Here is a 144,179-nt window from a genome sequence, read left to right on the forward strand (position 1 = left end):
GGAAGCTTTTTTGTTTCTCCCTTTTAATCAATTAATTTGATGCACTGATACTTTAAAAATGCTAAATGATTCTCGCATCCTTTAAATACAACTTAACTAATATCAACTTTATTAGATATCAGTGTAAGAATTAGAGAGGAGAGAAGCACTAAGGGTGGCTTGCCAGTTAACAATCAGTAGTGGCACACCTAATTTTTGTTTGTGTTTTCCTGATATATAGTTTCTCATTTTTCTATGGGAGCAATTTCGGTTTTTTTTGTTTTAATTATCACTTATAAATGGAGCTTAGCTTAAAACCTAATATGAGCATTTTATATTAACAAACATACATTTATTGTCATTACTACGGCAGTTAGTATTGTTGGTAATATCACGGTTTACACATTTTTTTCAATTTTTAAAATTTGTTATTTTTTCTGTGATGTCATCCATCGCCTATAATCCCAGCTACTTAGGAGGCTGAGGCAGGAGAATCACTTGAACCCAGGAGGTGGAGGTTGCAGTGAGCTGAAATCACACCACTGTCCTCCAGCCTGGGCAATAGAGTGAGACTCTGTCTCTGGATATTCAACCTATCTTATTTTCCTAGTGTCTTTCTAAGCTTTCTGTCTTCTTTAAGTCCAAATTTAGTAAATGAAATTTTCCTTGAAAACTATCCAAGTTTTCAAATTTATTGGCTTAGAAGTATGAAAAACAGTCACACTTAATAATATCTCGAGTTTTATTTCTTCTGATTTCAATGTTTATTTCACCCTTATAGTCTCTTTGTGTGTATGTATGTGTATTCTTTCTCCTTTTCTTCCCTTGACTAAGTTAGCTAGTGTTTTTTCTATTTACCAATTATTTTCAAGAAATCGAATTTTAACAAGTTAATTGTATCTTAGATCTACTATTTTTCTATAGCTCATTAATTTCTACTTTTATCTTTACTATTTCTTTCTTTGTTTTTTTTAATTGTCTTTGCTAGGGGGGAGGTTCTTAACTTTTTCAGCTTTTACTTTATTTTCACCATTTGATTCTTACTAACAAAAATGTTTCCATGACTTTTTCTCTGATATCTGCTTTAAAAGTGTTCTATAAATTCTGGTATGCAATATTTTCATTATTATTATGTCTTAAGAATTCTGTATTTCTCTTTGCTGTTTCACTCAAGAGTTTAACAGATGGTTTTATGATGTACAGGTTTAATATTGGCCCTTCAGTCCTTCCTCTCTTTTATGTACTTTGACAAGGTGGGGTGGGTCAATTGGGATACTGCTCCCTCTCCACAAAGACCTGTGGCTCCAACTTAAGTTGAATGTTCTGCTAAAATTCAGCTTATATGTTTCTACTTACAGGTAATTCAAAGTTGGGCAATTATTTTTCTTCTGGTTTGGTTGACATTGTGGGTTATGGGGGTTGCATTGTTGTTGTTGTTGTTTTGAGATGGAGTCTTGCTCTGTCACCCAGGCTGGAGTGCAATGGCATGATCTCGGCTCACTGGAAACTCCGCCTCCCGGATTCAAGCAATTCTCCTGCCTCAGCCTCCCTAGTAGCTGGGATTACAGGCATGTGTCACCATGCCCGGCTAATTTTTGTATTTTTAATAGAGACGGGGTTTCATCATGTTGGTCAGGCTGGTTTCAAACTCCTGACTTCATGACCCATCCGCCTCAGCCTCCCAAAGTGCTGGGATTACAGGCGTGAGCCACCACACCCAGCCATGTTTATTTTTCTTATTGGTCTATATAGTTTTCTGTAGGATGTGTGGAGCAATCCATATTTATTAACAGTTATTTTCCTGCACTACCTAGAGGTCTCCATCGATGTCTGTAATCTGAAATTCTCATTCTTTCATGTCAAACTTTTAATATTTGACATTTAATTGAATTGAATATCTTTCAGGTTTCGTATTTCTCCCATCTTTTCTTTCTCAGAGTATCACATGTAATCTCCAATTTTAAAGCTATCATAGACTCAAAGAACTCATGAATTATCTATTACAACTTAAATCTACTGTAGAAATCTTTTCTACACCTGATCCAAAAAAAAAAAAATCTGAAAATGTCTATTCAGGCTCTGCTCTCTCATTTTCAAATTTTCAAGGCAACACAATCAATATTTAGAAACTTGTATTTTGGTTTTTGTTTTTAAAGATCTTTTAAAATAACAAATGAAAAATATAACTCTTGGGAATGCATGCCCATTGGTTGCATCTCAACTTATGAATACCTAAGTGTACTTACTTGTGCATTCCAGAGAATGCCTACTGGCACAGAATAAACACAGATGCTCTGCCCAAAAGATATGAAGAGAAGGATAAGAAACCATTTTTTACATTATACCAACACAAACACATTATGGAATAATAAAATATTTGGTTAATATTTTCATTTTTATTTATTTATTCATTCATTTTGAGACGGAGTCTCACTCTGTCGCCAGGCTGGAGTACAGTGATGCAATCTCAGCTCACTGCAACCTCCGCCTCCCAGGTTCAAACAATTCTCCTGCCTCAGCCTCAGCCTCCCAAGTAGCTGGGACTACAAGTGCACACCACCACGCCTGGCTAATTTTTTGTATTTTTAGTCGACACAGCTTTCGCCATGTTTGCCAGGATGGTCTCGATTTCCTGACCTCGTGATCCACCAGCCTTGGCCCCCCAAAGTGCTGGGATTACAGGCATGAGCCACCATACCTGGCCAATATTGTTAATGAAATATGAGTTCTCAAAGAAATTTGACAAGTATCACTAAGAATACTTTTGTGAAAAATCTGAAAACCACTTCTCATCTGTAGGAAAAAACATACAGTCTACATAAAATTGTCCATATGGTTTCCAATGTTTTCATGTTCCCTATAAGTTTGCTGATCCTCATAATTAGTATTTTAATTTTCCCGAATTATTCTGTACATGACATAGTTTCAGTCTTAACTATCCCAGTCTTACTTTTTTGTCTACTTTCCATTTTTCAATAAAATAAAAGTAATAGAGCAGCTATAATACTCCAGGTATTCCCAGATATTCTTGCATGATCTGAACTATGTATGCTTTTATGTGTGTACTCTAACACATAATTAGGATTTTTTTTAACTCTTGAATCCCATGTTTGGTTTTGACTGCAAACCAATTGGTTTTATTTGGATAAAGCTAAAAATCCCAGGTATTTCTGATGAGGATTTCTGTGTGTATGTGTGTATGTGTGTGTGTGTGTGTGTGTGTGCGTATGTAAATATATCTATGCATTTCTCTCCATATCGATACCTATATACCTTTGCTAAAAATATTTACATAGATAATTTCTTAAATATCAAATATGATCTATTTCTACTTAAATTTTACCTGGTCAATGTTAATTCCTCTTAACTATTAAAATAATTTTGAATCTTGAGCTCAAAAACCAAGGGTGTCAATGGGAATGGAGATGAATATGGTTAGGGGAAAAATACTTGCATTTGCTTTTTTTAGCATCAGGTTTAATGTTACCCAAGGTACCTACAAAAAAAATATTTCTTTAAATTAGCATGTTATGCCCCTAAAACGCAGGTAAATTTCCCACAGGTTAGGAAAAAAAAAAACCATAAGTTTTAAAGTATTGATTTAATTTACTGAATCCAAAATATAATGAATGGGACATACCCAGAGTACTCTAGCTAAATACTCAGTGGCATTTAGCTAGAGTACTCTGTCCAGATTGACATCAATCTCTACGGGAACACTATGGATGAAGCTGCTGAACTGCCCATGGAACATCCTTGTTTCATTACTACACATCTCACATTTCATCATCTGGTCCACAGGAATATTATAATATACTTTTACAATCTTTATACTTGTGGGTAGACTCCAATAGATGCTTATTAAGTAAACAAATGGCCTATTAACAGTACTTTGCTCTGAGGAAGGAAGGAAGGACGGAGGAAGGGAGGGAGGGAGGGAAATAGTTGCAGCATAAAACCTAGGAAATAACTTGAAGTTGGGATCTCAGAAGAGAAAAATTTGTTTTAAATGGACACTGAAAGAAACAGAATTTTTCTCTAGTCAACAACTATGAAAAATTTGGTTAATCAAAAATCAATAATAACATTTCTTCTTAAGAAATAATAGTGCTTAAAACAAGGAAATCATTGAATGGTATTAACAGGCTTACATATCACTGAGAAAAAACAAAGTTTTTTCTAAATCAAAATACTCATTACAGTGCCAGGAATCTAACTGTAACATATAGAAAGTCGTGAAGGACAATCACTTCTGTCAAAGAAACCAGAAAAAAAAAGGGGGGGAAAAGAGGAGAAACAATGTACCAAAGAATAGGTAGCATAAATAGCAAAATGGTAGGCTTAAAGTCAACTATATTTGCATTAAATGTAAAGGAAATAACCAGTCCATAAAAAGCCAGAGTTTGTCAGACTAGATTACAAAAAAAAAGCCCCCAGAGGTATATACTTCATACAGGAGACACATTAGTAAATATGTATCACAGATATGAGACACATAGGCTGACAGTAAGACAATAGAAAATGTTATACCAAACAATCATAAATCAAAAAGTATAGTTATATTACTGTCAGGAAAAGGAGACTTTTAGACATGGAACATGTTAAAGTCAGGAGAACATAACAATTCATGGTATAAATTCACCAAGTAACACTTCAAAAAGTATTTTGAACTGATGCTCAGAAACTAGCTTTCTGACACCTGATTTCTGTTAAAGAGTATAGAATATTTCACGTAGGAGTCTTTCCCTCCAGCAAATTGTTATTGGTATTAACATGTTTCTTAAAATGAAATATTCTGGCAAATGTACCTCACCTATCTTTAATAATAATGATGATAATAACAGTAACAGCAATAGCTGTTAATGGTATTTGGATGATTCCAGTCTTCCAGGCACTGTGCCAAGAAGTTTATCTATGTTTTCCATAACAATTTTTTATATTTCAAAGATAAAAAAACTAATAATTATAAAGAGGTTAAAGGATTTTTAAATGTTCATATTACTAGCAATGACTAGGCTAAGGTTTGAAGTTCTTAAGTGCTCACATTAACATTTTAAAGTGAATTACTCTGATGTGCCAATGAGACTTCTCTTTCTAGTAACTGCTTAAGTAATTCAGACATTTGATTTGCAGCAGAGAAGAACGTGAAAATAAACGAAGAGAACTTTGAGAAAGGCTGGCAAATAAAGAGATTGTTGTAAGATGTGATATGAAGTCCATGGGTTTCTAGGAATAAGGAGGAATTAGATCATGATGGTAGTACAAAGATAGGTGTCAATCACAAAAAAATAAATTCACCTGCTTTGTAATTTCACCTTGGGCCAGTGTTCTCAACCTTACAGTAGAAACCAATGTTGGCACAGTAGCAGCACATCTGATTGCTGCCTAAGACTTTCTTTGAGATATATGTACCATTTTATGACTTTTTTTTCTATCAACTTTTATTTTAGGTTTAGGGGACACAGGTGGATGTTTGCTATGTGGGTAAATTGGGTGTCTTGGGAGTTTGGTGTACAAATTATTTCATCACCCAGGTAATGAGCATAGTACCTGATAGGTAGTTTTTTTTTGATGCTCACCCTCTTACTACCTCTACCCTCAAGTAAGTGCCCGTGTCTATTGTTCTTTTCTTAGTGTCCCTATGTATTAAAGGCTTAGCTCCCACTTATAAATCAGAACATGTGATATTTGGTTTTCTGTTCCTGCATTAGTTCACTTAGGATAATGGCTTTCAGTTGCATCTATGTTGCTGCAAAGGACACGATCTTGTTCCTTTTCATGTCTGCATAGTGTTAATATCCCATGGCATATATGTATCATATTTCCCTTACCCAGTCCACTGTTGATGGGCACCTAGCTTGATTCTATGTCTTTGCTACTGTGAATAGAGTTATGATAAACACACATACACATATGTCTTTCTGGTAGAATGACATACTTCTTTGAGTGTATACTCAGTAATAGTATTGCTGGATTGAACAGTAGTTTTGTTTCATGTTCCTTCAGAAATCTCCAAACTGTTTTCCACAGTAGCTGAGCTAATTTACATGCCCACCAACAGTGTATAAGTGTTCCTTTTTCTCCACAACCTCACCATCATCCGTTATTTTTTGACTTTTTAATAATGGCCTTTCTGACGGTTGTATGATGGTATCTCATTATGGTTTTGATTTGCATTCCCCTAAAAATTAGTGATGTTTAACATTTTTTCATATGCTTTTTGGCCACATGTATACCTTCTTTTGAGAAGTGTCTGTTCATGGTCTTTGCCCATTTTTAATGTATTTGTTTGCTTGTTGATTTGTTTAAAGTCCTTATAGATTTTGGATAAGACCTTTGTTGGATGCATAATTTGCAAATATTTTCTCCCATTCTGTAGGTTACCTGTTTACTCTGTTGATAATTTTGTTTGCTGTGCAGAACCTCTTTAGTTAAGTCCCACTTGTCAATTTTTGTTTTTCTTGCAATTGTTTTTAGAGTCTTTATCATAAAATCCTTGCCAGGGCCTATGTCCAAATGGTATTTCTTAGATTTTTCTTCTAGGGCTTTTATAGTTGTAGGTTTTACATTTAAGTCTCCAATGCAGCTTGAATTGATTTTTGCATGTGGTGAAAGGAAGGGGTCCACTTTCAATCTTCTGCACATGGCCATCCTGTTATCCTAGACCATTTATTAAATAGGGATTTCTTTCCTCATTACTTTTTATTGTCAACTTTGTCAAAAATCAGATGGTTGTGAGTGTGCGGCTTATCTCTGGGATCTCCAGCCTGTTCCATTGGTTTGTCTACCTGTTTTTGCACCCATACCATGCTGTGTGGTTACTCTGGCCTTAAAGCCAGTTAGTGTAAAGCCTCTAACTTTGTTCTTTTTGCTTAGGATTGCCTTGGCTACTCAGGCTTTTTTGTTGTTGTTGTTGTTCCATATGAATTTTCCAATAGTTTTTTTCTAATTCTGTGAAAAATGTTCTTGGGAGTTAGATAGAAATGGCTTTGAATCTGTAAATTGTTTCAAGCAATATGTCAACAGGATTGATTCTTCATGTCTAGGAGCATAGAATGTTTTGCCATTTGTTTGTGACATCTCTGAATTCTTTCAGGAGTGTTTTATAATTCCCATTGTAGAGATCATTTGCCGCCCTGGTTAGGTGTATTCCTAGGCATTTTGTTCTCTTTGTGGCTATTATGAATGGGATCACAATATTGATTTGGCCTCAGCTTGGATATTATTGGTGTATAGAAATGCTACTGATTTTTATACATTGATTTTGTATACTGAAACTTTGCTGAAGTTGTTTATCAGATCTAGGAGCCTTTGGACAGAAACTATGGAGCTTTCTAGGTATAGAATCATATCATCTATAAAGAGAAAGAGCTTGACTTACTCTTTTCCTTTTTGGATGCAATTTCTTTCTTTCTCTGGCCTGATTGCTCTAGCTAGAACTTTGAGTACTATGTTGAAAGTAGTGGTGACAGAGGGTGTCCTTGTCTTATTCCAGTTCTCAAGGGGAATGCTTCCAGCTTTTTCCCATTCAGCATGTTGTTGGCAGGGGGTTTGTCATAGATAATTCTCATGACTTCAAGGTGTGTTCCTTTGATGCCTAGTTTGTTGAGGGTTTTTAACATAAACACATGTTCAATTTTATCAAAAGCCTTTTCTGTATCTATTGAGATGATCATTGGATTATGTTTTTAGTTCTGTTTATTTGATGAAATCACATTTATTGATTTACATATGTTGAATCAACCTTACATCCCAAGAATAAACCCTACTTGACTGTGGTGGATTAGCTTTTTGATATGCTTTTGGATTTGATATGCTAATATTTTCTTGAAAATTTTTAAATCTATGTTTGTTAGGGATATTGGCCTGCCTTATTTTTATTTATTTATTTTTTTTGTTTTTGAGACAAGAGTTTTGTTCTTGATGCCCAGGCTGGATGCAATGGTGTGATCTCAGCTCACTGTAACCTCTGCCTCCCAGGTTAAAGCAATTCTCCTGCCTCAGCCTCCTGAGTAGCTGGGATTACAGGCATGCACCACCATGCCTGGCTAATTTTGTATTTTTAGTAGAGATGGGGTTTTCCCCATGTTGGTCAGGCTGGTCTCAAACTCCCAACCTCAGGTGATCCACCCACCTCAGCCTCCCAAAGTGCTAGGATTACAGGGCTGAATTTTTAAATTTTTTTTTATTGTGTCTCTGACAGGGTTTGGTACCAGACGATGCTGTCCTCATAGGATGAATTAGGGAAGGGTCTCTACTTCTATTTTTTGCAATAGTTTTGGTAGGATTGGTTCTAACTCTATGTGTCTAGCCCAGGGATTTTTCTGGTAGGTAGTTTTTTTATTACTGATTCAACTTAGGAATTTGTTATTGGTCTGTTCAGAGTTTCAATTTCTTGCTGGTTCAATCTTAGGAGATTGTGCATTTCCAGGAATTTATCATTTTCTTCTAGGTTTTCTGGTTTGTGTGCATAGAGGTGTTCATGATAGCCTCTGGGTTTGGGTTTTTCTTTGTTTGTTTGTTTTGCATTTCTGTAGGATTGGTAGTAATGTCCCCGTTGTCATATCTGATTGTGTTTATTTGGATCTTACCTCTTTTTTTCTTTATTAGTCTAGCCAGTGGTCTATCAATCTCATATATTCTTTCAAAAAGCCAACTTCTAGTTTTGTTAGCCTTTTGTATTGTTCATTTATGTCTCAGTTTTGTGCAGTTAAGCTCTGATTTTGGTTATTTATTTTTTTTCTCCTAGCTTTGGGATTGGTTTGTTCTTGTTTATTTTAGATCCCCTAGGAGTGAGTGAGTGGTTATGAATTTGAGATATTTCCAATTTTTTGATATGGGCATTTAGCACTATAATCTTTCTTCTTAACACTGCTTTACCTGTGGCAAAGAGATGCTGGTAAGTTGTATCTTTGTTCTCATTAGTTTCAAATAACTTCTTGGTTTCTGCCTTAATTTCATTCTTTACCCAGAAGTCATTCAGGAGCAGGTTGTACAATTTCCATGTAATTATATGGTTTTCAGAGATCTTCTTAGTCTCGATTTCTATTTTTTTGCTTTGTGGTCCAATATTATGGCAGGTATGATTTCAAGTTCATAATTTCGCAACTGAAAAGGGTCCCTCCACACTCTTGGAACTGTATACCCATTGGAACCCTTAAGGTAAAATCAAGCAGAGAAATTTCTCCCCAGAAAAGATGGCATCCTTAATGTGAATAGCTTTTCCCAAGGTCATGGATCAAGACTTCTCTACTATCATGAGACACTTACCTTTGAATATTTTTCCCTTGCTTATTCCTTTATGAACAACAGAAGTGAAAACGGGGTCTGTTGTATGCACCAATAGAGTATATTTTTATTTGAGACCAAGAGAAAGTACAGCCATGTGGTGACAAGGTCAAATTCCCAAGGACATAAAACAAGGTCTCATCCAGTTTTTTTTGTTGTTTCAGGTACCTGCAGCAAAGTGTGTTATTGACCAGCTTGCTGGGCCATCTTGAATAGTGAGCTTACAGGGTCCTAAACCAATGCTCTATCCTAACATACTCTTCTTTATAACAAAACCATACAGAAGACACACAACGCACACCAAATTTGCTGCAACTTAGATCTACCCTCAGAAGCCTTTTTTGCATTAATTACACCTTTACAGAGGAGATAAACAGTGATTTTTATCATTCATCCAACCAGTTTGCAAAAAGAGAGAGAGGTGAGAAGTCTGATTGGTAGGAAATTCTTACCCTTTTGCCAGCACGCCAGGTTTCTGAATTCCCTTTCACTGAGCAGCCCTAGTGACCCTGTTCACAACACTATGCCCCTGGAGGCCAAGCTGCAAGACAAAAGAAAATCTTTGTTGTTTGTTTCATGGAACCACAGGCAACTGTCTCTCAGTTTTGTAAGATGCTGTCCAAACGGCTGCATGAGGTAAGAAAATTACCGTTTTCCATTCCAGCCAGAGAAGAATATGTGTGACAAAACATGGACTTTAGCTGCTCTGCTTACAATCCAATATCAAACTGGCAAGACTCAAACTTGCCCCCAGATGGGTCCTGTCATCTTTAATCCATTCAAAGTGAGTAAAGGAGTTTCAACAAGTGGACTCTGGGCAAAATGGTTGTCCTGGGCAACAGAAAAGATAAGAAAAGGAAAAGAGAGAAAGGGAAAATAGCATTGCCTGTGGCAGGGTGGGGAAGGTAAGAAACTCAGGGTGGCCTGAGAAAGACTCATCCATTGCAGTGATACTGAATCAAAAGTTCAGGCAGTTGCTTATCATTTGTCAGTCACGCAGGGATCTTTTCCAGCAGTCCCACCAGTTCTTAAGTTTCTCCCTGTAGGGAAAAAATAGTTCCCTATGTCCCATGATCCTGTACATGCCTAATCCTGTCATTTATTGCCATCAGCAAAGATTGCAAGGCAGATTAATCCAAAGAGAATAGTGGTTAACAGCCCATAATGCCAAATACATTTTGGAACTTTACCTAGGGGCAGGCCACTAACCCAATTTCATCCTTTACCCAGGTAAAATGAACTATATTACTTACCCAAAGTCAGCCAATTGCTGCTGCAGTCTATCTCCTTTGGATCAGGATAGGAACTAAGCTAAAAGGTTAGCAGATTTAATTTTTGTAATCAATTAGTCACTTAAGCTTTTTACTTGCCTTTCATAAAGTCTTTAAATAAAAATACTGAAATCTGTTTAGAAGCGTTTGTGTATCATCAATAGGCATTCCTAGGTTAAACTAATTTGGGAGCCCTCATTTTCAAATGCACTTCAGTGTGTTATTGTTCATCTGAAACATTCCACTGTAAGTTATCCTTAGTAAGATTTTACTATTTCTGTACGACTTCACTGCTTCTTGGACCTAACTAACACTTATGCATGTATATGCCAGAAGGAACTCAGTTCTTCAAAAATTAAGAATCCCATTTTGTTTGTTTGTTTGTTTGAGACAGAGTCTCACTCTCTCACCAGGCTGGAGTGCAGTAGCACGATCTCAGCTCACTGCAGCCTCCACCTCCCAGCTTCAAGCAATTCTTCTTCCTCAGCTTCCCGAGTAGCTGGGACTACAGGTGTGAACCACCACATCCAGCTTATTTTTGTATTTTAGTAGTGACGGGGTTTCCCTATGTTGGACAGGATGGTCTCGATCTCTTGACCTGATCATCCACCTGCCTCTGCCTCCCAAAGTACTGGGATTACAAATGCGAAGGAATCCCATTTTTACTTAAGATATTGGCTTTGCTCTCAAGTTCCCTTGATTAACTTAGCCAATATTTTTTTTCTACCTAAGCATGCAAGAAAAATGAAACAAAGGAGTAGAACGTGAAAGTCCTCCCGATTTTCCAAAAGTCAAATTTTACACTGCCTGTAATATTACCATTTACTACCAGTTTCTTTCTGACCCAATCAGATGTAAGCAGCTTCTAACTGGATCCAAGCCAGTTAATTGCCAGATTAAATCTAATCCCGGATTCAGTTTCTACTGTGACTTCCAAACCCAGTTTGAATCATAAATTTGCTCCAAAAAACTTGGAAAGCTCAAAATACAAATCTGTGGAGCTCCAAAATCTGAAAGAGAACTTACCATGATCCCCAGCTGCTCCAAGAGATCACTGGACACAAAAGGTTCCTGCAAGTATCTCACTTGGTCACTCAGCACTCCTAAAGGTCATTAGAAGGTCTACTTCAGATCCCACTTCTGACACCATCTGACTTAAAAAAAAAAAAAAAAATTTCACCCAAATTAAATTTAAAGGAGCTTAATTGAGCAATGAACAATTCACAAATCAGGCATCCTTCCCAGACAGAGTAGGCTTGGAGACTCCAGTCCAGCCACATGGTAGAAGATTTATGGACAGAAAAAGGAAAGTGACACACAGGAAATGGAAATGAGGTACAGAAACAACTGGATTGATTACAGCTCATCATTGGACTTATTTGAACATGGTTTGAACAGCTGGCTACATTTGATTGGCCAAAACTCAGTGACTGGCACAAGTGTAGTTCTCTATGTGCAGAGAAGCTCTTAGCCCAAGCTTAAAGTATGTTAGGAGGCAGCTTTAGGCTGAACTTGATTTAACAATGATCTCTTCTTTCCATGTTTAGAACCTCTGGTGAGGCAGGTCTGGTGATAATGAATTCCCTTGACATTTGCTTGTCTAAAAAGAATTTTAGACACAAAACGAGAAGTATTTTAAAAAGTATCACCAAGTATCTCAAAAAGAAAGCTACTGAAAGTTGTACATCAAGAAAATAAGAGAGTAAATCAATAAAAAGGAAGATTGGGCCCAGGTAAGAGCATATTCAGTATGGGAGAAAGGATAAGAGAATCTCTTCAATGAAGGCGAAAAGAAGTCTCAGGAGAGCAGTTGTGCAGCATGTCTGAAAGAAAGCTGTCTAGATTGAAGTAAGTGAGTTAAGGAGCCCAAAAGAGGAAAAATAAGGATCTAACCAGTCATCTGATAATTGTATTGAAGCTGTTGGGATTAAGAGGAGAATCAGAGCTAGTTTCGTATAACCTAAGAAAACAAAAAAATTGAGACAATTTTTAACAGCAGGAAAACAAATGTTTTAGAAAACAAAATCCTCAGACATAGATTTTAATACATGACTCAGGGTGAAATATGCATTTTGTAATCATAAGATGTACACATAAAAATATTATTAATAAAAAAACTTGAAATACAATTACATTGGAAAGAAAGGGCAGTGAATAGAGTGAGGGACAGAGGAGAAAAAAGACCAAATTCTTATGCACCATGTAAAGAAGTGGATAAAATACCTCCAAAAATGATGACCCAAGCCATATAGTACAAGAATATCATTTATAGTAAGGTTTAAATTATTTTGGTATAAACAAAATATAAACAAAATTGATGTAAATTAATATCAAAATATAAACAAAACTGACATAAACAAAATAATTGAAAACAAAATAGTTTTCTATTAGAGACTGATGGAGAAAGATACTGGTGTTCTTAATTATAAGCCTTGAATGACATTTGTCTTTAACAATATGCATATATTACTTTGATTTAAAAGACTTTTAAAAACAAAGTTATATAAATCACAGATCTGTTTCTCTCAAAGGATGTTCCTAATGTGCAATTAAATGAAAAAGCTATGATGCATTAACATTTGTGGTAAATTTCTTGCTTTTCACAAACTCAAAAAGAAACAAATACACTTTACATGTGTGTAGTAGTATGAATATAGGTAATACTGAAGAATACATAAATATTGATCCTGATTAATTTTGGGGGAGTAGAATTGGAGTGGAGGAAAAGGAAGATGGTCCATTTCCACCCAAACCTTTAACCTTTGACTTATCATTGTTAAAGTTGAAAACTCTATCTATCTTCTCGGCCAAAATTATTTTCCTTTTGCCATAAAGGACATTAGTGAGACAATCGATGAAACTGAATAAGCTCTTTATGTTAGACAATAGTACTATATCAAGTTTAATTTCCTGATTTTGATCATAATACTATTGTTATTTAAGAGAATATCCTTATTTTAGGAAATACGCACTGAAATGTTGAGTGATAAAAAGAGCTTGATGTCTGCAACTTACTCTCAATCAATTCAGAAAAAATCACCCACACACACACACACACACACACACACGCACACAGAGACAGAGAGAAATAAAGCAAATATAGAAAAATATTGTAACATTGGTAACGCTCCTCAATGGAGGGTTTAAGGGAATTCTTTGTACTATATTTCCAACTTTTTTGTGCATCTAAAGTTATTACAAAATAAAAAGTAATAATAATTATCATCACATGCAAAAATGCTCTCAAGTTACTACCAGGAATATATCCTTGAGATTGGGACAAAAATACTGCCTTTTTATCATAGTGTTATTAGCAAGTTCCCACCATCAGATATTCATTACAGAAATCAATTTGGAGCCAGGAGATATTCCATCTGCATTCTTCCTAAGACAGAAGAAAGTTAAAATGACAAACATGACTCACCACCCTGAGGTGGTTTTAAGAAAATGGACCATAATAGTTTTAGAAAGAATTATTTGAAAAGGGAAGTATTTTTTGCTCTGCCTCTCATATTGCACCTATATCAGACAAGTTGATATTATTAAAGATAATTGAAATGGGATTTTAAGGCATATTTTTTAAAGTGCTTCAAGAACCCTAAATAAATTGAAATGAAGCCAGTTCTCCCAGATACATGCTTGAAGTAATTGTTTTGTTAAATTTTATCGAAGGCATTTCTGAACTAGGTCAGAGTTTAGTGCAGGTTAACTTTTTCTAATTTTTTTGCTTTCTTCAAGGACAACAAATGATAACTGTGCTAAATTCAATGGTGGACAAACAACACTAGGGTAAGTCCTCTTTGATCGCTCATCAAATCTATCCACTAACAACAATCTTTATATTAAAAACTTTAGACAGTCACCTGTAGGCATATATTCTCTCTGCTTTAGGTATTATTGCTCAAAGAAGAGAGGTTGTTGCTTATTTTATATATGCAATATGTATGATATATAGGAAGTAAAACTCCTTAGCTGTGTAATTTAGGTAAATTCATTTGTTTCTCTGAATGTCTCTTTTCCTCGTCATTAAAAGTAAGAGCATTAGGTTAGATGACTTCAAGCTCTTTTTAAATTCTGATAATACTTGCATTAGTAGCCAGAGTTCTTCAGAGAAACAGAATCAAGAAGATATATATGTATATGTAAGTGAACACATACATGGGTATGGAGGGGAGTATTTTTAAAACTGGATCACACAATCGAGGAGATACAAGTCCAAAATCTGCAGGGCAGGCCAGTAGGCTGGAGACCCAGAGAAGTACTCAGTCCAAGTCTAAAAGCAGTCTGTTGGCAGAACTCCCTCTTCTTCCAGGGAGGTAAATCATTTTCTAATGAGGCCATCAATTGATTGGATGTGCCCTACCCACATCTTGAGGGCAATCTGCTTCCCTCAAAGTCTATCAATTTAAATGTTAATTTCATCAAAGAAGCACCTTCACAGTGAGGTCCAGAATCATGTTTAACCAAATATCTAGGCACCGTGGCCTAGCTAAGTTAACACAAAATTAATCATCTCAGTATTTTATGTTATAGTGATAATTTCTCAAAGTCAAACACAATATGAGAAGAACTGTTACACTTTTTCTACAGAAAAGCCTAAGAAGCTCCACCACAAGTCCCGGGAAAACTGTTATTTTAAAACAACTGGGGCTCTTCTCTATGAACATATTTGAGTCATCATGACATGGGGTGAAATCAGATCTTAAACAGCACTTTCAGCTACCAACAGGACATCTTACACAATGTCAGTATACACTGACTTCAAGGAACGATACTGAATCCTACTATTGACTCCATCTCAGACCCACTAAAGATGGTTCTGGCTTGAACCTCACAAGGCAGATCTGGAAAGAATGTAGAGGTCAATTGTCTGTGTCTTTTCCTTACACAATTGTATCAACTTCCTTAGTAGTGATTCCAACGCATCATGTCAGTACTGTGATATCATATTTGCAGTGAGAATAACTCATAGCAGTACTCCCATCACATTTTAAGGAATTATTTATCTCAGCAATAAAAATGCATTAACTGGTAATAATGTTATCACTTATTTAAAAATAAACACAGTTTTGAGAAGTAAAAGTGTAACAGCAGCATTATGTTCATATTAATAAAGTGTAAATCTCTTTTATTTGTGTTTTGACTATTTTTCTTCCAAGGATTCTAATATTTTGGGATGTAGAACCAACTATAAATAAAGCAACAATCGGGCCTTCACTAGCATTCCCTCAGTATCACACATAACTTTGAACAAACCCCATTTTGATTCCATGGTACCCAAATAGAAAATCTAAGTCAAATAAAAAAGAAGCAATTTGAGAATATAATACACCCTGGTCTGTATATCTTAGTCTTTCACTTACACATGGACCTGAGGACTTCAGCCATAAAGGCAAGAAAGAAGTCACGTGGTGGACTAGTTCCAGAATTCTTCTCAGCAAGATTAACTTTCCTGTAGTTAAAATGAGTGAAAAGTGACCAGAAGATTTATTTGCTTGTACATCTTCAGATAGGTTTGAATGAAGACAATGGAGGTTAGTCTTGAGCTGCACCCCAAGGGTTGTTAGCAGGACTGACTCTATTTCCGAATATGGAGTTTCAACAACAGTTTGAGGAATGAAAAAACCAGGGTTGGTTTTACGCATAAATGTCCGCCAACCCCCCCACAGTAGTCTACAAATCCCTTCTCCCCAGACAGAGTGAAAACAAGACCCCTTTGTAAGTTTGCAGTCCCTTGTTGCATGTTATGATAAATCCCTTGGTACCTCCCAGAGGTCCAGCAGTTCTGTAATCCAGTCCTTTCCAGGGAGTTTTGCTGGAGGAAGCACATCTTAGATGCTTCAAACTATTTTTTTTTTTCTTTTTTGGCTAGACCTCAGCCCTCCACAAGCCAGATCTGATGATGAATCGTAAAGTTCAGAAAGATGATATCTAAGTTCTCACACAATAAGAAAGGCTGTTTGCCTTCAGTTTCCAGGGCAAAAGAGGTCATTGTGGCAAATAACAAAATAGGATTATTTAAAAAGCATATGCAAGTTCTTCAATTTAACAAAAATGTACAATGATAATGTCCAATTATCTGCAAACTCCAAGGAGAATGGGAAAAATGTGATGCTACCCCATTTTTTATGGGGTGTTAATTGGAAGAAGCAAGAAAAAAACGCTTCCATGCTCATAGAAAGAAAAGGAGAGTGTCAAATGAATGAATGGTCAAAGGCCCAGGTAAAGAAAGTATCTTGTAGCTGACCTTAAACCAAGCAGGAGGTGTCCTGTGCTTACAAAGGCCAAGGATGGCTTCAGTTTCCAAAAATCTCTAAAAATATCTGGGCTATCCATTAGTGTTCCAGCTCCCCATTTGAGTCCCTTGATATGGAACAATCAGGTGGTTAAAATGAAACAGGAGGTTAAAATGTCTCTCAATTGATAAAGCAGAGACTCTTTCTTAACCATTTCACAGGCACATTACAAAGAAACATAAAGTTACACATGTTTTCACACATGTAGGGGGCTGGTCATTGAAAAGCAAAGCTTTGTGCATGTATGTGTTATGATAAAGGCCCAGGAGATGTTCCCTTATTCCTGGACTATTTTAGTCTGTTTTTTTTTTTAAGTGCTTCAATCAACATATTCAAGAAGCACTATTCACAATAGCAAAGACACGGAATCAACCTAAATGCCCATCAATGACAGACTGGATAAAGAAAATGTGACACCTATACACCATGGAAAACTACGCACCCATGAAAAAGAACAAGATCGTGTCCTTTGCAGGGACATGGATAGAACTGGAGGCCATTATCTTTAGCAAACTAGCATAGGAACAGAAAACCAAATACTGCATGTTCTCACCTACAAGAGGGAGCTAAATGATGAGAACACATGGCGGGGAAAAACACACACTGGGGCCCATTACCCCAGTGTGTGTTGGGCTTAATACCTTAGTGATTGGATGATCTGTGCAACAAACTGCCTTGGCACATGTTTACCTGTGTAACAACCTGCACATCCTGAGATGTGCCCTGAACTTAAAAGTTGGAAATTATTAAAAAATTAAAAATAAATACTAATGAGATATTTTTTTAATGCTTCCTTGGGAACAGAAAACCTTTGGCTGCATGACATCGCTCCTTACCCACTTTGTTGTTACAAAGGACACTACCTAGCAGTTATTATTTAGAGATTAATTTCAGGTAAGCAAGTGTTGGTCTTCAAGTGAGTGTATCAATTCCACTTGAGCCAGTAAGAAGTATTCAGATGGCAATTACTTTGCACAAGTAACCTGGCTCATAGTCAACAAAACTAGCCATAAAAATCTCAACTTCTTTCAAACAAAACGGTCAAGGTCAAATAGCATTTGCTTGGTGTCAGAGGCAACACATAGTTACATATTTTATTTAATTACTGCCTCCATTAGAAATAAAAGCAATAAACATAAGAATCAAGTGTCTGAAAAATTGCCGGTCATAGGTAATGCAATGTCACAACACTGTTACTCAAGGTACACAGATTTTTCTTTTTTAAAAATAATGGCTGTAATTATTAATTAGAAGGTACTTGACAAGGTACTCAGCAGTATACTAAACATGCACTTTCTCTGATGGGTTTACAACCTATAAAAACATGTTAACTGAACTTTCCGAACACTGACTTCATTAACCCCTACCCTCTTTATCTTCACTCTTGTCCCTATATCTCTCTCTCTCTCTCTCTCTACATATATATATAACATATATATTTATATGTATAGATGTGTGTATATATGTATATATATATATATATATACACATTTATTATGGAAATATATATTTACATTTACTATGGAATATATATATATATATATTATATATTTCCATTCCAAAAATAAATCCCCCAGCCTCCTACACAGGGATCACATCTGTCTTCTTCCCCACTCTCTCAAGTAGCTTTGTTCGGTCATCTCTTGACATTTCCCCTCTTTTCCTCCATTTTCCATCTTCTGCCCCCTTTCTTCTTGTCTCCTCACGCCTTCCCCGCTCCTCTCTGCAGCCAAAGTTTCTACTTTCCACATCTATCTTTGCTTAATTATATAATGTTTATACAAACACCTGTAGAAATTTCCAGAACCCTCACTACACACACATACACACACACAAAGAAGGAAAAAGAAAAAAAGAAAAAATAAGAAAGAAAGAACTTCAAAAATGAAAAGACAGCACTAGGGCAAAAGAAGAGTGACTGCCTGTTATGGAGAATAACTGCAAATAGGACTTTGAGCCTACGCAATCAAATCAACCTCTGTTGAGTTCTGCCAGCTAGTTTGAGGGACTGGAAAGTTACAGAATAAGCCCTGCTTGCAGTCAGAAATAGTTTAAAACTTGGAAACTCAAAGGACGGAAATGGTATCCCAGAATAACAAAGGCCAACCCAGCTATATAAATAAATAAGTAAATAAGCATGGTGAGAGGGAAAATACGGTTTCATTAGAAAAGTCTTTCTGAGTAATAGAAAACTAAAGAAATACTATGAGAAATCCGCCAAAAGAAAATTAGGAGCCACAAAACTGGAGATAAAGTAGAATTAGAGGTAAAAGAAGCAAAGGCAGGATGCCATCTAGAAGGTCAATTGATAAAATGTATAGCAAGCACTGAACCAACACCAATCAATACAGCTCAGTATGAACCGAATCACAGCCTAATAACCACATCACATCCATTTTATGGTACTATCTATCACAGGAACAGCAGGAAGCAGTTGCAATTCAACTTACTACACACTTGAGCGGCCTGGCTTCCAAGCATCGTTTTAACAAAATAGTATGATGGTAGTTGGTATGATAAAGGGGTGAGGCAGCAGTGAGGCAGCTTGCAGAACAGCCTGTGAGATCCTGTAAATACAAATCTGGGTGATACCAAAGAAGAGAGTTAGGGTTGGAGAGAGGAACCAGAGAGAGTCGGGGACACATAGAGGGAAGTTCTTGAAGCATGCCTGCTCAGGCTGCACGTCAAATTGGAAAGTTCTATTGGATCCTGTTCCAATGCACTAGGGAGAAAGCAATCAATAGCAATCAGAAGCAGGAGGTGAGAGAGAGAGAAGGGCTGGAGGGAACCTGAATCATTAATCGAATTACAAAAAGGCAGAGCCTTGCAAGCTAGTCAAGTGTCTAGAGCCAAGATGAATGAGCAATGGCCTCCACCGGAAAAACTAGGAATTTTTATTCAAACCATGTTTTTCTTTCTGTCTGCACATCACTGAAACAGTTTTGCTTTTCCCTGCAAAAGAAAATATAAATTTCTGAGAGGAAGAAATACATGTTACATATGTCCTCTAATAAGAACTCAGAGTGCATGCTGTATACCCAAATGTAAAGGCTGCTTGCTGGCTTTGGAGCTGTCTGAACCTACATTCTCCCCTCTTCCTTAGCTTAGAGGAGACTACAGTCTCCACCTGGGGCAAAGGAGGCAAAGATAGCAATGAAACCTCCAAAAATTGTGCCATGGACATTCTGCAAACGTGTTTTATAAGAACACATTTTGCGGTGTTTGATCTTCTGCTCTTCTGTCAGTTTGCTGAGAATGATGGTTTCCAGGTTCATCCATGTCCCTACAAAGGACCCAAACTCATCGTTTTTGATGGCTGCATAATATTCCATGGTGTATATGTGCCACATTTTCCCTATCGGGTGTTGAACAATGAGAACACATGGACACAGGGAGGGGAGCACTACACACTGGGGTCAGTTGGGGGGAAATAGGGGAGGGACGGTGGGGGGTGGGAAGCTGGGGAGAGATGGCAAGGGGAGAAATGCCAGATGTAGGTGATGGGGAGGAAGTCAGCAAATCACACTGCCACGTGTGTACCTATGCAACAATTTTGCATTTTCTTCACATGTACCCCAAAACCTAAAATGCAATAAAATAAATAAATGGGAAAAAAAAAGAACACATTTTGCTCATAAGAACTCAAAGTGTGCCCTCTTTTTCTTTACTTAGAATTCTCCATCATCAATTGTTTTCCATGTACTGCATTTTGACTTCCTTTCTTAATAGAGATGTCAAGCCTGTTGTAAGCTCTATGCAGAGATGTCCGACACAAATACTTCAGAGAATTAAATCCTTTACAGTGTGAAAATACAGCCTTCTTAACTATGAAGAAGGGCACAGATTGAAACCCTGCCCCAACACTTGCTCTGATTACTCTAGGGAATAAAAGCATTTAAGGTAGTTAATTGAATGACACCTACCTTGTAAAGTTTATATATAACAGTGGACATTTATAATAAAAATAACAATTTTCCATGGTACACACTTTGATTTTAAGACCTTTACGCCATTTATCTGACACATTAAACCATACATTAAGCAAGAATCTACTCAGGCTAATCTAAAAGGAATACAATAACTCACATGAGCACTTAGTCAAGGGATGTTATGTAACCACACATCTTGAGTGTTGGGAGGAAGACATTTATCTATGTAAATTTTGGTGTCATCAACTTTTGATAAAGTTATTTGCAAACTATTTTCCCTTAACTTAAAAGCATTATTTCCTGGGAAATTCATATTTTTCTAAAAAAGTATTTGGCAGCCTAGGGAAGAAGACAAAATTCTTCTCTCATTGTGTTAAGTGTGGACTTTACGGGAAGATAAGAGCAAAACCATAGACTGCAAAACTTAACATTTCTGGAGCCAAAACTATACACACACTTCAAAGGCTTTCAATTTTGCCCCAAATTTTGAATCTAGAGTTCAAGTCCCGACATCTGAAACTACATACTTTTGGCCTTCAAGATCCATAGCAACTAGGTATTTTTCCTACAAACCAACTTGTAAATATGTCATTTATCTTCTCAGATCATTTTTTGTGTTCAAGTTTTTTCAAATGACATCAAATAAATTATTTCCAAAATAAGGCTTAAAACATACAATTAACTTACCTGACACTTCAACTAATAACAGAAGTGTGCAATCCTATAATAATCACTCTAAAATCCTCAAAGCTGTGGCCTCTTCATGTGAACATATGTTTTTATCATGATCTAGCTTGCAGGCTGTCAGATTTGAATAGAGTTAAGTGTCAGAGGTTGTACACTCTATGGAAAGGAGATACATGCATGTATAAAAAGCCATGAATTTGGTAGCGGAAACATGGTGAGGGGGGTTGGAATGAGGGGGAAACTAGAGAAACAAGAGCAAAAAACTCTGCAGGTGTACAGGGCTTCCAGAAAAAGATGAATCGAGGCTGATGCATTTTAATGCAGATTATGCCTTTAAACTCAGAAAGGTAGAACAAACAGAGGTAGGAAAAAATACAAATGCAAAAGAAGTAAAGAAATTGAAATGAATAAATCAGTTATTTTGATAGATTAATGTGGGCCAGGCACAGTGGCTCATGCCTGTAATCTCAGCAGCTTGGGAGACTGAAGTGAGAGGATCCTTTGATGCCAGGTATTTGAGACCAGCCCTGGCAAAACAGTGAGACCCTGTCTCTACAAAAATAACATTTAAAAATTAGCATGGTGGTGTGCGCCTGTAATCCCGGCTACTCTGGAGGCTGAGGCTGCAGTGAGTCATGGTCACACCAGCCTGGGCCAGAGAGAGATCTTGTCTCAAAAAAATAAATAAATACGTAAATTTAATTAATTAATGTGCCTAGGTTTTTCTTTAAAGAGGAAAGGACAAATGTATGTAGTTGTGATATCGAGAAATAGTATAAGAAAGAAGACTGGAGGTGGACAAATGTTGTTCTCTGAAGTAAATTTTAAGTTTGGTTCTGGAAAACACAGACTTGTTTCCTTGATTTTATTGCATTATGAAACTGTTGTCACTAAAATCTAACAGGATGCATTCAGCTCCAGAAAATCAACTGCACAAGTACAAGTTAGGGGGAACGTGACTTGGACAACAGTTTCCCAAAATGGATTCCTGACAAAAAATAATACAGAAGTTTAGAAATTATGTGTTCTTTGAGCACTGGATGTGGTAGTGAAATGGCCCTGGTCACCGGAGTTCTCTGATGCTTAGTTTCCTTGTCAATAAGAAGCATACACTAACATCTTCACTGCTTGCTTCAGAATTATTTTTGATGCCAAATGAGACGTGAAAATACTTTGCAAACTGTGAAGCATCATGGAAAAGCCAGGCGACAGTATTATCAATTGAAAGAAGACCTTTAAGGTTTCAATAAACAACCCAATAGGAGGGAATCAATACCTGACGTCACTAATGCAAAAGCTATGCCGGTGATTGAACAGCAATAAGAAGTGATTCTTTTTTCATCCACACTAGTTAGGCAACACCTGTAGAGGGCCTTACAGGACATGACTTCTATCTTCCTATGTCTGAAAAAACTGGCAATCACCATGCTATGGACTAAATGATTGTGTCTTCCCAAAGTGCTTATGTTGAAATCCTTACACCCAAGGTGATGTTATTAGGAGGTGATGACTTCAGGAGGTGACTAGGTTATAGAGAAGGAGCCTTCATTAATAGGATTAGTGCATTTATAAGAGAGGCCTGAGAGCTCACCATTTTCTCTTCTGCCATGTGAGGATGCAACAAGATGGTCCTTTATGAACCAGGAAGTGGGCCCTCACCAGACACTGAATCTGCCAGTGTATTAATCTTGGACTTCCCAGCCTCCAGAACTGGGAGAAATAAATGTCTGCTGGTTATAAGCAACCCAGTCTATCGGAGTTCATTACAGCAGCCCAAATTAACTAAGACAGATCATTTGCCTCTATCCATGCAGAGCAAAGAACCGGGACAACCAGATAGAAATTACATGGAGGGAGATTTCAACTGGTTAAGAAACTGACTATAAACATCTCTGGTTGGTCTTTCAAATCCAATATTTTATAGGTTTAAGTATGGAATAGGGAAGAAAGTAATTGGTAATCTTGGGAAGAAGCCCTTGACATGAATTCTCTGTTGAAAGGCCCACCCTAGAGATGCAGAGGGTACACCAACCATGCACAGCCCTACACAGCAGAAGACATTTCTCCCTATTTGAGTAAGACAGGTTTTCCTATACATGAATCTGTAGAGAGGGTCAAAAGTTACAAACACCACTCATTAAATGGCCATGCAACAGCCTGTGAAGAATATTTGCTTTCTCTTCCTAATCTTCAAGAAATAGTTTTCCAGAGTGGGCAATTCCCACTTTTCAACAGTTTTTCTCTGGTTCTAGGAAAATTGCCACTGACTACAAATGGCCCCTCACACTTTCAGTGTGAAATGAGGTAAATAGGTGGACATCCCTCAACTATTCATCACCACCTCAGCTTGAAAAATAGAGCAACAAACTCATCAGATCTAGGAATCCACATATATTAAAATACCAGTGATTTTTGTAGTCAAATTTCTAGTTGCTTTGAATAGAATATTTTAATGTGAGAAAAGAAAGGTACACAGATAATGGGCCAAAACCACAACTATGATAGCTGATGGCTAAAGGGAAAAAGACCATGAGAAGAGTCTGTCAGAAGTAAAAAGCAGTCCTTGCACAGATTTTCTCAGTTCTGTACTAATCAAAATTGAAATGGTTGGAAAGCAGTGGATCCTATCCTGAAGCTTGTGTGCAGTATGTTGCCGTGTCTGGCAGCCAAAATGTGGCCAAGAAGGATGCCAAAAGGGCATTCTTCCCTGCATTTTCTTCTTGAGAGGACCTGCCAGAGTTGCTCCAACTGCAGCCTCCCTGTCTTGCCAGGAGTTGTTGAGAAATCCTTGCAAACCCATATTGTGCCATAATGTGAAAAGTGCTGGATTCACATATGAAGTTAGTCTTTTATCTATGCACCTGACATCAAAGCACTTAAATATACAAAGCAAATATTAATAGACCTAAAGGAAAATAATAGACTGTAATCCAATAGTATTAGGAAACTATAATACCTTACTTTTGGCAATAAACTATCATCCAACACAAAATCAGACAGAAGCAATAGAGTTAAAAGTACACGCTAGAGCAAATCAGCCTAACAGACCTCTACAGAACATTTCACCAAACAACTGCAGAACACACAGCATAAGGAACATTCTTTACAATCACACATGGAATATTCTCCAGGATATGCCATATGGTAGGTCACAAAACAAGTCTCAATAAATTTTCAAAAATTGAAATCATATCAAGTATCTTCTGACCACAATGCAATAGAACTAGAAATCAGTAACAAGAACTTAGGAAACAAATCATGGAAATTAAATCACATGCTCCTAAATGACCAATGAGTCAGTGAAGAAATTAAGCAACACAATTTAAAGATTCTTGAGATAAATGATAATGGAAACACAACATACCAAAATTTATGAGATATAGCAAAAGCAGTATGAATAGGGAAGTTTATAGCAATTAATGCCTACAAAAATAGATATCAAATAAACAACTTAACATTACAACCCAAAGAACTAGAAAAACAAGAACAAACCAAGCCCAAAACAAGTACAAGGAAATAATAAACCTCAGAGCAGAAATAAATGAAATAGAGCCTTAAAAATACCAAAAAAAAAATCAACACGAAGTTAGTTTTTTGAAACGATCAACAAAATTGACAAATCTTTAAGCAGACTAAGAAAAAAGAAGACACAAATGATAAAATAAGAGAAAAAAGGAATAATTAAAAGATACCACAGAAATACAAAGAATAATTAAAGACTATTATGAACAACTAGATGTAAACCAATTGAAAAACTTAGAAGACATTGATAAATTCCCAGACACATACAACCTACCAAGATTAACCACAAAGAAAGAGAAAATCTGAACAGACCAATAATGAATATCAAAATTAAATCAGTAATAAAAAATCTCCCATCAAAAAAAGCCCAGGACCTGACGGCTTCGTTACTGCATTCTACCAAACATTTAAAGAAGAACTAATACCAATTCTACTCAAATTATTCCAAAAAATTGAAGGGGAAATAATACTTCCAAACCCAGTTGAAGAGGCCAGCATTACTGTGATACCAAAACCAGACAGGGACATGACAAAAAAAGAAAACTGCAGGGCAATATATCTAATGAACATAGAGTCAAAAATCCTCAACGAAATACTAACAAAATATAACAACACATCAAAATGATTATTCACCACGATCAAGTGGGATGCATCCATAGGATGCAAGGATGGTTCAACACATACAAATCAATAAACATAGTATATCACATTAAAAACATGAAAGACAAAAACCATATTATCATCTCAATACATGCAGGAAAATCATATAAAATTCAACACCCCTTTATGACAAAATCACTCAACAAATTAGGTATAGAAGGAACATACATCAACATAATGAAGGTTATATATAACAAACCCAAATCTAACATCATGCTGAATGTGGAAAAGCTGGAAGCTTTCTCTCTAAGTTCTGGAACAAGATAAAGATGCTCACGTACACCACTCGTATTCAACATAGTGCTGGAAGTCTAAGCAATTAGGTAAGAGAAAGAAACGGTATCCAAATTGGAAAAGAAGATGTCAAATTGCCCCTGTTTGTAGATGAGATAATCTTATATACAGAAAACCTCAAAGACTTTGACAAAAAGCTGTTAGAACTAATAAACAAATTCAGCAAAGCTGCATGATACAAAATCAACATATAAAAATCAGTGGTATGTCTATATGCCAATAGCAAATTTATTAGAAAAAGCAATCTTTTTACAATAACTATGAAAAAATATCTAGAAGTAAATTTACTCAAGGAGGTTAAAGATCTCTATAATTAAGACTAAAATGTTAGTGAAAGAAATAGAAGACACACAAAAAATGGAAAAGTATCCCGTTTATGGATTGAAATGATTAATATTGTTAAAATGTCCATACTACCCAAAATGATCTACAGATTCAATTCCTATCAAAAGACCAATGACATTTTTTCACAGAAATAGAAAAAAAATCCACAAATTTATATGGAATCACAGAAGACTCCAAATAGCCAAAGCAAGTCTTGACCAAAAAGAACAAAGCTAGAAGCATCACACTACCTGACTTTGAAACATACTACAAAGCTATATAGTAACCAAAACAGCACAGTACTGGCATAAAAACACACACAGAGACCAACGGAACAGAATGGAGTGCCCAGAAATAAATCTTCACATCTACAGCCAACTGATTTTTTACAAAGGTGCCAAGTACACATAATGAGGAAAGAATGGCCTCCAACAAATGGTGCTGAGAAAGCTGGATATTACAAGCAGAAGGATGATACTAGGCCCTCACCTATGACAACACGCAAGAAAACTCATAATAGATTGAAAACTTAAATGCAAAACCTGAAACTATGAAACTACTGGAAGAAAATGCCAGGGAAAAAAATCCATGATATTGGTACAGGCAATGATTTTTTTTAATAAAATCTTGAAAGCAAAGGCAACAAAAGAAATGTAGTCAAGTGGGATTACATCAAATTAAAATGCTTCTGTACAGCAGAGGAAACCATCAACAGAACAAAGATAACCTACAGAATGGGAGATTATTTCTGCAAACTTTATATCTGTTATATCCAAAATATGTAAGGAATTCAAATAGCTCAACAACAAAAATTCAACTAACTCAATTTTAAAATGGGCAAAAGACCTGAATAGACATTTCTCAAAAGAAGACATACAAATGGCCAACAGTTGTTATGTGAAAAAGTTTCCAACATCACTAATCAGAAAGATGCAAATCAAAACTACAATGAGATATTACCTCACTCCAATCAGAATGGCTACTATCAAAAAAATTCAAAAGATAACAAGTGTTGACAAGAGTGGAAATAAAAGTCTACATTTATGGACTGCTGGTAGAAATGTAAAGTAGTACACCAATTATGGAAAACAGTGTGAAGATTTCTCAAAATATTCAAAATATAACTAACATAGTAATCAGCTATCCTACTACTGGGTACGTATTCAAAAAAAAAAAAATGAAGTCATTGTGTTGAAGAGATACCTGCACTCTCATGTTTATTGCAGCAGTATTTGCAATAGTCAAGATAAAGAATCAACCTAAATGTTCATTAGCAGATAAATGGATAAAGAAAATGTGGTACATATACAGTACATATGCATAATGAATACTCTTCAGCCATAAAAATGAATGAAATTCTGTTATTTGCATCAATATGGGCAAACCTCAAGGACATTACGTTAAGTGAAATAAACCAGACAGAGAAAGATGAATACTGCATGATTTCATTTATATGTGGAATCTAGTAAGTTTTTCTTATAGCAGTAGAGAGTAGAACAGTGGAGGGAAGGATGGAGGGGAGGAATGCGGAGCGTGAGAAATTAGTCAATGGGTACAAAACTACAGTTAGATAGCAGGAATAAGCTCTGGAGGTCTGTTGCAAGTAAGGTGACTAGAGTTAACAACAATATATTATATATTTCAAAAAAGCTAGAAATGAGTTTTTTTAAATGTTCTCATGACAAAGACAAATGATTAAAGTGAAAAATATGCTAATTATCCTGTGATCATTACACAATTCATACATGTATTAAAATATATCACATTGTATGCCATAACATGTACAATTACTACATATCAATCATACATTTTAAAAGAAAAACAATAAAAAATAAAAATTCTATAAGTACTTGCAACAAATATTAAAACTGTAAGTTTAATATACTCTTTCCATTATATAACTTATGTTCTATGCTGTGAGCTTTTCTTTGTACAGAGTATTATTTTAAAAGCAGATTAGAATAGATAAATTATAGAGTTTCTAGGGTTTGGGAACCCTAGAAACTAACTCTCTATGGAGAGTTAGGAACCAGGAGTAACTCTAAGAAGTATGGAGTTCCATTTTGGGGTCATGAATATGTTTGAAACTAGACAGAGATGAACACACTAAATGAGGCTGAATGGTTTACTTTGACGTTGCATGAATTCCACTCAATTAAAAACAAAAATATTAGAATGAAATTGATAATTCTGAAAAGGAAAGGCTTATATTCATTAGAAAAATCAACCTCCAAGCCCATAGGAAAACACATTCTTTGCTATAGTCCCTACATGGAAATTCTATCACAGTCACACTGAGAGACATGAAAAAAATTGTCTTCCCAAACCATGGAAGCTTTGGCCTGCAATCAGTTAGTCAACAATGATTGTTCCTCTGGGGCCCGACAGTTGGCATTTAACATCTTCCTTCCTTTTGAAGCTCAGGAAACAATAGAAATACTGTCTTCCATTTTCAGACTTGTCACAACTCTTACAGAAATATCCCTATGAAGAGGTTTTTGTCCAATGTACTGACTGAAGTGTGTCCAATTATTATTGATATTGTACATTTCCCCAGACTGACTTATTACATGATTAATACCTACAAAACTCATTAAACAAAACCTATTTGAAATTCATCTAATCTATCTTGGATAAGGTGACTTTTAAAGACAGACACTTTCCATAGAAAAGGATGTGTTTGGAGGGTGTGTTTAGCATCAGTTGGTGTATTAGGATTCTCTGCAGAAAGAAAACCTATAGGAAATGAATATACATATATATATACATATACATATACATATATAGAGATAGATAGATGTATGAGGAAATGTATTATGAGAATTGGTTCATATGATTATGGAGGCCAAGAAGTCCCAGAAAACCAGGAAAGTCCATACTATAATTCAGAGTCCAAAGGCCTAACAACAAGGCAAGCCAATGTTATAACTCTCAGTTCAAGGCCAAAAGTCAGGTAATCCTGGAGTCTGAAAGCCCAAGAATCAGAAGTTTTGATATCTGAAGGCAAGAGAAAATGGATGTTCTGGCTTAAGAAGAGAGAGAATTCACCATTCTGTGACTTTTTTGCTCTATAAGGACTCTCAAGGGATCGACTGATCCCACTGACATCGGTGAGAGAAGATCTACTTCACTCAGTCACTGATTCAAATGTTAATCTCTTCCAGTAAAACTCTCATAGTCACACTCAGAAATACTGTGTTATCAGCTATCTGGGCATCCCTCAACCTAGTCAAGCTGATACATAAATTTAACCATCATAGTATAATATAAACAAAGATTCATTATAAGGAATTGGCTCATGCAATTATAGAAGCTGAGAAGCTCAAGATCTGTAGTGAGCAAGTGGAAGACTCAGGACAGCCAATTGTGTCATTCCCGTCAAAAAATCTACAGACTTGAGACCCAAGAAGAGCCAAAATTGTAGTTCCAGTCTGAAGGCAGAAAAATACCAATGTCCCAGTTCAGAGTAACTGGGCATCAAGAGTTTCTTCTTCCTCAGCCTTTTCATTCTATTCAGATCTTCAACTGACTTGGGAAGGGAATCTTCTTTACTCAGTCTACTGACTCAAATGTTAATCTCATCCAGAAATAGCCTCACTGACACACCCAAAATAATGCTTTATCAAATGTCTGGGCATCCTGTGGTCCAGGCAAATTGACACACAAAAGTTATCATCGCACCTCTGGTCACAGAACTTTATGCTGAATGTTGCAAGCTCCATAGCTCTCAACTCGGGGCCTTATCAAAAAAAAAAAAGGATAAACTCAAATACTTGTTGAATGAGGAATGTAGATTTTCTTTTCTCCAAATATGTTTATTCTGAAATGTATTCAATAGAAATATCTGAGTGGTTTCCAAGACAAATGAACCATTTAAAATAAATTACATTAACTTAGCCTTGAGTGAAAGGTATAAATGCTTCCAAAAAATGAAAATAAAGAGCAGGGACAGGTTTCTTGACAGCATAGGTTACCTTCTTGAAAATTTTTCAGACATAGAAATGCCCAGAGATGGACACATGAAGAATTGAAGAAGAACTGACCCTAGGGTGAATTAAAATAATGTGCGCTAAGAATTTTTGTTGCAAATGTCTTAATGTAATCCATATAATAAGGACAAAAACATTCTATACCAACAGAGGAAAGTTACACAAAATCACTCTCTGATTTGAGTGGCACAGATGTTTAGGGCAAGGCTTTGAAGTAAAACAATCTGGCTAAGTAAAACAACCTATTGTGCCCGGTGATTCCAGGCAAGTTTGAACATTTATTTCAGTTTCTTTAGTTGTAAAATTGGGAAAGTACTATTTGCCTCATATGGAAGCTGTACTGAATAATTCAGATATTATTCAACATGGTAAACACTGAATACATGTCAAATATTTCTTAACTATGTAAAGATTTTTTTAACTTTTGTTTATACTTTAAGTTCTGGGGTACATGTGCACAACATGAAGGTTTGTTACGTAAGTATACACGTGCCATGGTGGTTTGCTGCATCCATCACTCCGTCATCTGGATTAGGTATTTCTCCTAATGCTATCCCTCCCCAAGCCCCCCACTCCATGACAGGTCCTGGTGCTCACTGTTCCACTCACTGTGTCCATGTGTTTTCAATGTTAAACACCCATTTATGAGTGAGAACATGTGATGCTTGGTTTTCTGTTCTTGTGCCAGTTTGCTGAGAATTATGGTTTCCATCTTTATCCCTGTCCCAGCAAAGGACACGAACTCATTCTTTTTTATGGCTGCATAGTATTCCATGGTATATATGTGCTACATTTTCTTTATCCAGTCTATCATTGATGGACATTTGGATTGGTTCCAGGTCTTTGCTATTGTGAACAGTGCCACAAGAAACATATGTGTGCATGTGTCTTTATAACAGAATGATTTATAACCCTTTGAGTATATACCCAGTAATGGGATTGCTGGGTCAAATGATATTTCTATTTCTAGATCCTTGAGGAATTGCCACACTGTCTTCCATAATGGTTGAACTAATTTACACTCCCACCAACCATGTAAAAGTGTTCCTATTTCTCCACATCCTCTCCAGCACCTGTTGTCTCCTGATTTGTTAATGATTGCCATTCTAACTGGCGTGAGGTGTTATCTCAACATGGTTTTGATTTGCATTTCTCTCATGACCAGTGAAGATGAGCTTTTTCATAGGTTTGTTAACTGCATAAATGTCTTCTTTTGAAAAGCTTCTGTTCATATCCTTCACCTACTTTTTGATGGGGTTGTTTTTTCTTGTAAATCTGTCTAAGTATCTTGTCACACACATAGCCAAATAATTTTCTTCAAAACTGAAGAGTTCAGCATCTCAGACGGGCCATGAATGGCAGGCAGAAGCCACACACACAACTTCACTGAAAGATCAGATTAAGACCCCAATTTATCTACTCGAGTTTACAAATCTATTGGGGTAGCATGGCCAAAGGGAGAAAAGGCAGACACAGCCTATTTCCCTGGACTCCATGGTCCTTAGTGGGGAGTGACTCATGTCAATTCACTGCCTGCTCAGGGAAGGGTGTTGACAGATTGTGTAAGCCTTTTATTGCTTTGGACTAAGGAAGAAAATATATATTAACATATATAAACCATCTCTAGGTTATTAATGGAAATAATGAACATGCATCTTACTTCTGATCCTCAAGCCCAACTGAGCACCAGTCAGTAGGGAAGCAGAGTCTATTCCAAGGAGCCAGTGAATTGCTTCTCAGCCTCTTGTTCATCACCATCCTGGGAGGCCAACTTCCCCTAGGTCCACAGCCTACTCTGCTTAATGCTCTTCTATCTCAGCATTCCATTATGAAGTGTGGTCCAAGATATAAATCCATAGTCTACAGTGACCATCTTCAATGTAAACTTAATGTTCCTTATGCTCCAAAGACTTTACACTTTAACTTTCAAGAAGCAAGCTTCCCACTCTTTGTGTGGCTCTATCAGACACCTGGGCCAGGTGCAAAGGTAGTAACATCCAGGCAGAGGGTTTGAGAGGCATTCAGAGCAGGCTGCTACCCTTCTCCATTAATATAATCTCCTCCACTCACCTGTATTAGTGTCTGAAAAACCTCAGCAGAGACAATAACTTGGAGAAAGGATTTTTAATTGTTGTTGTTCAAATTCAAACATGACAAAAACGGACAGAGAAGATGCTCAAGCCTTGCAAGTCATTTTGCATATCACAATTTGAGGGAAAATGGAGAGTGAGATTTCTGGGTGGAAGAATGGTGAGAAGTGGAAGAGAGAAAAAGCACCAGGCACCTGACAGGTAAGGCCAGGTCTCAGGACCATCAAGAGAGACTTAATATCTGATCTGACAAAGCAATGACCAAAAAGAAACAAAAAAAGATAAGTCTGAAACTGGAGTGAGGAGGTCATCAAAAAAGACCCAGTGTGCTAATGAGCAGCCTTCCTTTCTTTACTCGCTTAGCAGGGGAGTCAGAGCACACCCTGCGCCTCATGAGAGAACACTGCCTTTGTAAAAGCCTTGACTACAAAAATTAAGAGAGTGAAATAATCTCCTACAAGACTAGTTAACAATGAAAGGTGTGCAACGTGGGAGGAGGGGTGATCATGGCTTTTAATTTCTCCTTAATTTTTGAATAGTCCTTCAACTCTAACCCTATGTAGAACATTGGATCACGTATGGCCCTTCACGTACACACCTTCCTCCACAATTCTACCTTCTTGGCTATGCCTCTCTATGTGCAACTTGAATAGACTGAGTGATAACACATCCTTAACCCAAATTTTCCTGTGGGCCTGTGCCAACTTGAGAAACCATTCTCCTTCTATGAGTTGAAGATAATGCTATATTCTTCTCCACTACTACTACTACACACACACACACACACACACACACACACACACACACACTTGTAGTAATGGAATTAAACTCAAGATCTGAGTTTCTTGCATACTAATACATTTTGATTCAGGTAGCCCCACATTTAACAGAACATTGTGAGATTTTAAGAGAAAAAACTTTCAGCAATCTCAGTGATTCAGAGCAGTACATCTCAAACACTAATGTGAACACGAATCACCTAGGGATCTTGTTAAAACTGTTTCTGATTCAGTAGCTCTGCATTTCTAACACACTCCCAGGTGATGCTGATGCTGGTGGTCTGTAATCACACTTCGAGTAGCAAGCATTTGGAGAGCAAGCATGTGAAGGTAGATGGTGTCTGTTTCCAGGTAGAGTCAGATTAATATTAGTGATGCTTCAAATGAACAGCATTAGAAGGTTCCTTGGCAACCATAAGCATGTACACATTCTTGAGATCATTCAAGAAGTCACCAGTATGGGAAGAAACCTTCCTTTAACTTCTAATTCTAAAATTAATTTAATTTATGCTACTATAAATGTTGTGATGGCAAAAGCCCCAATTATTTTTGCACCAGCCTAATAGTAAAATCCAAACTGTAAATCTACATGGGAAATCCACGAAGAGCTTCCTGAAAGTTTCAACACTTGTCATGGTTCAACTTGTTAATGGAAAAGATTTTACTTTCCAAAACAAAGTCACATTTCCTATTAAAGTTCTCTTTCAAAATCTTAGGTGGAAAGTTATGGTGCTCAGGATGCAGAGAAGAGGGAACCTCTTATACAAACTAGATTAGAAGAAGAGACTTGAAAAGGTGCTATCTAATTTCACTCTCTAGTGTAAGAAGGAAACTTAATGCATTTTGATTGGCCAGGGTGACCTAGCTAGCCACTTAGCTAATCACCAGAAATCTGGGACTAAAATCACAACCTCTAAGCTCCCAATTCACTCCTTAATCTGCCTTCCACAGTATTAAGCAAGAATTTCCATCTACAACCTTTAGTTTTCAACGAGTATCCTCTAGTTATAAAACCTGAGAGAAAAATGAAATAAATGGGTTCTAACAGAGTTTTGCATTTCTAATGGCTTATCAGAAAAGGGCAGGCCTGGTGACCTCTTCTAGGAAAACAGAGCTGTAATAAGTAAATCAGTCATGTCTACTGATACCTGAGGTCACAGAACCAGGAGCAAACACTAGCCGTTTTGGAAAACTATTATCAGTTATGGGTAATTGGGGTTTATTATAAGTATTCCAAAGAACTAAGTCAACATGTACTTATCGGACAAAGCCAGACTCTTTGTCTCAAAGGAGACTAACCGAAGACAGGGTTATTTCAAAAGCAAGGACCATGTCATCCAACAGGAAAAAAAAGAAAAGTGCTAAGGATGCTTACTCCTGCATGGAAACAATTTGCTTGTATGTATGTTACAAAGGACAGAAAATTTGGGGGTGTCCTTTTAAGATGAGGTAAGAAACTACGTGAGGCCTGGCTCTGTAAGAAAATGTGCTACAAATTGACAATCACTTGCTGCTAAACCTACTGTATTTAAACTTGAAAACGTATCTCTTAATTATTTTTATCTTCTGTAGTATGATCAAACATTCTGGTACATAGTCATTTTTTTTTTTTTTTTTTGAGATGGAGTCTCAGTCTGTTGCCAGGCTGGAGTGCAGAGGTGCAGTCTCGACTCACTGCAACCTCCGTCCCCCAGGTTCAAGTGATTGTCCTGCCTCAGCCTCCCTAGTAGCTGACACGATAGGATGTGACACCATGCCTAGCTAATTTTAGTATTTTTAGTAGAGACAGGGTTTCACTATATTGGCCAGGATAGTTTCGATCTCGTGACCTTGTGATCCACCCACTTCAACATCTCAAAGTGCTGGGACTACAGGCGTGAGCCATCGTGCCCGGCCTACAAATTATTTTCAAATCCCTGAAATGTCTGCTTCAGGTATCTTATTGAATACTTATTATAGAAAAGTCTAGTTCTAGGTGGCAAAAGCAGATATAAAGATTAAAAGCCCAGCTTTTATCTTTACAAAGGTCACAGTTTAATTGAGGAGATAGACGTGTACACAAATAGCACCTGAAGGGAGCGGGGAAGTTGGCCTTGGCTTGGTGTGAAATGAGAAGGCCTTAAAATTCCAAAACAGAACACTACGTAACCAAGTGGTAACCAGCACAGACTCCCTAATCCAAATCTGGGCTCTTCCCCTTATTTTCTGTAGGACCTTGGGCAAGTTATTTGATTTCTTTGTGCCTCCATTTCCCCATTTACAAAACTCACCTAAGAATACTACCTTCTCTCTTAGAGTTGGTGTGAGGATTTAACAAATTAATACATGTAAAGATTTTAGAATAGTGTCTGGAACAGATAAGTGGTACATAAGTGTAAGCTTCTTTAATTATTAGTTGGCAGAGAAATCTGTTTGACACTCAATGACTTCATTTATAGTACAATTTTCCCAGAACGCATAGGGCAAGAGAGCAAACCAGGATTACTATGAATCACATAGTTGACATATGCCCATTACCTACCATGGTGTTGGAAGTAGTGAAATAGTTCATCTCCAAATGTCACAAAAGCCTAAGAAAAGTTTGTTTGTGGGTTAACATTTTCTCCTTCAGTCACATGTACTATACCAATCTGCAGTATACTTACTGACTGTGTTTCTAGCCCCTGAAAAGAGGCTTAGCCCAGTGGGCCTAATCTGTTACCCGAAACCTTGGCAGGGATGTTATGCTCAGAGCAGAGTTGATTTACAGTAGGGGAAAAAATGGAAGGGAGAAATATTAAAATAAAGTGCAATCATGTTTCTATTTAAAAATGGTTACTGCCAGCAGTATTGCAAAATAATGCTGGCCTGCAACCAGAAAGCTGCACCTGCACAGATTCCAGCTGTAGGACGCTGGAACCCTCACTGTGATTGCTCCATAACTCTCCTATTTAGAACCACTGGCAAAAATTTGGCAAAGCTTACACACACAGACACACACACACACACACACAGACACACACACACATACACACACACAGAGGCAACTTGCTTTGCACTTGTATCTTTAAGACCACTAACTCACTCTCTTTAGAATGGTCAAAATAGTATTTTTCTTTTATAACTACTTTTAAAAATATTTTTATTCTATTCTCTGACTTGAAAATATACACAGGTTTATCTCCAGCCCAACTGAGCTCCTCCTGACTCCAGTGTCATCTATATGATGCATGTGCCTTTATTTCTTCCATTTAATATCTGTACATCGCCAGAAGAGCTTGTCTACTTTCAGGAATAGGCACTAAAAAGGCAAGGTTTGAGATTCATGTATGTAGTCGTGTAGTTCCTTTTTCTGAGGAATTCCTAGCGCAAAATGTGGCAATGATAATAATGCCATAGCATTTGGTAAACTTTGCAAATCGAAGAGCTCATTTTGGCATCTAGAATGGACTAATAGAAAGTGTACTAGAGCAGGTAGGCTAGAGGTTAAACATTAACCCAGTCACTTAGTAACTGCTTGTCTGCCTGCCCGAAGACAAGACACTACACCTCAGGTTACACCTCTGCACAACAGGAATATAGTCCCTACCCTGTCTAGCTCATAGAATTGCTGCCAAAAAAAAAAAACAAACTAATGAAATACACATGTAAGGAGTTACAAACTACACAGCACCTCACATATGCCATCCAAGTTGTTTAACTAAAACAGGATCTTATTTTAAACCTTTTGAAAGCAATTCCAAAAAGTGGCAAAGTGTGGGTCTCCATTTTCCTTCCTTATAGGGACCTATCTTGGTAACTTCTAAAATCAAGCATTTTTTGTTCCCAAAAAATGTTCTTGTAATATTCTATAGCGTGACTGTGAAACACAAAATACTGGTGAAAGATTAAATTTTGTTTCTACAAACAAACCTTTTCCTTCATATCCATTAAATATCAATCACTTAAAGATCAATGACAGGTGGAGGAGGTCTCTAAGATTTTCTGTGCGTAAGAGCAGAGGAGGCCAGGCACGGTGGCTCACACCTGTAATCCCAGAACTTTGGGAGGCCAAGGCAGGTGGATCACTTGAGCTCAAGAGTTCCAGACCAGCATGGGCAACATAGCAAGGACCCATCTCTCCAAAAAAAAAAAAAAAAAAATTAGCTGGACCTAGTGGCACACGCCTGTAGTCCCAGCTACTCTGGAGGCTGAGGTGGGAAGATTGCTTGAGCCCAGGATGTTGAGGTGACAGTGAGCAGAGGCACTGCACTCCAGCTTTAGTGATAGAATGAGACTCTATTAAAAAAAAGAGAAAGAGAGAGGAAAAAAAACTGGGAAAAATGAAGGAAGCTTAAAAAGGTGAACACAACAAGGAAAATATAATAGATTGAAACTGATTTATCTACATCATTGTTTCTTATTTTAAAGCTGTGTTGACAAGTAAGAAAAACCGTTTTAAACACTTGTACCTATTTCTTATTATTGTGTCCTCAAATAGAAGGGCACAGCCATATAAACAAATAATTATAATAAAATGTACTAAATGTAATGACAGAAAAGCACAAAGAAGAGTTATACTGTAGCTCACGGGAATCAGGAACAGCTTCTAAAAGAGGAAATTCCTAAACTGAGCCCTCTGGGAAATGGCATTCTACAAGAAAGAGTCCCCTTTCCAGCTAGATCCATCTTTTATTTCCTCTAATAAACTTTGTAAAAATATCTTCTATATTTCACATTGACCTTTCTCTATGCTCAGCCTCAGTGAACACAAATGGTTCAGTTCCAGGTGCTAACTCTTTTAAGGTAATCAAAACTATTTGGGTACACCTCTATTTTAGCAAAGAGGAAAAAAAAATTCTTTGCTCTTTTTTTCTGGAAGTCAGAGATCAAGCTTCCTGCCATCAGAACATTTGACTTTTAAGATATGTATAATCTGAGCCAGGCGCGGTGGCTCACGCCTGTAATCCCAGCACTTTGGGAGGCCGAGGCGGGCGGATCATGAGGTCAAGAGATCGAGACCATCCTGGTCAACGTGGTGAAACCCTGTCTCTACTAAAAATACAAAAAATTAGCTGGGCATGGTGGTGCGTGCCTGTAATCCCAGGTACTCAGGAGGCTGAGGCAGGAGGATTGCCTGAACCCGGGAGGCGGAGGCTGCGGTGAGCCGAGATCGCGCCATTGCACTCCAGCCTGGGTAACAAGAGCGAAACTCCGTCTCAAAAAAAAAAAAAAAAGAAAAAAAAAAAAGATATGTATAATCTGAGAATAACACATCAAGTTAAGAATGCTGTTGGTGCAAGAATAGTGACGTTTTGGTGTCATCTCATACTCGAGTTGTTAGGATGAGAATATTTCAAAATGAATGTAATTTGCTCCATGCCACTTCACTCTACCAGCCTAGTCAATCTATAGCCTCCTGCCTTAAGACAGATAAAAACACAGAACCCTGGATTCTAGCACCTAACAAGGTATACACCAATGAAGACAGCACACTGTGCTGAAACAAATGGAAGCAAACCCTCCAGTACACTTATCCGATCTTCTCTTCCTTCTTCATTACTTTTCCAGGGTTTCTAGTTCTTCTAGGAACTACATTCGTCTCAAAGGGGAAACCTCATGTGCCTCCACCTTGCTTGTAATTGCAGAAATTTTATTTTCATGGTCCACAGTAGTGTAAATGAAAGCCACTGAAAAACTAACAAGAGTGTACTCCTAATGTCTTGAGCAAAAATACAAGGTGTTCTGAAAAAATAACAAAATAAAAGAAAAAAAACTGCAAAAAATATAAAACTAAAAAAAGAATAAAAAAATAAAAAAGAAAAAAAAGATGTTCTAAAATATATTTCCAAGCTGTGAGTCATAACTTAGCTAATGACTACAAACTTGTCCACATGTTTTTAAACCACCATGCCTTCTTTTGCCCAAGAGCAAAATTATCTTATTAATTTTAACTAAATGAAATTGGTTTGAAAATTAATTAGTGCTTTAATAGTGCTCTAGAATAAAAATGTCAAGAAAAGAAGTATCTTTAAAAAAAAAAAAAAAAACTCTCCTGCATATTCTCAATGGCTTAGGCTGACCCCTACAGATCTTCTTCAGATGAGTATTTTTATTTCTATTCCGTTTACAATCTTTCTACAAGTATGAGGATCAAAAAAATACATCTTTGCATATATCAAACCAAGGTACATGCACACAGTGAATTCAGGGACATTTGCATCAGTGGATTCCGGCTGACAAACTCTGAATGAACACAAAGGAATTCAGTCCTCTATTTTATATGCAGCCTCCTTGCTTCTCAGTGAACTGGGCTACCCACTTTTAAATCTGTAAACTAGGTGTCTTACATCTGAAAAGACTTCATCAGAAACTCACTAGTAAGACTGTTGGTCTAACACTAATACCTGTTTAGTAAGTTCTTCCTAGGTACTGTACCATAATCAGAATGTAATGTTTCAAGGACCACAAGAAAATCATCTAGAAAAGAACTGAAATTTGGTTCTGATTTTCCTACTAGCATTCAATTCTTCTGAAAATATGTGAGTTTTCTCTATGTGTTCAGGCTGCTAACACATAACTAAAAGCCCAGGGAGTGAAATCCTGACAGTTCCTATTAAGGTAAAAATGGGGTTACAGAATTCATTTTCAAAGTTTCTTCTAGGCTTATTTTTTTAAAAAAAAAATTAAATTGGCACTACCAAATTTAATGACAAGGCTACCCTGCTGAGTTCAGAGCCCAGAAAGCTATTGTCTCCCTGGTCTATGGATCCTACTCTGCTCTAATGTTTCTTATAATGCCACTAATAACCAACCATCAGCCATAAATGCCTTGTCAACTCATTGTTGCACACAGCAATAGCTGGAGCAGCGATACTGACAAATGAACCTGCGTAATCACTTTGGATTTCTTTGTTACATCTCACAGTGTGAAGATGGCTTCCGCTCAGCACGTCACCAAAAAACAAACAAGCGCTATTGCTGTCCTCTCCATCAATCTTTCCTTATTGTTGTCATCCAAGCCCCAGTGCTGCCCTCACCACCACCCATCCTCTCAGAAGAGTGAAACGTCCCAGGTCTTTGAGTTTAGACTTTTGATATTCTTCTCCTACTGTTCTTTTGCCAACTGTACCTCTAAGAAAGAAATGGAAATCCAGAGTACAAGGGATAGAAAGAACGCAGACCTTCTCTACTTTCCAGCAATGTTTTTCTTAGGAAATAATAATAATAAGCTCATTAAAATCCAGTTCAGTCTGACATTTTCCCTTTTACCTTTTCAATCTTTTTATAGTTTCAAATCATTAACTATCAGCATGAAGCTCAAAGGTAGCTCTAGCCATCTATGAAACAGTGACACATTTGACAATAATACTTTTGAAGAGCCTGTCACAGTCTCTCCCCAAACAAGTCTCATTAATGCTCAAACTGTCTTTCTTTTCTCTCTGCTTCTTTTCTCCTGATTTCTCCCTAATTAGCTTGTTTTTTTATGCTTCCTCGTTCCACAGTGTGAGCTTATAACAAAAAAAAAAAAAAGAGATGGATGTCATTTCCACGAACCCCAAGGCCAAGTTAATCAGCAGAATTAATGACTCTATTACCCATTAGGCTGGGGAGGGGGTGGCACTTACCTCCAAGCACCCAGCATTCGCCGTCTCCCATATTCCGTTTTGCTCTGACAATTGTAAACTTTTGCTCTCTCAGAGTAAACTCTGAGGTTCAATCTATTTGTACAACATTTCTTTTCCCCTTCAGGGTGTGAATCAGGGGAGAGGTTGGAAATGTAGCCACCTCTGTCGGTCTGCAGTGTCCATGCTGAGACGGTATCGTTCCATTAAATGAGGACAGATAAAAGGAATTCTCAGGGAAGGCTGGAAAGGGTCATAGCCTAGTGGTCCCTGTATGACTCACCACAATCGATAACTCCTTACTGTAGAACATTTCATAGTTGCAGCATCACAAAAAATGCCTTTGTACTTTTTAAAAATCGTGCTGTGAAAGTAAAAGACGTGTAGAGATTTAAGCCAGCAAACAAGTTGATTTGATAAATTTTTAACAAACAAGCATGACTGGGGGTCGAATAATTTTTGAAAAATATTTTCGGATAGAGGTGCAAACATTTCTAATAGTTATTTCCTCTTTAACATGGTTCAATAAATATCCTTTTATCCTTAAAGTCAATGTAACAAAACCAATTAAGCATCTTGTGTGTGTTCGCAATGCTTTATTTTAGAAGCATCTGCCTGAAACCTATCAGAAGAGTAGGTTTTATTTTTCATAACTCAACAAAATATTCCCCCCAACCCATAGAAGTTCTCAGTTTAATTTTTAATTGATAGTTTAATTTTAACTGATAAAAAAAGAAGATACAGACTTATCTGGGTACCCAAATAGACATCCAAAGTGTAAACATAGGAAGACCATTTAAGATAAAATACTTTCTTTCATTTGTGTTAGTTAGAACTCCACTCTGATCTAGTATAAAAAGTTTTTAGATATCATTTGGTAAGTTATCTTTGCCCAAAGACATTTTAGTAAAAAACTTTTTTAGGAGAAAATTCTGCTCTAGTTAGTTTGAAATATCTCAAGCCAAAAAAGAATGGATGTGCTTATCTCTTTCAGCCTTTGTTTGTCTTTCATTCTCAATTTATTCTACAAAATATACCTGAAAGGATATTGGCAAGAATGACAATCCTGACACTGACTTTATTCTTTTGCCACAGGTATTCATAGAGACAATGCCAACCTTGTTATGTGGTCTTCTTTTTTTTTTTTTTTCAATTATAAAGGAAAATCTCAGAACATTAAAAAAAATTAAGCCAATAAGCAGAACTCAAACTTTCAATAAAAATAATTAGAGAAAAAATGACATTTCAACAGTTGTTAATCAGAATTTTATGTTACAAAAGGACAATTACTGTACTTGGAAGAAAATGGAAGGATACTTGTAATGCTTAGAAAGTATCGTTTAGTATAGCTATCTTCAAATATTACTTACAATATAAGCAATCCAACTTATCTTTGATGTGTAGATGGTCAGCAGATATGAAATAAAAGGGAATACATCATAAAAATAAACATATGACACTTATGCACATAATAAGGGTGCCCTAACACTGTATTTTGTGAGTCAACGTAACACAATGAGCTTTGTCCCAAATCTGAAACTCAGAGAATAAGAATTCTAGTCCCAACCTGCCAGTCCTTCAGGTGATTAGGAGAGAGAAAGGAAGAAAAAGTAGTACAAATATTAGCATCTTATTTGCCTTATCTGTATACAGGGAATAATAATAATCGTATCGTATTAAACCATGGTACAGGTAAATGGAAAATAGTTTCTAAAAATCATTGCAAAGACTCCTACCACACCAAAAAGAAATTAAGTATCAGGACATGTTTCAAGAATGTACACACACATACATTGAGAGTTGTATTTGTATTTGTGTGTGTATTATTCCTCTGCCACAGAGAAATGCTCTTTATTTTTATCTTCCTTCTCTATCCTTTGCACAGAAGATGCAAGCTAATAGATTTTTGGAGATTTCTCAATTATCTTTGTATGAGGCTCTTCTCCTGAGTTTTCTCATAGCATCCTCTAGTTACCTTCCTGTGACATTTATCTCATTTGTCTCTGTCTGTTCCATCAGACAGCAATGAAGGCAGGAACTGTGCCGTGTTTCCAGTCATTCCCAAGTACCCAGTAGTGTCCATCTCATAGCTGGCATGAGCTATTTGTTGAATACACAAGGGGGGGAAACTGCATTGATCAATTTAAGCCTAAATTCACAGATATAAACTTTATTTTCCTTATAGAGCCATTCACAATTACTTCTAGATTACCTATAATCTGCCTTTTAAAAAACCTAAGACATATCTCAGAATGTATAAAAGTATGGGAGTGGTTTTGTGTTCATTGCAGAAGAGTAAAGTTGATAGAATCAATGGTCAGGTCAAACATATTACTTTACCGGTCATTCTTTTATCCTTGATTCCTTTTAATATTGAAATTTTCAATAATATAAATAAATACAAGGAAATAGCATTTTTAAGTAGGAATGTTTCCAATTTCCAGCAGAGAAAAGAGTTTGTTATTTACTGACTTTACTTGAGAAAAGAGTGTCCTCAATCATGACTATATAATAGAATCATTTGGAGTGCTTTAAAAAATGTTGTTGTTCAGGTCCCACTGCAGAGATTCCCATTTAATTGATCTGGGTTGGGGCCCAGGCATTGTCATCCTAATATGCAGCCTGGGTTGAGAGCCCTGTCCTAGAAGACGGTGAACGGGAGTCCCAGCTATGGAATATGACCTTTATATCGGGTTCTCCGATAAAGATCCTCATGTGCTATGAGAAGTCAACATCTTCCTTCATAGAGACACTTAGCGCCTCTATTTCAGTGCCTCTGATATGGATGAATTCTATAGATCATTCTTACAGCAGCAATTGTGCTGCAAGGAACTAATGAATTCAGATTCACAATGCAATATCAGCCACTAGGAGCAGTGGCATATATTTCTCATTTCTAAAACTGGCCTGATATCAGAATCAACTGAGTAACTTTAGAAGAAGAATTTTAGGGGAGGAACTTCTTAAAAATGCAGATTTCAAGGCACCATAGGTATTAACTGAATCAGAGTCTCTGAGGACACAGTCTTGTAATATGCATTTCTATCAAACTCCCCCAAGTAAGTCTTACATTTGAACTAAATAGTTGTTAGAACTGCATAGATTTTAAAAAAGCATAAGTATGTCATAAATGTATAGAAATATGTATATCAGTCTGAAAAAAATCTTTCTCTGTATGGTAGGAAGGCTGTAGCCTTTGGACTCTGACACATGTGCATGAGAAGTCTGCCGTTATCAAAACTAAGTCATATGACCATAGGTAAGCTACTCAAAGCCTCTGTGCAGCTCAGAAAATGAGGATAACAAGAATATGCCCTTCGTAGAAATGCTGTGACCTACCCAGCAATGCAGAGCACAAGAGAAATGTCAAGACATGTTAATTCCTTTCTCTTCCTTCCTACCCTGTGAAATGTGACCAGTGGAAAAAAGAATAAAAGAAATAGGTAAATAGAAAGAAAGGCTGACATCCTAGGAAATATGAACGTATGATGATATCAAGAACATGTGAATCATTTTCTTTCCATCTAAATCACTTCCAGTAATGAACAGGTAAGAAGAATCTCAAAGCTAAACTTCTCTGGCATTCAAATTACTTAAAGACTAAATGATTTTCTGAAATATTTTGCTGAACTCACGGCACAGCCATGTGTAGCTGGTTTTAGTAAAGGATTTGGAAACAATTCAGATGCTATGACTTATGAAAGAAAAAAAATCAGATTCTATTTGAAATTGCAGGTATTGTTTACAATAAAGAAAGATGCATTAAAATCAGGTCCCTCTGCCTCCTACTTCACTTTTCTCGGAGGAGAAAACTTGGCTTCTATTTCTTTATTTATCAATAATATCAGAAGTCAATAGCTCTATGAAACTGCTCCTAAAAATCCTCTTCTGAACAAGGTGAATTCAGTTCAACAAATATTTATTGAATAACTTTTATGCCAAAAACATCCTTCCCTGTGCTCCCAGATCACCGGGAATAGGCCTTTATTGCTGCACTTTCACATGATTTTGTAAATATGAATTTCCTTTTCTCTCTCCTACTAGACTGTGTGTTCCTCCAAGGCAGAAACGAGCACATATTTGTTTTTGAATGCCTCTTGCTCTACACAGTGCCGAAAATACAGTGGTCTGGGGTTGGGAAAGAAACAGAATGAAGAATGCTAATTTATCTAATAATAAAGTACTGTGTATGAAAATTTTATGAAGGTGTATATCAAGCATTTGACAAAGACCTATCCTATTCATAGACTGATGCAAAAGCAATGTAAATAAAATATTAGCAAGTTGAATCTAGAAGTACACTAAAATAATAACTAATGAATCCTTACTAAATGATCTTCATGCCATCTCAAACATTGTGTTTTTTTTTTTCATTTTTAGAAGTGGTTTTATTTTTTTAAATATTTTTCATATTTTTGTTTAGAGCACTTATGCTTTACCTTATGTAATGTATGGGATATATTTACTGGTTACCCCAGTGAGAGGGTGTTTGGAGGTGGTACTTTTGGGAGGTGATTGGCTTTAGATTACATCATGACAGTGGGGCCCTCATGATGTGATTAGTATCCCTATGAGGAAAAAAATAAAATAAAATAAATTTATCCCTCTCTCCAGGCACACATGTGAGTCATGTGAGCACCTAGCAAGAAGAGAGCTGTCAAAAAGCCTTGAAAAGAGCTCCCACGAGAAACCAAATCTGCTGGTGCGTTGATCTCGGATGTTCCAACCTCCAGAACGTGGAAAAGTGATGTACGTTACATTAGCCACACAACCACAGTGTGCTGTTACAGCAGCCATAGCTAACTGAGACACATACTAAGCAATGAAATCTCGATAAAAATTCTTGGACACTAAGACTATAGAGTGCTTCCTGGTTAACAAATGGATATGCTGGCAAGATGACACATCTGATTCCCTGAGGAAAAAGCATGGAACCTCTGCACCACCCACCCTCACAATCCTGCCCTATGTATCTTTTCGGTTTGGCTGTTTCTGAGTTGCAGCCCTTTTGACAAAACTATAAAGGTAAGTATAGCACTATCCTGAATTATGTCCTTCTACCTAATTATCAATCCTGGGAGTGAGGGGGAATTGGAGGTGTGGGAGTCCCTGAATTTGTAGCCAAGTCAGGAGGAAGTTCAGATAGCCTGTGGACTTCATGTGTAGTCACTGTGTGACACTACATTACATAGTGTCAGAGTTGGATTGAACTGCAGGACAATCCCTTGGTGTCAAAGAAAGAATTCATGTCAAAATGCAGGTCCTGATTAACAAAGCTTAAAAGTAAACCTCAAAAAGATCAAACATCTTCCAAGTAACTTAAATAAGTCCCAGAATCCAAAAATATTTAAAGCAATATGAAAGAATCAGAACCCATAACATAAAATCTCCAATATATGACATATAATAAAAATTATCAGGCATACAGCTGGGCCCACAGTGGCTCATGCCTGTAATCCCAGCTACTCAGGAGGCTGAGGTGGGGTAATTGTTTGAACTGGGGAGGCAGAGGTTGCAGTGTGCTGAGACTGTGCCACTGCACTCCAGCCTTGGTGATAGAGCAAGACCCTGTCTCAAAAAAAAAAAAAAAGAAGAAGAAGAAAAGAAAAAGAGAAAAAAAGAGATCCTAGCCAGTGCAATTTTTAAAAGGATAAAAAAAAAGCTTTAAAAATAATTATCAGGCATGCAAAGAAGCAGGAAAATTCAACACATAATGATGAGAGAAAAATAAGCAATAAAAACAGACCCAGAAATGACACAGATAACAGAATGGAAAATATAATAAAACTACAATTATAAATATACTGCATATGTTCAATAAGGGAGAGAAAAGCATAAGTGCTCTAAGCAGAAATATGAAAAATATAAAAAAAGAAACAAGCTTCTAAAAATGAAAAATACAATGTACAAGATTAAAAATATTTCAAATTGGATAAACAGTAGGATATTTCAGAAGAAAACATTAGTGAGCTAAGTACATAACAAAAGAAACTACATGAAATGAAAAAGAAAAAAGGTAGGGAAAAAACCATGAGAACATGAGAAAAATGTAAGACAACCTCAATTATTTCAATATGCATTTAAATGAAATCCCAGAAAGTTAAGAGAAGAGGAAGGAAACAAAATATTCAAAACAATGATGGCCAAATAGTCTCAAAATTTGATGAAAACTACAAACCCACAGTTTCATTCCTTCAAAAAAGTGGAACAAAGAAAATCTTAAAGGCATACAGAGGAAAAAAAAAAACAGATCTATTATTTGTGGAGAGAAAATATCATCAGATTTATCACAAGCTATGCAAGCCAAAACACAGTGGAACAACTTTAGGGTACTGAAAGAAAACATCTCGCGACATAGAATCCTATACCCAGAGAAAATATTTTTCAAAGTCATTGGCAAAATAGACATTTTATATGTACGAAAGCTGAAAGAGTGCTTATCTACCAAATCTGCACTATAAAAAATGTTAAAGGAAATTCTTCAAGCAAAAGGTGCAATGTCAAACTCCTTCAAGCAAATGATCAGGAAACCTGGATCTAAGCAAAGGAGTGAAGCACAGCAAGAAACAGTCAATATAAAAGTGGATATGAAGGATGTTTTGTGTTTTTCTAAATTAGCTTAAAAGATCATTGCTTAAAGTAAAAATAGTAAAATATATTGTGAGTTCATTATATATGTAGAAGTGTGTAACAAAAGAAGCACAAAGGCCAGGAGATGGGAATAGAAGTATATGGTTGTAAGATTGTTATACAACATGTGAACTGGTATAATTCTAGCAGGCCTTTTCAGAGAAACAGACATGCTGATTCTAAAATTTACACGGCAATGCAAAGGTCTTAGAATAATTATTTAGAAGATGAATAAAGCTAGAAGATTTATGCTACCTAATTTCAAGACATACTATAAAAGCTACTATAATCCAGACAGTATGTTGTTGGTGTAAACATAGACACAAAGATCAATAGAACCCAGAAATAGACTCACACACAAATGGTCAAGTGATTTTTGACAACATGTCAAGAACATATAATGGGGGAAACTATAATCTTTTCAGCAAATGGTGCTAGAACAATTACTTAAATAGCTATGTGCAAAAATGAAATGAAATTTAGTTCTTAACTCTCAAAATATTTAAAATTAACTCAAATAAGAACTTGGGGCCAAATCCGAGACCTAAAACTATAAAACTTGTAGAATGAAACATAGACAGTGTTAGAGACCTTCAGCTTGGCAAAGATTTTTTTTTAAGTAGTATACCAAAAATCACAATCCAAAGAAGAAAAAAACTGACAAATTGAGTTTAAAGTCTTCTGTTCTTCAAATAATAATGCAATGAAAATGAAAAGGCAAGGCACAGACTGAAAAAAAATTGCAAAATATATACCACCAAAGAGGCTAGTAATCTAGAATACATAATAATGCTGTACAACACAATCATAAAAAGACACAACTCAGTAAAAATTGAGAAAAATATTTGATTGAACACACTCTTCACCAAGAAAATATGCAGATGGGAAATAAACACATAAACAGACTCTTAACATTATTATTCATTAGAGACTTGTAAATTAAAGTCACAATAAAATACCACTACCCACCCACTAGGATGAACAAAATTTAAAGGTCTGACCATACAGAATAATCTTAATGTTCTTTTTTCACAAGAATCAAGAAATATTAAACAAAAAGACGGACAAATTGAGCATATAAAATTAAGCACTTCCATATATTGGGAAACTAAAAGCACTATAAACATATTTTTAAAACAAAAATTAAACTGGAAAATAATATTTATAGAATATATGACAATGAGTTACTAACCTTAATATGCAAATAATTCTTACAAATAGTTTTTTTAATTCAAAAGAACATAAACTACCAAGTCCACAAAGAAAAATGATAAACAATAATATCAACAATGCTCTTTCTCACTTATTATCAAAGAAATAAACAAGCAACTAGATATCATCGCAATAAATTGAGAAAATTACCAGCAAGCCTGTAACAGTCCACTAAAGGACACAACCAAAAAACATATGTAAATAGGGTATCGATCCAAGATGGCCATTTAGGAACAGCTCAGGATTGCAGCTCCCAGTGAAAGCACAGAGGGTGAGTGGACGCCGCATTTTTATTGCCCACAGACTAGGAAATTCCCAGGCAGAGGCGCTCCATGGGTCGCCAGCACGGCTGTGCTGGCAGGCGCCGCTGCTTTGCCCCATGAGGCTGCTTTGTTGGCACCCGGGAGCAGCGGTTCTCCATACACCGGTCCGGGTGCCCTTTTGGCTGGCGATTGGAGCCACGGGAAGTTGCCCATTCATCTTTTAAAAAGGGGACTGAAGAGGGAACCAGGACAGTAGATTCCAGGGCAAAAAAAGTGCCACGAATCTCAGTGCCACTGTTTAAGCCAGCACAGTGAGTTGTCGCACGGGAAAAAACACACACCGCGGCGCCTCTTCAACAGGAGACTGGAACACCAACTTAAAAAAAAAAAAAAAGGCTCTGAGGCAGGGAGCCAGGCGATCAGGCTCGGCTGATCCCATGCCCACAAAAGAACAGCAATCAGAAACTCTCTGGATTGAGAGTTTCACAGCAAGCGCAACTGAACCTGGGACGGTCCAGCTCTGTGGGGGAGGGGCGTCTGCCATTACCGAGGCAGCCCGCCACTACAAAGATAGACAATGCTGAGGCAGCCCGCCATTGCCAAGGCAACCTGCCATGGCTGAGGCAGCCCACCATTGCCAAGGCAACCCACCACTACAGAGAGACTCTGCCTTAACAGAGGCGGGCCACCCTTGCCAAGGCCGTTCTAACTACACCCACATAAACAGGACTGCAGGGAAGCTCACTGGGCAGCTGGGCGGAGCCCACAGCAGCTCAGCAAAGCCTCTGAAGGCAGACAGTGACTAGACTGCCTCCTTGCTGGGCAGGGCAGCTCTGAAGGGAAAAAAAAAAAAAGAAGGCAGCAGCATAACGGAAACTCATAAAGCCCAAAATCCGTGGGACAGAGCACCCGGGAACAAAAAGCAGTTTATGAGTTCTGCCACAGCAGACCTAAACGTACCTGCCCAGCAGCTCTGAATGAACAACGGAGCTCACAGCTCAGCATTTGAGCTCCTATAAAGAAGAGGCCGTCTCCTCAAGCAGCTCCCTGATCCCTATATATCCAAAGAGCCACCTCATAAAGGAGAGATCAGATTGACACTTGGCAGGTATCCTTCGGGACAAAGATAGCAGAAGAAGAAAGCTGGTAACAACCCTTACTGTTCAGCAGCAGCTGCAGGTGAACCCCAGGCAAGCAGGGCCTGGAGTGGACCTCAGCAGACCTACAGCAGAGGGGCCAGACTGTCAGAAGGAAAACCAAGAAACAGAAATAACCTCATCATCAACAAACAGAACGTCCACTCAGAGACCCAATCTGAAAGCCAGCAACTACAAAGATGACAGGTGGATAAATCCATAAAGATGGGAAGAAACCAGTGCAAAAAGGATGAAAACACCCAAAACCAGAACACCTCTCCTCCTACAAGGGATCACAACTCCTCACTAGCAAGGGAACAAGGTTGGGTGGAGAACGAGTGTGATGAAATGACAGAATCAGACTTCAGAAGGTGGGTAGTAAGAAACTTCTGTGAACTAAAAGAACATCTTCTAATCCAATGCAAAGAAACTAAGAAACTTGAAAAAAGATTTGACAAAATGCTTACGAGAATGGACAAAATAGAAAGGAATATAAGTGAATTGATGTAGCTGAAAAACATAACAAAAGAACTTCACGAAGCATGCACAAGTATCAACAGCCAAATTGACCAAGCAGAAGAAAGGATATCAGAGGTCGAAGATCAACTCAATGAAATAAAACGGGAAGGCAAGAATAGAGAAAAAAAGGTAAAAAGGAATGAACAAAGTCTCCAAGAACTGTGGGACTATGTGAAAAGACCTAATCTACGTTTGATAGGCGTACCTGAATGCGAAGAAGAGAATGAACCCAAGGTGGAAAATACTCTTCAGGATATTATCCAGGAAAACTTCCCCAACCTAGCAAGGCAGGAAAATATTCAAGTCCAGGAAATAAACAAAACACCACAAAGATATTCCTCAAGAAGAGCAACCCCAAGGCACATAATCGTCAGATTCACCAGGGTTGAAATGAAGGAGAAAATACTAAGGGCAGCCAGAGAGAAAGGTCGGGTTACCCACAAAGGGAAGCCCATCAGACTCACAGCAGATCTCTCAGCAGAAACCCTACAAGCCAGAAGAGAGTGGGGGCCAATATTCAACATCCTTAAAGAAAAGAAATTTCAACCCAGAATTTCATTTTCAGCCAAACTAAGCTTCATAAGTGAAGGAAAAATAAAATCCTTTGTGAACATGCAAGTACTCAGAGATTTCGTCACCACTAGGCCGCTTTACAAGAGCTCCTGAAAGAGGCTCTACACATATAAAGGAACAACCAGTACCAGCCACTCCAAAAACATGCCAAATGGTAAAGAGAATCAACACAATGAACAATCTGCATCAACTAATGGGCAAAACAACCAGCTAGCACCAAAATGGCAGGATCAAATTCATACATAACAATATTAACCCTAAATGTAAATGGACTAGATGCCCCAATCAAAAGACACAGACTGGCAAATTGGATAAAAAGCCAAAACCCATTGGTGTGCTGTATCCAGGAAACCCATCTCACATGCAAGGATGACTTCTTAATGACTTACAAAGAGACTTAGACTCCCACACAATTATAGTGGGAGACTTTAACACCCCATTGTCAATATTAGACAGATCAACCAGACAGAAAATTAACAAGGATATCCAGAACTTGAACTCAGACCTGGACCAAGCAAACCTAATAGACATTTACAGAACTCTCCACCCCAAATCCACAGAATATACATTATTCTCAGCACCACATCACACCTACTCTAAAATTGACCAAATAATTGGGAGTAAATCACTCCTCAGCAAATGCAAAAGAATGGAAATCATAACAAACAGTCTCTCAGACCACAGTGCAATCAAGTTAGAACTCAGAATTCAAAAACTAACCCAGAACCACACAGCTTCATGGAAACTGAACAACTTGCTCTTGAATGTTGACTGGGTAAACAATGAAATGAAGACAGAAATAAAGATGTTCTTCGAAACCAACGAGAATGAAGACACAAAATACCAGAATCTCTGGGACACATTTAAAGCAATCTCTAGAGGAAAATATATAGCAATGAGTGCCCATATGAAAAGCAAGGAGAGAGCAAAAATTGACACCCTATCGTCAAAACTGAAAGAGCTAGAGAACCAAGATCAAAAAAACCCAAAGTCTAGCAGAAGACAAGAAATAGCTAAGATCAGAGCAGAACTCAAGGAGATAGAGACACAAAAAAAAACCCTTCAAAAAATCAATAAATCCAGGAGCTGGTTTTTTGAAAAGATCAACAAAATAGACAGACCACTAGCCAGATTAATAAAAAAGAAAAGAGAGAATAACCAAATTGATGCAATAAAAAATGATAAAGGGGATATCACCACAGATTCCACAGAAATTCAAACCATCATCAGAGATTATTACAAACAACTCTATGCACATAAACTAGTAAACCTGGAAGAAATGGATAAATTCCTGGACATTTGCCTCCTCCCAAGCCTAAACCAGGAAGAAGCCGAAACCCTGAACAGACCCATAACAAGGTCTGAAGTTGAGGCAGCAATTAAGAACTTACCACCCAAAAAAAGCCCAGGTCCAGATGGGTTCACAGCCGAATTCTACCAGACATACAAAGAGGAGCTGGTACCATTCCTTTTGAAACTATTCCAAACAATACAAAAAGAGGGAATTCTTCCCAAATCATTTTATGAGACCAACATCATCATGATTCCAAAACCCGGCAGAGACTCAACAAGAAAAGAAAACTTCAGGCCAATTTCCATGATTAACATAGATGCAAAAATCTTTAATAAAATACTGACAAGCCGATTGCAACAACACATCAAAAAGCTTATCCACCATGATCAAGTAGGCTTCATCCCGGGGATGTAAGTCTGGTTCAACATACGCAAGTCTATAAACGTAATTCACCACATAAACAGAACCAAAGACAAAAACCACATGATTATCTCAATTGATGCAGATAAGGCCTTTGACAAAATTCAACAGCCCTTTATTCAAAAACCCTCAATAAGCTAAGTATTGATGGAACGTATCTCAAAATAATAAAAGCTATTTATCACAAACCAACAGCCAATATCATACTGAATGGGCAAAAACTGGAAGCATTCCCCTTGAAATGTGGCACCAGACAAGGATGCCCTCTCTCACCACTCCTATTCAATATAGTACTAGAAGTTCTAGCCAGAGCAATCAGGCAAGAAAAAGAAATAAAGGGCATTCAAATAGGAAAGGAGGAAGTCAAATTGTCTCTATTTGCAGATGACATGATTGTATATCTAGAACACCCCATCATCTCAGCCCCAAATCTCCTGAAACTGACAAGCAAGTTCAGTAAAGTCTCAGGATACAAAATCAATGTGCAAAAATCACATGCATTCCTATACACCAATAACAGACTTAAAGAGAGCCAAATCAAGAACAAACTTCCATTCACAATTGCCACAAAGAGAATAAAGTACCTAGGAATACAACTAACAAGGAACGTAAAGGACCTCTTCAAGGAGAACTACAAGCCACTGCTCAACAAAATAAGAGAGGACACAAACAGATGGAGAAACATTCCATGTTCATGGTTAGGAAGAATCAATATCTTGAAAATGGCCATACTACCCAAGTAATTTATAGATTCAACACTATCCCCATCAAGCTACAAATGACCTCCTTCACAGAACTGGAAAAAACCACCTTAAACTTCATATGGAACCAAAAGAGAGCCGCATAGCCAAGTCAATTCTAAGCAAAAAGAACAAAGCGGGAGGCATCACACTACCGGACTTTAAACTATACTACAAGGCTACAGTAATCAAAACAGCATGGTACTGGTACCAAAACAGAGATATAACCCAATGGAACAGAACAGAGGTCTCAGAGGCAACACAACATATCTACAACCATCTGATCTTTGACAAACCAGACAAAAACAAGCAATGGGGAAAGGATTCCCTGTTCAATAAATGCTGTTGGGAAAACTGGCTAGCCATGTGCAGAAAGCAGAAACTGGACCCCTTCCTGACACCTTACACTAAAATTAACTCCAGATGGATTAAAGACTTAAACATAAGACCTAACACCATAAAAACCCTAGAAGAAAATCTAGGCAAAACCATTTAGGACATAGGTGTAGGCAAGGACTTCATAACCAAAACACCAAAAGCATTGACAACAAAAGCCAAAATAGACAAATGGGACCTAATCAAACTCCACAGCTTCTGCACAGCAAAAGAAACAGTCATTAGAGTGAATCGGCAACCAACAGAATGAGAAAAAATTTTTGCAGTTTACTCATCTGACAAAGGGCTGATATCCAGAATTTACAAAGAACTAAAACAGATTTACAAGAAAAAAACTAACAAGCCCATTCAAAAGTGGGCAATGGATATGAACAGACACTTTACAAAAGAAGACATACATGAGGCCAACAAACATATGAAAAAATGCTCATCATCACTGGTCATCAGAGAAATGCAAATCAAAACTACATTGAGATACCATCTCACATCAGTTAGAATGGCGATCATTAAAAAATCTGGAAACAACAGATGCTGGAGAGGATGTGGAGAAATAGGAACACTTTTGCACTATTGGTTGGAGTGTAAATTAGTTCAACCATTGTGGAAGACGGTGTGGCAATTCCTCAAGGACCTACAAATAAAAATTCCATTTGACCCAGCAATCCCATTACTGGGTATATATCCAAAGGATTACAAATCGTTCTACTGTAAGGACACGTGTACACGAATGTTCATTGCAGCACTGTTTACAATAGCAAAGACCTGGAACTAACCCAAATGCCCAACGACGATAGACTGGATAGGGAAAATGTGGCACATATACACCATGGAATATTATGCAGCCATCAAAAACGATGAGTTTGGGTCCTTTGTAGGGACATGGATGAACCTGGAAACCATCATTCTCAGCAAACTGACACAAGAGCAGAAGATCAAACACCGCATGTTCTCACTCATAGGCGGGTGTTGAACAATGAGAACACATGGACACAGGGAGAGGAGCACTATACACTGGGGTCAGTTGGGGGGAAATAAGGGAGGGACGGTGGGGGATGGGGAGCTGGGGAGAGAGCAAGGGGAGAGATGCCAGATGTAGGTGATGGGGAGGAAAGCTGCAAATCACACTGCCACATGTGTGCCTATGCAAGAATCTTGCATGTTCTTCACATGTACCCCAAAACCTAAAATGCAATAAAATGGAAAAAAATATATATATATATATAAACAAATGAATCAATTAATGTTCTCCTGAATAGATATTCCATTATAAAAACAAAAATATTTCTAAATTAATTTATATCAAATTCAATTAAAACCTTTTTAAGATGTATTCAAATGCCCATTCAAAATTTCAAAATAATAATTTTGAAAAATTGGCAAAATGAAGTTTAAAACAATTTCTAATTATTATTCAAAGTCATTAGAGCCATAAGTGGTTGCTTGAGCCCAGGGGTTTTAGACCAGCCTTGGCAACATAGTAAGACCCCTGTCTCTACAAAATATTTAAAAATTAGCCAGGTACAACACCATGTACCTATAGTCCTCACAACTTCAGAGGCTGAGGCAGGAGAATATTTAAGAAACGGAGGCTACAGTGAGTTGTAATCATGCCACTGCACTCCAGCCTGGACAACAAAAGAGATCTTAACAACAACAACAACAAAAATTATACAGTGGGAACTTTCTTTTAGCATATCATAAAACCTCAGAAGCATAAAGCAAAAACACTAATAAACTGACCCTATAAACTTAAAATATCATTTTAAGAGGAAAATAAAGCATATTCAACACATTTTTTAAAATAAAAATGCATACTGGGAAATGACATTCATAAAACATATGACAAAGGATTATTAGCCTTAATATTCAAAGAGTTCAAACAAATTATATGGGATTTAAAAAATGTAATAGGACAAGAGCCGTCAATTACTCAAAGGAAAAATTTTGAAACAGCAATCATAAAAAGATGTTCTTTCTTGTAAACAAAGAAATGCAAATAAAAGCAACCATATGTACGCTAGTAGATTGGCAAAGGTAAATAATATCAAAATCTGTATTAAAAAGGGAACAGAAAATCAGACACACGTGATTAATTGATGAGAATTTCAATTCATGCACCTGTTCTAGACATCATTTTGGTAGGCCCCTAGCAGGCATAAAGAGAGAAAGGAGAAAAGAAAGGAAGAAGAGAGTGAGTGAAGGAGAGAGGGAGAAAAGAAAGAGAGAGAGGAAGAAAATATAAAAAAATAAATGCTCTTTCTCTCAAATATTAAGTAAATAATGAAATAAACAAGGCAATGTCCCGCATCTGTTAAAATGATAATGTAGAATATTTTGTCATGAATGAATATTCAAAATCTGTATAAAATATACACATTATTTATAATATATGAGTGTGTGTGTGTGTGTGTGTGTGTGTGTGTGTGTGTGTGTGTATGATAGTTTGAATAGTGTGATCCTAATTATAAAACATTGGGTGTGTAGGCACCTGTGTGCATGTATAAAAGAGGTACCTAGAAGAGTTTTCACCAGTGCATTAGGAGTGGTCATTTGTTGATGAAAAAATTCTATGTGATTATTACCTTAACCTTTATGCTTCTCCAAGAGTTTGAATTTTTTAAATAATGAGCATGTCTCAGTTTTAAAGCAATAAAACTACTTTTTAAATGTGAGTCATCCAATGAGATGAGAATTTAATAGTATATGAGCGATTACATAAAAACATATCTTCTTGGAGCTGTCTTTCTATTGAGATCAATGTCTTTACTCCTTTTCCTCTTCACTTTGGAAGAGACAGAGGAGAAGCAGAAAGCCGGAAGAATTTGATAATAATCCAGATATAAAACTATTATTTCATTTTCTTTTTAGTGGTTTTAGTAACTGAATTTCATTTTAGGTCAGCATTCTTTTGGATATTTAGAAAGAAACAAAATAGAAGGCAAAGATAATATGTCATGAATATGTTCTAAGGATCACTCGTGTTCAAGCAAAGTATTAGTGTGGCATGCAAAGAAAGGGAAAGAGGCAGACGAAAACAAGATAACAAGCACTGAGTATGAGGAGGTGGATTGGAAACCATGAGAGATGCTAACAGTAAGGGTGAAAACAGAAAACGATTGAAAATTCATAATCAAGAATTACAGGATAGGATGAATTTGGAGGAGCCATCCAAAAGAACGATTTAAGTAAATCAAATGTTCAAAGCCAGTGCTCATTCATTTATCCTTTTGGTCCAAATCCAGTCAGATATTACCTCCAGGTGCAACATTTGGCACCGAAATGAGCATTAAAGTTAAATATTTATTGGTGCCTTAATATTGTCAGAGACTTGTTCCAACTCTGACCCAGGTTTGTTTCCCTCAGGAAGCGTTGTATGATGCTTTATCCTGATCTCCCTAAGATTTAAGAAATATCCTAGAGTTCTTTTTTTCATTTCTAATGTCAGTTCAAGGAGGTCAGCTGTCTTTTACATTAGTGTCTGGGCCATAACTCTGCCTTTAAATATTGAAGGTAATCTGGATTATTTTCTCGATGGGGTAAATTTAACCAATATGGCAGATGACTATTCTAAACAATATCAGACACTTCATAAATAGATACTCTATATCACAATGCATTTCAAAATGCCTAATACTTTCACCCAGCCATTCTAATTCTAGAAATTTTTACTAAAGAAATTCTTGGGTAGACATACAAATGTATTTACAAATGCTAATATAACACTATTTTCAACAGAAAAATATTTTTTAAATCATGAATGCAGGTTACATGTCCAAACAATAAGAAGCAAGATAAATAAATTTGAATACAGACATTAAATGTTCCTCATTAACATCCATTAATGTTAATTTTCATTAAAACGACGATTTTCAGAAACAAACTGCATAGAAATAGTGGCATCACTATGGTGAAGAGGTACCACAGTGTGCTTTATGGATATGCCATTAAAATGTTTGATAATCACAGGTTAACACCTCTTGTATGCTGCACACAAGGAAGATTGAATTGTGTGCCAATATTGATAACAGCCATTAAGTGCTGTCTTCGTATCTACTGCACATGATGGCTTGACTTACTTGACTTCTCAAATATTATTTCCTTGTCTCCTTCATTCAGAGTTTGACCTAAGACTGCTTCCTTGGCCCATCTTCCCCAGTTGGTCAAATTGTATAATTAAGCAGGAAGCATCTCAGATTGGTCCATGTTGTGAAGCAGGTTTGGGAGATGCTTGGGTATACAGTAACCTAGGAAAACGCTGTGTATAATTCAATCTGTCATTTTGCGATGCCTGTTCTTAAAGGGCACACTCATAGAGCAATCTTGACATCATTCCAAAGGACTGTCATCACATTATGTAGGTCATACACTACAAGCAATTTACTTAGAAAGCGTTCATCCCAAGGTTTAGGACAGGGAAGATATTTTGATCTGAAATTGATCATAATACTAAAAATAAAGTAGAAGCGCACATGCCATATTATTGAGCATGATCCAAAAAGATATGTTCTTCTCTAACATGAAAAGTAACTAAGAAGCCTTAGTTAAGAAATCATAATTACTTTCAAAATTCAGAGGATGATTCTATTGATTATGACTGGCTTCTTTTTAAAGAACTAATTCCACCATAAACCTCTGCTGTGAATTTTTGAGCCAATTATTTGGAACATAAATTTCAGACAAGCTAGATACTGGCAATAGTTTTGAATTTACTTAGTTTGGTTCAAGGATTCAATTTTACCTGTGCCATTTCTTGTTCACGCCACTGGTAAGATTACAATAGCATAGATTAGGTGATATGCTTTAGTGAAGTACTGAGACAGATTTGCCTAGTTCCTGCCACTCCTTGTTCAACAACTGTTAAATTACTAATAGGGAGATATTTCAAGACTTGCCTTGACTGATTTCAAACTTGCTTAGGAAGCAACAAATGAAAGAAAAATACATGGCTTTGAATATAGCATCTATGTGGCCCTTGAGAATTAGTTTACCCATCCCTGAAATGGAAATAAAATCTACCTCAGAGAACTGTCATAAGAATTAAATGAAATGAGCTGAATAAACCCTGAAAACTACATTAATATTTTTTCCCTTTGTCCTATAGCTACTTAATATCAGGACTATAGTTTTGACCATAATTAATTTTGTTGTTGCTGCTTGTTGTTTTTAACAGTTTATTTTTTAGGTAGTTTTAGGTTCACAGACAATTTGAGAGGATGGTGTAGAGATTCTTTAAATACCCACAACTCCCACACACGCATAGCCTCCCCCACAATCAGCATCCCCACCAGAGGGTATGTCTGTGACAACTGATAAACCTACATTGGCGCATGTCATACAAAGTCCATAGTTCACATTGAGGTTCACGCTTGGTGTTGTGCATTCTCTGGGTTTAGAAAAAATATATACTGGTATGTGTCTACGGTTACAGTATCATACAGATTATTTCTGTCTTACAGCTCCTCTATGCCTCACTTATTCATTCCTCTTCTCTACCACCCAACCCCTGGAAACCACTGATCTTTTTACTATCTTCATAGTTTTGCCTTTACAGAAATGTCATGTAGGTGGGATCATATGGGATGTTGCCCTTTCATGCTGACTTCTTTCACTTAGTAAGATGCATTTAACTTTCGTCCATGCCTTTTTGTGGCTTGATTAGTCATTTCTCTTTGCACTAATTAGTATTTCATTTTCTGGATGTTCCATAGTTTATCCATTTGCCTGGTGAAGGGCATCTTGGTTGCTTTTAAGTTTTGGCAATCATGAATAAAGGTGCCATAAATATCTGCATGCAGATTTTTGGGTGGACATAAGTTTTCAGTTCCTTTGGGTAAATATCAAGGAGTGTAATTGCTGGATCATAGGGTAAAGGTGTATTTAGCTTTGTGAGAAACTGCCAAATTGTCTTGCAAAGTGGCCATGCCATTTTGCATTCCCACCGAAAGGAACAAGAGTTCCTTTTGCCACATGTTCTGATCAGCATTTACTGTTGTCATTGTTCCAGATTTGGGCCATTCTAATAGATGTTTAGTGGTATGTTACTGCATTTTAATTTGCATTTCTCTAATGATATATGATATGGAGCACTTTTCACATTCTTCTTTGCCATTTGTACGTCTTCTTCAGTGAAGTGTCTGTTAATTTGGCCCATGTTTCAGTCAGATTGCTTGTTTTCTTATTGTTGAATTTTTATAGTTCTTTGTATCTTCTGCATTACATTTATTTTTCTGATATGCCTTTTGCAAATATTTAATCCCAGTCTGTAGCTTGTCTTCTCATTCTCCTGACCCTGTCTTTTGCAGAGCAGATATTTTTAATTTTAATGAAGCCCAGTTTATCAATTATGTTTTTATGGATCATGTTTTGTTGTTTTATCTGATGTCATCATCACACCTAAGGTCATCTAGGATTTTTCCTGAATTTTCTTGTAGAAGTTTTATGTTTCGTGTTTTATATTTAGGTCTATGACCCATTTTGTGAAAGGTGTAAGGTCTGTGTCTAGATGATTCTTCTTTCTTTTTTTTTTCTTTTTTTCTTTTTTTTACATGTGGATGTTCAGCTGTTCTAGCACCATTTGTTGAAAAGACTATTTCTCCATTATGTTATCTTTGCTTTTTTGTTAAAGAACAGTTCATTACACTTATGTGGATCTATTTCTGAGTTTTCCACTCTGTTCCATTGATCCATCTATTCTTATCCCCATACCACACTGCCATAATTACTACAGCTTCATAGTAAGTCTTGATACAATTACTTTTTTCTCTTTTTTATTACAACAGTTAATTTTTACTAAAAATTCTGGAGTGATCAGAGAAGTAATGAAGTCTGTGTCATGTAAAGTCCAACATACCCTTGGATGGTTACAGTATTGATGGTCAAATATCAGCAGAACTATTGAAAACATCTTTTCTGGAACTCTGTGGTCCAGTCCTTTCACCTTTATATCATCATAAAAAGTACCGAAAACAGTGACTTAACCAGCAAACATTTTATTTGCTCATAATTTTATGGTTCAATATTTTGAACAAGGCTTAACTGAGTGGCTCTTCTACTCCAGGTAGTGTTCACTGAGAGCATTCCCTTGGCTGCATTCAGTTGGTGAATGGATTCTGGTAAAAGTCCAAGAAGTCCTCACTCACATGTCTAGTGCCCCAGTGCACCTCTATATGACATTCTCTTTCTCCAAGTAACTAGCCTGAGATTACTTGCAGCATTATCATCTCAGAAAGATCAGAAAGCTACCGTAGGGAGCGGTAGTAGCTCCGAAGCGACTGGCTTCCAAGAGGAAATAGTCTAAAAGGGAGCTTCCAGACCTTCAAAGCCCAGACTCAGGTATTTTGCAACAACCCCTGTTCCATGTTCTACTGATTAAAACTAGTTACAGGGCCAGCTCAGATTCAAGGAAAGGGGAAATACACGTTAGCTCTTGATGAGAGCTGCAACCAAGAATTTGCAGCCACTTTTAATCCATTACAGTCATGTCTTCTAGAGATGCTGTAGTGCAGTCACGGTGCTCCTTTTCATTCAACCTCATCATTAGTAGTTATGTGGTATACTGAGTTGGTGTAGAATTATCCCACAGTGAGTTTTTAATCCCCCATCAGAAAATCTGAGTAATTTATAAAGAAAAGAGGTTCATTTGGCTCACAGTTCTGCAGGCTGTACAAGCATGGCACCAACATCTGCTCAGCATCTGGTGAGACCTCAGGAAGTTTATAACCATAGTGGAAGGCAAAGGGGAAGCAGGAGTGTCACATGGCAAGACAGGGAGCAAGGAGAGGAGGAGATGCCAGGTTCTTTTAAACAGCCAGATCTCACATGAACTAATAGAGTGAGAACTCACTCATTCCTGCAAGGACAGCACCAAGACATTCATGAGAGATTCGCCTCCATGATGCAAACACCTCCCACCGGGCCCCACCTCCAAAACTGGGATCACATCTCAACATGAGGTTTGGAAGGGACAAACATCCAAATCATATCACCCCTTCGACCACATTCTCACCAAGCATGTCACCCTTACTTCTTCATGTAGCTCCACAGAAAGTGGCATAGACAGCAGCAAACTTGGCGAATTGCCCTTCCTGTCATATTCCAGGAAGAAAATCTACCATTCTCTTACTGGTGTGCTGCTTAGAGGGTGATCTTAATTAAACTGCAGAATGTCAAAGGTTAGTATGGAGAAGGGGCAGCCAATAGGGAAAGGATATGAGTCAGGTTCATTTGTCACTGAGCAGCAAGTTGGTAACCCTTCTCTTAGAAAAGATTGTTTTAAAAAGCCAAAACTTCATATTATATAAAGCCACCATCATTTCTCCATCTACCAGTCAAAGTAGATCTGTCCTTACCTGCCTTCCATGCACACTCTACTACTCTTGGGGCCTCACACAAGCATTTGTGAAGAGGAAGCTCTGGAGAGGATGTTTCAAGTTCACATTTACAGCCTGAGAAAGCAGATGGTATTCTCTTATATATCATTTCTCAGACATTCAAACTTACATGTTTTAGAAATAAGGCAGAATATTTAAATAATAGCATTCCTTGATCTTCAAGACCCAAAATGCTGGTAGGCTCCTACTTTTAAGCCCAGTGGTGAGGCAAAAGTAACCCATAATGATTTCTGAACCCTAACTCAAGAAGCTTCTGGTCATGTCATATGTTCTTCCTGCCTCTACCTATGCTTTGCCTTAACTTAGAATCCACTTCTTTCTGAAAGCCTTCTATGGCCCTGCCAGGTGAGCTGCACCTCCTATATACTTTTCTATCACCCGGTACCTGTGCCCATCAAAGCCTCTGCTACACTTACTGTAATCACCCATGTACATATCGGTCTCCTTCATTAGATATCCTCCTCCAAAATAAGAACCCCACTTTATCCACCCTTGAATCCCCAGTCCTTGGCACAGTGCTTAGCATAGGTCAGCTGTGCAATGGTTCTTGGATTCATGAGCATCTTTCAGTGACAGCATCACATTAGCTCTTGTCTGCAGTCTGCTGAAGGAAGTGAAGAAGCTGACACGGAGTGGCTCAGGGACTTGTTTCGTGGCTGAACCACGACCAGAGATCCTGACCTGTGACCCACTGATCTTTTCTCTATGCTGAAAAATCTAGTTTCCATCTTGCATTTTACTTGCTTTGTCTTCTGTGCCATTAAAACACAAAGCTCAGGACTCCCAGCATCACAGAAAGTTGGAGCTAAAGAGGGCCCTAAAAACTATGTTGTCATAGTCCAAACCCAGCATTTTATGCAAAGGAAACCAAAACTGGAGAAAAGTGACTTATGGCAGATCTAGGACTCAGGCCTACTGGTGCCTCTTAGTTTTCCTACCTCTGGTAGAAAGGTACGACAGTATTGATAAATGCATCTTTTATTCCAGATTTCAGCCTCCATCCCAGACCTATTAATGGAATGCAAATAAATGAATTCGAAAAAAAGGACATGATTTTCCATTCATCTTTATATTCTGCTTCCACATGCCACACATGGAGACCATTTGGTGGGGGCTGAAGAGGTGAGAATAGACCCACGACACACAGTTCTGCATCGCCACTCCGCAGGGCTGTCAGTAATATCTTACTTAACATCCTGTCACAGAATTTTCCTTCGGTGTCACCTCGGTCGCTACTGTAACACTCCATAAGAAATAATGCCATCTGTTAAAATACACAAGGCAGGGAAACGCAGCTGCTGTCATCGTACAAAGATGGAATTAGCCAACACTAAGCAATTACTTTCCTTTTAAATTTCACAATTAAAATTTTAGTCTTGCTTTATTTGTATCACAAAAGTCACCACAACACTGTGCCTGTTGAAGTAACAACACCACTCTCTTGATGAAAACATAGAGGAGGAGTTTAGTTGGGGATAATGGTAATTGTTACTCTGTTGCCTTTTTTATAAATATTTTTTAAATTCCATTGGGTGGTGTTAATTATAGGTAGCAGTACTAAGAATAATGGGTTTGCTTATAGCATTCACATTTTGGATCTCCTAGTACTCAAAGAAAAAAAAAACTCACAAAGTGAAGTTGCTAGCTGGTGGAAGGATCATTAGGCTGCAGATCCAAATTTGTTTTTTCTCTCTCTCTCCTTGGTAGTAGAAGATTTAATGGAGAAGGAAGGACTCAGCTCCTAAAGAGACAGGTTTCCAATTTGAACAGAAATGAAATCCTGCCCCTCAGCTTTTATTTCATTCATTGGAAGGGAGCAGATTGCTGGCTAAACAACAGAAGGGTGGACCTATTCAGAGCTTAACTGCTTCAAAAAGCTGTAAGAGATCAACAATTACATTGGCCGTACTCCATTATGAGGGTGTCAGCAAGCTGGTGTTTCTCTCTTTGATGCATTTTTTTAAACATGGGAATTATGTACTATATTTTCCGGGAGGAGACAAATAGACAAAACCTGTCTTAACTGTTTTTCTGATGGGCAAAGTTCTCTTGCAGGGTAGAACAAAATCAGTGACTTCAATAAAGGTTTAAATTGCTAGCTTTTCTCCAACTTCTGACACGTTTATGAATATATATCACTCAATGAAACCATATGCCAGTGACGCCATGAGTGTGAAAATACCTAAATGTTTGTTACTTGGGTCTCTTTAGACAGGAAGACTTAAATATCCACTCTTCTCATGACGTCTTTAATAACTCTTTAACTTTCAGCACAGTGTCCACCATCTAAAATATGGTATTTGCTTTTAATAACCTTCCATTGTTGTCCGGTTTATAGATGGAATGGTTTACATACCAGTTCATAGGTAAGATGGCTCTCAAACTACATGGTGAAAAACACTTAGATCCACCTTAGGATAAGTGCATTCTAAACTCGGCAGTGAAGAGAAAAGCCTTCATAGAAAAATTACTTAATAAGTATGATGTACTTGGCATTTTAGTAACAAAACTCTCAAAATTAGTTATTTTTAAATCTGTATACAGCTTGACTTCGCAAACACTGAAAATTCCTTCAGGACTAAGACCATGCTTATCTATTTGGTTACGCCATCAGGTACAACACAGTGTCATCAGTAAGGTAGGCTCAACTTTTGTGGACTAATTAGCTTCAGACATTAAAACCTGAGATGTTCCCATTTTGGAATTACATGTGTTAGTTATATCTCAGCTGGGGTATGGCAGGAGGAGGACAGCTAACAAAATTATTCTCACAAACAAAATCTTGACAAATTCATTACTCACACACATGGATTTTGTTGGAGCTATTGACCAAAATCTTGATGAATACAATGATGTCTGATGTATTATTAAATAGAGGAAACTTGATTTTATCACAGACTATAACCTCTTGAGGTCCATGAAGACAAAGGGCCATATTCAGAAATAAATTGCAATCTGTGAATATAATTCACAATCAAGGCTCTTAAAGTCACAAAATAGCAATGACTACATGTCTGATTACTAATTGAATCAGGCACTACCAGCACTCCAGTGAAGAGCAACCAGACAGAGGAAGCCCCTGGGCCATGCTTGTCTGTATTTTATACCATAAGACACATGTCCAGACAGTCTTCAGTTCTTAAGGATGCTGTTTCTCTTTGTGGAATCATTTATAGAAAAGAAGAAAAATGATGTGCTAGGCATTATACCACTCTCTTCAACTGGAGTAATATATCCAGCTTAACAAGAAAACATGTGTTACTAATGACCTCCTTTCTGTCTTACCTGGCTAGGGAGAGATCTAAAGCCAGTTTTCAGTTGAGCTCCTGTATCATATTACTATTTCTTTTCTGAGCTAAGCTTAAAAGAACGTACAACAATGATGAAAGTACATAGTTAAGAAGCTAGAAAGAAGGCAAAGATTATTTTTCCCCATGCAATATATAATAGATCTTAGGGGTCTCGGAGAGAAAAAGATATACACAATCTGTTCAAACCACCCAATTTCTCATTCAGGTCCCCATTTGCCCATTGCTTACTAGTTCTTCATTTTTTCACAGTCCCTTGACTTTCCTACCTTCCTCCTTGTTGTTCCCTTTTGGGTCTCATAGACTCCATATACATCCACACCAAGACTCAAGCTCTCACATACATTTAGCATAATCATTTTGCATAACATATGAATATTGCTCAAAGTAGCACATAGGGGAAAAACATGTGCAAACCCTTTTACCCTTGATTAAAAGCAATAATTGGGGATAAACCTCTAAGTGTGAATGAAACAAAATAAAATCTTTCCCACTTTAGATTTCCTCAACTGTAATTGCTATTCTTTTTTTCTATTCCAACTATTTTATGTAAGAATGGGTAGCTTCCTGTGAGTTAAAAAGTAGAAAAGAATGAGCTTTAAGGTGAGAGGAAGGGACTCAAGACAAGTTTTAACTCTGCCTCTGTACCCAGATGTGATATGAAGTGGTAAATAAAAAACAACTCATCCCAACTGAAGACTTTAGTGTTAGCTGGAGTCTCACCTACCCACACATGTGCACGTGCCAGATGGTTCCATGGCAGTCAGGAGGTTTGAAGTGAAGCACTCTCTTCATCTGCAGCTGGAATACAGGATTGCCCAGTGAAATAAGATGCTCATTCAGATGGATCCCAAATAAATGGATTAGATCTCAGAAAATATGCGGTTTCTCTTTCTTCAAATTCCTAAAAAGATTCAAACCTTGTAAACATTTTCACCACATCCCAGCCAAATCACTTTCAGTACCAAATTTAGTCATATGCCTCCAAATATGCATATGATAATTTCTCTATACACCTCAATATTTGTATAACTTCTTAGGTTAGATTTGAAAATAACATCAGGTGTTTGTCCCGCATTATCTCATTTACAGTAGAGCAGCCAGTTTATTACAGTCTACGTGAAGGTTTTCAAAATTTCTGATCTACAATCAAATGCTCTGGCAGATACTCAGTGGTTAAGCAATCCCCTCCAATTTTATCTGAATTTGACTTATTCTAAAAATGCAGTGGGTTTTATGCTGTGCACATAATCATCACACCATATTTATGTAATGTTTTAAATTTATTATTGAATGATATAGCCACTGAAAACTGAATTACTCAATAAGAAATTTAAATTTCTGAAAACTCCTCGTTATCCATGCAGGCCCATTCATTTCACCCGAGATTCCTGAAAGAATACAAAGCAAGACAACAACTTAATTCATGCATGAATCTGCCAATTAATTTCTCCATTTGTATAAGATATGGGGTGTCTTGCAACTTAGGTAAACAAGATCGTCACCCTAAAAACAGACGATGCAAATGGAATGTGGATGATGGAGGGCTTCCAAGGCTTCTGTTCCCACCAATATATTATTCAGTTAACAGTATGCAAATGAGTTAACAAGAATACATGCAGAGTTCCTGGGGTAAATAATTTCCATTTCTGTCACTGCCTAGAAACCATTCTTAGATACCTCCTAAATATTCATGCCTAGGGAAATAGGCAATAAGATAAATTAAGGAAATCATCTCTCACCAAAGATTTCCTTTCAAAGAAGAAAACATGAGGAGAAAGAGAATATATGGTGAGAAGAGAGAAGAAAAGAAAAAGAGTTTTTTCCTAATTTGTTTGTTATCTTTTTTTAAAGCCTTCTTTCTGGCCTTTATGGAACTAAGCTTGACCCATGGTAAAATTTTGCACATTATAATATTAATGGTCATTGAAAGCACAAAGCTTCAAGGAGTTTTGGAAGGCAAACTTCTGAGAAGAAGAGCTCCATACAATTAACACTGCATGCTACCTAGCCAAACCCTTCTGCAAAAAATAAATAAATATATAAATAAATAAATAAATCACAGTTTAAATTATCAGCATGTTAATGCCCCACTATGCATATCAAGGAGAAGCTCACTAAAATATCCCATTAAAATATGCAATTTGTGCCATAACACGCACTGAGAAATACTAACTACAAGTCAAGCAATACCTTGACCAAAATATATATGCCAAATTTTCAGATTGTTCCTGGGTAGAACTGCACAAATTCATTATAGTTTAGACAACCAAAAGAAAATGATTTTTTCTCCTCACCCTTTGTTATGCACTTACTTGTGTCCTCACCTCCCAATTTGTATTTTGAAGTCCTAACCCCCAGTGTGATTTTGTTTGGAGACAGGGCCTTTAGGAGGTAATTGAGGTTAAATAAGGTCATAGGGAAGGTGGGCCCAATCCAATAAGATTAGTGTCCTTGTAAGAAGAGAAAGAGATGTCAGATAGATCAACCTCTCTCCCTCTCTCTCTCTGTCCCCCTGAGTATACCCAGAGAAGAGAAGCCACACAAGGGCAAAGGGAGAAGACAATTTTCTACAAGCTAGAAAGAGACGCCTCATGAAAAACCAACCTTGATCTTGAACTTCTAGCCTCCTGGTCTGTGATATTTTGTTATGGCAGCCCAAGCAGACTGATACACCCTTGTCACACTAGAGTTTAATTTTGTAAAAGGACTAATATAAGTTTCCTAAATAGAAGTCATCAGCCTTCATCAGAATTATAAAAGAAAAATGAGAAATTTCATCACAGGCACAGACCACATTGATACCAAAAAATAAAAAAATAAAAAAATTGAGTGCTTTGAATATGCTAATCTCTGGTCTCAGCAATGGGGATACAGTCATGAATAAGGATGCAGTCATGAACAAAACAGAGAATGACCAGCTGTCATAGAGATTGCATTCTGGTGGGAGACATAAATAATAACTGTGCAAACAAATAAATTAATAAAGTAATTTTGGTTAGCAGTAGTGTTATGAGAGTAATAAAGTAAGGCAATGTGATAGAGAGTGAAGAAGAGTGGAGCCAGGTGATGGAAGATCTCTCTAGAAAGTTAGCATCTAAGCTAAGGCATGAATTAAAAAATGAAACCTGCCACAGCAATGAGGAAAAGATCACTCTGGGCAGAGGGAAAATTAAAGGCAATGACTCTGAGGTAGGCACAAGCTTTCTGAAGATCAAAGAGTGTATTAGTATCACTGAAGAGTAGTGTGCAAGAGAGGGAGTTACTAGCAAGGGAGCAGGGAGGTAGGAAGGGGTCACGCCATCTAAGGACAAAGGAAAGAAGTAGGAACTCATCATTAAATACAAAGCACTGGAAGCTAACGGAAGGTTTAAAAAAAGAGGAGGGGGGAATGACATGGTAGAATTTATATTTTTAAACATCACTTTAGCTACTAGAAGATAAATGATAAGGAAGGTAAGAGTTAATGCTGGAAGACCAGCTGGGTCACAATTGTAACAGATGAGGTGAAAGTGATGATGGCGTGGCCCTAAGGTGGGTAGGCATGGCAGTTGACTCGGTGTAACCGGGTCACAGATTTTGGAGGTAGGGTCAACAAGCATTCTGATGGCTGTATAAGCTGAGATTAAAAAAAGGAATCAGTAATTACTTTTTATGTTCCAGCTTTAGGAGACAAAGCAGATAGCATTTAACTTACATGTCTTAGTTGTGTATCTCCACAATATCATGCTTGGCTTGGAAAGGGGATACAGTTGATATTTCTGAAAGAAGGGGAGGAGAAAAGAAAAGAAAAGTGAAATAGAGTATGGGAGGAGAGGGATAGAGGAAGGAAGAAAGGGAAGGAGGAAGAGAGTGAAGAAGGAAAGAAGAGTGAAGAAGCAAAGAAGAGGGAAGGAAGGAAGGAAGGAAGGAAGGAAGGCAGGCAGGCAGGCAGGCAGGCAGGCAGGTTGGCTCTCACTATACATCACTGCCTCATGCAAATACCAAACTATTTAAACAGAGCAATATCTAAGTCTTTCAATATATATTCCACATACACACCCTATAATTCAATATAGTTATTATTGTGCCTAATAACTGTTAAGCATTGCAAAATCTTTATAAATAAGATAAGGTTTAAATTATATTTGATATAGGTTTAGAATGAAGTATATATTATATTCTTCTACACAAAATACCATTTATGCTACATGGCCCTTTCCAGAGCCAAGTTAGTTTACCTCTAATATGCATTCCCTGGCCATGTTTTAGAACAGTTGGCTTACTATCATACTAAATTTAGACACATCAGTTTGAAGACCACATCTTAACTAGGTCACTTTAGAACTCAGGTAATATTCAAGGTTTTACCCTAAAATGAACTTTTTCTCAGACTATAATTTAAAACTGCAATCCTTATCTTCCTTACTAGAAATAACTGGAATAGCCACTAACTTAAAGTTCGGGACTTTAAAATTATGCTTAAAAATGTAACTGGGAAAATTTGCATGAGTTGCCTTGAAGAAAAAATACGGCCTCTATGGAGAAGTCTAGACTAACTTCAGGACTTAAATATGATCTATTCCTATGGCTACATTTTAAATGGCAAAACAAAGTATCGCATAACATTGCAAGTAATAAAGAAGACAAAACAGCATACGACGTGAATCTAGGAAGTCAGAAAAGTCCATCTTGATACTTCAACTCAATAGGCAAAACAGTGTCTCCAAGGTAGAGGGTCCAAAAAGTGAGGCCTCAGAGAGCCACACAAGGGACAGCAGTTTGAATATCCTTGGAGAGTAGCACAGGCATCAGAGCCTGAGTCACATGAAATGCAACTGTCCCAAAGAATGCCAGTCAGAGATCCATAAAAAGTTATCCATTATAGAAGCCCATGAAAGTTTGCCTCATCTGGTATTGGCAATTTAATGTCTTGGTTCCTAGATGGCAGATTTATTTTTTTTAATTTGGCCAAGTCCTAAGACAGCACTTAAATGTGAGTACCTAGTTGTTTCGTGTGATTATGGCAGGGTAAAATGAGGAAGTGAGCTGTACAGATAAATGATGCCGACATCATAGCTCCTCCTAGTACCTGGACATACTGCTTCTGCACGTCGCCTCTTGCTATCTCTACTGACCAGAGAGCAATCCAGCCTGGAGGAGCAAAGCCATGTGCACACTCCCCAGCAAATTTTGGATGGGGAGGGGGGCAGGGAAATGTTTTCTTTTCCTTTGTCACCATTTTCTTTATAAAATAATCTTTCAAACATCCAACGTTTTAAATATCCAGATAATCAGGATCTTCTCTGATATCTTGATGACTTCTAAGACCTCATCTGATGCACCCTTCATTTGCCCCATTTCATCAACTGGAAAACCAGGATATGATCGGAGACTCAGTTCCCATGGTGAGCTCCAATGTGACACAGGGCAGATTCATGCGGAGCACCAAGGTTCCTGTTCTTCCACACCCCTTTCACTGTGGATGGCTCTGAAAGAATATTTGGTTTCTGTTCTCCTCTGAACAACTAAGGAAAGCCCTCTTTTTCCAGAAGTCCTAATGAGAAAATGCAAGAGAAAACCAGACCAGCAAGAACTCCACACAAACCCTCTATAAACACAGCCATGAAGAGAAATTTGGAAGCCTTCTCGTTGCACCAAAGAATAAAGGGAGTAAAAAATCAGTTCCTTGGCTATCCTTGTGCATGTACTATCTTCACTTGCCTCTATGTTTTTTTGTTGTGGTGGTGGATTTGTTTTGATTTTTGTTTTTTGAAGCACAGTCCTCCTCTGTTGCCCAGGCTACAGTGGCATGATCTTTGCTCATTGCAACCTCTGTCTCCAGGGTTCAAGCAAGTCTGTTGCCTCAGCCTCCCAAGTAGCTGGGACTACAATTGTGCACCACCACATCCAGCTAATTTTTGTGTTTTTAGGAGAGACAAGGTTTCACTATGTTGGCCAGGCTGGTCTTGAACTCCTGACCTCATGATCTGCCTGCCTCTGCCTCCTAATGTGCTGGGATTACAGGCGTGAGCCACAGTGGCTGACCATTTGCCTCCACTTTTTCCCAGCATTGTCATGGTCCTATATCACCTTGCTGGTAATTGATTTTATGACTGATTCTATCCAAGTTCACTTTTCTGAACTCCTCTGGAGAGAATGAAGCAGGAGTTTCACAGAATGCTGTCTAACATAGTAGATACTTAGAACTACATTTTTAAAATGCAACAAAAGAAAAGATACGTACTCTGGGCCGGGCACAGTGGTTCATACCTGTAATCCCAGTACTGTGGGAGGTCGAGGCGGGGGGATCACCTGACATCAGACGTTTGAAACTAGCCTGGCCAACATGGTAAAACTCTGACTCTACTAAAAATACAAACATTAACTGGGCATGATGGCTTACACCTGTAATCCCAGCTACCTGGGAGGCTGAGGCAGGAGAATTGCTTGAACCCAGGACAAGAGGTTGCAGTGAGCCTAGATCGTGCCATTGTACTCCAGCCTAGGTGACAAGAGCAAAACTACATCTCGAAAAAAGAAAAATGCACTCTGTGTACAATTACTTTACTTCATACCATGAAGACAAAGTTTATTTTAAACTGACTGAAATATGCTCATTTTAACCACTTATTTTTCCAACTGGTATAAGCAGAAATATTGAAAGTCTTTGACAAATGACTTTGACACATGTACATTTTGTGCACAGTCATTGATTACTGGGTGGAGAGGAGTCTGTCAAGATAGGTGGAGATAGTCCTCCAGAGGACGGGACTGGAGACAGCAAAAAAATATCACAGCAAAGAGTCCCAGAGAATATGACCCTTCTGCAGCATAGCAAGATTATCTCATACAATAACATTGCCTGTCATGCTGGGGAGAAGAACATGACTTTTGCTTGCCCTCAGATAAATAGATGAAAAATATAAGCCTTCTAAAACAAAGCAGTCTGGAAATATGGGGTCATTTATAAGAAATATTTCATATTCTTAATTCAACAACAAAAGCAATGTGGGTTGCAGAGTTTGGGGCTGCAGAATGCAAAGAGGAAAGATAAATGGTAGAAGGAGAGACGAGAAAATCAGGTTTAATAAACTGAGAAAGAGGAAGAGGGAATTGAGAAGGGGCAGCTTCCTCTCAACCTCACCTTCTATCACTTTCCAGAGAAAGAGGAAGTCAATTATGTACCACAGCATCACCTCATGCAGTTCAATTCCCTGGCTGACCTTCTTTGAACACACTTGCAGGTTGTCTTGACAAGTTGCCCTGCACATCAGCAGAGGAAACTTTCACTACCTGTAGCCCTAGAGAAGCTCATTAAAAACATACGGAGTGAGGCATGAGGCTGTAAATTACTTTAAAACTCTCAGATTTTTCCTCTGTCTCAAATTACACAGATCAATTATTAAGCTTTGCCACAGAAAAGTGGGTCATAATATCTGTTAATATATCACAGTTGTATCAAGCTGCCACTCGTGATCCACCACAAAGCAAGAAAGGTTTATGATCACGTTAAACCAAGTTTTATCACACACAAAAAAAAAATGGAACAAAGACAGAGAGGGAGGAAGGGAGGGTGGGAAGAAGAAAACAGAGAGGGACAGACAGAGAGAAGAAAGGAGGGAGGGAGGGAGAAAAAAGGAAGGAAGGAAAGAGGGAAGGAAGGAAGGAGGGAAGGAAGGAAGGAAGGAAATGAGAAAGGAAGGAGAAAAAAATATTTATAGGGTAAAGAAAATTATAGCAGCAATTAATAACATTTACAGTATTCATTAGCATCTCCTAAAGGGCCTGTGCATTGTGTATGCCTTTATATCAGTCAAAGTCTGCCCTGTATGACAAGAAAATACCCACGTATCTTACATCAAAAGCATTTCATTCCTGTTTCTCTTCCTCCCTTACTGCAGTGAACACATGAGAACACATGAAGGAAGGGAGAATAATTCATTACTTTGTCTCCCACTGCTTTGTATGTTCAACATTTTTTGAATAAATATAAAGTCATAAATTAGCTTGTAGCAAAACAGAATTAATTGAATGTCTTAAGTAGGATCATCAAACCAAGGTTTGAGTCAATTTATCTGCCTAAGATTTCACTAATGTAGTTTCAGCTCATTAAGGCGAGAGTTGACGCTGGAGATGGGACATTTTTAGACATAGAAAGGGAAAAAATAAGATCAAAAAACTCTGACATCCTCTGTGCAGGAGAATTCCTTGAAGGCTATCTAATGTGTACTACAGATCATAAAACTGCCCTCCAAACAGTAAACTACGATTGGAAAAATGATGTTTTCATAGAATCTGAAGATATTTACACACCTACCGACCCTGAGAAGCCTCTGCCCTTTATTCTTTCAAAGGTCCTTGCCATAAAACGTCTTAGAAACACTGCACAGAACTGCAATTCTGTGTATGTGTGTTGTGCACACACGTGTGTGTTCATGATGTATGGAACAAGGCACACAGATATATGTAAATATATTTATATATATACTTAGATATATAATGTTATCTATTTTTGCTTTTTAATACATATGTGGAAAAGCAAAACATATTGTCCATTTATGTATTATACATAAACATAGAGAGACATTATTTAATTGTTTTCTTGGAATGAATTTTTCAAGCATCCAAGTGAAACAAAAATAATTGTATGCAGCAAGAAAGAAACAGCAGCAAAGGTTGTGGGGGAAGAAGATTTTCCTGCATTTCCAGTAACAGAATCAATAATAATCTGTATTCTTCCAGCAAAAAGGCTTCCCCATAGGAGAAGTGATAACAGTCACTGAGTGTTCTCCCCGACCCTGGTCAGCAACAGTGGCACAGGTGCCCAGTTCTGCTCTCTCCCCATTTGGTTAAATGGGTTCTTTCCTCATAGACAAAATAATGGGATCTTGGAACTCCTTATGCAACTGCTTGCAATAAGTAAAAATAAATTAAGGAAAAAACTAAGTTTTAGACTAAGGCTTATATAATATTACCTAGGCCTAAAGACATGAATGCATATTTCATTTTGGTAATTAAAATATTAAAGAATTCACATAAATGAATCAAGGCTGTACAAAGCATCATCGAGGCTACAAAGTTGGAATGAAATGATCAGAAGTAGATAAAAGTCTGGCTTAGAAGAAAAATGAAGTCACTTACTAGATGTAACCATGGTCAGGTTATGCAATGTCTAATCTTCAATGTCCTACCTCCTCTGTAAAATCCAGTTAATTCGTCGTGAGGATTAAAATACACACCAGGGCCTGTCGGGAGGTGGGGGGCTAGGAGTGGGATAGCAGTAGTAGAAATACCTAATGTAGGTGACGGGGTGATGGATGCAGCAAACCACTATCGCACATGTATACCGTGAAACAAACCTGCATGTTCTGCACATGTACCCCAGAACTTAAAAATAAAACATAAAATATAAAATAAATAAAAATAAAAGATAAAATAAAATAAAATATAAAATAAAAACATAAAATAAAATAAATAAAAATAACAGGTGATGTATTCAAAGTACTTAGCACAATGCCTGGCACATAATACGCACTTCATACCTATCTGCTGCACTATTTTTATTATTCACCAAATAATTTCTCAATTCTAATTTCAGGTAATTTTTTATTACAGCCTATGGTGGTATAATGGATTATACGTTATATACTCCCAGTAGCTTTGAACACACACACACACACACAAACTAGGTGTATTCTTCATCACATTTTTAAAACCTTAGCTGATTTTAAAAATCAGGTTTAAAAAACTAAACTAAATACTTTGCATTTCTCTTCTGCTGGCGCTGAAAAACCAATGACAGAAACAACTCCATACCTCAGAGACCTATGACACATCTGACATATACTACATATACTGTACACAGCACAGCTATTTATAAGGTTAGTGCTTAATTTTTTGCAATGGCATTCCAAGAGAAACTATATACATGTATAAATCCTTGTCTATCACCGATAAGTCTGGAATATCATGTAAATCTATCCCTTTGTATTTTACTGCAGTACCTCTTTAAAACTACGTTTTCGTAATTTTCATATCTCCAGTAGAGTAGAAATTATAATTCGTACGAATTTCTAAAGTTTACACTCTTGCACAGGAAAGAGTATTGCTATTTGCCAGAATTAGAGATGACCTTGCCCAAATGGGGGGAACAAAAGATTGTTTATTTGGGATGAATTTACATTTATGGCCAGTTAAATCTTTGTCTGGTGCCTCTGATCCTCCTCTCTGGTACTATGAGAAGGCAACTTTGGTTAGTTGCTCCCACTCACATCCGAGCAGAGCTGCAATAACAGCAAATGGCCCTTGGAAATCACAATCACATTAGGCTGCTGTTCAAATAGCTTTTAGGGTTGTGATAACAGGAGGCATTCCTAATAACTGGTGACTCTGTGAGACCCTGCCCAGAAGGCCTCCAAATGGCAGCACACCATTTAAATTTTAATCTGGAAGCAGTGGAAATGATGAGATTCCAGCTGGGGACCTTCTGGTGTGAGGGCCAGTGTTCAGCCTCCCCATTAGATGCCCCAAAGCTTCATTGAGTTGATGAGTGACTGCCCCTTGTCGTTCTACACTTTTCTGCTGCCTACCATCTCTCACCTGATTTCCTGGAACCTCCAGAGGTCGTGCTTCTTTGCTTCCATGGAGGCCGTCTTGGAGCTGATCGAACATTGCCACGTTGCCGTGATCCAACCAAACACATTTGCGCTTGATGTAGTGGAATGATACTTTTATCATTCTGACAAGTGGTAACTTTCTGAACTTTTTTCCTTCCATGTGCTGAGTGGGCTTTGGGACATACTTACCCACTTAAAGCTTCAAATGAAAGTTGGCAGATGCACGCCATGGGCAGGAGGAAAACAGTTTATCTTTTCCTACAATAAGCAATAACCCTTAGGATAATAACTCAACACAAGTTAAATAGCTAAAGGGAACATTAGTGGGACCCTGTCGGCATGGAAAGGAACAGCTGGCCATGTTAGTAATCATTGCTTATCATTACTTGGGAAGTCCACTCCCAATTCTACTACCAACTTGTATTTCCTGAGTGTTTAGGCAGTAGCACACAACAGATGAGAAAATATTACAACAGGACCTCAGACACAGAATTCTAGATTTGAATGTTTGTGATTGCCAGATTCCATTTCCGATGAGCAGGAGGAAAAAAACATTTTACTAACTGGAAAAAAGTTGGGAAGAAAAACGTGAAGCCTCTTCAAATATCTCTGACTCTCATATCTCTGACTCAATTATTTTTAATAGGAAACTTTTTATTCCCAATGCGTATCAGCGACTCCCAAGAAGGGTGATTTGTCTCTCAAACTAGGAGTGTGACTCAAATGAAGGGATGCACATTAATACCTGGATGTTAGCAACACTCAGAATGCAAACTCAGCTGCTTCCACTGGGCTCCATTAGGAAGCCTATTTCAGTACCCCAATACCCTCAACAGCAGAATTAGAAAGTTGTTTTGTTTTGTTTTTTTAAACCACACACAGGAGCAAATTTCTGCAAGGTGGAAATGGGAATAAAAACCAGTGTTTTGGAATTTTTTCTTTGCAGATAGTCATCAAATGAGGTACAATATTTGCTAACAGAGGGTAATTTGAATTATCCACGGATAGTTCAAAAACACAAAGAGTTCATTACCCAGATATCTCTATTTAAAATAGATTTGCTTTTGTTCATCAGTGCAGTGCACATGGCTGGGAAATGGCAATGTGCCAGAATGAAACTGCTCCTAATTTTCAGAGGAGGCCACCAGCTAATTACACAGACTGCAGGTGTGAAGAGAGAAGCTCAAAGTAATCAATAGCAGTAATTAATCTGCTAGACTGGAGCTAAAGAGCTAACAGCTGGACATCAGAAATGGACACATGCAACAAGATCAGCAATAATTACCTCTTTAAATATTGAATTTCCATAGCAACAATTAAGCATATAAATAAAGGCTGGAAACCAAGGCTTTGAGGCATGACATTGCATGGCAAACACAACATTCCCCAAATCAACCCTTTTAATAGAACACCAACAATATGCTTGGGCTGGGTCGACCAATTTCCAGGGTTGGAAAAAGCTGAATGTAACTCATCTTGCCTCAGCTTTCCTTGGCTTCCAGTCCCCAAGGCACAAAGATGGCCCTAGAAGTTTGCTTTGGGCAAGACAGCAATACCTTCCCTGGTGCAGCTGAGTTATCAGCTATAAGATTCATTTCCCCTCAACTGGGAAATATGTTCCTTTTTTAAGAATCATGAAATCTATAGGCAAAATTCCTAATTAAGGTGCTGGAACCACCAAACTTGAAAAAAGCAATTGGGCAGTATTTTGAGAGTCTCTTCAAGACCCATATGACAAGCAAGAGACTCAGACTTTGAGGCTTCTGTAACATTTCTTGCTTTATGGGAAGAATAAAGAAAACTTTTTTTATTGTATTTATTTATTTTTTAATTTTACTTTAAGTTCCAGGATACATGTGCAGAACATGCAGGTTTGTTCAACAGGTATACGTGTGCCATGGTGGTTTGCTGCACCTATTGACCCGTCCTCTAAGTTCCCTCCCCACTTCCCCCACCTCCAACACCCCCAGGCCCTGATGTGTGTCATTTCCCTCCCTGTGCCTTGTGTTCTCATTGTTCAACTCCCACTTACAAGTGAGAACACGCGGTACAGTATTTGGTTTTCTATTCCTCTGTTAGTTTGCTGAGGATGCAGGTTTCCAGCTTCTCCCATGTCCCTGCAAAGGACATGATCTCATTCATTTTTATGGCTGTGTAGTATTCCACAGTGAACATGTACCACATTTTCTTTATCCAGTCTATCACTGATGGTCATTTGGGTTGGTTCCACAATTTTGCTATTGTAAATGGTGCCGCAGTAAACATCTGTGTGCATGTGTCTTTACAGTAGAATGATTTATATCCCTCTAGGTATATGCCCAGTAATGGAATTGCTGGGTCAAATGGTATTTCTGATTCTAGATCCTTGAGGAATCACCATACTGTTTTCCACAATGGTTGAACTAATTTGCTTTCCACCAACTGAGTAAAAGCATTCCTATTTCTCCACAGCCTCGCAAGCATCTATTGCTTCTTGACTTCTTAATAATCACCATTCTGACAGGCATGAGATGGGATTTCATTATGGTTTTGATTTGCACTTCTCTAATGATCAGTGATGTTGGGCTTTTTTCATATGTTTGTTGGCTGCATAAATGGCTTCTTTTGAGAAGTGTCTGTTGATATCTTTTGCCCACTTTTTGGTGAAGTTGTTTTTGTCTTGTAAATGTAAGGTCCCTGAAAATTCTGGATATAAGGCCTTTGTCAGACGGGGAGATTGAAAAAAATTTCTGCCATTCTGTAGGTTGCCTGTTCACTCTGATGATAGTTTCTTTTGCTGTGCAGAAGTTCTTTAGTTTAATTAGTTCCCATTTGTCAATTAGGGCTTTTGTTGCAATTGCTTTTGGCATTTTTGTCTTGAAGTCTTTGCCCATGCCTATGTCCTGAATGGTATTGCCTAGGTTTTCTTCTAGGATTTTTATGGTTTGGGGTTTTATAGTTAAGTCTTTAATTCATCTTGAGTTAATTTTTATATAAAGTGTAAGGAAGGGGTCCAGTTTCAGTTTTCTGCATATGGCTAGCCAGTTTTCCCAGAACCATTTATTGAATAGAAGATCCCTGCCCAATTGCTTGTTTTTGTAGGTTTGTTGAAAATCAGATGGTTGTAGATTTGTGGTGTTCAACGAAACATAACATCCTGCTCCTTATTCTGAAATCTCTGACCTTGAGGGGCACCAACCTGATGCCAGCAGGATGGGTCCTGTATAGGGTGTCTGACAACCCCTATTGACAGTCTCACCCACCTGGATGACACAGGAAACAGGACCCGTTTTAATGAAGCACTTTGGCTGTCCCTTGGTGGAGGGAGTGTGCTTCCCTAGGGGGAAACCCACTCTTCTGGACTGCCCAGATTCCTCAGAACTACCAGGAGGAAAGGCTAAGTCCACAAAGACCGCAGCCACCCCTACCCCTAGGAGCTCAGGTCCAGAGAGATCTAGATTCTGTCCCTGAACCTCCCGCTAGAGTTGTTGGAATTTCTGCAGGGAAGCCCCACCCAGTGAGGAAGGATGTATCAGGGCCAGGCTTGAAGACGTGCTCTGGCTGTAGTCTGCGGCAGCTGGTCTGTTGGGCTGTGGGGGACGCCTCTTGGTGACCAAGCCGTCCAGCCTCCCTGGCTTCAGCAAGGGAAAAGCACAGCCTGGTCAATGGATGCTGCTCTTACCCTGCCCAGGGAGCTTAGTGTGTTGGGCAATTGTGAATCCCAGTGCTGGCTGCTGCCCCTCCCCACAAGGTGCTCAAATGGCTTGGGAAGCAGGCAGCCTCAGCAGTGGTGCTGGTTGCTCCTCCCGCCCTCCCCCCACCGCCACCAGCTTGGTAGTCTTAGGCAGATTCCAGCTGAAGCTGAGAGGTTGTTAAGAATCTGCAGTTCATTTTTGTTTGTTTTGTTTTGTTTAGAGATAAGGTCTGTGTTGCCCAGGCTGGAGTGCAGTGGCTATTTACATATGGTATCATAGCACATTACAGCCTCCAACTCTTGGGCTCAAGCATCACGCCTAGCAGTTTCTGGTTCCTTTAACAGCAGAAGGAAAGAGAGGTTCTGATTCTTACCTCAGGGTTTTTGGGTTGCTTGTCTGTTTTTTTGACACTCTAGAGCACAAGGCTAAAGGTTACAGCTGAGATCTTTGGAACCAAAGCAGAGCCCATTGTCTGGGCACCACACCACTGCAGGCAGGTGGGTAGAAGTGTGGCCCCTCTCACAATACGCCTGTAAGTCAGGGTGTAGGCAGAACTCCTTGTCATGTTGCTATACCATCCTGGCTTCTCAGCATCTCCTTGCCTGTTTTCTTTATTAGTCCAAAGGAAAACAACAACAAAATCTGTTTTTAAGATATCTTATGTGAACATACATCAAATTTCCATGTGCTGAAACCCACATACCATCACTTTGCAATTTTTTAGAATAAGAATCCATTATTATCTGTCGTTATCAACCTAGCCAGCTCTCCTGCTCTTCTGTATTTTCCTATTTCCCTGCCATCATCTGCTATTTCTGCCACTTCTCTTAGACTCCTTGTCTGCTAAGTCCAAGCCAGAACTCACTCTCCAGAGCCTATTGTGGAGGTTTGTCTTCTTTCTGTCAGATGCTTTCTGTCCTCTTTCTTCCTCCTATTTCTGTTTCTCATTTGTGTTCAGTTTTGTGCAGCATTGTTAGCACTGCTTTTGTGACCAGAAAAGGCTATAATGTGGTCCAGGATCATCATTCTCCTGACTCTAGATAGGACACTTGACAGTGACTAGAAACATTTGCATATTCAGAAATACATGAGATCTCAAGAGAGCCTACAGTATGAAATCAATTTCACAAAATAAGCAGCTTGTTTTTGAAAAGCTCTCTTTCCCAATAACTACCCACCTGACTCTAGGATGATGCTAGGATGCAGATGCGACAAAACTGTCAGTGTGTACAGAGCAGGTCTGTGCCACCTCCTGCCTCCTCTGTGCTCAACGAGGAACGCAGTAAATGAAGTTGCAGGCTAGCACAATACCTAACTCATGTTTCCCAGTTCACTTGTAGATATTACTATACTTTTATGTTCTCAAAAAATAAGCTGTTTCGTATTCAGTGTTACAGATTTCTTTCTTTTTTTTATTAAAATACAAGGAGCAGCTGAGGAAGGGGAAACAAGGTACTTTATTTCTGACTAATTCTAGAAAAAACTTGTATACGTGTGTTTGGAACTGTTGAAATGCCAAGTTTTCTGTATAAGTGTCTTTGTAATTAAACTTTCAGATTTTCTTTGCTTTTTAAGAAGTTGATATGCTTGTTTGACATTTGTCTCATTAAAACTTTTCTATGTTGAATTCACCTGATTCAATTTTACTTTCATTGTAATAAAAAAAAAAAAATCTGCACAGGATCCTAGGCCCCAGAGGTGTGGGTTTCTGAGTGGGATCTTCCAATCCGTGGGTTGCACAGCTCTGTGGAAAAACCATGGTTTCCCTGGCTGGGTAGCACACTCACTCACCACCTCCCTTGGCTGGGGGAGGGAGCTCCCTGCCCTGTGTGGCTTTCAGGTGGGCCACCACACCACACTGCACTTCCTTCCTCTCCTTAGGCCACACCAGCTGCCTTCTCAGTTCTGATGAGAGAACCTGGATACCGTGGGTGCTGGTGAAGGAGTCACGTGCTAATTACAGTTCTTTTCAGTGACAGCCTCTGATCATCATTGTTTGTAGTTGGCCATTTTGGCCCCAACCAAGAAAACGCTTTTGTTACTGGATTTTATATTATTTTGAGGTGATAGGAAAGGTGAAGTTTACTGTTACTGAATGTGCACTAAATGCCTGGCACTATGCTGCCACGTTGTATATTTTTCTTTCATTTGAGTCTAACAATGTTACTTATTTTGTTTGATGAAGCAAAATAGCAAATGTAGACTAAAGACTTGCCACGACAACACAGTCAATAGATGGACGGGATGGCCATAATTTAAACCTCACTTGAGGAATGTTTAAGATATTTCTGCAACATGCTCAGAAGTCTTTGGGAAGGAGATCTGCTCTCTAAAACATCATGAATTATTGCCATGACTTGAAATGCAATTCAAATATGCTCTTTATGTCCTATCACTGTTACCAAACAAAAATCAGTGATGGGTTAGATTACTGAATCAATATTTGTTTGATTTTCTTTCATTTTAAATGTATCAGTTTTGATTTCAGTTTGCAGATTCCTTGGCCCTTATTTAAACAAATAAGTATCCCATAGAAAAAATGGTGATTTTTTTTCTGATAATTGTCAATCATTTACTCATATAAAATCAGTGGCAGAGTAACTCTGGAATATGGAGTTAGCCAGGCACGCTTCATCTTAATCATCATCAAAACAGAGCAGTTTCTATTGAGCTCCTATTCTTTCTGCCAAGTACTGAGCAAGGCAGTATTCATGCATTATCTCATTTAATTCTTATGATAATCCTATAAACTACATAATTGACATTGGATCACACTTAACGGGCATGAGGTTAAGCAATGGGAAACATGAAGGGGTAAGCAATATTCCCATGGACCTGGATGTCAGCACAAGCTTCCTTGATTTAGGACACAGAACCAATCTACACCCTACTGCTACGCCAGATACCCTTATGTTGTCATTTTCCATCACTTTTTAAAGGCATTAGCTCCTGCACCACCAGTAGTGGCATTTTTCTGCCCATTCAAAGCATATAAAGACAACGCCAGCATTTTGCGAAAGAGCAAAAGATTAAGAGCTTAGACTTTGGAATTAAACACTGGGTTTGAATTCCAGCTCTACCAGTAATGATGGTTATTCATGCTCCCTGTAAAATGGGCATGATAGGACCTGCATGGTGTTAAGAACTAAAAGCATGTGAGTCTGCTAAGCAGTTTGCTTGGGATTGGCCTATAGGATGAGCTCCTTATCTGTGAGATCACTGCTGTGTTTCTAATCCTTATTTCCATTGCTGTTTTTTTATTTCCCCCACCTCCGGTGCAGGTCAGGGCCGTTACTCCTGCCATGATGCCTTCTTTGTGTCCCCATCCCTGGCAGCTATAGCACATTGCCTTCTTGGACAAAGGAAGTGCCTGCTGTTGCATAAACATGTGAATGAATGAAGCACATCAGTACCTGTGCTTACGCATGTAAATTTGTGTAGACCACGGTTCGCACAGATGGCCTGACTACCACCATAGATATTTCCCTCAGGAAAAGGAGCTTTGAAACAACAGCCAACTCTGGGAAAACTGCCTGAGAGCTGTAAAATAATATGCCATTTCAGAATGCCTCAGACAGACTGAACTAAGACATAGGAACATGATTAGGCCAGGTAGATAGATGTCTATTCAGGATGCTATTAACAAAATGCTATCAAAATACTATAAACTAGATGGTTTATAAACACCAAATTTTTATTTCTCACTGGAGGCTGAGAATTTTAAGACTAAGCAGATTTGGTGTCTGATGAGGTCCCACTTTCAGGTCGGATGGCACCTTCTTGCTATGTCTCCACATGGTGAAAGGGAAGACCTCTGGTCTCTCTAGCCACTTATAAGGGCACTAATCCCATCCATGTGGGCTGTGCCTCCATGATCTAACCACCTCCCATAAGTCCCACCTCCTAATACCATCACATTTTTTATTAGGTTTCAACATAGGAATTTTGTGAAAACAAACATTCAGACCACAGCAGTACAGAAACTTACTTCATATAATAAATGGAAAGATACATAAACTCCCACCACTCTTAGACTAAGCTGCTTTACATCAACTGCATGTTCAGCACACATACACACACACAAATACCTTCTTCTGTTAATTCATTACTCCCAACATTAATTGTTTTTTTACAGTTTTTTAAGGGAATGTGAGTTGTATAAGCATCGGTGACAAAAATAGAGAAAAGAAGCTAAAATATGCTAACAGAGAAACGAGGTAAAAATAAAAGCTTAACATCTGAGCCAATATAGTTTCTCTTTTTTTTCAACAGGCTTCATTTTTAGAGCAGGTTTCAGTTTTAGAATGAGGTTTTGCTGTGAACCTAAAAAGTATACTTCTTGAAGTATTAATCTATGCCCTAGCTAATAAGTGCATTGTTTTACCAAGATGATTGGACATGCCATTTTATGACTTCTCTGAGATGTCTCATCAGAGAATTGTGGGGACAAAGGACACTGTTCTAAGTAAGGGAACCAGTTTTAGTTCACTTCAGACTTGAAAGTACAAAATTTTGCTGAATTAAAGAAACTTCTATAGATAAAATGCCTATGATTGCCTCATTTTAAATATTCTATTTTTATATCTAAAAGTAATGTGATCCCTTTATAAATGATAGAGCCTCATTAATTTGTACTAATTCGATAATTTTAAATTTGTAATTGAGTAGGCACTTTGCTAAGGTTTGATCGTTAAACAATCATTGGGAAAAGATAAGTAAGTTAATAGCACTTGGAAGGGGAATGGTTGCCACCAAACTCCTCATGTCTCCACAACTGAGAGAAGATTTCTATTCCACTGCCAACAGGAAGTCATTTTAGAAAAACCCTTTGGGTCTCTCTGTTCTCACTTGCTTTTCTGTGTGGAAAGGAAGCAATTTAACTGGCACAAGAATCACAGAGACAAAGGGGGAAGTGAGAGGAAATAAAAAACTTTTACTTATTTATTTATTTATTTTTTTGAGACGGCGTTTCCCTCTAGTTACCAACGCTAGAGTGCAATGGTAATTGCAATGGGACTACAGGGGTGTGCCACCATGCCCAGCTAATTTTTGTATTTTTAGTAGAGACAGGTTTTCACCATGTTGACCAGGATTGTCTCGATCTCTTGACCTCGTGATCCACCCGCCTCGGCCTCCCAAAGTGCTGGGATTATAAGCATGAGCCACCATGCCCAGCCAAATAAAAAACTTCTGAAGGCAAATAATGCACTTGGAGTACCTTCTCATGAGAAACCCTATCTGGTATTTGGTGGCAAGTAGATTTTGGAGGACTGAAGTAGATCATAATCATATGGAATGTCACCAAGAGTCCCTTGTTTTCCATGGAAGTTGGCAAAGACTGCATGCTGTTAAACACCAGGGATTTCCATCTCTGGAAATTATTCCCAAAGGAAAATAAAGGTGGATTTGGCTGCCATTTAACTCCCAGAGGAAATGAACTCTTGCTAGTGATTCCATGCCCTGGCTGCTCATTAGGCCAGAAGTTACTAAACTATATCCCTGGACCAAATTCATGCCTCCTTCCATCTGTTTTAGTTTATGTGTTCTCCTTCTTAATCATATTTTTTAGTTTATTTTTTATTGTGGTAAAATATACACACACACACAAAATTTACCATCTAACCTTCCTCAAGTGTACAATTCAGTGACATGAAGCACATTCACATTGTTGTGCAACCATCACCACCATACCTCGCTAGAACTTTTTCATCCTCACAAGCTGAAACTGCACCCATTAAACAACTGCCCCTTCTCCACTCCCCCCGCCTGCTAGAAACTATCATTATACCTTCTCTTGCTAAGAACTTCACTGGACTAGGTACCTAATATAAGTGGAATCACACAATATTTGTCCTTTTGTGTCTGGCTTATTTCACTTCACAATTATCCTCAAAGTTCATTCATGCTGTGGTATGCGTCAGAATTTCCTTCCTTTTAAAGGCTGAGTAATATTCCATTGTATGTGTATACCACATTTTGTTTCTCCATTTATCTGTTGAATACGTGTTGCTTGCACCTTTTGGCTATTATGAATAGTGCTGCCATGAACATAGGGGTACAAATATATGTTGAAGTTCCTGCTTTCAATCATTGAGGGGTATATATCTAGTAGCGGAATTTCTAGACCATTTGGTATTTCTATGTTTAACTTTTTTTTTCTTTTTTTTTTAAATCTCACACTGTCACCCAAGCTGGAGTGCAGTGGCACGAACATGGCTCACTACAGCCTCAAATTCCTGGATTCAAGTGATACTCCCACCTCAGCCTCCCAAATAGCTGGGAACACACACACATGCCACCAAGCCTGGCTAATTTTTTGTAGAGACAGGGACCCACTATGTTGCCCAGGATGGGCTCAAACTCCTGAACTAAAGTGCTCCTGTGGCCTCAGCCTCCCAAAGTACTGGGATTACAGTTGTAAGTCACCAAGCCTGGTCTATTGAACTTTTTGAGGAATCAGCTGCCTGCTTTTATAAAGTTTTATTGCAACACAGTTATGCTCATTTGTTTATATGTAGTCTGTGATTGCTTTCAGGCTAACATGGTAGAGTTCTGTGGTAGTAACAGAGAGCATATAGCCCCAATGTCTTAACTAGTTACTTTCTTGCCCTCTACAGAAAAGGCTCAGCTCACAAATCCCTGCATTAGAATCCTCTGAGGCACTTTATAAAAATACAGATACCTGGGCACCATCAGACACAGTAAATGAAACTCCAGGGGCAAGAGCTACAAAGCTGTCATTTATATATGTCTTCAAGGGGATTCTGACACAGCTACTCTCTGACCCAGCATTTGGAGACCACTGAACTAAGGGACCTCCAGAAACTGGTATAATGTATTCAGTTGCCCTAAATATAAATAGAGAATTCAATTAATCTCAACATTTCAGAAATACTAAATGCATACCCAAGACTAAAAGCATAGACACTGGAAATATGACAGAAGCTAAGGCTGAGAGTAAAATTGGTATCTGAAAGATGAACAGTTTGGGGATTGAAGGGAGCCTCTTTTTGGACAGATTTATGATAACATGACATGGAGGAGGTATTTTAGCAGTGCCTCTCATATTGATTCATGCAATCAGTGAGCAGAATTTCTCCATCTCAGTAGTCTGTCATATCTCTTTAACTCAGCACCTCTCAGCCTCTGACTTACTGACAGCTTCTCTATTTTTCAGTCTGCACTGTTTTGTTTTGCTCTGCACTTTCTAAGTCTGCTCATCGATTTCACTCTCCTCCATTGGTTCTGGGAATTCTATGTCTCTGTCCATCTTCACATTGCTGTGTGTTCAGTGTTGAGACTACAATGGTGAAGTCCTATTTGTTTTTTTTCTCCCCTTTCAGGTGTTCCTTTTTAATTCCTTGTATGACCCGACAGAATACAGCTGTATATTTTTCAGACTTAAAAGAAATGAGCTATCAAGACACGTGAAGATGTGGAGGAACCTTAAATGCATACTGCTAAGTGAAATAAGCCAGTCTGACAAGGCTAAAAACTGGTATGATTTGAATTATGAGACATTCTGGAAAAATATAAATTAAGGAGACAGTAAAAAGGTCGGTAGTTGCCAGAGGCTTAGGGAATGAATAGGTGGAATGCAGAATAATTTTAGGGCAACAAAACTGTTCTGTATTATACTGTAATGGTACATACCTGATATTATGCATTTGTCCAAACCTAATTATGTACAATACTATGAGTGAACCCTAATGTAAACTGTATACTTGGTTGATATTAACGTGTCAATATTGGTTCATCAATTATAACAAAAATACCACAAGGATGCAAAATGTTAATAATACTGGAAACTAGAGGGTGGAAGCAGAGGGGCTATATGGAAACTCTCTATACTTCCTGCACAATTTCTTTCTAAACCTGAAACTGCTCAAGAAATAGAGAAATTCAAAGAAAAATAAGCAAATCATTTTATAAAAGAAAACATTTGTGGTCTTGTGAGCCAAGCCACATTCAACCCAAGTGTCATAGCAATAACACACACCATATCACGCTGAAACAATCATTTAATGAATATCTTCTTGGATTATACAAGAAAATATTCCAGCCTAACCTAATCAAAGGCACCCTTCGTTCAGACAACACTCATTATGAATTAATAGCACAACCTAAGAATTTGGATTTTCCTTAGAGATCATTAATAAATGAGCAGGAGCTATAATTGATTAGAGCTAATATCTTGGCACTATATATAACAAAACCAATACCATAACAAGAAAAATGAAAACTGAACGTGCTTCATTTAGTCAGATCAATAAATAGCAACATGACCCCCTATTAGGCACTGAGGAGACAAGGATGAACAAGGAAGAGTCCATCAATTCTCAGCCTTTTTGAGTTTGGATGAGCAGTTTTGAATATTTGAATGTTGATGACATACTTGAGTTTATCCACTACACACTTGGTTATCTTTCAGAATTAGGTAGGTATTTGAGTAGAGAGCTAGCAACTTCCCTGATTAAGATCTCTTTTAGTATCCTGCAGAAAGTTCTTCCACTTTCCCCAGAAAGCAAGCAACCTTTCTTGATTTGGATTTGGTATTACACTCTACCTATTACCTATTACAGCCAGTTCCACTCACTCTACACTGATTGTATCAGCTCAGTTCTCTCCCATCAGACAGCACCAAGCAGTGTGGATACAAATGGCAACAAATCTTTTACACAGTGATTAAAAGTTGTTGGCATAGTCATAGGGGTCTGATAATTTAACAGAAAAAGAAGGTCTATTTAACCTTTTTTTTTTCCTTCATGACTTAGGCTCTCTTTCTTGAACTTCAGCTATTATTCTAAAACTTTCAAATGTTTCTGTGATACTGAAGACTGTTTCCAATGCCCCCGATTTCTTGCACTTTAAAAAATTCTCTCACTCACTCCCCAGTGAGCTGTTCTCTGTCTTTCTTTTTAGCCATAGTGACATAGTGGAAAAAACACGTGCTTTACGGTCAACATGCCTGGTCCCAAACCTAACTCATCACTAATTAGCTGCATAATCTTGAGGAACTTCATTCTCCAAACCTCAGCTACCTCTTCTATAAAATATGAATATTAATACTTGCTTTGAGAATTTTTTGAAGAATAAAAGATTAGGCTTAAGCTATAAAATATAGGGTTATGCATAAACCTTCAATAAAAAGCAGCCATTATCATGCTTTTTATTATTATCATTCTTACCCAAATTACTACGTCAGTCTCCTCTCCGATCTTCCTCCCTCATATCCTGCTGCCTTCTGGAGTTGACCGTATTTCAAACTATCATCAGTATTGCTCTAAATGGGGCTTTTCTATAATATGCTCCTGCTTCATTTCTTCCCCTGCCAAAAGTCATTTGATGGCTCACTAATACTTTATTCTAGACATATCTTCACTTGCATGTCCCTGAGCAGAACTGTATTAGCTTCCTATTGCTGCTATAACAATTTGCTATGAACTTAATGGCTTTAAAATAACACAACTATATTGCCCCCAAAGTTCTGGAGGTCAGAAGTCTATAACCAAGGTGTTAGCAGGGTTATGTTTCCTCTGCAGGCTCTCAAGGAGAATCCATTACCTTGACTTCTCCAGCTTCTAGAGGCCACCTGCATTCCTTGGCTCCTGGCCCCCTCCCCTGTCTCCCAAGACAGCCCCATAGCATTTTATTTATCTCTCTGACTTTGACCTTCCCCTGTCTCCCTCTTGCATTTTCAAGGGTCCTTGGTGATTATATTGGGTCCATCTAAGTCATCCAGGAAACTCAATCTCCTTTGTCCTGTAGTATAACATATTCACAGGTTCCAGGGATTAGGACATGGACATCTTACAGGACAGAGGGGAGGGTCCTACCTCAGGGACCATGTTCTTACTTGCCCCCATGTCTGTATCATCCTGTTCCCTTAGCCTGTAATTCTTTACTCTACTTCTTCATCAATCTCCTTTTTTTGAGACTCAAATAAAGTGTCAACCAATTCAACAAGCTTTGCACACCCTAGCCCTATATTCTTCTCCTTCGTGTTTATCTAACACCCTATATTTTATGCAGAAATGTTTCTACTATTGAAGTTCTAATTATTAACTTAACTGTATCAGTCAGCAGATTAAAAATTCTGCATGAGGCTGAGTGCAGTGGTTCACACCTGTAACCCCAACTCTTTACAAGGCCAAAGTGGGCACATCACTCAAGCCCAGAAGTTCGAGACCAGCCAGGGCTACATTGTGAAACCTTGTCTCTAAAAAATTAAAAATTAGCCAGGTGTGGTGGTGCACACCTGTGCTCTGAGATGGAAGGATCAACCTGAGCCTCTGAAGTGAGCCATGATCACACCACTGCACTCCAGCCTGGGCAACAGAGCGAGACTCTGCCTCAAAAAAAAAAAGAAAAGAAAAGAAAAGAAATCTACTAAGGTCTGGGTCATTGTTCTGATTGCCAGCCCTTAGCGAAATGTATAAATTAAATGTTCCATAAGCCTGTAATGAAAGAGAAAATGCACTTTGGGGAGTAAAAAAACAAAAGTTTATAGCTGTTGCTATTCCTTTGTTCTTGTGATTTTGTTGCTTTGTTTATGTGCTTTTACTTAATTCCCGATTTTTACCTGAGTTACCTTTTAGTTTGAATCATTAAATATGTGACCACAGGGAAAGTGTTAACTATAAAGTCCCTGCAGTTCTCAATACTAGCATCACCTTGGAAATCACCTAAGGATCTTTAGAAAATTGTGATGACTTCAACTCCCCCCTTAAATTCTAATGTAATTCTGTGACCTGGGCAATGAAATATGTAAAGCTCTCCAGAGACCCCAATATGCAGCTAAGACTGAGAATCACTGGCTTATATGTAGCGCTCAAAGACTTCCTAAGGCAATGGCCAGAGCAATAATATCTCATAAGATTAACAAGATTTGCATAATACAGTAATATTTGTTATTGATAAAATGTACTATGGCTACTGGCAAATGGTTATATCCATTGACGTACTATTTGAAAAAAAAAAAAAAAACACTCTGAGTTTGAGTGCATATTCCCTATTCTGATAAATTCTGTGCATTCTCTTGAAGAAAAGGAAAGGGAAGTTTTACATATTCTTATTAAGTGACTTTGTGCTACAAAGTAGACAATTTTCTCAGCCTCTGAGGAGCTAGCTCTCCTTGCTGCTGCATGACTTGCTCATTAAACTTTAGTGCCTGGCCCCAGCTTCCTACCTCTGGCCTGGGAGGTTGTTGTGGATCACTGAAAAGAAAGGCAAGTTCCTGCCTGTGGAAGCTCTTTGAGGCTGTATCAGGACAGTGCCTAGCTCATATGGCCTCAAAAGCCCAGACTTTTGCCACCCATCTGCTTTTGCAAATTTATCTGTGTTATCAAACTAAAAGCATCAATGAGAAAAAATATTAAAATTAGTTCAAAATGGTTCATGCACTATATTTTGCTGAAAGTAAGTTGTCATATGCAATCAACGTAACACTCATCAATGGAAATTTAATATCTTCTTTCCCTCCTATACCCAAATGTTTGTGTATCAGACTATATGCACGAAAAAGAAAACAAGTTTTTCCTAGTTCACAACTCTTTTGTGTCCTTAAAGGACTAGAACAGATTTAAAAGCATGGTACTTTAGGTGTAGTTTATAATATTTGCAAATAAGCTATTATTTTCTTCTTGGCTTCTTATATTAAAAAGAAAGGAACTTTAAAATATTGAAAAAATTTAGATTCCCAGTGCATTTTTCTGATCGTAAACAGCTAATAACCAATTGCATAATATAAACTATGTACTTTCTTGTATTAGTTATCTACTGCTGGGTAACAAATTACTACAAACTTAGGGGTTTAAAGCAATGCACACTTACTACTATATCTTGTGGTTTCTGTGGAACAGAAGTTTAGGCACAGCTTAGCAGGTCCTCTGCTCTGGGCCTTATAGGACTGTGAAGTCTTAGCTGTACAAGATGTTAGCTGGGGCTGAGGTTTCCTCTGGAGGCTCAGCTGGGGAAGAATACACTTCCAAGTTCACTCAGATTGTTGACAGAATTTGTTTCCTTACAGTAGGACTGAGGGTCCTGGCAACTTGCTGGTGGTCAGCTGGAGGTTACCCTCAGCAAGTATATTTTTACCACATATACCTCCCAACATGGTTGCTTACTTTCTCAAATCCAGCTAGAGGGAGAGAGTCTCTAGAGAAAGACTATTAGTAAGACAGAGTCCTTTGTAACATAATCACAGACGTGACATCCATTATCTTTGTTTTATTCTATTGGTCAGAAGCAAGTCACAGCTTCTACCCACACTCAAGAAGAGGAAATATACAAGGATGTGCACATCAGCAGAGAAGGGCATCCTAAAGTCTATCTGCCAGCTTCCTTTTCTCATAGCATGACTTATGGTAGTAGGAGGTGGAGATTGAGCCAACCACTTCCACCTAACCAAGATAATTGATTCTGAGTGGAACTTCTTGGGCCATGGTTTCCTGAGATTGGGACTATTTTTTAAACTTTTATGGGAACTAAGAAAATCCAACTGAAGGACATAGTTAGGAGTTCTGTTTCATTTTGCTAAGAAAATACATGAATTAGAAAGTACCTGAATATACTTAAGTAAACTATTGTTAAATAGTCCCAGTCTAAGTGGGATATTTTGTTTGTTTTACAAGAGTTCAGTAAAAGCATTTGCATAGTATTCAAGATGGCTTATTAACTCAGTAGACCACCTGGTAGGATGAAAGTCTTGACATAAGGGACAGCTCCTATTCTAGATGAGTGGCTTAAATGAGTCAGGTGCTAAGTAAATATATGTTGAATTCAAATGAGCAGAGACTATGCATTAGGGTCTCATGAGGAAAGAGTGACTTGCCCAGAGTCACACTGATAGTAGCTTAGGATTTCATCTTCATACATTACATGGCAGGAAGCTTGTCATAGTCAGCTGTTTCCCTCCTCAGTTCCTTACATGGCTCTTTGTGTGTATATAATCTGAAAACCCCAAATCTATAATGTTCCAAAATCCAAAACTTTCTGAGTACTGGCATGAGGCTTAAAAGAAATATTCATTGGAGCACTTTAGATTTCAGATTTTTGGACTTGGAACACTGAACTGGTATAAGCAAATATTTCAAAATTAAAAAAAAAAAATCTGAAATCCAAATACCTCTGGACCCAAGCATTTTAGATAAGGGATACTCAATCTGTGTGTGTGTTTGTGTGTGTGTGTGTGTGTGTGTGTGTGTGTATCCCATTTGATCCTCAAAATAAATTTTTAGACTTAAAGTAGTGTTCTCCCCATTATCCCAAGCCAACTTTCCATTTCTAGTAAGGCCTCAACAGTGATTCTAAACAGGGAAGAGATACAACAGGCTACATAAAAATTGCTTCTCCAAACATTCATAGAAAGCTCTGTTACATAATCATTCCTCTTTTTGAGTTTCCCATTACCATAGTGAAAAGGGTCATTTGACATGCACCAGCCCATGGATAATACAGTCACTTATTAGACACCAGCAGCTATTCTGCAAAGAACTTGACCCAGCGCAATGGCCCAACACAGACAGTGGAGAAATTACACTGGCCAGTTGCATAGGCAGAAAGAGGAGGTGAGAAGGAAACATATTTGCCAGCTATTCCATTAGCCAGATGTCTATGGACATTAAGTTACGATTCATTATTACACATCACGGTCTTGAAAAGTAGATAAGATTTCCTCCTTTTACCAGTAAGGAAATTGAATCCCAGAAGAGTTAGGCAATCTTCTAAATATTACACTGTGAAAGTGGATTCCAACTCAAGTCTACATAATCCCAAGGTCTGTGTACATTCTACCACGCCTGGTGGTCTTTGCACTAAGAGAGAATATAAAGCCCTGGCTTCTTTTTCTAATCTACTATTAATAGTGTGACACTTGCCTCCCATGGAACTGTTTCTTTTCCTTATATTATAGGTTTTCATGATCCTTGCTCACAGTAGCTAGTTAAAGGGGGCAAAGTAGTTGACTTAAGAACAAACTGTCTTTTTCCCTGGGTGTGAACAGGTGAAGAAGACTCTCTCCGTGACCAAACCTTAGTCAGGCTCCTTGGAACTCTCTCCTCATCCAGGCCTCAACTTTGTCTCGTTGGGCTCACTTTCAGCAAAGATTCCTGTTAAAGTCAGTTTAGTAAGTTCCCCCACTTTTGATATCCGATCAAGTTCCTCTTCTCATTTTTCATCCACTGACCCCTTCATTTTGCTTGTTGGCTATAAGTCCCCCACTGTCTTTGCTGTATTTAGAGTTGAGCCCAGTTCTGCCTTGACATCTCTCTCCCCTACTGCAATAGCTTGAACAAAATTTGTCTTGCCATCTTAACAAATGTCCAGTGGGAATTTCTTCTAACACAGATTCTTAGACAAGTTCAGACAAGAGTTACCAGAAAGAACTGCTCCCTACTCTTGGAGTCACAAGAGATGTGTTTCAAACCTCTACCAGCCAAGGCATAGACCCATAGCCTAGTCTCAGCCTGGTACACTCTCACTGGTAGATGAACCCCTGAAGGGTTAACTCAAGTTCACAGGCAGCAAAATCATAGACGAACTTTACCATGAAGATAAAGGAGTTCAGCCACAGTGATAGGGTATGTTCAGTAGCCATGATGTCTCAAAATAGATCCAATGGCTTGCCTCAGTGCCCTGGTCTCCAGCCCAGTTCTCTGGCTTTCCTATTGATTCCATAAGCTGATTCTGTCATCCCAATCCATTTTATTTCTAGTTAAAATGGCAAACATCAGTTTTCATTCTTTGACGCCCAGAGGTCTAAATTTATTTTTGTTAATATTAAATAATTTTTATAAATATAAAAAAGAAAGGTATATTCATTTCCTAGGGCTGCTGTCCTAGAAGTAGTATAAGCTGGGTCACTTAAAACAATTGAAATTTATTCCCTCGCAACTCTGGATGATAAAAGTATAAAACTAAGGTGTTGGCCAGTTGGGTTCCTTCTGGAGACTCTAAGGAAGAATCTGCTTCATGCCTCTCTCCCTAGGCAAAAGGAAAAACCATTTCTGGTGGTTTTCTGGCAATGCTTGACAGTCTTTGGCTTGTAGGTGCATCATTCTAATCTCTGCTTGTGTTTTCACAGTGTTCCCCCTGTGTGTCTGTCTTCTCTTACAAGGACACCAGTCATTGGGCTAGGACTCACCCTAATCAAGTGTGACTTCATCTTAACTTGCTTGCATCTGCAAAGATCCTATTTCCACATTTACAGGTACTTAAGATTTGAATATACCTTTTGAGAAGACATGATTCAGCTCGCAACACAGAAAAGATACATATCATGGACTCCCCAACCTAAAGCCAAAATCTATCAGAGTCAGGGGTGGCGGGTCAGCACAGGAAGACATTAGACGTGTAGAGAGGTACAGAGGTCATGCAAGAGTGTGATGAGTCAGCACAGGGAATTGTGAGTAGGCACAAACCATGCTTTGTGAGGCAGAATTTATAATTTTAGGCAAATTCAGGCCGCTAAAGGAGGCATTTAAATTCCTAAGAGGAGGGTAGGGAAGAAGGGAACAGAGATAGAGGAAAGGAGAGGAGTTATATTAAGGTTAAAAAAAAGTTAAAATTAGACTGATAATTTAAAGGAAATAGTAGCCAAAGTATCATAAGAATTAAATATAAATATTCCAAAGCCTATATATATATATATTTGCTATGCCAAGCAGCTCACATAGAAAATCAAAACTGTATAGCTTAGTAAAAATGTGAATGTAGTTTTAATGAGTCACTGAATAAATACATTCTCATGAATTACTCTCATTTTTGAGCATATCATTTGCTACAAAATCAATCTCAAGATAATTGTACACAAACAGAAGGGGCCAAGGAAAATCCCCAGGCACTAACTTTCTAAAATTGTAGAAACTATAAATGAGCCAAACTTTGTTCTTGGGATTACTTATACTTGAAATGACTGTTTTATTCAGTCTTTGGTCTCCCTTCACTGCCTTTTGATGTCTCCACAAATCAGTGACAGCTACAACATTTCTGCTGAGGCGGCACTTTTCCCCTGAGTAATCTCATAATATCTGAGAGAATGCTTGAAACTTTGTAGACTGCTTGGGATGCAAAAGAGGACCTTATTTTCAAATGCCTTAAACCAAGGCAATAATTAAATAAATCATGTGGCACAGAATAGAATGAGAAATAAAATATTCCGAAGGGTTACAGTAAAAAATTAGTGCCAGAAAGTATTGCCATTTGTCTTTAGACTCTTCGGAACAAAGATTTCACTAATTTTTTTATAGTCCTTGATATTGTACTTTCTACTTTAAGTAAAGCAGCATTAACAACAAATATTGCCAACAGAGGGTAAAATGAAACGCAAAAGAGGCAATGGACATTTGCTCTATTCATGGGGAAAATAGAAAGTGGAGGCTTGTCAAATAAATTTGCAATATGTACTTGCTCTATTCCATTTAATTATTTTTCCTATTATCTTTTTTCCTCTTTCCTTCCTATGCTTCTGACCAAAATATTACTCAAATTTTATACAGGCTTTATAACCGGTCCCTGTGAGACAATGGATCTAAGAGTTCCAAAATAGACTGAGGTATGAAGCCCCACTAAATGGAAGGCAAGCTCTTGAAAAAGATTCCAGGAAGAGTAGGAGTAGGTTGGAAATTTGGTTCCTGGCTTACCGGCTCTCTATCTTTGTGTGGCAGTTAAATGCACTCCTACCTGTATGAGCTGACATATTCCAGAATCATGACCTTCACCTTTACCAATAGTAGGAGACACTTTTTTATGCTGCAGAAGCATGGCGGGAAAGCAACATGTAGATGTGAAAATGAAGTCTTTTCATATAAGGAAGATGTTCATGGTCAAAATATGAGGGGAGAGGGTTCTTACTGAGAAAGAACCTCCCTGTTCCAGATAATCTCAGCAAATGATGAGACAATCAATGATGGGATGGAGTTCATGCCAAAGGAGCAAGGATTTCAGTGGAAAATCCATCAGGGACGGCTCAAAGATCTACATCCGATCTTTTCTAAAGGATCCTTTTTCTAAGTGGATCTCAGCATTCTTGACTCACCTTGAAAGATGGCACCCTGCAGCCACTGCTCCACCTCCTCATTCAGTCCACTCCTCAGCATCTTACAATCTGTTTTCCGTCTCCATCATTGCACTGAAGTGACCACAACCTTCAGAACATCAGATTCAATACTCTTGCCTCTGTGCTGCTCCTAGCCAGCCACCCTGTTTCACCTTGTCCTTCTTGAAACTCTTTTCTCCTCACACTTCACTGAAGTGACATCATCCTCATGGTCCCCAGTGCCTCTGATGACTCCTCTCTGTCCTTCCATTTCTGCTTCTTGCCGCAAGTGAATTAACGTTCCTCCAAAGTCATCATATCTTGTTTTTCTCTGACTCGACATTTTGTCCCACAGCAATGTCATTCACTCCTATGGCTTCGACCATTATCATTATATGTTTGACCTTTCAAAGAGTCCCTCTAGGCTCAAGGTCTCAAAGTAGCTCAAACCTGAATTTCCAACTGACTCCTATACATTTTTGCAAAAAGCATAAGTCTCCAACTGCATTTACCTTCCCACCACAATCTGCAACTACTTTGGATTTCCGTTAAAGCACCACCATCCAGCCCTTTCTTCTCATTTCCCCTCCCCCAACATCCAACCAGTTGAGTGTGCAAATACCCCTGGGGCAGTTTCCCTGGTATCATTCCCACTGACATCTTCCTAGCTTCACCACCACTTGCCTGAGGAGTTGCCATAATCTCTGAATGACCTCCAAGCTTCCAAAGTATCTGTTTTCATCCATCCCCGTGTCACTAACAGTACTACCTACTCACAAACTTTCACTATCTCCTCCTTGCCTCCAAGTCAAATAAAAATGTCTCAACCCAGCCTTCAGATTCACCACAGTGCTATCCCAGTCTACCTTTCTAAAATTACCTTTCATGATGGCTTCGCCACCCCAGACTCTGTACTCTGGCAACTTGCAGGACTCTTGACTACTTTGCCTCATTACACACCCACCTTGTCTCCAATCTCTGTGTCCTATCTGTCTATCAGAGCCCATGCCATGCTTAGAGTTCAACACCAAAGGTCATTTACCCCGTGAAGCCTGTCCTTATCCCACCTGGCTTAGATTGAAAGTATTTCTCTTTGACTATTTCCATTGTAGTTTGGACCACTTCCAGGCTGTGTCAGAAGTTTGTTCACTATTTGCATGTCCTCTTTTCTTTTTATCTATTAAATTCAAGCAATCAGGAGGGTAGAGGCCTAGAGGCCATGTCTTATTTATCTTCGAATATCCAGAATTGAGGCCAATGAGAGTTTTTCTAATTGAATTAAATCTGCTTCTCTCTCACAGAAATGAAGGATAGAGGTTTTTCTGTATGCCTGCCTTCAAATGTCAGATTCAAAATCAATCTCATTTCTATATATAGAAATATAATCACCTCTCTATCCTGTAAGATAAAGTATTTTTCCACTGATTACAAAATTGAAACTAGTTATCACTTTCAAATACCTTGAAATGGGCTGGAATAAGAAAGAAAACAATGGGGTAGCATTTTCTAAAATGTCCTACATACATACATACATACACTACTAGAAAATCATGGTGACATATTTTTCCTTTTTAAATTAAAAAATGGCTTATTTTTTGTCTATTTGAAACAAGACACATATACACTTCACTTACGAGTTGTTCAAGCCCCCTAAAATTAACATCCAGAGTAGCCTAGCATTTTCCCCATTCTGCCAGGAGTTCAGGTTCACATCAATAGAGAAACTACTGTGTTCTTTTACCTGGATATTTGAATAGTCCCAAGCAAAAGCTTCTATCACACTGGTGATTTATTCCTCCTCCCAAAAAATTAGCTTCAGAATGTCAATCGAGACATTCTAAGATACAGAATCAAAACGGACAAATTTTTGCAATAACATGAATAATCCTTACAGGAAAGAGAGACCAGAAAGCCTGGAGAGATGAGTGAACTTCTTCTGAACCTAATTGCTGAGCGTCAATCTCATTTCCTATCACACATTGTTTAACTTTATACTTATATCACATAAATTAACTCAACAGCCACGCAGAATAATTTTGCTTCATTTGGAACTAGATTAATGAGCATGATCACAAAGCCATGTGTATAATTTCAATGAAGACACACTATAATTATTCTATTGTATGGGTTAGCATTTCAGCCATGTATTAATGTATTTTGAATGTGTAATATATGATGCTTTTGTGGTCTTCTGCCATAACACCCTATTGAAAAATGTCCTCCCATTTTAAAATGCTGAAATAAATTATTAAACACAAAGGAGGGAAAAAGAAAGAGAAAAACCAGGAATAGAAAAGAAATGACAAAGGGAGAAATATGCTCCCAGGAACTCAATTCCTCATATAAATTTTATTTCCAATTCACTTCATTTAATTTTTTTTTTATTGTACTTTAGGTTCTGGGGTACTTTTGCAGATCATGCAGGATTGTTGTATAGGTACACACATTGCCATGTGTGTACCTGCCTCCATCCCCCTCATACTTAGTTTGGGTTTTCTCCCCATGTTATCCCTCCCTGACCCCCCCCACCCCCCAACTGTCCCTCTCTTGCCCCCCCAAAAGACCTCAGTGTGTGATGCTCCCCTCCCTGTGTCCATGTGTTCTCATTGTTCATCACCCGCCTACAAGTGAAAACATGTGGTGTTTGATTTTCTGTTCTTGTGTCAGTTTGCTGAGAATTATGGTTTCCAGATTCATCCATGTCCCTATAAAGGACACAAACTTGTCATTTTCTATGACTGGACAGTATTCCATGGTATATATGTGCCACATTTTCCTTGTCCAGTCTATCGTCGATGGGCATTTGGGTTGGTTCCATGTCTTTCCTATTGTAAACAGTGCCACTATGAACATACGTGCGCATGTGTCTTCATAAGACAATGATTTATAATCCTTTGGGTAATTACCCTGTAATGAGATTGCTGGGTCAAATGGAATTTCTGTTTCTAGGTCCTCGAGGAATTGCCACACTGTTTTCCACAATGGTTGAACTAATTTACACTCCCACCAACAGTGTAAAAGTGTTCCTATTTCTCCACATCCTCTCCAGCATCTGTTGTCTCCAGATGTTTTAATGATTGCCATTCTAACTGGTGTGAGGTAGTATTTCAATATGGTTTTGATTTGCATTTCTAATAATCAGTGATGATGAGCATTTTTTCTTATGTTTCCTGGCCTCATATATGTCTTCTTTTGAAAAGTGTTTGTTCATATCCTTCACCCACATTTGGATGGGGCTGTTTTTTCTTGTAAATCTGTTTTAGTTCTTTGTAGATTCTGAATATTAGCCCTTTGTCAGATGGGTAGATTGCAAAAAATTTTTCCCATTCTGTTGGTTAACGGATCACTCTAGTGATTGTTTCTTTTGCTGTATGGAAGCTCCGGAGTTTAATTAGGTCCCATTTGTCTATTTTGGCTTTTGTTGCCAATGCTTTTGGTGTTTTAGTCATGAAGTCCTTGCCTATGCCTATGTCCTGAATGGTTTTGCCTAGGTTTTCTTCTAGGGTTTTTATGGTGTTAGGTCTTATGTTTAAGTCTTTAATCCATCTGGAGTTAATTTTAGTGTAAGGTGTCAGGAATGGGTCCAGTTTCTGCTTTCTCCACATTGCTAGCCAGTTTTCCCATTTTTTATTAAACAGGGAATCCTTTCGCCATTACTTGTTTTTGTCAGCTTTGTCAAAGATCAGATGGTTGTAGATGTGTGGCATTATCTCCAGGGCCTCTGTTCTGTTCCATTGGTCTATATCTCTATATTGGTGCCAGTACCATGCTGTTTTCATTACTGTAGCCTGGTAGTATAGTTTCAAATCAGGTAGCATGATGCTTTGGGCTTTGTTCTTTTTGCTTAGGATTGTCTTGGCTATGTGGGCTCTCTTTTGGTTCCATATGAAGTTTAAGGTGGTTTTTTCCAGTTCTGTGAAGGAGGTCATTGGTAGCTTGATAGGGATAGTGTTGAATCTGTAAATTACTTTGGGTAGTATGGCCATTTTCAAGATATTGATTCTTCTTGACCATGAACATGGAATGTTTCTCTATCTGTTTGTGTCCTCTCTTATTTCCTTGAGCAGTAGTTTGTAGTTCTCCTTGAAGAGGTCCTTTACATCCTTTGTTAGTTCTATTCCTAGGTGTTTTATTCTCTTCGTAGCAATTGCGAATGGGAGTATGCTCGTGATTTGGCTCTCTATTAGTCTGTTATTAATGTATAGAAATGCTTGTGATTTCTGCACATTGATTTTGTATCCTGAGACTTTGCTGTAGTTGCTTATCAGTTTCAGGAGATTTGGGGCTGAGATGATAGGATCTTCTAAATATACAATCATGTCATCTGCAAATAGAGACAATTTCACTTCCTCTTTTTCTAATTGAATACACTTTATTTCTTTTTCTTGCCTAATTGCTCTGGCTAGAACTTCCAATGCTATATTGAATAGGAATGATGAGAGAAGGCATCCTTGTCCAGTGCCAGATTTCAAAGGGAATGCTTCTAGTTTTTGCCCATTCAGTATGATATTGGCTGTAGGTTTGTTGTAAATAGCTTTTATTGTTTTGAGATATGTTCCTTCAATACCTAGTTCGTTGAGAGTTTTTAGTATAAAGGGCTGTTGAATTTTGTCGAAGGCCTTCTCTACATCTATTGAGATAATAATGTGGTTTTTGTGTTTGGTTCTCTTTATGTGGTGGATTATGTTTATAGACTTGCATATGTTGAACCAGGCTTGCATCCCTGAAATGAAGCCTACTTGATCGCGATGGATAAGCTTTTTGATGTGCTATGGCAATCAGTTTGCCAGTATTTTATTGAAGATTTTTGCATCTATGTTCATCATGGATATTGGCCTGAAGTTTTCTTTTTTTGTGGAGTCTCTGCCAGGTTTTGGTATCAGGATGATGTTGGTCTCATAAAATGATCTGGGAAGGATTTCCTTTTTTTGTATTGTTTGGAATAGTTTCAGAAGGAATGGTACCAGCTCCTCTTTGTACATCTGGTAGAATTCAGCTGTGAACCCAACTGGACCTGGACTTTTTTTGGTTGGTAGGCTATTAACTGCTGCCTCAACTTCAGCCCTTGTTATAGGTCTGTTCAGGATTTCAACTTCTTCATGCTTTAGGCTTGGGAGGGTGCAAGTGTCCAAGAATTTATCCATTTCTTCCAGGTTTACTGGTTTATGTGCATAAAGTTGTTTGGAGTAATTTCTGATTATAGTTTGTATTTCTGTGGAATCAGTGGTGATATCCCCTTTATCGTTTTTTGTTGCATCTGTTTGATTGATCTCCCTTTTCTTTTTTATTAATCTGGCTAGCAGCCTATCTATTTTGTTGATCTTTTCAAAAAACCAGCTCCTGGATTTACTGATTTCTTTGAAGAGATTTTTTGTGTCTACATCTCCTTCATTTCTGCTCTGATCTTAGTTATCTTAGATCTTGTCTTCTGCTAGTTTTTGATATTTTTGATCTTGCTCCTCTAGCTCTTTCAATTTTTATGATAGGGTGTCAATTTTAGATCTTTCCTCGTTTCTCATATGGGCATTTATTGCTATACATTTCCCTCTAGACACTGCTTTAAATGTGTCCCAGAGATTCTGGTACATTGTGTCTTTGTTCTCATTGGTTCCAAAGAACATCTTTATTTCTGCCTTCATTTCATTGTTTATCCAGTCCACATTCAGGAGGCAGTTGTTCAGTTTCCATGAAGCTGTGCGGTTCTGAGTTAGTTTCTTAACCCTGAGTTCTAATTTGATTGCCCTGTAGTCTGAGACTGTTTGTTCTGATTTCCATTCTTTTGCATTTGCTAAGGAGTGATTCACTTCCAATTATGTGGTCAGTTTTGGAGAAGGTGCAATGTGATGCTGAGAAGAATGTATATTCTGTGGATTTGGGGTAGAGATTTCTGTAGATGTCTATTAGGTCTGCTTGGTCCAGATCTGATTTCAAGTCCTGGATATCCTTGTTAATTTTCTGTCTCTGATATTGACAGTGGAGTGTTAAAGTCTCCCACTATTATTGTGTGGTCTCTTTGTTGGTTGTTAAGAACTTGCTTTTTAACAACTTGCTTTTTTTAATGTACCTGGGTGCTCCTGTATTGTGTGCGTATGTATTTAGGACCATTAGCTCTTCTTGATGTGTTTATCCTTTTACCATTATGCAATGCCCTTTTTTGTCTCTTTTGATCTTTATTGGTTTAAAGTTCATTTTATCAGAGACTAGGATTGCAACTCCTGCCTTTTTTTTTTTGCTCTCCATTTGCTTGATACATCTTCCTCCATCCCTTTATTTTGAGCCTATATGTGTCCTCGCATGTGAGATGGGTTTCCTGAATACAGCACACTTATGGGTCTTGACTTTTTATCCAATTTGCCAGTCTGTGTCTTTTGATTGGGGCATTTAGCCCATTTATATTTAAGGTTAATATTGTTATGTGTGAATTTGATCCTGTCATTTTGATGCTATCTGAATGTTTTACCCATTAGTTGACCCATTTTTTTCGTTGTGTTGATGGTCTTTATACCCTTTGGTATGTTTTTGGAGTGGCTGGTACTGGATGTTCCTTTCTATGTTTAGTGCTTCTTTCAGGAGCTCTTGTAAGGCAGGCCTGGTGGTAAGGAAATCTCTCAGCAATTGCTTGTCCATAAAGGATTTTCTTTCTCCTTCACTTATGAAGCTTAGTTTGGCTGGATATGAAATTCTAGGCTGAAAGTTCTTTTCTTTAAGGGTGTTGAATATTAGCCCCCACTCTCTTCTGGCTTGTAGGGTTTCTGCTGAGAGATCCACTGTGAGCCTGCTGTGCTTCCCTTTGTGGGTGACCCAACCTTTCTCTCTGGCTGCCCTTAGCATTTTTTCCTTCTTTTCAACCCTGGTGAATCTGACAATTATGTGTCTTGGGGTTGCTCCCCTTGAGGAATATCTTTGTGGTGTTCTCTGTATTTATTGTACTTGAATATTGGCCTGCCTTGCTAGGTTGGCAAAGTTTTCCTGGATAATATCCTGAAGAGTGTTTTCCAGCTTGGATTCATTCTCTCCATCACATTCAGGTACACCTATCAAATGATGATTAGCTCTTTTCCCATAATCCCATATTTCTTGGAGGTTTTGTTCGTTTCTTTTCACTCTTTTTTCTCTATTCTTGCCTTCTCATTTTATTTCATTGAGTTGATCTTCAATCTCTGATATCCTTTCTTCTACTTGGTCAATTCAGCTTTGAAACTTGTGTATGCTTTGCGAAGTTCTCATGCTGTGTTTTTCAGCTCTGTCAAGTCATTTATGTTCTTTTCTTAGCTGTTTATTCTAGTTAGCATCTCAACTAACCTTTTTTCTAGGTTCTTAGTTTCTTTGCATTGGGTTAGCACATGGTCTTTTAGCTCTGAGAAGTTTGTTATTACCCACCTTCTGAAGCCTGTTTCTGTCAATTCATCAGATTCATTCTCCATCCATCTTTACTCTCCAGCTAGTGAGGAGTTGTGATCCCTTGGAGGAGGAGGAGAGGTGTTCTGGTTTTTTATGTTTTCACCTTTTTTGCACTGGTTTCTTCCCATCTTAATGGCTTTACCTACCTGTGGTCTTTGTAGTTGGTGACTTTTGGATGGGTGTCTCTGGGTGGATGTCCTTTTTGTTGATGATGAAGTTATTTCTTTCTGTTTCTTAGTTTTCCTTCTGTCAGGCCCCGCTGCTGCAGAACTGCTGGAGGTCCACTCCAGATCCTGCTTGCCTGGGGATCACTCATGGGGGCTGCACAACAGTACGGGTTGCTCCCTGTTTCTTCTTCTGTTATCTTCCTCCCAGAAGGGTACCTGTCAGATGTCAGCATGAGCTCTCCTTTATGAGGTGTCTTTCTGGGTATGCAGGGGTTGGGAAGCTGCTTAAGGAGACTGTCCCTTATAGGAGCTCAAGTACTGTGCTGGGAGCTCCATTGTTCTGTGCAGAGATGCTGGGCAGGTACTTTTGAATGTGCTGCAGTGGAACTCATAGCCACCTCTTTTCCCAGGTACTCTGTCCTATTAAGGTCAGCTTTATTTATAAGTTCCTGTTATGCTGCTGCCTTTTTTCATAGATGCCCTGCGCTGCATGGAGTAGTCTAGTCACAGTCTGCCAGCAGGGGCTGAGACTGTGCTGAGCTGCCAGAGGCTCTGCCCAGTTGCTGTATGAACTGCCTCAGTAATGGTGGTCACCCTTCACCCCACTGAGCTGAACCATCGTGGGTCCAGCTGTGCTTCCTGGGAAACTCAATCCAGAGCGTTTCAGATTACTTGTTTTGTGGGGGTGGTACCCGCCGAGCCAGATCACCTGGCTCCCTGTCTAACCCCCTCCCTTTCAGTTAAATGGGCGGCTCTGTCTCCCTTTCATTCCAGGCGCCAGTTGAAACGGCCACCCAGATTTGTGTGAGTTTCTGTACACTAACCCGGCACCGGTTGAAACTACTGTGCTGAAAACTTGTGGCGCTTTCTGGCCCAGGAATCTCCTGGTCTGTGAGCAGTGAAAACGTATTTGGAAATGTGGTGAGCACTCACCCTCTGCATTGTTCTTGCTGGGAACTATACTCTGGAACTATTCCTATTTGGCCATCTTGGATCCTCCGCCCTCCAATTCACTTTATTAAGTAATGCATGAAGTAATGCAACAGTAGATATTTTTTTATCCCTGGCATTTAAGTGAGGGGTTGTGCAGATCGGGAACTTTGGGCATCTGAGCATATGTAAGAGCTTGGGAAGAGAAATCACAAAATAACACAGACACTTATGTCTGCAGTCAATGGTGGTAAATATCAGCTTGAGACTACAAATTATTTCTGCTCAAGCCATACAGTTCATGAAGCCCTGCTCGGGGAACATTACACTCTTAAGGCAAGCAATTATGTGTTTTAGGATTAATCCCAAACAAGACAATGATTTAGAAATAGACACATTATCTTTTGAAGAGGTTTTAGTCATAAAAGTATTTTTTTTTCCTCCCTACACTTAAGGCCTTCTAACCCCCTCTTCTCTCCTCTTCTATTAAAGGTATAAAGCAGTGCTTCCACCTGCTAGCACTCACAGACCAATAACTTTAATTTTTGGCATTTATTTACAGGCTGAATAGACTCATCCACACCTGCTTTCCCCTTAATTAGCTGGTTATCTAAAGGCTGCAGATTGGAGGCTGCCAGCTTCCCCAATAAGAGGAAGATCATTTTTGTTGCTGATGTAAGAGAACGGGGGGTAGGGGAAGGAGAAAAAAAAATCCTTTTAGAGAAACTAGACAGGATAACAGCACAAAAGGAAGAATCATTCATGAAGATTAAGGGAGAAAAAAAAAAAAAACTAACACAACTTGAAGCCAGAAAAATGAACAGCAGCCGTAACTGGCAGTGATACAGTTACTTCTACTTAGGAGCAGCTGAAATCATCCATGGTATCCAACTTTATTTCCAATTAATTACCTGCAATGTCACTGGCAGAGGTGAGGAACATGATCCCGCAGAGTGGAAAGAGGACTAGGTCTCAGTCAGAAGACCCTGGGGTTCTGGACTTCACTCTGTGCTGACCCACTACTTGGATTGAATAAGTCACGTTATTAGGGAGCCTCATTGTCCTCGCCTATCACATGTAATAATGGACACGGCATCTAAGCTTGCTTTTAGCTTCAATATCCTATTGTCATTTCAGCTCCTTTCTGCAACAAGAACCACTGAAACCACCCAAGAGGAAGAGGGAGAAACAATGAAAAGAGAAACATGAAAGAGACTGTTTTTTATAATGTTTGGGAAGTTTCGAGCCATAGTAGGTGAATTTTAGAACTTAAAGAAAACTTAAATGGTCATTCACGTCAACTTTCTCACATTGCAGATAAGAAAACCAAGGCCTAAGATGGCTAACTGGTTTGTCCCAACATCACAGAGCACAGTCAAGGCTAGAAATCAACTTCAATCACCTCTCTAGATAAAGAGCTGGTGGTTTTCCAGTGAAACAATCTGATGGTACACATTTTTCCTTTGGTTTTCCACAAAATGACAATACACTGATTAGAAAATGAGGGCAAGCTGCATGCTGAGATTTAGGTGCAGGTTTCTCTTTCCTTCATAGAGTTAATAAGCTCTTTATAGATGTTAGGAGCTCTCAGTGTGAGTTTGGAATAAATAATAATGTACTCTCCAAAGGCCCTGCGAGATTAGTACTAGACCAGCGTATCTGTGTGTTTCGGATACATTGCAAGCATGCTACTGGACCATAGCACTCCTCTGCTTAAATCACATCAGCAGCTTCTCCTAGTTCTCAAGATGGATATCAAACTCCTGACCACATCATCCAAAGCCTTCATGATCTGGCTGCTGCTCACTTCTCCAGCTTTATCTGATGCTCACCCCCAGCAAATTGTATCTTTCTGCCACAGTGAACTATTTAGTTTCAAAAGCACAGCACAGCCTGTTCTGCCTCATTTCTCCACTTCCCTTCTCATTTTTCCTGCACTAACTCCTTATTCATCCCTCAAGTTCCAGATTTTTACATCATTCCTTCGAGAAAGCTTTACATTTGGCCCTCCTAAGACCAAGCTAGTTGACTCCTTATTTCCACCTCCTCATTACAACACAGGATTGTATTTGCATTTTACTAATTGGTCTCTCTCACTACACAGTGAGCTTGCTAAGAGAAGGGATGCTCTTCTTTAACATGAAATGCCCCATAGTGTTTAGCACTGCAATAGGTGCTCCAAAAACACTTTTCAAATAAATTAACATCAAGACAGCTGAATTTATGATTGCATTAATGTGGACCCTTTTATTTCTGTGTACTTTAAAGAGTAGACTACGCATCTTTATAAATTTACCAAAGTGCTAAAGCCTTTTCTTTTCTGTTCACAGGCCCATTGACTTCCCTAGGATCCTTTAAGCATCCTCAGATTCATGAGTTTACTAACTGAGATATTAATGCAAGGCTATTAGCTAGGATTACTCCTGAAACTTTGCTACTGAACTCTGGTCTTACAGAATTGTTAGTTGAACTTCTGCCCAGGAGTCCCTAGAAGACAGCAATTATGAGCTGAATTCTAGGGTTGGACTACCTAAATTGAGTCTGAGGTCTGCTCCTTAATATAACCTCAAGCAAGTTGCTTCACTTCACACTATGCTTCTATCTCCTTATCTGTAAAGTGAGATGCTATCAGTGCCTACTTCATGCAGCCGTCGGAAAATTAAATTAGTTATTATGTGCAACAATCCTACAGCAATATCAGACACATAATCATTGTTTAATACTTGCTTAACATTTTGCCATGATGATGATCATAATCATTACCCCTAAGCACTTTATATATGTGTCTCAGTTAATCCTCACAACTCAATGAGGGGGTTACCATCACTGTTACAAACTAATACGTCATAAAACACTGTGACATCGTTATGGAATAGATGTTGTAAAAGTTGTATCTCTAAACGTCAAGATTCTACTGTATATTCTTTCCCCATCTTACCTCCACCCTCTAGAAACAAATTGCCCTCAAATATCCTTGTTCTATTAATATTAATGGCATTCTCTCAGGTACCCACAAATGCAAAGCCCTGGAATTATCTCTGATTTTTGTGTCCCTCCAGAACACTCAGACAATTCTCTTCTATAACATCTGCTTCCCTCCATTTTCATACCTACTCCTGATCTCTTTACTTGGGTTTACATCTCTCAAAACTAGATAGCTACACACTTAAAAATCATTTTTTTAACTTTCATTTTAAGTTCAGGGGTACATGTGCAGGTTTGCTACATAGGTAAACTTGTGTCATGGGAGTTTGATGTGCAGATTATTTCACCACCCAGGTAGTAAGCCTAGTGCCCATTAGTTGTTTTTCCTGATCCTCTTCCTTCTCCTACCCTCTCCCCTCTGATGGGCCCCAGTGTGTGTGTTGTTCCTCTCTATGTGTCCATGTGTTCTCATCATTTAGCTTCCACTTATAAGTGAGAACATGTGGTATTTAGTTTTTCATTCCTATGTCAGTTTGTTAAGGTTAATGGCCTCCAGCTCCATTCCTGTCCCTATAAGTCATTTTTTATTTTTTAAAAACATTTCTTACAGATAGAGCTCTGCCTTCAGTATATAATTAAAAAAACTTTAAGCCATAAGCTTATAATTTTAGCATCTTCTCTACAAATCTAGTTTAAAAAAAAGGAAAATGAACCAGAAAAAAAGTTCTGTTCCAATGATGCCATATCAACCACATCACGTCAAAAGAGCTTTCAAAATAATCCAACTGGTCTGATTAGGAAGATAAATTCCACAACAATCTGATACCACACTTCTCTCCTGACTTAGATTAAGGAAGAGAGAATGCTAACTTCGGGAAATGAATTAACTTCTCTTCCACAATTTTATTTTCAGTGTATTGGTAGCTTCTGTAAGACCAATTATGCTCTGAGATATTAATAAACCTTTTTTCTCTGAAGCTGTTAGAAATAAACACGTGAAGAAAGATTGATCTCAATTCCTCTTGTGAGTCTGTCAGTCTCCATTTAGCTAAGACTAACCTGCAGTTAGATTTTTCTGGTTCTCATGGCCTCTTGGTCGTGACAACATGAGAAAGGGCACAGTTCTATGACTGAAAACTGATGAGCAACCCAGGGGCCAATCTCTGAATTCACAAGTCCTGGGCATCCTCAAAGTTTAAATCATGATCAGAGCCAAACTGGATGTCTAATCTAACAATCTAAATCCTATTTTATCTTCCTGGAAAAAATCTCAGAGTGAGAGATGCATTTCTATATGGTCCCCTTCTGTCAAATAAGGCATCACACACAAGATGTCTCTCATGTCTGCAAGCGTCTCCCTTACAATTCAGACAGTGCTCATTTACTTGGTTATTTGTAAAATGAACTGCAGGTTTTGAAAGCTGATACCCTCCCAAGGATCTTCCTATGCCCTGCCTGTACTCGTGATTGAAGAGTAATGGCTCCTTTGGTTAACAATGCCACCTTCAATTCGTATAACTCCTCTCCATCAAGGCTCAGAATACTTTAACAGGTATGATTTTACCTATTTTTAAAACGTATCTGTGATTCAAGAGTAAATTGTGAAAGCTTTGAAACCATGGGTGAATCAACACCATCTCCTCCAGGTTTGAGATTTAAGATAAGTGAGAGAGGAAATAAAAATCTTGAAGACAACAATAATGGATATAGCTTTGTGCTTAAGGAGACCCCTTAAAACAAGTATTTTATCTGAAGATATTTGTCACTTGTAAAATTAACATAAGTGACATAATAGTTAAGATAATATAATCAGATAATAATTGTAAAATTATTATTGCGCTGGGCATGGTGGCTCATGTCTGTAATCCCAGCACTTTGGGAGGCTGAGGCAGGCACATCACTTGAGGTCAGGAGTTTGAGACCAACCTGGCCAACATGATGAAACGCTGTCTCTACTAAAAATACAAAAATTAGCCGGGTGTGGTGGTGCACGCCTGTAATCCCCACTACTCAGGAGGCTGAGGCATTAGAATCACTTGAAACCAGGAGGTGGAGGTCGCAGTGAGCTGAAATCATACCACTGCACTCCAACCTGGGCAACAGAGGGAGGGAGGGAGGCAGGGAGGAGGAGAAGGAGGAAAGAAGAAAGAAGAAGAAGGAAGAAGAAAGAAGAAAGAAGGGGGGAGAAGGAAGGGGAGGAGGAAGAGGGGAAGGAGGAGGGATGGAAGGAAGGAAGGAAGGAAGGAAGGAAGATGATTAAAATTATTACCCTTTCTGAGTAAAGCCAATATTTATTTAAGAAGTAGAGAAAATCCTTCTAAGAAGCAAATTACCTAATTTTAAAGAGAAAAAGAAAAGAATAAGATTGTTCATTTTCTGAACTCAGTGTTAACCTCTTAAAAATGTTTCACTCTCATAGCATTTGCGAAGGGGTGGGGAAAGATGGGGAAATCTCCCTGGATATGCCTTCTTGCTGTAGGTAACTTCTAAATCACCTCATATTCTGAGCTGTCACCTACAGCGGTCTCAATGTCTAATATTCTCTTATCCTCTCCACAGTCTTCTGAAAACTGGTTGAGCCAGTTTTGATGACTGGTCCAGTATAAGACACATATCTTTAAAATATTTCTAATAAAAATCTTTCTAATAATCCAGACAAATTTCTATCATGTTGCAGAAGATGAAAATAAGAACCAGAAGGACGCAAGCAGGAACACTAGGGACAGGATCTTGTGGAGGGCTTGCTGCACAAGCTTTGGCTTGATACTCTCAGGCTACATCCTTGACCACAAGTCTAAATGTGTGTTTTACTCTCTGATAGGACAATGAAACTTTCCTACAGCCACCTCTGAGGTTTCATCTCAAACCTAGTCAAATACGGTAGCAGTCTACTATTCCATTTCTGCTTTTGAAAAAGCGGATGTTTCTATAGACAGCTCTGGACCTTTTCTGCTAGCCCCAACCAAATTCACTGTGCACTCTTCCCCACTGGGTACTTGGGAAGCTGACCTGTATGGATTTCCACATTGGCACGCTTCCTCCACTCTGGCTGCCAGTTGAGTTCTCCAGTGAGAAGAGGTCATTAGAGTAGACAGGAAATCAGAGAGAGGAAAAGATGGAGGTCAGTATTCATTCATCCAGCAAGCTCTCTGCAGTGTCACCACAGGCTGGCTCTGTCCCTAGACTGAAGGTCAAAGCTTTTGTCAAGCAACCCTCTCCATGGAAGTCACTCTCGAGCAACTGTGGGAACTCCTCCCTTCAATTGTTCTGGATTGTTCCTTGTCATTTCTCTACCATCTGAACACACTGTTGTAAATTGTCCCCTTGTGAAATTCTGTTCAAATGACCCAGTTTCCTTCCAGGACCTCAACTGACACATAGGCTGTATTCAACTACCATTCTGAGAACAAATCAAAAAGAGGAAGACATAACCACAGATCCAAAGTCAACTGAAGGAAACCCACACATCTCAGCCGAGAAAACGGCAATGATCTCCGGGAGCTAGAAAGTAACCAACTCATTTTTAAAACGTGGGACTGCACTGCCTGACTTTAGAAAGAATTATACAATGTATTTTAACAAATTACGCACAAAATAATTCTAAATAAGCATCTTTAGAAATAATTCAGTAGGAATAAACTTCAGGTAGCAAAATTTAAAAGATTTGTCCTAATAATGATGTTCATAATTCTAGAATATTTGCCCCCTCTAATACTATAGTACTGTAAGTAAGATACTTCAAGGAGAAACATAGAAGAAATCGTGAAGGTTTCCCTCCAATTCTTGCCTCTTAGATTTTTTTTAAGCCTGTGTTTACAAATACGCATAGACATTGTTAACCCCATTTGTTAGCTGTGAAAGCTGAGACACGGAAAGATGGCACAGCTAACTTGTATTGGGAATAAACTTTCACTGAAAGTCATCCAACTTCTAGAATTCACAACTCTCCACTCACCTGCTTGAAAGGCCAACATAGGAATATCATGACTCAAAGACGGTATTAGCTAATTCCTGATAGAAGTTTTCCTCTGACCCATGATACTGTTACACTTACTTCATACTAACGTTTTAATAGTCCATTTGGTTCTAATCCAAGACACAGCCCTAAATGAAATCCCCTACACTTTTCATTTCTTCGGGGGAATTGGACTCATTATAGTTACTACTGTGGAGACAGCAATAGTTAGAAAACATTGCCTGAGGGATATAAAAGTTGTTTCATTTCATAATTAGGCATTTTTGTCCCGGGGCATTTTATAATCATGGTTTAAAATAACAGCCATCATTTTATTACAATTTTCTATTTTTTGCACATAAAAATATTTAGAACATGTTTTCAGCTGAGTTTTATTAGTCATAATGCCAGGAAGCGCCTAGTGTTATGGATGATGGAATTATCTTTGAGGGCTTCCCTTTAGTGTTATTTCTTCCTTATAGTCTACATTCTCTCAGTGTTTGGTACCAGATCTAAAATAAAAACATGGAAATTGAAGATTCTATTCATTTGTGGAAGTCACCTGTACACAGGGAGAAAGTGAGGTTCAGCCATCTATCTTTCCACTCCATGTCTCCTAATCAACACTAAATTCACACGCCACGTGTGAGGCTACTCATGTCTTGGGTAAGGCTATAGTAACAAGAACTGAAAAATGTAGAGACAAGTCAGCAAGAACAAAAGTAACAATTCAGAAACAATTGACATTAAATAATACTGTTATCAGGCAACTGGATTAAACGTCCCTCTTAGGGGATCTAACAAACATGAAGGCGTGTGCATTCCTTGGCACACATGTATGTGGGCAGAACAGAATGAGAAGTCGTAGAAACAGAAGGAATTGTCTAATGTATCTAGTCAATTCTTGAGTTCAAAACAGGAGTAAACCTCTATAATATCCATCAAGTTTCTCCTTAAATTTTTCTAGAGCAAGACACTGATTACCTTATACCACATGCCTATGAGAATATTATTCCTTGGGTACAGACTAAATCTTAAGAGTCCCCTTAACTTCTTCCCATTGATGCCAGTTCTTTCCTTTGGGGGACCTAGAAAAATCCTAATCCTAATTAGTTTTATGAATTTAATTGTAAAGATTTATCTTCAGTCAATCTTAATTTTCTTCTTATTTCAGATTGCTATCTAGTTATAATTTAGAAAGATACACCTTTCTCTTTTATTGACAGGAAAAAAATGTAATCATAAAGTCCAATGAAATTAATAGCTTTAGTTATAACTTTGATGCTCAATTATTAATCCACACTTTTTCATACACAATAGCATTTAATCTACACTTTTTCCATACACTACAGCACCACAAATGTTTGAAAATAGATACCAAGTCCTTTATAGCGAATAATGCCATTTTTCCCTAGCCAGAGCCTGTTCATTCCCCTACTGGTAACCATATTGAATTTTCCTTTAGCATCACATTTTTCTTACTTCAATCCATGTGGTAGTTTGCAGGGACTGAGGGTTCGTGTGCCTGGAATGACTATGTAATACAGGTCTGCCAAGAAATACATATAAATTTCCTATCCCAACACTTATTTTATAACTGGGCATCTGAGGAAAGCTAAATCACTTAGATGTTGTTCTGGTTTTTTTTTTAATTGACAAATACAAGTTATATATATTTCATGTATATACATGAGTATAACATGATATTCTGATACATGTAAACACTGCTGAATGATTGACTCAAGCTAATTAACATGCTGATCCCCTCACATGCTCATTTTTTATTTTGTGGTTAAGAACACTTGAGATCTACTCTTTCAGCAATTTTCAAGTATACAATACAATATTATTAACTATAGCTACCATGCTGTACAACAGACCTCTAGGATTTATTCCTCCTAAGTAAAACTCTGTGCCCTTGAACAATAGACTGCCAGTCCCTCTTCCCACCACCCCCAATCCAACCCAGACCCTGGTACCCACCAGTCTACTCTGCTTTCGAATCTGACTTTTTAAAATCTTACATACAAATGCAGTATTCATCTTTCCAAACTTGGTTTATTTTACCTAGCATAATGTCAACCAGGTTCATCTATATTGTTGCAAATGACATGACATGATTTCCTTCTTTTAAAGACTGATTCGTATTCATATTCGTGTGTGTGTGTACGTGTGTGTGTGTGTGTGTGTGTGTAGCACTACATTTTCTTTATCCTTTCATCCATTTAAAGATACTTAGGTTGATTCCATATCTTAGCTATTGTGAAGTATGCTACAATGAACACAGCAGTAAAGGTACCTCATCTCTTCAAGATACTCTTTTAATTTTCCTTGGATATATATCCAAAAGCAGAATTGCTGGATGATATGATAGTTTTACTTTTAATTTTTTTAGGAAACTCCATACTGTTTTTCACAATGGGTATACTAATCTATATTCTCATGAACAGTATACAAGGGTTTCTTTTCCTCCATATCCTTGGCAATACTTGTTGTCTTTTGCTTTGTTTGTTCTGTTTTTAATAAATGCCATTCTAACAACTTTGCGATTATATATCACTGTGGTTTTAATTTGCATTTCCCTGATAATTGGTGATGTTCAGCATTTTTTTCATATATGTGTTGGCCATTTGTATGTCTTCTTTTGAGAAATATCTGTTCAGATCCTTTGCCCATTTTTTAAATCAGGTTATGCATTTGAGTTTTTACATATTTTGGATATTGACCCGTTATCATATATACCTTGCAAGTATTTTCTCCCATTCTGTACGTTATTTCTTCATTCTGTTGTTTTCTTTGTCATGCAGACGCTTTTTAGTTTGGTGCCATCCCATAAGTCCATCTTTACTTTTTTTTTTTTTGAGACGAAGTCTTACTCTGTTGCCAGGCTGGAGTGCAGTGGCACAATCTCAGCTCACTGCAGCCTCCACCTCCTGGGTTCAAGTCATTCTCCTGCCTCAGCCTCCCAAGTAGCTGGTACTACAGGTGCATGTCACCACGCCCAGCTAATTTTTGTATTTTTATTAGAAATGGGGTTTCATCATGTTGGCCAGGATGGTCTCAATTTCTTGACATTGTGATCTACCCACCTCAGCCTCTCAAAGTGCTGGGATTACAGGTGTGAGCTACCATGCCTGGCCAATTTTTACTTTTGTTGGGGTCATATCCAAGAATTCACTGCCCAGACCAAAGCCAAGAAGGTTTTTCCCTATGTTTTCTTCTAGTAGTTTTACAGTTTTTAGCCTTACACTGAAGTCATTCTTTAATTTGTTTTGAGTTGATTTTTGCATGTGGGGAAGATGTGCCCAATTTCATTCTTCTATATATGGATATCCAGTTTTCTCAACACTATTTGTCAAAGAAACTATCACATCCCTATTGTGCGTTCCTAGTATTTTTGTCAAATATCATTTAACTGCAAATATGTGGATTTACTTCTGAGCAGTTGTGTTCCGTTGGTCCACATGTCTGTTTTGTGCCAGTACTACACTGTCTTTATTACAATAGCTTTCCAGTAGATTTTCAAATCAGGGAATTGGAATGCTTCCAGCTTTGTTCTATTTCCTCAAGATTTCATTGACTATTCATGGTCTTTTGTGCTTCCATATGAATTTAATAATTGTTTTTTTCTATTACTGTGAAAAACTTCACGTAATCTTGTTGGGATTGCATTGAATCTGCTGATTGCTTTGAGTGGTTTGGACATTTTAACAATATCAATTCTTCCAAACCATGAACACAAGATACCTTTCCATTCATTTGTGTCTTTTAAAATTTATTTTGTTAATGTTTTATTAGAGTTTTAGGATTTTCAGAGTACAGGTCTTTGATGCCCTTGGTTAAATTTACTGCTAAATATTTTTATGCTATTGTAAGTGGTATTGTTTTCTTAGGTTCTTCGGGGGATAGTTCATTGTTAGTATATGGAAATACTACGGATTTTTATATATTGATTTTTGTGTCTTGCAATTTTACTGAATTTGTTTCTCCAACTATTCTATAAGTGACAAGTACTCCTAAATATTCACTCTCTCAATCAACTCATCTCTTGATTTGCTCCCCTGGAAATGGGCTTCATAAACTATGTTGCCCAGAACTAAACCCAAAATATAAAATGTCCTCTGAGTAGTACAATAAATATTGACCATTACTAACCTGGATAAAATAATTATCACTGCAGCTCAATATTCCATGAATAATATTGTGATGGTTAATTTATGTGTCAACTTGCCTAAGACACAGTGCCCAGTTGTTTGGTCAAATCCCAGCCTAGATGCTGCTATGAAGGGTAGGCTTTGAGTGAAGCCAATTACTCTCCACATTGTGGGTGGGTTTCATCCAATCAGTTGAAAGTCTTAAAAGACAAGACTGAGGTCCCCAAAAGAGGAAGGATATCTGCCTGCAGATTGCCTGAAAACTCAAGACTGTAATACTGACTCCCACCAGAATTTCCAGCCAGCCTGATTTCATTTTTGACAATCCTGTGAGCCAATTCTTGCGTGTGTGTGTACGTGCATGTATATGTGTGTCACCTATTGGTTCTGTTTTTCTCTGGAGAGTCCTGACTGATACAAATAAAAATATGACAAATTCTTTCCAGCTCTCAGGCAATGAAGGCACTCAGTTCTTTTAGTTTCATGAAAACTCCCCATCATCTGATACTTGCTCAATTCATTGTTTTAAATTAAACTTGTTATATTTTGCATGCATGCCTACCACCGTAATTTCCATCAATTGAGATATTTTTGAAAAAGTTTCCTTCATCTAGTATATTTGTAAAGGTCCCCAGGTTAGGGCTTATACACATTTGATAAGAAGGCTTTGATCTCTTTATCCTAGTAATTAGAAAAATGTTCATTAAACTATAGTTCATATTGAAGCCCTCTTGGACACACTTGAGGCTCCCATCAATCTGTATGCTACTGTGTGAGTTCTTTAACCAGTTGTTAATCCACCCAACAAGATTATCACTCAGCCCATACTTCTCCCTCTTGCCTGCAAGAATATTATAAAAGTTTCCAATGAATACCTTGCAGTAATAAAATAGTTTATGTTCAATAAATTTCTTCCATTTTTCAGTCTAATAACCCATGCAAAAATAGATACTTTAACATAAATTATTGTCTAAAGATGCATTCTGACCCTAACTCATCACTGTTTACTCTAGTGAAGAGTTCTCATAAACAAGTCAACTAGAATTTTGCCACAATGCCACCAAATTATTGTCTTAGTGAGCGTTTGTTCTTATGTAGTTTTAAAGATTAGAAGTAGGTTCCTTAATTACATCTGCAAATATTTTACATTAATTAATTTTAAATTGACAATAAAATTATATATATTTATTATATACAAAATGGTGTTTTGAAGTACATATATGCATAGTGGAATAGTTGACTCTAGCTTACGAACATATCCATTACCTCACATGGTTATCGTTTTTGTGGTGAGAGCACCTAAAATACACTATCTTAGCATTTTTTGAGAACATAATAAATCATGATTAGCTAGAGTCACCATACTGTACAATAGATCTCTTGAATTTACTCCTCTCTAACCATAATTTTGTAGTCTTTGACCTGCAACATCCCAACCTCTTCCCAATTACCCCAGCCTCTGGTGATCACCATTCTACTCTCTGCTTCTGTGAAATCAACTTTTTTAGATTCCACATATGACTAAGATCATGAGGTATGTGTCTTTCTCTGCCTGGCTTATTGGCTTATTTCACTTAACATCATGTCTTCCAGGTTTATCCATGTTGTCACAAATGATAGGATTTCCTCCATTTTATATGTATTCATATACACAGTATTCCATGGTGTATATATGCCACATTTTCTTTATCCATTCATCCACTGATGAACACTTAGGTTGATTCTCTCTCTTTGTTATTATGAATACTGCTGCAATGAACATGGATGTGTAGATATCTCTTTGATATACTGATTTCGCTTATTTTCATATTTTTTCATTATCTTACAAAATACCTGATCAAAGAATGAATAGTTTCTCTCATTTGAAGAAGCAATGCGCTTCTCACCTTCAATTCTTTTTCACTCATGTTAGTTTCAATCTTTAAAACTGGGCAAAGTAAAAAGGCAAGTAACAAGCAAAAAATAATATAATAAATAAAATAGACAAATGACTTTTGTCTTTGTTCTATTAAAAAGTGCATAAAATTGGATATTTCAACCATTGAAACTTCAAAAGATAAAGGAAAAAGGACATGAATAGATAATTCATGAAAGAGGCAATACACCTGGATTACAGAACATGGGAAAGGCCGTAAATTCATAATATTCCAATTTTAGGGAAGCTTTGTCTATCAAATTAGCAAGCCTTTTTCTAAACATATTATACAATGGTGATGGTGAAGTTATTGCCTATATATTCACATATGCATACATTGTGTAATGACAGATATTGATAACAGAAATACAACCTGCCCCTATTCTTTTGCAAAGCTACGTATCACTATTCACAACTTCCCAAAGAAATGCTTATAATGCAGGAACATATCTAGTTACAAATATTTTATCGTATGTATACCCATAATTAAGAATAGATAGAAACTATAAAATTACAAATAAGAAATATTAATTATGGCTCACCATTATAATAGAATCCTATGCAACCATTAAAATAATAGTAATAATTTGCTATGATAAATTTTTAATTATAATTTTTGATTTAAAAAAGAAAATGTATATATTCTATATTGTAACAACTATGTAATAAAATCAGCAAAACTCTTTGCTGACAAAAAGGCCAAATACACCAAAATTATTATGGTTGCAAAAGACTAGATGACAATTTTGCTGCTTCTGCTTTTCTATATTTCTAAAATTTCTTTTATAAGTAAATAAATTTTTATAAGTAAAATGACTTTTATAAGTAAAAGAATACCAATAGGTTTTATTTTTGAAACAGGATTGAGCAGTTTTTTTCCTTCAAAATCAACAAAGTTTGGGCATCTTTTTTACAATAGCCATTTAGATAGTCAAGAAAAATCAAGAGAGTGATACAACTTATTTGATAATGACATGATCTGTAAGACCTAAAAAACAAGTTAAAAAAAAAAAAAAAAAAAAGCCTTCCTCCTACCTCTCCCACCAAAAAAAAGAAAAAAGAAAAAAAAGAAACTTTCTTAGTTGTGTTCTGTCACAGGTTCTTTATGGTCATACGTAAAGATATTGTAATTACTCCTCAAAAGGTTAGCACTCAAGATTTTCAGTTATGAATCAGTGATTAAGTTATGGCTAGCTGATAGCAGAGCCTTCAGCTTGCAAGACTGATAGATTTTGTTGGGGCAGTTCATAGAAGGAGAAGATAAGGTACCATGTGTAAAGCAACTGACTTCTTCACTTTTGAAATGCATCCCTGTGAGTTTGGAACTAAGAATTCATGTGAATGCAGTACATGTCAATATACACTCAACGCTTTGTATTCCTTTAATGAAAACCAGGCTCTCAGGACAAATATCATTCTGCACTTAGGAGGAATGAGCCGAGCTATTCTGATTTGGGGTTTACAATACATTCAAGGTGTCCTTGAGTATTCCTACAGTCATCCAATTATAAAAAGACATTAGATGTTCAATATGTTTAAATGGAGAAATGCACGTTATGAGGTAAGAAAAAAAGCAATTTCTACACCAAAGGAAGAGAGAAATTCAGATTGCACTATGATCGCAGCATCTGATATTTATTAATAAAAGTATTATACATTGACAGTGAGACAACTACAGCCAAGATGCCACACTTTTAGAAACTAAGGCGATTTTCCAGATCCTATCTGTAGGGTTAGATAAGGGCTGTAAGAGGAACAGGTATATGAGAAGGGGCAAGTTAGCACAGAGGGGATTTCTCTGAAAGATGCCTGAGAGGACTACAAGCCAAGGAAGAAAAATGAGGATGGAGGACAGGACAGACTGACTTGCATGGAACGGGCCAGTGAGTCAGAGAAAAAGTGACTGATGGACAACATGGTCTGGAGAGCAAAGCAAGGCACAAAGCTTAGAGGTGGTAAGAGAGAAGACTCCAGGAAAGGTAGTACATTCATTCTATTTCTTCCATAATGTAGAGGGATGTCTCTCTTATTCCCTAAAGGCTTCATACTAAAATAATGAAAATTTATGACTAAATTTTAAGAAATGTTGAGAAATCACTCAAATTTGTGACTCACATGTTAAAGGCCTATTCATTACATGTTATCTTCCAGTGATTGAGTGATAAGTGACTGTTAACTTGCTTTTCAATGAAAGGAACAAAGGATGAGCTTTAAACCTGTGAACTGTCTCAGCCAATGTAAACATTTTTACTACTTTCTCTTCTCCAATACTACCCAATTCTTCATGATCTTTCTCCTCTGGAACCCTGTCCCCAGACTTCACTCTGCTTCCCGTTGTGAATGACAACCTCTAATTAAGGGTTTAGCTAATGCCGAAATTAGTACAGCTGAGAGTGTAGTTTTAGTGTAGTTCTCAAATTGTGCCTAATTTGAGAATTTGGACAAATCAGTAACTTGGAACATAGTTGTCTTAATCTGCTCAGGCTGCTATAATAAAATGCCAGAGGTTGAACAGCGTGTAAACAACAGAAATTTGTTTCTTACAGTCCTGGAGGCTGGGAAGTCCAAGATCAAGGTGCCAACAGATTCAGTGTCTAGTGAGGGCCCTTTTCTGATTCATCGATGGTGTCTTCTAATTGTGTCCTCACATGGTGGAAGGGGAAATAAAGCTCCCTTAGGCCTCTTCCATAAAACAGCACCAAACCCATTCATGAAGCCTGTGCCCTCATGATCTGATCACCTCCCAGATATCCCACTCCCAATACCATCACCTTGAGGGGTTATGGTTTCCACATATAAATTTGGGAGAGTTCACAAACATTTAGACTACAGCAACAGTCATCAGATTTAAATGCACAGATGTAAGACTCACTGCTTTGAGTAACTCAAAATTGACTTCTAAGTCTATGTTGATTGTGTGACTTTTTCTGTCACAAATATATAGAATTCTCTGGGTGAGATTATTTTCTTCTCACCGTGTTTTTCATGCCCTTACATGCCTTTTTTTGTATGGATTTATTAGAAAGAAATGTAAATATTATATTCACCAATAATGGAGCAATCCGAAAATATGTGTTTGTAAATGTAAGGCAATAAGAAGTAAAATAGCATTACCTATGGGGCATTCTTGCCTTTAAAATGCTTAACTTGAATCTAATCATGGGGAAACAAACAGGGAAACCCAAATTCAACCAGGCAACTGGACCTAACTCTTCAAAAATGTGTTATAAAAGACCCTTAAAAAGCTGACAGGAGAATCATTCCAGAGTGACAGAAGCTAAACAAATCTGACAACTAAAAGTAAGGCATGATCCGTACTCAGGTTACTACATTGAAAAAGAAAAACTAAAGGATTTACAAAAAGAGCTGGAAAATCTGAACAGAAATTAAATATTATATGATAATAATAATGTATCGATGTTAAATTTCTTGGTTGTGATCATTTGTTGTGCTTATATAGAAAAAAATGCCTTTGTTCTTAGAAGACACATGCTGAACTCTAAAGATGACGGTTTCAACTTCCTTTCAAATAGTTCAGAAAAAAAGGAAAAAGAGAGTGTAAACAAGATATATGTAGGCATATGCATATATATAAACATAGATACATATGTATACATAGAGAGAGAGACTAACGTGGCAAAATGTTAACAATTAACTGAGCGTATATTGGTGATCATAGTATTTACCATTTTTCCTGTTTTTCTGTTTTTAATTTTCAAAATTAGGTTGGCTAAAAGACATGCAAACAAATACGTAATGCTGAGTTATAATAGGGCAAGATGAGGGTGTTCAAAGTCTGGGTTTTGCACATGGCTCTGACAAACCTATTTTAGCTACCTTGGGAAGGTAGCCTAAGTTCTCAGGGCTTTTGTTTCTTCTTCTGCAAAGTGAGATAGATGAACAAAATAATCTCCAAGGCCCTTTCCTGCAATATGAGTATGCATTTGAAAATAAAAATAGTCACATGTCTATGCATAGCATATGAATGTATGTTGACATATGCAGATAGCATAATAAAATTGCCACTTCTCTATATCACTCCACAGTAATTTCAAAATTTAGAAATTATCTCTCCACAGCACCTTGGCTGTCTTAGTCCATCTTGTGTTGCTATAAAGGAATACCTAAAGCTGGGTAATTTGTAAAGAAAAGAGGCTCACAATACCGCAGACTGTAATGGAAGCATGGCACCAGCAGCATCTGTATCTGGTGAGGGCTTCAGGCTGCTCCCACTCATGGCAGAATGTGAAGGGGAGCCAACGTGTGCAGAGATCACATGGTAAGAAAGAAAGCAAGAGGCAGGGGGAGCTGCCAGGCTGTTTTTAACAAACAGCTCTCATGAGAACTAACAGAGTGAGAACTCACTCACTTCCCCTCCCTCAGAAAAGGCATTAATCTGTTCATGAGAGATCCATCCCCACGACCCAGACATTTCTGATATAGTTTGAATATCTGTCCCTGCCCCAATCTCATGTTGGATTATAATCCTCAGTGTTGGAGGTAGGGCCTAGTGGGAGGTGACAGAATCATGTCACCTCCCATGGAAGTGGATTTCTTATGAACAGGAATGGTTTAGCACCACCCCCTTGCTGCTGTCCTCTTGAAAGCCAGTGACTTCTCTTTCAAAATCTGGTTGTTTAAAAGTGTGTAGTACCTCACTTTCTCTCTCTCTTACTTCTCGCTACTCTCACCATTGAGACAGCTGCTCCCCCTTAGCCTTCCACTATGACTGTAAACTTTCTGAGGCCTCTCCAGAAGCAGATACAAATGTTATGCTTCCTGTACAACCTGCAGAACCATGAGCCAATTAAACCTCTTCTCTTATAAATTACTCCGTCTCAAGTATTTCTTTATAGCAATGCAAGAATGACCTAACTCAAAAAATTGGTACCAGGAGTGGGGCATTGCTATAAAGATACTTAAAAATGTGGAAGCAACTTTAGAACTGAGTGACAGGCAGAGGCTGGAAAAGTTTGGAGAACTTAGAAGAAGACCACAAAATGAGAAAAAGTTTGGAACTACTTAGAGAATGATTAAATGGTTATAACCAAAATGCTAATAGTTATATAGACAGTGAAGTCCAGGCTGATGAGGTCTCAGATAGAAATTAGGAACTTATTGGGAACTGGAGCAAAAGTCACTTTTGTTATACCTTACCAAGTAACCTGGCTTCAATGTGTCTATGCCCGAGGGATCTGTGGAAGTTGGGGCTTGAGAGTGATAACCTAAGGTATAAGGCAGAAAAAAAAAAAAAAAAAAAAAAAAAAAAAAAAAAAAAAAAAATTCTAAACAACAAGATAGGCCGCACTTCTTCTTCTTTTTTTTTTTTTTTTTTTTTTTAAGAAACGGGGTTTCACCAGGTTGGCACAGGCTGGTCTCAAACTTCTGACCCCAGGTGATCCTCCCACCTCAGCCTCCCAAAGTGCTGGGATTATAGGCGTTTCTTCTAACAGCCTATGTGAATATGTGGAAGCAAAGGAATAACTTGAAGTTGGAAGCACAGCATAAAAGTTTGGAAAATGTGCAGTCTGGTCATGTGGCAAAGAATGAAAAGCTTTTTGCAGAAAGGAATCCAAGCAGGCTGTGGAGCAACAACTTACTAGCAAGATTTGCATAACCAAAAAAAAGTCATATACTGATAGAGAAAACAATTGGGGAAAGGTATCAAACGCATTTTAGAGACCTTCGTGTCAGCCCCTCCCATCATAGGCCCAGAAGCCTAGGAGAGGAGAATGGTTTTGGGGGCTTGACCCAGAGCCCTGGTGCCTTGTGCAGCCTCAGAACACTGCTCCCTGCATCGTGGCCACAGAGTTTGTGCCTAGATTTCAGAGGATGTATGGAAAAGCCTTGGTGTCCAGGTAGCCTGTTGCAGGGGCAGAGCCCTCAGAGAGAAACTTTACAAGGGCAGCGTGTAATAGAAATGTGGGGTTGGAACTCCCACACAGAGTCCCCACTTGGGCACTGCCTAGCAGAGCTGTGAGAAGACAGCCACCATTCTGCAGACCCCAGAATGGCAGATTCACCAACAGCTTGCACCCTGCACCTAGAAAAGCTGCAGACACTCAACATGGTGAGAGCAGCTGCAGGGGCTGAACCCCTGCAAAGCCACAGGAGAAGAGCTGTCTAAGGCCTTGAGAGCCCACTCCTTACCCTAGTGTACTCTGGATGTGGGACATGGAATCAAAGGAGATTATTTTGGAGCTTTAAGATTTAATGACTGCCCTGCTGAATTTCAAACTCCAGTGGGGCCTGTAGCCTGTTTCTTTTGGCTGATTTTTCCCTTTTGAAGAGGAAATGTTTACCCAATGCCTAGACCTTCATTGTATCTTAGAAGTAAAAAACTTTTTTTTTTTTTTTTTTGAGATGGAGTTTCGCTTTTTGTTACCCAGGATGGAGTGCAATGGCGCAATCTCGGCTCACCGCAACCTCCGCCTCCTGGGTTCAGGCAATTCTCCTGCCTCAGCCTCCTTAGTAGCTGGGATTACAGGCACGTGCCACCATGCCCAGCTAATGTTTTGTATTTTTAGTAGAGACGGGGTTTCACCATGTTGACCAGGATGGTCTCGATCTCTTGACCTCGTGATCCACCCGCCTCGGCCTCCCAAAGTGCTGGGATTACAGGGTTGAGCCACCGCGCCCGGCTAAAAACTTGTTTTTTATTTTACGGGCTCATACGTGGAAGGGACTCGCCTTGTCTCAGATAAGACATTGGACTTTGGACTTTTGAGATAATGCTATAATGAGTTAAGACCCGAAGGGACTGTTAGGAAAGGGATGACTGTACTTTAAAATGAAAGAAATAGCAGATATTGGAGGGTCAGGGCAGAATGATATGGTTTGATTATTTGTCCCTGCCCAAATAGCATGTTGAATTGTAATCTCCAGTATTGGAGGTGGGACCTGGTGGGAAGTGATTGAATCATGGGGGTGCATTTCTCATGAATGCTTTAGCAACATCTCCTTGGTGCTATCCTTGAAAAAGTCAGTGACATCATGGAAGATCTGGTTGTTTTAAAGTGTGTGGCACCTGTCTCTCTTGCGCCTTCCTGTTTCCACCGTGTGAGACACCTGCTCTCCCTTCACCTTCCACCATGAGGTAAGCATCCTGAGGCCTCCCCAGAAGCAGATGTCAGTGTTGTGCTTCCTGTGTAGCCTGCAGAGCTGAGCCAATTAAACTTCTTTTCTTATAAATTACCCAGTCTCAGGTATTTCTCTGTATCAATGCTAGGAACAGCCTAACACAAACTCTCATTAGGCCCCAATTCCAACTTCACCTGATGGACATTTTTCAAGATCACAAAACAGTTTCTAAGACCATTAAGAAGTAAACCAATTTGGCCAATACCTTTGATCTTTAAAACAAAAATAAAACACAGCAAAAGCAGCAGCTTCCAAATTAAAAGCATATATATGTGATTTCTATGTTTTTAGAAAATGCAAGAAGGCAATACAAATTCTCTACCAAAACAAAAATTAAAGTCAAAAAAAGCTCTTCACATTTAGTTATATCTAACTATATGCTTTTGTTAATTCTGATTTTTTTGCCATGGCCATGAATTATCCTTACAAATAAATTTAACATGTTAAAAAGAAAATAAAGTCTCTACATAAAAGAGATTTACTATTTCCCTCTGCTTGATATGAAAAAAAAAAGCTCTAGGACTCTCATAAACTGAGTTGATAAATATATTGACATCCATAAAATAATTCTGTATCTGGAATTTTCTGAAACATGAGAAACTACAATAAATTACACAAAAGTGTAGTCATTCTTCCCACCAACAAGTTGGTTCTCTGCTTGCTTTTCACAATTCTTGGTGACTTGTGTTGGCGCTGTTATGAACCCACTAAAGCACCAGGGAAAAAAATGTTTGAGTTCCAACAAGTGGATACTTGATACTTGACCTAATGAGATACATGGATGTAGCAGAATAAAGTGTTACTCTAGCCTGCTCTCCATCGAGGGGAATGAAGCTCACCCTCCCTCTCAATCTCACCTTATCACTTCTTCCCCTCAATTTTTTTCACCTCTACAATGGCCAGCAAGAAGAAAAAAAGCCATAAAAAGATTTTTACTTGTCCACATTGACAGCATGTCCTTAGCAACATTTCAAGTGCAATCTAAATGAGGATTTTCTTATTTACTTTACCATTGTGACTGTTCACTTATGCCGGCACTGAGCACACTCACACAGGGAGGGGAGCACTACACACTGGGGTCAGTTGGGGGGAAATAGGGAAGGGACGGTGGGGGGTGGGGAGCTGGGGAGAGATAACAAGGGGAGAGATGCCAGATGTAGGTGATGGGGAGGAAGGCAGCAAATCACACTGCCACATGTGTACCTATGCAACAATCTTGCATGTTCTTCACATGTACCCCAAAACCTAAAATGCAATAAAATAAATAAATGGGAAAAAATAAAAATAAAAATAAAAAAAGAAGTAAGGCTTGTCAAGGCAGCTTTCTATCTGAGCTCCTACTTCTCCATTTGGGCCAACATGGGACCCAGAATCTTGTCTGGAAAAGTCAAGGACAGTCCACTCAACCAGGCATTCAACAACATAGTGTTAGTAAAACAAAATGATATCTTACAAGCCGTATACTGAAATAAAACTCACATGTACACACTAACGTAAAACCACTAATAGGAAGTAGACAGTGTTTCCTAACTTCAATACCCAATTCCCCCTCATCCAGCAAATTGTCTCTCCTCTTCTCCACCTGAGATTCTTCCAGGCCATGCCGGTCCTCTTCTTCCCATCTCTTGAATAGCTTCAGCATGCTCATCCCTAAGAATTGTCCCAAGAGCTTGGGCTTTCATCTACAAATCCTAAATACTAACTTTAAGTCCTGAATCAGCCTTACTGACTTATCCAGGATGCTTCTCTCTTACCAATATACTGTGCAAAATGTGCAAAATGTTAGCAGTTACTTTTCCTAATAACAGGAATGACTGCTAGACGCTGCAGCCACTCACACACTTTTTTGCAGGTGCTATGTAGATTCGCCTATCAATATCATAATCAATATCCTGCATGGTGTGACAATGAGAAGAGCATTTTTTTTGGTGGGGGGAGACGAAGTCTCACTTTTGTCCCCCAGGCTGTTGTGCAATGGTGTGATCTTGGCTCACTGCAGCCTCAGCCTCCCAGGTTCAAGCAATTCTTCTGCCTCAGCCTCCCAAGTAACTGGGACTACAGGCTCCTGCCACCATGACCGGCTTATTTTTGTATTTTTAGTAGAGATGGGGTTTCACCATGTTAGCCAGGCTGGTCTCGAACTCCTGACCTCAGGTGATCCGCCCACCTCAGCCTCCCAAAGTGCTGGAACTACAGGCATGAGTCACCTCACCCAGCCGAGAAGAGCATTTTAAACCCCTGCTGCTGTGAAACATAATTTCTTATTTGACCATCATTGAATAATATTATGAAATTCTCTGAGTAATATTCCCTCAAGAGCAGCAGCAGTCTGGGAATATCACCTACAAGTATCATCTAATCTATATGGGCTACACTGGCATGCACCCCCACCCCAACTGCTGTATGACCCATTTTGTGTCATGTAGGCTGTCTGACATGCCCACGTATTCCCACCATTCTCTTATTCTCATGAGCATTGTTCCCTTCTCCACCGACTCTCCTCCCATCAGCTCAGGTACTGTAAGTTTGGAATCTCAATACGGAGAGATGACTCACCTCTGCTTTAGAGATATGTCTAAGTCACTAACATGACTCTAAGACCATCAAAACATTCAGCCCAAGTTCTCCCCTACTCCTTAAAACTTTCCATAAAACATGTCACTCCACTCAACACAGGAGAATACTTGGGTATATCTCACGTAAGTCCTCATTCTCATATCACATCTATATAAAAGGCAGAAAAATTAAAGGTCCTCCCACTGTCCACCAGCAACCTCTGGTCTACCTCAAACACAAGTAGAACCTAATGCCCAAAACACAGATGGTATTTAAGAAAGAACAAACATAGTAACCTTTCCCGTCATATGCAGCTGGCTACAACAGAGGAGCAAACGCAAAGGGTGTGGCCCTGTGGATGGGGGGGGAGTGCTGAAATTCAAAAAAGGTATCTTGCCTACAGCAGTATTTAGCAGCTGAGAATCACAATACCTAATAGTTCATGTAAACAAAACAGTTGGAGCAGTTTGGAAAATAAGCAGTAACTGCAATCAATTGCCAAACCAATAGACATGTGGTTTTGACAAACTGCCTCGTTTAGACAGCCAGAGCAGAAATCCAAGCCAAGAGGTGGTTTAAGCAAAGCCAGAGCAGAGGTCATGGCAGGGTTGCAACAATATCATTATACCTGCAGGGTTTTTACATGGTGCAGTATGTTCTGAACTTTTTTCTTTCATATGTATAGGAACTTGAAAGAGACAAGCCATCTATATTTAATCAATATTTTGATAAGCCATATTAAATAATCACTCTGCTTAAAGGCCACAGCCAAGTCTCATTAGCCGCTGTGCTTCTGTTCGATTTTTGTTGGCTTACAGGATTGCTTGGCAATTTTCACTAACTTAGATTAAGGAAAGAGAAACAGGCCCAACTTTTAAATCAGATGAAAATCTTTCCCTCCTGTTCCTTTAGAGCTTTCCTTCTGTTGAATTGTGTTTCCTGACTTAAAATAAGGTCTCAGATGGATACGCCCATCATTATTTTTAAAATAATAATAATTGGTTGTCAAGGAATAAAAAGCACAAAGCATGTATTTTATTTCTCTATCTTTCCCCTCAACTCAATGGCTATTAAAGGGCAATGATAGTCCCATGGAAACAGGAGCTCTTTTAACTGCACAAGAAAATGCATTCTAAAACCTAAACAAGCTGGCTGCAGCCATATCTTTGTCTGACAACCTGAGTATTCTCTTCACTTAGCCCTGTTCAAAGTAACACACAAAGGACTGCTCTGCAGCCAGGGATAATAGCTGATCCCATAATCTGGCACTAACACTTAGAAAGATTAATTACCCTATTAAAATCTTAGACATGACTAAGAAAATCTTTGTATAAACCTTTTGACTCACAACAAATGCAGCCTTCTTGGTGCCTTCAGTTTGTTACACAATAAAGGTTCTCACCCTCCCTTACTTGTTCGCCATTATTCCCGGCAACTTTAGGAATATCCAGACACACATACACAAAAGTGCACTCACATGGGCACACCCACACTGAGCCCACAGAGAGCCGAAGCTGCTTCCCAGTACAAAGGTATAAAGTGGAAGTGTGGTTGGAACAGATAAAGTAAAAACTCCTCCTGTCTATAAATTGGCTGCTACGAAGATTAAGCAGCAGGGAAAAAACACTCCGTGATTCAAAGGCTGCTGCTGTGACAGAACCGGAGGTACCTAAGAAGATTCAGGTTGTAATCCCCACACCAACTATATGCCCAGTATATGGAATGATGAAGAGGGTTAAATTCTTCATGCTTAGCATCAAAGTTTCCCTCTAGAGTATAAGACTAGTGATTAGACTTTAGGGACATCTCAACATTTGTTTTATTTCCACACTCACTGTCAGCCTATCGTGATTTCCTCTCTTCTTCATGACTTCTTTGTTCTCAGATGTCTTATCTCATTTGCAAGGAGAATCCACTGAAAGCAGAAGACCAAGACACAGGTTATAATTCATTCACGGTCCAAACAAAACATCTAGCCACCTTCATTTTCTCCTATCAATTACAACACTTCACTGTGTCATCAAACAACCTTGACCAAATGATATCCTGAGAAAAAATTGCTGGAACATTATTGATAGTGCATTGGTTGAAATCCCAGCTCCACCACCTATTAGCTGTGTGAGCCCAGGCAAGTTATCTCCTATCCGTCACATGCTCCATCTATAAGACGGTGTTGAGAGTTTACACCAAACACATAAGGAAGTGGTGGGATGATGTGAGAGACAGCATGGAAAGTGCCTGCAACAGCACCTAACACGCAATGAGTGATCGGAAAATGTTCACTGTGGGTGTGATTATCACTGTGGGTTGCTCATCACTCCCAGAGTGGTTTCAGCATGTTGTCCAAGCAAGGAGACACTTTAAGATTAACCCGTCTCTTGTATTTTAGAGCTAGTAAGAAAGCAAAGTTTTGACAAAGTGAGTGATGAGAACAAACAAAAATGTTAAAATTCAGTTTTGTTGACAAAACTGACAGAACTAGAAAGACCCCAAAACACACTTCACTTATCTTACTCTACCATCCCCACATTCCAAGAGTTGGTTCACTTTATCTATTTCTTCTTATACCATTTTCAGCTCTGGTTTCACCAATTGTCTCAAAGAAACACAAAGAGAAGGATTTTTCTTTTTTTTTTTAATTGTACTTTAAGTTCTGGGGTACATGTGCAGATCTTGCAGGATTGTTGCATAGGTACACACATGCCATGGTGGTTTGCTGCCTCCATCCCTCATCACCTATATCAGGCATTTCTCCCAATGTTATCTCTCCCCAGCCTCTCCACCCCCCGCTGTCTCTCCCCTAGCCCCCCCCCCCACAACAGACCTCAGTGTGTGATGCTCCCCTCCCTGTGCCCATGTGTTCTCATTGTTCAACACCTGCCTATGAGTGAGACGATACAGTGTTTCATTTTCTGTTCTTGTGTCAGTTTGCTGAGAATGATGGTTTCCAGATTCATCCATATCCCTACAAAGGACATGAACTCATCCCTTTTTATGGCTGCATAGTATTCCATTGTGTATATGTGCTATGTTTTCTTCATCCAGCCTATCATTGATGGTCATTTTGGTTGGTTCCAGGTCTTAAAAGACTTTTCTACTTAAAAACACACAAAAGTGAGAGGAATCCACAAATATAAATTTCAGGAAAGCCCAAAACTGCTCTAGCAGTACTAAGGGATTCTTTGCAGCTTGAGGTTAGTGTAGAGAAAGTTGGTCTTTTTCAGAATTGGCAAATAAAATACAAAATCACGAATGGTATAAATAATATGAACATGAGGAATTTCTTTGGAGGCAATGAAGTTATCTTGGAACTTAAAAAAGAATACCTGGGCTCTCAGGTAGCAACTGCCTTCCACTCATTGCTTTCACACAGAGGAGTCAAGAGCTATCTATTTGGGTAGATTCTTGATGAATGTATAACTGCATAGGCACAAGTTCCCAAACACATCACTGTAGACACAGATCCCTCACAAAACATTTCTCTCTGGGCCAACAGAAAGCTGAAATTAGTGTTTTACCCTGTTCCGAGCAAGTAAATTCAATCTATTTCTTATGTATATAGGAATATTACTCTTAAAGGAAGAAAATTTCCAAGTGATTAATATAATATCTAGTAAGGAGGTAATCTGGATGATGGAAATTCTTCATGCACAACATTGTTAAAACTGTGGTTATGGTGTAAATGTGGGTGTCACTGCAAAATTCATATGTGAAAATCTAATCCCCAATGAATTGGCATTAAGAGCTTAGGTCTTTGGGAGGTGCCCTCATGAATAGGATTAGTGCCCTTATAAAAGAGGCTTGAAGGAGCTTGTTTGTCCCTTCCAACATGCAAGGACACAGTAAGAAAGTGCCAGTTAGGAAGCAGAGAGTGACCTTCACTAAATACCAAATCTACTGACACCTGGATTTTGGACTTCACAGATCAAAGAACCAGGAGCAATAAACCTCTGCCATTTATAATACGAAGTCTAATGTTTTCTGTTGTAGCAGCCCAAATGCACTATGACAGTGACTTTCTTCAGTTCCACATTTCTTGATTTCTCAGCAGTGGCTATTTACGAGTCTCAGACATGCAGAAACTGTTAGCTCAGAAATTATAAGAGCAGAAAGGAGTACACCAGAGGCTTCCTCCAAAACCAGAGGAGACATGAGATTCCAGCAACATGAGGGTCAGAAGGGAACTCAGCACCAAAGCCATGTTTGAAACGTACACCATTCTCTGAAACACATCCACATCGCCACTTTTTTGAAATATATTTATTCAAATAGGCTTGAGTTCCAAACTTTAATTCCAAATAAAGAGCAACTTGTCACAGAGCCAGGCTCTACCCAAGGTGATCAGTTACTGGTCAAAAACGTCTAATGAAGATCCCTATAGAAAGCACACACAGAAGCCAGGAAAGGTGGTTGGCCTCTGATTACTCCCCAGTATTGGTTTGTTTTCAACTCACAAATCTGAAGCCAGCACTATTTATGGGAAGTTCTCCATTTTAAACGCATCAAAATCTATCATCGGTACCCTCAAACATCTTCAGTCAGAATGGCAAAATGCCTGCACCTTGCCTACCCAAAACATTTTGCAGTCCTTTCTAAAAAGCAGGTTTGGGCAATACCAGAAAGAAATAATTTTGAACATCCAGACTTCCTGCTTACCAGGTCTTCCCTTACCTCTCAAGAGTTCCCCTTTAGGCTGCGGGCAGTAGCTCATGCCTGTAATCCCAGCAATTTGGGAGGCCAAGGTGGGCGGATCACCTGAGGTCAGGAGTTCGAGATCAGCCTGGCCAACATGGTGAAACCCCATCTCTTTTATAAAAATATATATGAATAAAAATTTTAAAAAAGATTTCCCCTTTAAACAAAAGAATCATGGTAAACAATCAGGGAATCTTTTCTTATCTTGACTTTGAAGAAAGCTTTACAATCTCCCTGAATCCTTCAGCCTTCTAGAAATCTCCCAATGCCAACTATATGAAATCTATAAAACAAAAAAATCAGCCTCTAACATGTGCACTCATTTTTGAGTCATTAAATCACAGAAGCATAGGGCAAGAAGGAACCTTCAAGAACATATCATACAGTGAGTGGGAAATCCACCTTTTTATTTGCCCACACCAATCAACTGGCAATGGCTTCCTGGCCTGCAGTGTAGAGCCACATTACAGGCAGCAGGAAAGTGAGCTGATATTTTTATTGGCCATGCCTTCCACGGCCACAGGTGGATGGACTAGCAACTGCTTGTACTTGCCTGCCGTCTCACATCTAATTCAGCAGTTTCATTTCAAATAAAAAAATAAAAAATAAAAACATTGAGACCCAAAAATCAAGGAAATTTTCCAAGACCATGCTGCTATTAGTGGTAGGACTTTCAACTCTGAATCTCCTGGATTCTAGTGATTGCTCCACTACACTTAGTGATTTATCCATCATTTGCTTCTTGATTTTTTAGTACTGAACACTGTAGTGTACAATAAGCAACAGTGTACACTGTCCAGTTTGACAGGCAAATCCTCGAAGTTTTGAAATCTGTATGACTATCCTTCTACGAAGTTTTGAAAAATCCCATAATGATAATGTACTCAATAATGCTTCCAAAGTGCCAGACATGCTTCTAAGGGTGTCATACAAATTACGTAATTCTCTAAACATTGCCATTTTACAGACGAGGAAACTAAAGCACAGAGCTTACCTACGTTTACCAGAAGCAGAGCCAGTAAATTTAAAGGTTCAAATGCAGACTAGATCCACAGTCCATTCATATAACTACTTCACTAAACTGCCTCTCTACCTTCAGGGCAGAAGTTTACGTTGTACACATAAAAATTGTTAGTATTCAATTAAAATATATGATGCTTGACCAAAGACACTACCATAATAGATTTCCGTCCCATGGCTACCATCTGTGGTTTTTTACATACCCTGCGTCTCTCCAATCTGTGACTTCTACAGTGTTTTTCAATTCTGGCAAACCATTCTGTATCAAGGCATAACTTCTTGACCTAGCCCAGAATAGACAAATTGTGCATGGAACAGCCTTGGCTCCTCACCACCAGCTTCTTCCCACACTCTCCCACAGAGAGAACCGTGCCCTTGCTTCTAGAACCACTGCTGCCAATGTTATTCCTGTTTACAGAAAGAAAGAGTAGAGGTAGGAGGGAAGATCATGGAACCAAAGATACTAAAACAGAGTCATCATAACGGAAGCAAAGCAACAGCTGCTGACATTTTCATGGCCAACTCCGACTCTGATTCCCATCCACTCTCCTGACTCAAAACTTCAGCCGCCATGAACGCCAACTCTGCGCCAGGCAGTGTATAAGGTAGAAAGGACAAAATGATGACTAAGCTACTCCCCCTGCACAAAGATACCACCTACTAGAGCAGATGACAGACACATAACAAGATAGAAAACAATGAGTCAAGTACAGAGCTCGGTACCTTCACAAAGTACTACGGGGGAGTGCATGGGTACCTAAATCTGCATCGTCTTGGGAAGTGAGGGTCCAGGACAAGTCAGAGTTTGTTTATATAATCTTACCTTAAGGCCATGTCCAGTTCTGATGTTAAGCTGGAGGGAAATATGGAAGAGCCAACAGTGTTCTCCATTGCTGCAGATGCTCTGTATGGGCTACTATAGATCTAAGTGCTGAGCCCACCTGGTCCTGCCCCTCTCTATGGAGATCAAACTATTATATTGAAGGAGCACAGTCTTTAGAGTCAGAAAAATCTAAATTTCAAACTTCTGTACAAGCCTTTACTCGCTGCTGATGCTGATTGAGTTATTTAACCTTCCTCGGCCTCAAGTCTTTATTAAATAAACAAAATTCTTACTTTAAGAATTATTATAAAGACGACATGAGATAACCACTTTTTAAAATGATGAACAGTAACTGAAAAATAGGGAGTACTAAGTAAATGTTACTTTCCTACCTTTCTTATTCATCCTTAATCTCCTTCAGCTATTGCGACTTCTGTGGATCCAAGACAACAGAGGAATAAAATCGGGTCTGAGCAGAAGCACAGCTTCATCCTGCTAAGTCCCGTGCAAGCTCAGGGCCATCTGACTTCATCTTCAATCAATCCTTGTATCTAAAGCATTCAAGATGTGGTCTGGCTGCTTCTAACAGCCTATGCCCAGATATGGAATGGAAGAAATGATCTGAAGTTGGGAGTTACATTTAAAGGGGAAGCAGAGCCTACAATTTGGAAAACTTGCAGCCTAGCCATGTGGAAAAGAAAAAGCACCATTGCCAGAGGAACTCAAGCAGGTCATGGAGCAATCGCTTGTAAAAGAGATTTATATAACTAACAGGGAGCCAACCGCCAATATCAAGACAATGGAGAAAAGACCTGGAAGGCATTTCAGAGGCAGCCATGCTCATTACAGTCCCAGAGTCCTAGCAGACTGAATGATTTCAGAGGGCAGGCCCAGAGCCCCACTGCTCTACACAGCCTCAGGACACTGTTCCCCACATCCCAGCTGCTCCAGCTCCAGACAAGCTCAAAGGAGCCCAGGGACAGCTCAGGCCTATGCTCCACTATAAAGGGTGCAAGCTGTAAGCCTTGCTGGCTTCCATGTGGTGTTAAGCCTGCAGGTGCACAGAGTGCAAAAGTGACAGAGGCTTGGCAGTCTCTGCCTAGATTTCAGAGAATGTATGAGAAAGCCTGGATGCCCAGGCAGAAGCCTACTGCACGGGAAGAACCCTCACAGAGAAACTCTACAAGGGCAGTGCCAAGGGGGAAGAGTGGGGTTGGAGCCCTCACTTGGACTCCCCAACTGGGGCACTACCTAGTAAAGCTGTAGAAAAGGGAATGCTGCCTTCCAGACCCCAGAATGGTAGATTCACCAACAGCTTGCAACCTCAGCATGAAAAAGCCACAAAGGCAGAGCTGCCCAAGGCCATCGGAGCCCAACCCTCACACTAGCGTGCTCTGGATATGGGACATGGAGTCAAAAGAGATTACTTCAGAGTTTTAGAATTTAACGGCTGCCCTGCTGTGTTTCAGACTTGTGTGGGCACTGTCCTTTTAGCCAACTTCTCCCTTTTGAAATGGGAATGTTTACCAAATGCCGGACCCCCATTGTATCTTGGAAATAAACAACTTGTTTTTTATTTTACAGGCTTGTAGGTAGAAGGGGACTTGCCTTGTCTTAGATGAGAATTTGGACTCTGGGCTTTTGAGTGATGCCAAAACGAGTTCAGACCTTTGGGGAACTATTGGAACAGGATGATGGCATTTTGGAATGTGAGAAGGAAATGAGATTTGTGGGGCCAGGGACAGAATGATATCATCTGGATGTTGTTCCCACCAATCTCATGTTGAACTGTAATCCCCAATAGTGGACGTAGGGCCAGGTGGGAGGTGAGTGGGTCACGGGAGCGTATCCCTTATGAGTGGCTTAGCGCCATCTCCTTGGTGGTAAGAGAGTTCTTGCAAGATCTGGTTGTTTGTAAGTATGTGGCACCTCCCCCCTCTCCCTTCTCTCTCTCTTGCTCCCTCTCTTGCCTTGTGAGATGCCTGCACCCCCTTTACCTTCTTCCATGACTGTAAACTTCCTGATCCCTCTCCAGAAGCAGATGCCAGCACTATGCTTCCTGTACAGCCTGCAGAATCATGAGCCAAGTAAACCTATTTTCTTTATAATAAATTACCCAGTCTCAGGTATTTTTATAGCAATGCAGGAATAGTCGAACACAGGCCTCAAAATAACTCATAACCTAACTTGGCCTGTCCCCATCCTGATTGTCACTTTAACCATGTATTAGACAGTAAGATTGTGACAGGAGTTCGCCCAGTAAAAGAACTTTCATTCAGCCTGTTCTCCCACCTCAAAGATGCAAACATAACCACATCTACCCCATCTCTACTAAAAATACAAAAATTAGCTGGGTGTGGTGGTGTGCACCTGTAGTCCCAGCTTCCTGGCAGGCTGAGGCAGGAGAATCGCTTGAACCCGGGAGGTGGAGGTTGCAGTGAACCGAGATGGTGCCACTGCACTCCAGCCTGGCGACAGAGCAAGACACAGTCTCATTAAAAAAAAAAAAAAAAAAAAAAAAAAAAATAGATTACTATAACAACAAACATTTGTCATTATAAGTCTTCCCTGTGCCACTGAATTTTTCCATCCTAGCTTGGAAAAGATGAGTGTATGCTTTGTGAACCCAGAAACCCATAGCAACAACTGACAATAAACTCATATCCTACGCCCATTACTCTTCATGAATTATTTTATTAACAACTTTGAGTTATGAGATGTATTATTAGGTCCATCTAACCTGCGACAAAAGCTAAAATTGAAGCCCTAAATAGCTAATTAACTTGCCCAAGTTCACACAACCAGAAATGATGGAGCTGAGATTTGAACTATGGCATCTTGACAACTGAGTTTGACCATCAGGTTACACCAGGTTCTGTTTTCTGTTTTATAATCCTAGGTCTTATAGCTAGAATTTGTCTTTCCAGCAAATATTTATTGACCATACACTGTATGCAAGTCACTGCCCTAGTACTGGCAAAAACACAGAGAGAGCTCTGTTTTCATGGAGCTGACTTTCTATTTGGATCAACAGATAATAAAAAATCAGACATATACATAATAAAAGGTCAAGTAGTGATAAATGTTATGAATAAAAATAAAGTAGGGTAAGGGGCTGTAGAGGGAAAATGCTACATAGATAGGGCAGGGAGGTAGTGATTTAGTTCAGTCCTGTGTCTGCAGGTAGGACACGTATCATTATTTCCATCCAGTAGATTAGATAAGTGAGGGACTTAAAAGCTAAGTGACTTGCCCAACATCCCAGAGCTGGCAAGAAATAAAGTATAAACTGAAGCCAAAACTCCTACTCTCTACTCCTTTTTTAGTATGCCATATTTAGTTTGTCTAATAATACTTCAACCTGAAATTACACTTCCATAAACGTGCATTTTTAAGCACAGATAATCCCTATGTACTCATTTTTCCTTGTTGGTCCCAATAAAATGAGATCATCTAATAAAAACCAGAAGGGTTGGGGGAGAAGACATTTTTTAAAAAGACAATCCTCTGAACTCTTGAATAAGAAATTGAAGTGTCCAAAATGAGGTCTCTTGCCATCACTTTTCAACACCTTGATTAATAGCTGATAGCCAGGATGTGCTCCATTGCCATACTCATGGATTTGGCTTTTACCCTTGGAAATATTCCTGATCCAGCACTACAATTACTCAGGGAAAGAAGAGCCCTGAAAATCAGTACTAGCAGCATTGACATAATATCCAATTCTGCTCTTTTGTTTGAGTAACAAACAAATGGAATTTTGGTGACAAGTTGATTACTCTGCCCTGGGCCGTAAGATATGGGCATTCTAACAGGCTGAATTGCAATTATGTGGTTTTCATGTGACAAATATTAATCAGCTTAAACTCTCTGAAGACTTTTTGGAAAACATCACCCAGTAGGGAGAAATAAACCCCATTCTTCTAACTGATTAAATGTCTTTATGGCTATTTTCTTCCCATGCCTACTTCTTAAAATATTGCCAGGAGAACAGATAATTGACAATTGTGAGTCTCAACTACAAATTGTATCACTTAAAGCAAGCAGTGAAAGACTAAACCTACTTGTACCTGATGAGTGTCTAAACTTTGGACTGACCTTTTCCTAAACTAGGCATTTGCTTAGCCAAAATCAATTAGTCAATTAACCTGAAAGTATTAACCATTAAGTATCTGCTTTGGCAAAAGTACAAATGTAACACAGATGTCAACTGGGGCGATTCTGCCTTTGAGATTCTGATCAAATTGTTTCAAACCTTATTCTAAATGCAGCAGGGAGCCCAGCAAGCCTCTTGGTATTTCTGGGGACTCTTGGGAAGCTTATGTTTTATACTGACATCTTTGGTTCCAATTCTATACCAAAATCCTAATGTCTCACTCGTGGTCATGGTCATTCCCCACCCACCCCCCCCCCCCCCCCCCCCCCCGCCCCCCGCCCCCCACCCCTCTCTGTCTCTCTGTTTTTTGTTTGCTTTTTGTTTTTTGAGATGGAGTCTTACTCCATCACCAGGCTGGAATGCTGTGGCACTATCTCGGCTCACTGCAACATCCCACTCCCTGGTTCAAGAGATTCTCTTGTCTCAGCCTCCCGAGTAGCTGGGATTACAGGCACACTCTACCACGCCCAGCTAATTTTTGTATTTTTAGTAGAGATGGGATTTCACCATGTTGGCCAGGATGGTCTCTATCTCCTGACCTCGTGATCTGTCCACCTTGGCCTCCCAAAGCACTGGGATTACAGACGTGAGCCACCGTGCCCAGCCCTCTCTTCTTTTTTTTTTTTTTTATGTCATCTCATTCATGGGATATAGCCCCTTCTTTTGGATTTTGCAAAAGGACTATTGACCCATGGCCACCGCACATAGCAGACTCTTTACTGAAAATTCTAGGTCACATTGGCTGAAGGTGTGGAATGGTTACTTACAATGCAGCACACACTAGCAGAAGAGAAATTCCTGCTCTTCTTCTTAAAAGACCTGCAGCTATCACGTATCATCATCACTCTATCATGATCACAGAATTTTTTGTCTTCTATTAAGACTGTCTTCATTTTTGACCATACACACACCCCTAACCTCCCGCTCCTCCTCTCCCTTCTCCACTCCACTTGTCCCTATATATACCCCAAATGTCCCATTTGATTCTCAGTGAGAGTCATTCAGCTAAGATTTCTCTTGCTCAGACCATCCTGGCCATAACAGCTTTCTTTACCCCACCATAATGGTCAAGCCAAACAATACCTCTTTCCTGTAAAAGACATTCTTGTGGTCATCAATTAAAGCAAGAGGATTTTCTCCTCTCCACATATGACCAGCTAAGGTTTCCTATCTTGTCAGAGGATAGAGGAAAGAGCATCTCCCACCTTTGACCTGTCTTTGACCTGCAATCATAGCCCATGATGGTTCTCCTGACCCTTACTTCAAATCCCCCAGTGTCTTTCCCCATGCTAATAGCTCCACGTCACCAGCCATGGTATTTACATCCTAGTAAGGAAGTGCTACCAATATGAACTGAAGAAAGGCTTATAAACCTCATTTGTTAAACCCCCTGACAGGCTTCCAGTTCCTGGCAGATTATGTGCCTACAGAAGGCAATGAAAGTAAAAATCTCCTCAGACCATATTTTTCTTTAGAAACTATTTTCTAATAATGGTATGCACCTGATCAGAGCCTGGTTTGCAAATTTTATTTAGATACATTCAGTCAACTCTGTGAGCAGGTATAAAGAAAACACTTGTATCTAATGCTACATACATTTTTAAAAATCTATGTTATGACTATTTTTATAATTTAAAAAAAATTATTAAAAATGTGTCCTAGAGAAAGTTCTAGAATAAAAATACCTTTCTGATTTTAAAAATTGTGTTTATTGTAGAAAATGTTTTTCAGAAAAGAAAAATCAACGGCAATCTCACAACCAACAGATAACCACTATTCATATTTTGGCTTATTTTCTATATGTTTCTTTCCTCTGTAATGTTTTTATAAGATATGAGATCACTGTAATACATAGTTTGATGTTCTCATCTTGGTACTTAATGATATATATTGAGCATTTTTGCATTCATAAATAGTAGTAATGTCTATATATTAATCCACATGTATATACACTAGTTTATATAAGTTCACCTGTTGTTCAACATTTTGATTATATAAATATCAAGTTAACGCCATACTCACTGAAACCTCCCACTCCCTGGTTGAAGAGATTCTCGTGCCTCAGCCTCCCAAGTAGCTGGGATTACAGGCACGCTCTACAACACCCAGCTAATTTTTATACTTTTAGTAGAGATGAGATTTCACCACGTTGGCCAGGATGGTCTCTATCTCCTGACCTTGTGATCTGCCCACCGTGGCCTCCCAAAGGAGCTGATCAACTATTTGATCAGCTATGATAAAAATGTACATACATACACTTATGATATATGTACAAATCCAATTAAAGCACAATAGAACAATGTAGTAAGTAATCGCATAATTCTTCATGTAATTTATTTAGCCTAGATGGAAAACAGAGTTTTGAAGTTATAGGTAACTAAATTAGTCTGAGTGTCCTGTATATGAATCTGGGGAATAGGGAGACATCCACCTCTATCCTCAACCCCATCCCTATAGTCAATGCTAAAATCAAACTGGGCAAGTGTCAGGGTGGGGAGATTCGAATACCCAGAGGGAGAAATAACACTTTCCAATGGTTCGCATCAACAGTACACCATCCAGGCTACATGGTTTCCATTCCGCCTACTCAAAGGGCCATAAATGATTCCATGTGTGAACACATAGTAGCTGATTCATGGTGCATTGGGGCAAGCCATGAGCTACATATATGTAAATGGTGTTATTTACTCAATTAATTAATCTTTGCCCCCTAAATACATGATTCTAATTATTGTTTCCAAATTATTACTCATTAAAATGCCAACACCATTATATTCTTATCTTCTTTAGATTCTTTGTTTGGATTATCATTTAAGAAAAAAAAAAAACAGCTGCCATGCAACCTAACATGTTCTAGTTAAACCATGCCCAATTCGCCTAATATATCATCAGTCTAATGATTCCCTAATTTTTAAAGCTGGAAGATACATGGAATGTTACAACAGTGACAGCACATTAAAATGGTTATTCTACTCCCTTCCAAATTCCAATTGCACCTCCCTATCCAGATCCCAAACTCTCTCTTGTGGCTACTGGGAATGTCAAAAATCAGGGTCTACCACACTCCCAGAAGTGTGGAAAAGAAACTTGAGTCCTATTTTCTTTCGGATGTTCAACTAAATGCTTAACTAAAAGTTCACAGTGAAACTGCAGTCTCTCATAACGACACGTGAGAGATGCTGTCACTGGCTGCTTTTCTAGGGGAATGGTGATCAGAGTAACACTTGGTCTTATAAACCAAGTGAAACAGATTTGTAAGGAATAAACAGAAAAGCTTGGGGAACAAAAGTTTCTTCCCTCAAAATATAAAGTGCCTTTTTACACAAAGAACTAGGATGTGGACATCTCAGCCTTCCAGCTTCTCCACTTTTGTTATATTACCTAGTGAAGCAACTGAAAAGGAGTCATAATCTAGAGCTAAGTCCTGGATCCCGAAAAGACTACATGAGAATGACTAGCTTAACACATCGGAGCCCGAAGGACCAACATACCGCAATGGGAAATAGTATGATTATGTAATGCATTGGAGCCAGAGGGTCGATAAAACGGGCACTGTGCTGAATATGGTGTGGAGCAGGAAAGCCATTAAATTCTTGGACCTCGCCAGGATTCTCCCCCAGCGAGCCCATTCGGAGCAGCAGCACGGCAGATCACCCTTTCCACACGGCAGCGCCACTGTAACCAGTTACTTGTCACCGTTCCCAAGGGGAACGTGAGTGGCCAACAAATGCACAATGTCTTTTCTTCTTCCAGAAGTTTCCTTGGTATCAAAAGTCAGAAAACCTGGTAAAAGGCTTGCAGAGAACACCGCTACCTTTTTGGAAGGTAAGGGCCAGTCTTGGTATTTTTCTGAGTGCCAAGCGAAACACAGGCAGACCCAGCAGGGCGTACATCCCTCTCCACAGCTGCCTCCCTTCCCATGCACACTCATACACATTCCAACCTGGTGCCGACACCCCTGGCTTATCTCTGAAGCCCCCAGCTAATTCTCACACTCCATTGGAAAGGTGACCTCAAGGGTACTGTTTGTGTCACCATTCAAGAGACTTTTCACCATTAAACCTGAAACTTTGTCCAAACAAATAAACAAAAAATCTCTCAGATAAAGCATAAGGGCTGTAAAGGGATTTATTCCTCCTTGATAACATGACTCCTGGAGGTCACCTAAACAATATCTTCAAATAATTAATTTTCCAGTCCTTTTCTTTGATTTGAGGATAATTCCACAGAAGTGTATTATTTTGTTGTTTTTTAACCTGAGTTCATTCCCAGCCAGCTCTTTGGAACCCCTCACCACACTGCTGAATTGTCCCTGTGGCCTCCCATAAAGAGAACTACCCAGCAGGCCTACCTCGAAGCCTGCCATCCCCCTCTAGCCAGAGGGCCCGGAGGCAGACGTGCAGGCTGGGGTTGGTGCATCCTCTGGAGATGAAGCAGGAAGGACGGGCCCCTTTTTCGGTGGCAGCTGTTTCAACCTTAGAGGCAGCTGGCAGCAGCCCCCTGTGAAGCCCGGGCAAAGAACAATGATTTCAACACCCTCCTCAGCAGCCTCCAGCTCCATCTCACATCTCCTTCTGGCCCACAGTGCTCCTGTCACAGAGATCATGGAGGCGGCAGTTGTGCTGTAATTAGGACACTCCTGGGCCAGCCAATCTCACTGAGCGCAGGATGCCAGCTGCTCCATCGCCAGCAGCATCTCCCTGGCACCGCGTCCTCCTCGGCGCTCTTCCTCTCTCCCAAACTCCATCTCGTCCTCTTGGCCACTGGAATCACCAGTCGGGCTGAGACCAAGCACACGACTTCTCTGCCCCAGATTTAAGGTTATTTCTTTTCCTGACTCACTGAGAGCATCTCCGGCTCAAGACCAGGTAGGGCGCAAGGGTTAGTCAAGTCATACTGAGTAACCACTTTTTTGAAGGTGCTTCAATTCTCTATTTCTTGACTTGATTGCTCACATAGTTCATACATTCCCCTGGCCTACTGGACACTTTAAGTGTTCCTGTTTCTTCCACAATCATGATGCTGTGGTCTTTTTAACTCCAGGATCTTTCAATTCAGGGTGCAGAGAAGATCACTCATGGGTGGCATTGCCCATAGGTCAACCATCCATGGTTGGCACCCTCTGGGGGTGCCCAGAGTCTCCCCCTCGGGTTCTGTAGTCCTCCCTCCAACCTTCCTAGGACTTTGAACCAACAACAGCCAGGAGATGCTGAAGCTGCCCCAACACCTGTTTCCAGAAGAAAATATGCGAGCCCACCTGGCATGTGAGCAATTCTCCTCCATTCTCTGACTCCTGGGACCAGAATGAAAATGCAGTGATCAAACCTGACTCTCTGACGGCAAACCAGGAGAAGCCCCACAGCCCAGCAAAGCAGGCGGATCTAACCACGCTGCCCAAGACCCAAGAAGTCTCAGTGCCAAGAAGTCTGTTTTCTTACTATCCCTACTTCCATTTCCCTTCTC

At 38.5% G+C, this 144,179-nt stretch overlaps 1 long non-coding RNA gene across 2 annotated transcripts; it reads right to left on the minus strand.

Moving 5' to 3' along the window:
• Positions 1-9,035: 9,035 nt before the first annotated feature.
• Positions 9,036-68,346, minus strand: LOC116529742. Of its 2 annotated transcripts, XR_004259648.1 has the most exons (3): positions 66,300-68,346; positions 11,565-11,688; positions 9,036-9,808 (listed from the first exon to the last, which is right to left on the minus strand). It is a non-coding gene; the product is annotated as an uncharacterized LOC116529742 (long non-coding RNA). The 2 variants fall into 2 exon arrangements; XR_004259647.1 differs by lacking the exon at positions 66,300-68,346 and having other exon boundaries at positions 11,565-13,585.
• Positions 68,347-144,179: the final 75,833 nt, after the last annotated feature.

The sequence above is a fragment of the Sapajus apella genome, unplaced genomic scaffold, assembly GCF_009761245.1.
Source record: "Sapajus apella isolate SASKATOON/1434 unplaced genomic scaffold, GSC_monkey_1.0 scaffold63, whole genome shotgun sequence".
NCBI lineage: Eukaryota > Metazoa > Chordata > Mammalia > Primates > Cebidae > Sapajus > Sapajus apella.